General features: G+C 44.6%; 6 protein-coding genes across 9 annotated transcripts in view; 3 read left to right on the top strand and 3 right to left on the bottom strand.

The window, feature by feature from the left end:
• Positions 1-16,661: 16,661 nt before the first annotated feature.
• On the top strand, positions 16,662-76,775 carry LOC135385690 (fibroblast growth factor 1-like). The gene is made up of 4 exons (XM_064615151.1): positions 16,662-17,013; positions 69,772-70,018; positions 72,869-72,972; positions 74,332-76,775. Exons 1-4 carry the CDS (start codon positions 16,984-16,986, stop codon positions 74,530-74,532), a joined length of 582 nt encoding a protein of 193 aa, XP_064471221.1. The 5' UTR covers positions 16,662-16,983; the 3' UTR covers positions 74,533-76,775.
• A 16,593-nt stretch (positions 76,776-93,368) lies between these two features.
• Positions 93,369-120,296, bottom strand: LOC135385691 (disintegrin and metalloproteinase domain-containing protein 10-like). Of its 2 annotated transcripts, none has more exons than XM_064615152.1 (14): positions 120,093-120,296; positions 115,739-115,880; positions 115,361-115,482; positions 113,662-113,909; positions 112,102-112,449; positions 108,351-108,546; positions 108,069-108,253; positions 103,003-103,180; positions 102,756-102,912; positions 102,554-102,652; positions 98,220-98,413; positions 97,929-98,143; positions 96,620-96,784; positions 93,369-96,519 (listed from the first exon to the last, which is right to left on the bottom strand). In XM_064615152.1, exons 1-14 carry the CDS (start codon positions 120,148-120,150, stop codon positions 96,289-96,291), a joined length of 2,538 nt encoding a protein of 845 aa, XP_064471222.1. In that variant the 5' UTR covers positions 120,151-120,296; the 3' UTR covers positions 93,369-96,288. The 2 variants fall into 2 exon arrangements, with proteins under 2 accessions (XP_064471222.1, XP_064471223.1); XM_064615153.1 differs by lacking the exon at positions 120,093-120,296 and adding an exon at positions 115,567-115,580 and having other exon boundaries at positions 115,739-115,822.
• A 46-nt stretch (positions 120,297-120,342) lies between these two features.
• Positions 120,343-126,477, top strand: LOC135385692 (WD40 repeat-containing protein SMU1). Its single transcript, XM_064615154.1, has 10 exons — positions 120,343-120,439; positions 120,783-120,849; positions 120,952-121,095; positions 121,164-121,316; positions 122,524-122,904; positions 122,993-123,088; positions 123,172-123,299; positions 124,219-124,513; positions 125,217-125,369; positions 126,340-126,477. Exons 1-10 carry the CDS (start codon positions 120,414-120,416, stop codon positions 126,436-126,438), a joined length of 1,542 nt encoding a protein of 513 aa, XP_064471224.1. The 5' UTR covers positions 120,343-120,413; the 3' UTR covers positions 126,439-126,477.
• A 214-nt stretch (positions 126,478-126,691) lies between these two features.
• On the bottom strand, positions 126,692-131,679 carry LOC135385694 (methionyl-tRNA formyltransferase, mitochondrial-like). Of its 2 annotated transcripts, XM_064615157.1 has the most exons (10): positions 131,374-131,679; positions 131,108-131,137; positions 130,587-130,644; positions 130,358-130,506; positions 128,128-128,250; positions 127,924-128,026; positions 127,586-127,661; positions 127,375-127,466; positions 127,074-127,241; positions 126,692-127,009 (listed from the first exon to the last, which is right to left on the bottom strand). In XM_064615157.1, exons 1-10 carry the CDS (start codon positions 131,499-131,501, stop codon positions 126,890-126,892), a joined length of 1,047 nt encoding a protein of 348 aa, XP_064471227.1. In that variant the 5' UTR covers positions 131,502-131,679; the 3' UTR covers positions 126,692-126,889. The 2 variants fall into 2 exon arrangements, with proteins under 2 accessions (XP_064471227.1, XP_064471228.1); XM_064615158.1 differs by lacking the exon at positions 131,108-131,137 and having other exon boundaries at positions 131,374-131,678.
• Positions 131,680-131,765: 86 nt separating this feature from the next.
• Positions 131,766-134,050, top strand: LOC135385695 (electron transfer flavoprotein subunit beta-like). The gene is made up of 7 exons (XM_064615159.1): positions 131,766-131,969; positions 132,516-132,674; positions 132,748-132,906; positions 133,029-133,091; positions 133,157-133,315; positions 133,672-133,844; positions 133,919-134,050. The coding sequence occupies exons 1-6, from the start codon at positions 131,916-131,918 to the stop codon at positions 133,840-133,842; spliced, it is 765 nt and encodes a 254-aa protein (XP_064471229.1). The 5' UTR covers positions 131,766-131,915; the 3' UTR covers positions 133,843-133,844; positions 133,919-134,050.
• Positions 134,051-134,342: 292 nt separating this feature from the next.
• Positions 134,343-143,627, bottom strand: part of LOC135385693 (serine/threonine-protein kinase Chk1-like) — a 9,407-nt gene continuing 122 nt past the window's right edge. Inside the window, exons 1-14 of one of the 2 annotated variants that reach the window (XM_064615156.1) lie at positions 143,590-143,627; positions 143,149-143,247; positions 141,226-141,325; positions 140,100-140,223; positions 139,957-140,021; positions 139,813-139,882; positions 139,530-139,715; positions 138,309-138,413; positions 138,113-138,211; positions 137,343-137,427; positions 137,096-137,285; positions 134,886-135,017; positions 134,683-134,784; positions 134,343-134,594 (exon numbers count right to left, since the gene is read on the bottom strand). The exon at positions 143,590-143,627 is cut by the window's right edge and continues 121 nt beyond it. In XM_064615156.1, the coding sequence (XP_064471226.1) occupies positions 134,478-134,594; positions 134,683-134,784; positions 134,886-135,017; positions 137,096-137,285; positions 137,343-137,427; positions 138,113-138,211; positions 138,309-138,413; positions 139,530-139,715; positions 139,813-139,882; positions 139,957-140,021; positions 140,100-140,223; positions 141,226-141,325; positions 143,149-143,210 (1,437 nt within the window). In that variant the 5' untranslated portion in view covers positions 143,211-143,247; positions 143,590-143,627 and the 3' untranslated portion in view covers positions 134,343-134,477. Of the gene's footprint in view, positions 134,595-134,682; positions 134,785-134,885; positions 135,018-137,095; positions 137,428-138,112; positions 138,212-138,308; positions 138,414-139,529; positions 139,716-139,812; positions 139,883-139,956; positions 140,022-140,099; positions 140,224-141,225; positions 141,326-143,148; positions 143,248-143,589 lie in introns of both variants that reach the window. The other variant, XM_064615155.1, reaches the window with a different exon arrangement.

Raw genomic sequence — 143,627 nt, forward strand, 5'->3', positions numbered from 1 at the left:
GTGGAAGTCTATCCTCCAGTGTTGGGCGTAAGTTACAAGTAACTCGTTACTGTAACTAAGCTACTTTTCGGTACCTTGTAACTTAACTCGTTGCTTTTGAGCTCCGCTAACTTCTTGAGGAACTCCCTCCTTTTTTAGGGAACTTTGTCAAGGTAACTTGAAAAAAGTTCAAAGTTCCTTTTGTTCAATTCTGGTCTATTAATAACGCAAGCTGCGTCCTTCCCCTCCAATGATACAGCAGTCATGTGTGCGCCGGTTGTATATACGTGCACGGCGCTGCTGACTCCGCGCCCTCGTTGTTGCGCTGTGAACTCTGCAAATTGTGTTCTAGCGACGGTCATCATAGCGACAAGCAGTGTATTTATAATGGTCACTGTGTAGCAAGGCGCGGTTCTACGAAATATGCTCAGGCTTCTTCAACTATAGAATTTATCCACCAGCTTGCCTGCACTTACGCTGTATTATCAATGCGCAGAGGACAACCACCCATAGAACCTAAAATTCCGATGCCTGCTTTCTGCTCCGTTGAATAATTTTATACGGAAACAAAATCATCAAGAGAAGCACAGAAGCACAAAAAGGTATGCTTACTTCGTTATATCAAATACCGTAACAGCAAACCTGAGCGAGGCAAAAACAAATAGACGACACAACACAGCAGCTCAAGGACAGGAGCTCACAGGAGCTGATGTGTTGTGTCGTCTATGTGTTTTTGGCCAGCTCAGGTTTGCTGTTATGGAGTTCGTCCACCAGCTTGCCTGTGTCTACGCAATTTTATCAAATATCGGTACAATTTTGGTGCAGCAAAAGTACTATGAAACGTCTTGAACCACCCATTGTGACATTAAGATCTGAAACAATTATAGAAGTGTCAACAGGTAAAAAGTGTACATATAGTTAACAAGTAACTTGAAAGTAGCTCGTCATATTTCCAAAGTAACTTAGGAACTTCAAGTTCATTTTCATTACCGGTAACTTCGTTAGTAACTTAGATACATTTTTCACATGATAACTTAACTTGAAACAAGTTCCTTTTGTTGAGTCACTTCCTCAACTCTGCTATCCTCACTGTGAAATGTAGATGACTGTGCCAGCTTCACGTTGTTGTCGTGGAATCTGTCATCATTGGAGCCATGTGCAATAGTACTTGCCTTCAGACTGCGTAAACAAATGCATAGTTGTAAGGCGGAAAAGAAAGGGAAAAAAAGATTAGCTATGGTGGACCTTGGCGCGGACTTCGCACCCGTAACTGACTGACATCCATTTGATTTGATTCCGCAATCTCCGAGAATTATGCAGGCCCGTGCCACGGCATCGGGCATGCGGGAGCAACACTTGTGCTCGCGAAGACTATAGAGTAGCCCCGACGAAGACAACTTCATCGCCAAGGCTCGAATTGATGGGCGCAGTCTTAGCCACCGTAAAGTTCGAAGATTTATCTACGGTTGTCACTCAGGTGGAAGCTGCCATCAATTCGAGACCGCTCACTTACATTTCTGAAATTCTAAGTGACTTTGAAGCACTTTCATCTGCTCACCTCTTGGTGGAGAAAAGACTCACAGCCCTTGCAGCATCCAGCGCATTGGATGTGGTCAACTCGACATCGGGTAATCTCCGAAGACGCTGGGCCTACCTCACCGCTGTTCTTTGGGCAAAATGGACCAGGGAATATATTTTGTGCTTGCGATCGGCGAATGTCTGTCCGCCTTGTCCTTCGACTGGCGTCCAGGTTGGGCATATCGTACTTCTCGCTAAAGAAAATGTATCCCGAGTGCGTAATTCCAAAACAATACCCAGTGCAACAGATCGTGCTTTCTCAACTCTTAGCGGATGACAGGTGATGCTCTGGCAACCTTCGTTGCCGTGGCGACGCCGAGACGCCACTGCCTTCGGTGTGGTTTCAAATATCGTTGGAGGAAAGAATGCAGGGAGCTGTCTTCAGCGTACCCTTCTATTTCTGTGGCCGAGTTTTCTATTCTGTGTTAAATCGCAGACTCTGGCTGTGTGGTACTTTCCACGTAGACTGACTGTGTTAAATCAGGACATGTGATTCACGAATGAAAAGAAGGATGCTTCTCCTGATATGGGGAGAGAGTGGTCAGCCAGTTCTAATGACATAGGCCGTCGACGAAGGTAGCCTTTTCATATTCATCAATATTTGAATTGAACTGCGAGAAAAATCTGTCGTGCGCCCTGCACACTAGCAGAGCTAGCAGAGGTGTGAAGACTCGTGGTGCGTGTAGTATGATGATTTGCATCCAACGGAGGTGATAACAACATTTCGGGAATCGTGAATACATTTCTGTATGTTATAGGCGTCAAATGCACGTAAGACTGTGATATCATGCAGGCAAACTGCTAGCGTAAATGGGAGGTGCATGCATAGGCAGAAAAACAGAATCAGAACGCAAAGGAGACGTTTTTCTTAGTTATGAAAATAATTTCACATCACACAAAGGGCACATATGTGGCAGTTTTAATTTCGAGTTGAGTGTGGTGTACCATATAAAGTACCATATTTTATCGTACATATAAAGGCGTCATCTCTAGCCTGCCCGTGAAAAGCGCCGACGTATGTTTCAGTATATCAGTATCGCAAGCTGGAATTCAGTCAGCCAACACGTTCAGTTTAATACAGAGCACCCAATCTATTTGTATTTAAATGGCACAAAAAGAAAAATGCAATCAGTTAAGCTTTTGTATGCGGTGGTTTATATTTTCCGAGGTATTACGAGATAGGGCGAAGATAACTGACAAAGAGAGGTCATCTAGTTATTTTATTATGTTGTAAGTCAATTGAATCTTTTTGTACTGTAATTTGGTTTGGCGTTCATTTTTACCGTGTATTGAGAGGTTTCAGAAATTATAAACATTGAACACCTGAAGCCGGTTGCTCCCGCTGACGCAACAGCAAAAATATAATTAATAATGAGACCACAACAGTTTCGAAGCTCTAAGCCAGATGTTGTGAACCATTGTTCGCCATTTTCACGAAGCCACCCCAGACCCGTTAAGTAAAGAATTACAAGTAATTGAATTACTGTAATTAATGAATTTCTTAGTAATTAAGTACTTCCGGAATTGCATTAGGTTTTATGTAATTGTAACTGTAATTGAATTACTTTCACAAGTAACGCGTAACGCATTTTGAATTACTTTCGGAGTTACTTTAAACGCTGTTTGGGAAGGCCCAATGTTTATTTAGGTCAGTTCCACACCGTTTCTTTACTTTTTTGTCACAGTGATTACCCAAAGACTCGATTCAGATCGGTACATTTTTCGTTTCGGTACAGAATTTTACATTTGAATATGGAAGGAGAAAAACTCTTCTGCCTTGGGAAAAGGAGTACGAATTGTGGGTATCGACCCGCACTTCAGTTGTTAGAGTGCTTGAAAGATCTTTCTTGTGTTCTCGAGGTGTTCATGAAGTACAATGTTGGGCTGCCGAGCAGTGCACCACCAGTGGAACGTCTGTTTTCGGTTGGTGGTCTTGTTATGATAAGGAGACGGGGCAGCCTTGCAGAAAATAACTTTGAGAATACCTTACTCGTGAAAGCCAATGGACGTTACGAGCTGCACTCATGATCTGTACTTTGTTCACATACCTGAACAAAGAAGGCCTTTTGAGTGCGATGTTCGGTGTTTCTTTAACATGGCAAGAGACTTGTCGTTGTGTTAAACTTCTCTAACTTGGTTTTCTACCACAAGTACCATCATCTTTCAGAACATGTGCATCAAATCTCGCCACGTCGTTTGCATGTTGCAGTCAACTTTGTCCATGTAATTCAGTGTAATGCAATTATTTTTCAGTAATTGTAATCGTAATTGAATTTCAATAGAGAATGAGTAATTGTAATTTAATCACGTTTGTGAACATGTAATTGTAATCGTAATTCAATTACTTTGGAAAAGTAATTTTTACAGGTCTGGGCCCACCACTACGTCTCTTCATACGATGTCTCAGCTTGCATGGCCTCACTGACGCACTGTCAATGCTCACAGTTCAACATATCACACGACAGGAAGTCGAGCCATAAAATTACAAATTCCATGAAATTTTTTCCAACTGGGTGCTCCGCTTTATGTTTCTGACGTTATTGATGTAATCGTACGTAATAAATAAAGACGCAACAAAAACAAAACAGACTAGAAAAGTATCACTGACGAGACATCAAATAGAAAATATATAAATATATCGATATTTGAAACCGGTGGAAATGCAGTAGCGTCTCGGCGTTGCCATGGTAACGCAGGTTGCCAGACGATCAGCTATCGCCCGCTAAAGCTAGACACAGCGCGCTCCGTTGTATAGGGTTTTGTTTTGGAATTACGCATCCCGAGTAGCATGGCCTCTGCGTCGAGTCGAAGAGGTATTCGCCAGCGCAGACGGCAGAGTACGGTCATGCCGTGTAAGGTTGGCGGACGGGAGGATGTTAACCCGACCAATTCAGCTGCTTTACAGGCTGGAGGACGACACTGCGCGATCTTCGGAATTGTTTCGTGGAGGGGTGTGTTGAGGAAGATGACACCGTGACGTCACTATACATCCTCCTCGTGATCGCGCTTCAACGACGGTTTTTCGTTCTACTTCAGTTCGTTGTATTAAACGGATATCTCGCCTGTCACCTCTGTGACTCCTTGGCTTTATTCCACAATATTTTTGCAATTTCAAGTCTTCCAGTAGCCTCGTTGTCGTGTAAAAAAAATGTTGTACGTATGGGGCTGTGCGAGTATAGTGTACGAACGAAGAGCTGTTTGCGCCTACTTCCATGTGCCCACGCTTTAAGCGTAACATCACAAAAGCATATCAACAACAACAACAACAACAGATAAATTAATAATGATGAATGGGGAAATTCGTCACATCAGGCGCGGCCCGCTACCCCAATGCAAAACGGACGGAATGAGATGTGTCCTGACGATGAGACGGTGAACGACGCTGAAAGGGGGTCGACAGTCAGTGGAGTCAGTGAGACAACATCAACATAACGCTAGGCAAAAACACAACACAAAAAAAAACACAGCACACAGGTACGCAGGCACATCATAGGATAGAGAGGACACAGGCGTCACGGAGAAAAATCAGGAAATACTCCAGAGCTTGACGATGTTCGCCCTGGTTAGACCAAGGGCCGAGGATGGTTGTCAATGTGAATGGTGCGGCCGCAATCGAATGCAGGCGACACTGCAGAGCTGCTCTTTGGCAGTCGAGATGCATATGCTTGATATCCGCCAAGGCAGCACAGCAAGAGCAGAGCATGGAGGCGGAGCGGCCGATCAGATGCTTGAAATGGGGGGGGGGGATCAAATGGGGAATCATTCATTTTGTAACAGCAACAACTTGGGCCAGTTAACCTCAGATGTATTGCCACATACTAAAACACAATACCTAGTAGACGAAGGCATAATACAGACGGAGTTTTACAAATTTCGGCAGGCAATTTCTGAACTTGTGTAACAAACCAATTTTTCTTAATAGTTCACAACGAAGACTATCAATGTGGTAGTTCCAGTTTGCACCTTGATGAAACCACACCCCGAGGAATTTGAATGGCGAGACCCTCTGAAGTACAACATCACTGAAGGTTAGAACGGGCTCGCACATTTTATGTCTTTTTGGTTGAGAAAATATCATATATTTTGTTTTATCCACGATGAGAGAAAGACAGTTTGACAACAACCAACTGCTCAAACAGTTAAGGACATAATTTGGGTTACGCTCAAGATTATGAACTGAGCTGTCTGCGAGAAAGAAATTTGTGTCATCAACAAACAAGAAAAATTTAGGTAATGAGGAGATATTACAATATCATTCATATAAACCAAAAAAGTACAGGTCCCTAAATTGACCCCTGTGGAACCCCATTTCTGTTGATCCATACATTACACTTAAAGCCTCCCATACTAACATATTGCCTACGATCTTTCAAGTAACTACGAAAAAGTGACAAAGTAGCACCTCGCACTCTGTACCATTGCAGTTTTTGAAGCAGAATACTATGATCAATACAGTCGAACGCTTTTCGTATATCTAGGAAGTAAGAGTGAACTCAAGATCGCACTGCTTTGAAACGGTTGAGTGGATTAACCATGTTCATAAGTGCCCACTAAAATACATCACAGTAAACCAAGTAACCAAGAACATTTGCGCACTATGTAGAGGACGCGAGCAACTAGTTTATAAATACAGCCGAAGACGTTCAATAATACATCTACCTCCACGACCTTACCTCGACAACCACGTCTGGAAGTATGTACACATAAAGCGAGAGACAAAGAGAGTTGGTTCTTAGCGCCTTGGCTAATATTTTCTGCGCGGCTTTCCCGTGTCAAGTTGTCGCTATAGCCGCATGGATACTAACCATTATGGTCACCTGGCATACGAGGTACCTTACGTCACATTCTTTCCGCGTACGTATACCTCGTGTCGACAAGGGCTCCCGCTATAGCTATATCAGCGCAGGGCGAACGCTGTCTTTGCCTGTGTAGTGTACACAGAAGGTTGTCTAAGGGACTCTCTTGTCCTTCTTTCTTTTTATTTACTTTATGTGTCTTCTTCTTCTTCTTCTCGTGGCCTGACGTGTATAAGAGCAACACGCATGATGGCATAGCATAGGGGCATTTATTCTGTATGAATAACTGTGCATTTTGGGCTGCTCTACCGTACACACTTCAGACGACATTATTGACAACATCTCGATCGATGGTTTGTCTGCGAGGTGTTGCGTCTCCACGAGTCTCCTACACTTGGTACTGAGCACAGGTAAGTCCTCTCCACGGTGATGCCGTCATTGTTGCTTGAAACGTAGTAACTCAATCGATTAGAATCTGTGAGTGCACTTGGACTGGCTTTCCATTGTCACGCCGCCTGTAGGTAAGTGTTTTCTTGCGAAGGGGCACGACAGAACCAAATGGATCTTCATACAACGCTAATATGTGCACAAGTGAGTCGTACTTGATAATGCATTTCTCCCAATCAATTGGTCATTCCGCGCTGCATTGTTAAGGTGCGTCTTCTTTCTTCTTGTCGTTCCTATTGGCTTTCTTGCGCCCTTCGGGATGTTTCATTGTTGATGGTCGCTAGAGTGGCGGCTGAGAATCTTATAAGCGACGTCTGCCACTCACATACTCTAGTATTCACTGATGACTCTATTGACGACCGTACCAAAAGTGATACTTGTGCCTTCCACATCCTATCAGTGAACGTGGCCTGGCAAGGGAGAACATCGCGTTACCCGATATCCTCCACGACTGCTGAACTCCTGGCTCTCCTGCACGCAGCTGCTGCGGTCCAGGTGCGAGGGTTCGCCATGGCAGTCCTACTCATAGACTCGAGAAGCGCTCTATGGGACGTGATGAACACCATGTGTGACAGCATCTTAGCGCGAAGCATAAGAAGATCGTGCGCTCAGCATAAACAAACCGGAGGCGATATCGTCTTCCAATGGATCCCGTCCCACGTCGGTGTAGGCGGCAACCAAAGGGCGGGCCAGCTGGCGTCCTCGGCACACCTGGGCTGCAGCAATATTTTGCCAACTCCGGACGACACTGACAGGCAAATGGCCGTTCAGCAGCTTGTTGAACTGCGCCACCCTGGGATACGGGACATCATTTACCATCATCGCTCCCTTCTTCCCATCAAAAACCTTCCTCGAAGCATACAGACCAGAGTTCGAGGTAACTCGTTACTGTAACTAAGTTCCTTTTTTTGGTAACTTGTAACTTAACTCGGTACTTTTGCCTGGGCCACTGCGTAGTATTACAGTGGGTACCTGGTCATGTCGGCGTACCCGGCAATGAAGAGGCCGACCGGGCGGCCCTGCGGGGTCATCATATAGCTTCAGCCCACTCTATCATCTTGCCCAAAGGTGATCGTCAGGCCCTCGTCCGTGCTCTCTCTGCAGACAAGACAAGATCACAGTGGCTGCATGACATTACACCCTACTCTCTGCTCCACGCAGTGGATCCTTCTCTTTCACTGTCGCTTCCTCATCGCCTTCCGCGACACTACGCATCCCTGCTTCACCGCATGCGGCTGAATGTTGCATTTACACCAGTTATGAGGCAGCGTCTTGGCCGTGCGCCCTCGGACCTTTGTGCAGCATGCAGTGTGCGTGCAGACCTGCACCACCTACTTATGGACTGCCCGGACTACCAGCGGGAGCGTGCGATATTGCAGCACGAACTGCATGCGATCGATCATCGCCCCTTTACCATAGGCAAGGTGCTGGGCCCATGGTCCAGTCCAGCTCATACACGCCAAGGTCTGCGTCACCTCTGGGACTTCTTGTCATCAACAGGCCTCTCCACCCTGCTTTGATTACCGGACCCCTTATCATAATCATCATCATCTCTCATCACGTACAAGTGGCACTGGGGCAGCGCCCAGCCTGCTGGCCGGCATCAGCCCCATCTCATCATCGTATCTCTATTTGTGTGTGTGTGTGTGTGTCGGTACTTTTGCGCCGTGGTAACTTTCAGAATAACTCGTTTCTTTTTCAGGTAACTTTGCCAAAGTAACTTAAGCTAAGTTCCAAGTTACTTTTAATTCGCTTTTCACTCACGTCCACATATTTTCTTGCTTTCTCTCTGGTTCTTTCATAGCATTTTATACCATAAAACGTGATACTCAACCAATGACAGTATTGTATTCAGGAAGTAAGAACTGCTGCCATTGAAATGAAGTTGAGCCATTGTGCGCTCACATGGACACACACACACATAAATGGGATGATGATGTAAGGGAGTAAGATGCAGAGCGTTTGAATTGTTGGACATAAACGAAAACGATCTAAGCTTGTTGCACTCTTCTTCTTCTTCGCTAACTGGTCGGGAGTTTGAACTTTGTGGCTGCCCAAAACGACTCCTCTGTAGGCAACTCAAGGTCGAACTCAACTGCTCACGCGCGCTGCACCTGTGTAGTGATATTTTGTGTCCGGAGTAACTTGGAAGTAACTCGTTCTTTTTTTAAGGAACTCCGTAACTGCGAGATACATTTCAGGCTGAAGAACCTCGTTATTAACTTAGTTACATTTTTCACACGGAAACTTAACTCGTAACGAGTTCTTTTTGACGGGTAACTTCTCGATCTATGATACAGACCATGCTCCATAGGCTCCGCACTGGGTCTGCGTTCACCAACTCTCAGCTATTCAAGATCGGCTCTAGGGGTGACGCCTGCTGTGGCCACTGTCAACAACCTGAAACAATCGAACACATCCTGCGAGACTGCCGAGCATACCATTCTGCCCGCGAAGCCCATCTCCCTCGCTCCAGCTCGGACACGCTAGCAGACATCCTCTACCCCGCTGGTTCTTCTGCCGAGCGTTCCACTAAAGCAAGAAACCTTATTCTCTTTCTTCAGAAGGTCTTGCTCAACGACCCATCTAGCACTTTGCTCTTTCCGACGAACTCATGCACCCTCTGCACATCTCCGCTCTTCATCCTCTATCCTCCATCCGTCTTTCTTTTTTTCTTTTTGCTATAGTCGTGACGACGCCCACTTTGGTGTGACCAACAACGGCGAGCCATCCTGCCATTCCCCCCCATTGTTGATACACGGGCCATTGAAGATCCCCGCGCTTTCCAGCCTTACCTTACGCTCGTTCAAGAATTGTGGGCACAAATATCACGGTATGATGTGCAACACGAACCCGTTGGTTTGGAGTATGACTATTTGACTGTATTACCTGGTCATGAACATGCGACTCCCGAATCGCGTCCGTATGGCGAAGGTCAAATATTTTCCTTGTCTTTTTTCTTCAAATTAAATGCGCAAGAAACTTCAGGTTGTGCGTATTGATAATTTACTCTGACATGACAGTTTCAATGTTACCGTTACAATGTGTCTTATTACGCATCTTATGCATCTGGTGTTGTATAACTTAACCCACAACAACTTTTTGTAAGTGAAGTACTTTGCAGTCGACGAAAAGGGACTAAGCAATCGGTTATTTCGCGTACAAAAACTAGACTTCGCGGTTGGAGTTTTAGAGAATCGTGATAGTCCGCTGTCATCCAATAAGAGCGCAGAGCCCTGAGTTCGAGGCTGATACGCTTTACACGCCAACGGCTCCTTGAACCTGGAAGGGACCCCGTTTCCGAATGCCCCTGTTGAATTGATGATGGCAAGTTTGCGAGGGTACCACTACTATATCGAGAACTCAGATTTTGGGAGAGCGCTTCACTGTGGTGGACGATGACTAACATCTCATTCGTGAAATGATTGAAATTAAACGCACGGAAACAAGGCAACTACGTAGGTCGCAACACGCTTCGACAGTTTGTCTCTGCGCATGGGATAGGGTAAAGAAACCACGTGACGAAGTGTCTATCCAATCACACGGCAGCAATAAGGGGGTATTTGTAGACCGGCATGGAACCACAGAAGAAACCACGTGCGCATCACCTTGAAATATTACTCCTTTACTTGGAAGAGGGACCAATCAGGTAGCTCCGCGGGCAATATGAAAAAGATGGAAACTGGAGAGCTGCGCAGGCAACTGAACCATAGTCGTGTTCAACCTAAGAAGGAAAATAAATATTGTCCCTCAACTACATACGCCGTTGGAGATGAGGAGAGGTAAGAGCGCGCCAGGAGAAACACTGCAGCGCAACCATGCGCCATCAGTAGGGGAGCGCACTTTTTGCCGCAGCGTAGTGTCATGCGGCCAGTCTTAACAACCAATACGAAAGCCGAGTGAGCATGATGGATTACATTATCTGGCGCAGGAGGGATAGTGACCTCTCTGTATCCAGCCATCCTATCTGCGGCGCAGTAATATTTGGGAGCTGGCAGACTAGATTTCTTTTCCTTTTTAAGTTGCACACGACTATACCTGCATAGCGCATAGAACAAAAGCGGTAGTTCATGAAGGCCGGTAACTTGTACGATAGCAAAATCTATTGGATTGCTGACATCTCAGCTGCTCAACTGCTCCCACAGGCTGCCTCGGGATTCAGGACGGGACGCAATGCCATGGACAGCATCATTGACTTGGTATCGTTCATTGAAGAAGAAAAATAAAATCAAGTGGTCGCCTTACTGCTGCAGTATTTCTAGACATAAAGCGGGCTTATGATACCGTATGCCACAGGTATTTGTTGCATGACTTGTATGTGATAGGAATCCCCGGCCGGTGCCTGCATTTGCTGTCTGAGTACATACAAAACAGAACAGTCTTCATACGAACATCTAGTGGCAATACAGACTGCCATGGTTTAACAGCAGGGGTCCCCCAGGGAGGAGTACAGTCCTCTCCTTTTCAACGTTGTAATGGCTGGTATCCCTGCCATTTTGCCGAAGGGAGTACGATCGAGCATATACGCTGACGATGTTTGCATTTGGTCATCCGGTAAGCAGTGGCCTGCACTCCAACAAAGACTACAGGATGCTATCGATAAGCTTTTCAGGTACCTAACGCAAAGGGGTATGGACATCTCTAGAGAAAAGACTGTCTTCCTACCTTTCACCCGTAAACTTCTGCCCCGCTTCACTCTGAACCTGAAGGCGTGCCGCGGGCAACCTCCAACCGCGCAGCTATTGCTGAAGCTAGAGAGACACCTATATCTGTTTTGCGAGTGACTGAATTGCTCAGGCATCATACACGTTTGGTGTCTCGACATGTCAAGCACCCGTTGGCCAGCTGGATTCGTGCGCCAACAAGGTCGAGCATTCACCAAGCTCTGGCGCCCTACTTCCAAGAAATACCTCGGTTCAAGCCTCTGCCTGCAGCTCCCATTCCCTCCTGGACGCTGAAACTCCCTGTCACCAGAGGTGTCAGGCCTCAAGTCAAAGAAGGACACTCCAGGGCCTGTTGTAATGCAGCTCGCACGGGATGTGGTTGCTCAGTACTCCGAACTTCAGCAGATATTCACAGATGCGTCCACATCACAACAGTCGTCGACATGCGCGTTCGTCATTCCGTCCTCGGGAGAGCACCGTGCGATCCGTCTATATCACAGGACGCCCTCAACTGCGGCAGAGTTCTACGCCATCGAGGAAGCTCTCCTACACATTCTTGGGTTCATGAGTTATTTTCTCTTATTCAAAATCTGGCCTCAAAGCAATGCAAGGTTCGAGGACATCCTCACTTGCGCCGGTCGTCTACAGTGTTATCGCAGCATACAACTCTGCCGAAACAAAAGGTCACAACATCATCATCCAGTGGATCCCAGGGCACTGCGGTATCAGTGGAAATGAGAAGGCGGACCAGGCTGCTGGAATTGTTCACCATAAAAGAACTACTCATAAAATCTACTTTACGCAATCCAATGCAAAGTACTTGCTGGCCTCCTTACGTAATCGCCTCTCTAAAACCATGTGGACAGGCGACGTCATGAATCACTCGTTCCTCGCGCGAATCGACCTCAACTGCACCTACTGCCTCCCATCGAAGATGCCAAGGCCGTTAGAGTCCGTTATCCATCGCCTGCGACTCAACGTCCCGTTCGCAGCAGCATTCCTTCATAAGATAGGTGTCGTTGGATCGCCGAACTGTTCAATTTGCGGAACTGTGGAGAATACGGAGCACGTGCTAGTCACCTGCCGACGCTTCGACTCTAGTCGGCGAACACTGAAGAACGCCCTCGCGAAACTTGACAACCGACCTTTTAGTGTTGAGAAGGTACTGGGGGGGGGGGGGGGGGGGGTGAAATATAGGTTTATTGCAAAACAAAACAAAAAACACGAAAGAGGGGTACTGGGGAGCTGGCCAAGGCAGCACCAGCAACCTGCGCTGTGTGCACTGACGACCTACCTCAAGGACATACGTGCTGAAATAATCTTTTAAATCATTCAATGCTTTCACACGTCAAGCGTCCTGGAACAGCTGGTCGCACGAGTGCGACCTACGTTTCCATTTTTTTTTTCTATTTCTATTTCTATTTCTATGCTGACATCTCTGGCACTCAAAATGCTGTAATGACGAAAATAATCCGCGGTCAGTCTTGTGCAGTAATTTAGTTAGAAGTAACATGTTACTGGAAAAGTAATTAGTAATTGTAACACGTTACTATACCTAAGAAAGTAGTTGTCAGCTGTAACTAGTTACCCCTTTTCAGTTACTAGCTACGATAGCTAGTTACTTTCAGAATCGTAATATTTTCGCAACAAGTTTCCCCTTTTTCTTTTTTCTCTATCCGTTGGTGCATGGCCATCTGGCTGTTCGTGTACAATTGTAACCTTGAAGATACACAAGAATGTGTGAAGCATGCAGTGTGACGACATATTACTGAGGAAGATGCCTCGATGTTTCTCCTGCATTTCTTTTTATTTGTTTTGTCACTCCTTCGAAGTTTATCGGGACTACTTCCAACATAGCATGCTTATAGTGCATCACATACACATACACAGGGGATAAATAGCATGCATAACAAATGACATACAATACACACAAGCTACTGTTATTGTCTTTTCTCGTTGCACATAAATCTCCTGACTATGGATCCCCATCCGCTAGTTGCCTTGCTATGCTTAGTAGTAATATGCATATGATTACATGCAGCATTGCCAGCACTGGCACTGATTTCCAGCTTAGTAAATGCTCATCCATATTTATCATTTTAGTGACTTCAAAATTGTTGCTCTTTAGTTTTTACCACTTAATAATGCCTTTACAAACTATTACATGTTTTAAGCACATGCTTGGTTCACAAGAGTTCAGAACAAGCAGTGATATACTAACTGCAACACATATTCCAGCGAAGAGGACGTACACACCCCATTTCCATATCCCCTCATCATCCTGAAGCAGATCAGTCAGATGCAGAGTTCCACACATCATATCAGGACACAGATTCAGATTGCAGCTGTAGTTATGCTCACCAATCATGACATCGCATCACTGTTTCTGAAGTAGTCATTTTTTAGCAGTGCGAAACCGTGCAGTGTGGCCGTAGTTTTCATAGGTGAAGCTGGAAATTCAAGTATGACATGTCATCAGTTGTACGAAATAGTATGAAACATCGAAAATGACACCAAACAGCATGTACATCATACGCGCTCGCAGAAATGCGACGAAAACGCCACTGATCGCACGGAATCATGTACCAGCATGTTGTGGTAGCTGGATAAAATTGGAGTAAGTAGCTATGACATACACAACAAAGCAAGTAGAAACAAGAAATGAACTAACTGAGTTTCCTACCTGTATTCCATCGTCAGGTTTTCTATTTTAACCCGCACTTGCTTCCCGACGAAAACCGCAGTAGCTGTCTCGACGCGGTGGTAGTCGGCGGCGTTTCTTTTCTGGCCTCTCTGGTCCCCGATACGGCTACACTGTCTTCCCAGGGGTTTATCAAGTGCATCGTCATGGCATCTGACCAAACGAAGTGTTTTTTACTGCACGGCAGCTCACGTATTGCTTCCGACAACACTACAGTAGCTGAAGTGGAGTCCGCCATCTTGCTTTTCAGTTGACCCGACCGTGGTTGAGGAGCTCAGTCGAAACTCAACCGTGGTTGTGCAGTCAACCACGGTTGGCGCTGCAGTGTAACACTCTCAACCACGGTTGAGTTCAACCGTGGTCGGCTCAACCGTGGTTGAGAGCGCTAGTGTAACTAGGGTATTATTCGTGGCCCACACAACTGCACGTAGCTCCAAAGGAAAGCGTATGTAAAAACGGTGCAGCAATCACCACATTCGGAGGAGGCCCTCAACTTGACACCTCACTACGCCAAGATATGCTCAAAGTACCCTTAGTAGTATGCTCAAAGTACAACGCTTACACTGTAGCCAAAGGGCCCAAATTAAAGTTGGTTTTAGTATAATACAATGTAAAACGGAACCATTACTGTGATATGATAAGAAAATAGCTCCATGGTGAGCGCTCCTAAGTGCAATATAAGCGTACTCTCTCTGGTAGTAGCTGTCGTTCAAGTGTAACCTGCACAAGTAATTGACATTGCACTAGTGAAGAATTTAGAATAAAACTTTTTGGAATCTTTTTTGCCACTTGGAAAAGTAACCGTGAAGTAACTAAGTTACTTGTCATGTAACCTAACTATAGTTACTATTTGCGAAGAGTAGCGACACTTGTAACTTAGCTACCTTATTCGCGTACTAACTGTAACTCTAACTCAGTTACTACTTTTCCCAAGACTGAACCTACACCTAAAAAATCGTGACATTTTCCTGTCCAACTGACGTTGGTCGATTGTTGAGCGCTAACCATACAGTAGGATTACTCTGATAAAACTAATTTTACAAAAGACATGAAGATTACGCGGAAAAACGAAACGTGTTGCAAACAGGGATCGGAACCGTTTTTTTTTTTTTTTTTCCGGTTCGATTCGGGTTCAGCTCAGCAGCAGCGTAAAATATCGCTTCGAACCGGTTCAGGAAAGTGAGTTTTGAGCAGATTGACATGGGTTAAAAGCAAGCACATCTTTACGACTCTCAAATAACACAGATGTACTTTTGTTGTTGTTGCCGACACAGCAGTGGTTCACAGCAACACTGCGTGTTACAGACACTGCATTTCAGGTGCAACGCTACGGTAACGGTACCATACTATATTACCTATGTTAACTCATCGTATACACCCCGTTACATCCTGCTCATGGACTGGCCGTTATTTTCACAGCCCACAATGAACACTTGGGGTTGCTGGACAACAAAAATCGCGTGCAAGGAAGCCAACAATTGCCAAAAGGACGACCACAAAACTAACACAACTGAATGGACGAATAGTTGCAAGTAGGAAATCTCTCACAACGCACATTACGTCTGAACCGTTTCGCGAACCGGTAACTGCCTAAATTAATTTCGGTTCAGTTCCGGTTCGGTTCAACGCGAGAGAAAAATATTTTGGTTCGGTTCAGTTCCGGTTCGGCGAAAAATATGGGTTTTTAGCGGTTTTCGGTTCAGGTTCAGCTTCGGTTCCGATCCCTGGTTGCAAGACAGTAGATTTCGAAAAAAAAAAATTGCGACCACTGTACCAGTAGCTCTTTTGCCTCCACGACAGTTTTTACGTGATACGAAAATAACATTATGCTCAAAACATTTTTAGTACTGCTGCTACTTTTAGTTATTTATTAACTTCTTTTTCTTTTTTGATAAAATAACAGACTTCATTTCATATCGATTTAAAGAAAACCTCTGGAGGACAGGTTCCGAAATACTGCCGACTGTGTAGGTGGCAAAATATGGTGCTTTAATATATTTAAATTACAATCATCTTGTTCAACGGCTCTTACAGATAATTATCAGCAACATTTGATGTGTTCCTTTTTTCTTTTTCTAGCGCGCACTTTATAATGCGAATAATGATCCCCCTAATGAACGGACTTTCATCATTATCGCTCCTCAAATTCCAAGCTGCCGTTGTCCATCAGGTATACCCCATCACTGCTCCGAAACTTCATTTGCTTTGCTCAAGTACATCTTAGCGGGCAATGAACAATGAGCCGCATTAATCCCTTCATTCTGCGCCATCCACTTGAGCCCGTCTGACATTACGCAACGTTAACGCCGAGGTCGTTTTGTTCGAACACTCGCGTGGCGCTCTCTATGAAAACGTCCGAAAGCAAATAAATAGATGCGGCCAGCGACATCAGAAGCAGCCGACGCCGGGTCGTCGCCTGCCTCCCGAGATTTCGCAAGGAGCTAGCGCCACTCGCGGACTGCGCACTCTCCAACTCTTCCATACGGGACGAGAAGTTTGTGCTCCTGAAGCGGGACCCGCCCAACGCAGCATCCATCTAGCGTCGCATGTTCGTGCCTCCGCGCGTTTCTCGCTACTTGCTGCTAACGAACTCGGCAAAATCACCGCGTGGGCAGGGCTAGGCGACGTCCTGACGGCTCTCGGGAATGGCAGACCGCGAACGTGGAAGCTCAGTAGTGTTGCTAGCCTTCGTGCGTAGGCTCCATGTCGCTTCTCGATTCGAGTAAAAGGCACGGCGCAAGTGAATGCATAGTAGTGAGTCCCGAAACCTTGCAAGAAAGGATCGGGACTGAGAGAAGAGGAACAAGTGAGAAGGACGATGTCGGAGCAACGGGAGAGAAGGCATGCGGTGAGTAAGGCGCTTCTTGGAAGGGAAAATATGATCAATTCTTGCTCCATGCCAGAGCACGTGGAAGGCTTCCGTCGGCGTTTTTCCATAGTTTTGTTTTGCACAGATATGCTTTCCTCTGGATGGGATGTTTTCGCACGCTTTTGCTGCTTTGATTCTCGAGCGGAGTATCTTCCACGTATTCTCCTTGTTACGTTTCATACCCGAGCTATTCCGAGGCATATCTCTCTCGTGCGAGTGCTCACTTTCTTTCGGATGCAGCTCCCGCTTGAATTCACGAGAGCGCGACCTCCCCCGCTGGCGTACATGCAGTGAGTTAGTATTCGTTGGCAACGTTGGTCAATAATCTCCGCGATGCACGGGTTCATCAGAACTATATAAGACTTCAAGCGATATGCCTGGAAGCACGTTGCATTCAAAGCGCAAGAAGTTGCAGTATAACCTATGCAGTATATGCAGTATAACCTAAGCAGACGTCGCTCTTGTACGTTCACTGAACGCAAATGGCGGTCCCAGCCGATCTCCTTAAATATTCCTCGTCTGTGGATCACGTTGACATAGCATAGTCGTGGACCACTGAGCCCTCCAAATTGGTGCCCGGGACCAAGGCAGTCCAATTTAATTGAAGTCTAGCTCAATGAAGTGTTTCGAGCTCAAACATTTCATATTCGTCTTCGAACATTGAAGCCCATGAAACAACAGATAAATACATCTGCTTTGTGCCTGTGACACGTGCTCGTACTCGGAGGTTGCTCGATTTCATCGCTCGATTTCATTTGTTCATTCGCTGGAATCCATATCCGTGTCTTGAATGGCGCTCGTCGGGCCGAATCTCACACACCGAACACACCTTGAGAACGTCTCTTCGTAGATCATGCTAATAATGGACACGTTTCGAAATCGGCAGTATAGATGGTTAAGAAGATTTTTACTGCCTTTACTGCCTGTCTGTTCGTCTCCGCCTTGTTGGCATGCATGCAATCCCAGCTTGTCAACGTGGGGAGAATTATGGGGAGAAACATGGATGCTGGCTTCTCTATGGAGCTTAAAACTGTACGCTAAAGAAAAGAAGTAAACAAAATAATAGAAAATTGTAAGTAATAGTAACAGTCAAGATAACTGAAGAAAGATGTGTGTGACAAAAGGTCTCGGATCAGTTGCCGGTACCGAAAACGAAAATAAAAAAAAGGTATTTGCATAATACGATAATAATTTGTATAGAAGTCTCACGGCAGGAGCCACCGATATTCCAAACAGAGACTGATTTTCTAGTGGGTACAACAGTCTGTGTTCGCAATATCCGCAGCTCCCAAACTGAGGTTTCTGCTGCAGCCGATATTTTCAGCGGATCGCTAGATTTACATGTTTCTATTAGTTGTGTGTAGCTTTTGTTGTGTGTTGTCTCACTGACTCCCCTGGCTATCGACCCCTATTCAGCGTCGTTCATCTCATCATCAGGACACATCTCATCCCGTCCATTGTGCCTTGGGGTAGTGGGCCGCACCTCATGTGGCGAATTTCCCCGTTCATCATCATTGATTTATCTGTTGTTGTTGTGTAGCTTCGGGAACCTGACTCGGCAATTGCAACTTCTTGTACATTTCTACAGCTCATTTCTCCATCCCTTTGAGATTCCTCTACCTTGGAAACTACCGTACACCCCTAAAGTACTATTGTTCTTGTGCCTTGCTATGAGTTGTAGAGTGCATCTTGTACAAAGGCGTGGATCACCCTCTTGCGTGCTAACGCCACATATTAAGTGCTACAATGGGTTCTCACACGCATTTGTTGGTGGCACAGGTTTCTGTCTCGGAACCTCATATTGACGCTCAGAGTCTCATATTGATTATTGTTTTACGTTCCATTTATTTATTGAGCAAGGTTTCCTTTGGACGGTGTTAGGCTAGGCGTTTTCAGCATACACAATGGTGCCATTTTCTAATAAATTTAGGTCAGTTTTTTCATGTACCACAGGGTCATTGCACCAGAAGAATGTTACGCTTATGATTTATTTATTTATATATTCATTCGTGCCCAAGAACAGCCACAAGGACTTTGGTGTTGTTGCACATAAAGAGAAGCAGAGAAATGGCAATTACCATACAATGGCAAATACCGCAAATACATCCAAAGCGCGCAACGTACAACAACGTACAACGTACAAGAACACAACACAATACCGTTATACCGTACACCACAGTACAATACAACACAGTGAGTACCCGCAAATAGACATTGAGTGAATTAATGAAATTGAATGGAATCGTGACAGTACAGGTAGCAATCAGTAAGTAAAAGAGAACAAAATAGGGAATCAATAGAGAACAGATAGAGAGTAAAGAATCAATAGAGAATACAATGGTAGCCACAGGTAGCCACAATGCGCTAGGCTATTATACAGGTAACCAGAATGCACTAAACTATGGTAACACTAACAATGATAATACTGTGATAACACAGGTACCCAGAACGCACTAAACTATAACGCAATATTACGCAATATTGTTGCCCACGAGTCACTGACTAACAATGGAATATGTGGTACTCGATTAGAACTCCTTTGGTAACCTAGTAAGAACACTCAAACCTCCATGCAGGCCCATGTTCGGTCGCCTACACCACGACGACCGTTACTGCTACAGTCATGGGCGTACCGAGAGGGGTGCAAGGGGGGCTGTGTCCCCCCTGGAACTCCAAGGTTGCATGTGAAAATAGTGCTCTTTCGTCATAGGTCGTAATGATTATTCTCAGATGTCATGATAGGAACCTCTGAACACCGACACAGTGCGCAACGCCCGCCTCCAGAAAAAGATGTGGTTGGGGGATGGGGGTTAGCACTCTTGCCCCCCCCCCGGAAACGCTTGCCCCCCCCCCTTGGAAAAAATCCTGGGAACGTCCATGGCTACAGTGATAGTGCTAGCTGCGCCACCACTGCCCAATATTTTCATTTTCACCTCCGCTTCCAAAGTCTCACCCAGAAACCTAAGAGAAAATTGCCGTTAGTATACCATGACGATTGCGTGGGCATTAGTTTCATCTTCCTGGTGGAAAACTCCATGACAGCCTATTTCTGAAGCACGCTGTTTCTCAAGCATATGGTGCCTCTCTACACTCTAACAAAAAAAAGAGTAAAATGGGGAGTAATTGCAGCTTCTAGTCCCCTAACTGCCCCCCCCCATTGCTCCCCATTTTAGTCCCCTAACCCAGACCTTTACTCCCAAGAACTGCCACTGAGCTTCGCAAATGGTCTCCCGAATGCAACAGTCTACGTAAATATGTGCTCTTGGTTAATTTGATGGCATAAGGCTGCATAACTCAGCCAACTTAGCAATTTTCCACCCACACAGAGGAAGATATAGTTAGAGGCTCTTTCTCGCAAAATTGTAACCTCTGTATGTAGCAAGATTTTATATCACTCGATATATCACGGTTGACGGTTTGATTCGAAGTATTTCATGCATGCACTCGAATTACATAAAGTTATGTAATTCGCGTCTAAAGTTATGTAATGTAGTCCCAGATCTGGGACTCTTAGAACAGAGCGTGAAATGCAGTCTCCACTCTGTGACATTCATTTACTCCCGTGCATTTACTCCCGAACGGGAGTATTTTTTGTGGCAATGCATTTAGTCCCCAAAAGGAGTAAAATTACTCCTTTTTTTTTCCTTAGAGTGTAGAAATGCACAGGTTAGGGTAGGTTGGAACACCTTAGGAAAAAAATATACGATTATACGTGTATATCTGTGTATATACGTGTATATCATTAATGTCAAACGATTAGTACGCTACCTGCGAAATATTCAACAAGCAGTTGTTGTACCGACAACGTCCACCTTTCTTTAATTCCCTCGAGTAAATCTATTTATTTTTATTTTACAATCCATTTCATCATCCCTTTTCTTCCTCTCGCATGCGTCCGAGCATGTGTCAGATAGTCTGATCATGTGAGTGACAAAACAGAAACCTAGGCTATGGTGACGCCCTAGGATACGCCCTACCGATAATAACGTAATTCTACAGAGCATAATCCCTAATGCGTAACACGTCACTTGTTTCGCAAAATGTAGTTTTCCAAAATGAGGCTCACCCAGAAGGGATAAAACGCTAAGACGTGACTGACTAAAACGAGGAGCTCACTCACATGTCGTTTCAATGGCGATCAAACATCCTTTCATGTATTCGAGTGCCCGTTCGGTGCGCGTCCACTATACGATGTCAATGTTAATATACGATGACCCAATGCCTTACACGACGTTCCGTATACCCAAGTAGAGCGCCTCTGACAATCTTGTTAGGATTCTCATTGCATTCCAACACATGTTCCTGGCGTGCCTTTTAAACCAACTCCTCACAAAGCGGTCTTCCATCGATCCTGTCGGCCCGATTTCGTCGCGTGACCATTGGCCGTGTGTGGTTGCTAGGACGCGGCGGCCGGCGGTGTGGCATACGGAGCCAGATTTTATGCTCGAGCAGTTCAGTTTTCGGGAAACTTAGAGCAAATAAACATGTTCGCGAGACTGGCACAAGCACTCGCATCCCTCGCATCACCGTCTGCGTTTCAAGTGCGTGCATTCCAAGTGCGTGTGTTTATGTTCTCCTTTGTTAGAATCCACGGATACACATTCATGAGGCAAGAAAACCTTTACTTTGCACGTCACCTATTTTTTTTGGCAGGGCACAGCTGCACTTCTTGCTTCTTGCAGAACATTCTTCGCACTGCATTACCATGGACTTCACTACAGATGATCACATAACGAAGTAAAACCAGCAAAGTAAAATTAGTGCATATACAGGGGAGCATTTTATTTTTTAATGTGCAGCTCACGTTTTTCTACCTTCGTTGTTTCTTTCGTTGTGTCCTTAGGTGAGGAGTTGATTGAGGAAGTCGTTAGTGCGCGTATATGGATAATGACATGCACGATCGTGACACGTGACAGTTACGGAGCTTCTAGGCCGCGATGGTGGTCATTTATGGTTGCGTTTTTTATGGTTAAAGCGTTGTCGCTTGGCTGTGACGACCGACGCCGTCTACGTGAGAGTACCACCTAACGGCTCGTGAACAGAGGCACAACACCGACAGAACTGGCTCCGTTCAACCTTATCGTTCGGCAGATAGTGCATTGTGGCAAAGATCGTTGAAAGATCGTGAATACAGACATAACATTTGCCCTGTAAACCGAGAATCTATGTCTGCCTTGTGCACAGTATGTAGGGGAGAGGCGGGAGGTATGGGACGGTTGGAGGAGTGGGACAGTAAAACTATGCTTAAAAATTACCACGCCATGCAATTCAAAATACTCTCCACAGATGACACCGCGGCGGTCGCAGCTGTGAATTATAATGGCTGACTGTTTCATTTTCACATCTTCTGAAGCAAAAATCGTCTTTCCGGCCCCCGAAAATATGTATCCGACCTCCTGCTTTACTGATTCTAAAATCTAAATAGCATATTATGCACCTGAAATGAAATAGCGTGCGAAATGTGCGCTTAGAGAGTGCTTTGCCCCCACCATACTTTTAGGTCTATTCAGGGCAATTTGACGTGAAAATAAGCTTTGCTCTATGGCGCGCTTCGGGAGGAATGGGACAGCGCCATGGCGGGAGGATCGGGACACTGTCCCGTTCCTTTCTACTGTGATGCTCGCTCTTTTTTGAAATTTCGTTATTCGATTTCACTGATATTTTTAGTAATAGTGATGCACGCCGTGGCAAAAGTGATCGCAAGAAGATGTCAAAGAATTAAAAACATGTTTTGAGTGAATTGCCCCTCTCAGACGATGAGTGTCACGGCCTGACACAAATTGACAGTCCTGGAGGTCCAATTAACGTTGAAAGACACGACTTTGTCCTAGTAAGATTCTGCAATAAACGATCACTTGTCTTTCATACTTTTTTTGTAAGCGACTTTTGGACAATGTGCATTGTGTCCCAGTCATCCCAAACGACGTCCCACTCCTCCTGCAGGGAAGGGTGGAGTGGGACAGGATTAAGTGTTAAGAGAACAACAGCACAGTTCTATGTTACAAATAAAGAAGAAAAAATTCAAACGCGAAAACTGTGCAGCTCCTCCCGCCTCTCCCCTACGTACCGATATAGCGGACCCTGTTCCCCTTCTGCGGGATGCTGATACCCTTCGAGCATATATACTTGCTATCTCACCCGCCACCCTCGCCACTATCTCTGCCATATTGACGACGACTGCCCTGACTCAGCTTTCGGCAAGGCCATCGCTCGCCTAAAGGACCATCTTCCTTCCTCCTCATCCGCTCCCTCTTATGCGCCAGCAATGTGGACCTTTGCGCGTCCTGATATTTGCTCCTCCATCCCCGGTCGTCATCGCAAGCGTGACACTTCCGCACCTGTAGCCCTCCAACTCGCTCTCGACTTTCTCCACTACACGTATCTGAACCATCGCCACGTCTACACGGACGGCTCAGTCACGGCAGACAGCTAGGGCGCTGAACTTTATATCCCTGATAGTGACTTTCAGCAAGCTTTTGCCCTCCCTTACCCAGTGTCCTCTATTGAAGCAGAACTCCTCGGCATCCTGTCGTCTCTACAGCACTTGCTTGGCCTGCCGGCTGCACAGTGGTTTTTTCTGACTGACAGCAAGGCTTCACTGTATCTGCCGCTCTCTTTTCGCCCCAACACAATGTGCACTCTCCACGCGCTCATACTGCAAGATCTCACACAAGTCGCGGCCACTGGCCATTCTGTGACGCTTCAGTGGATCCCGGGACACGTAGGCCTTCTTAGTAACACCCTCACAGACACAATGGCGAGACTTGCAACATATACCAGAACTCTCCCTGCTACCCCTCAGTGCGGTGTATGCCAAAGGGAGTCTGGCCATTAGGAGGAGCCTTAAAAAGAGGCTCGACCTGTCAATCAAATTGAGCGTTTTTCATTGGCTGCCGTTTCCTATGCGGGCCACCATGATACCAAAATTTTCCCGAAAATGGCGGCGTAGCTTGGAACGGCGAAGCGAGGATTATATAGCTTTTTTTTTTTTCACAAATTACTTCAATTTTATTCCGTAAGTGTACATTCTGTTGCAATTATCTTGCAAATCACCTTTAAATTACGCTCCAGTGTTGATGTTTACCTGAAAATAATATGTTTCGTCGTCCTTGTTAGGCCTAGTAAAGACAGCGATCACAGGCAAATAGCAAGAAAAACGCTACGGATGGACAAAAATGTGCATGTTATGAGAACTTTTATTCATATACACACCTTTGCCCGTTCTTGATTTAATCTTGTTATGTTTCATAGTTAAAATATGTACGTATAATACCGGCAGTCTGTTCCAACAAGCGGTTCTTCCGGCCAATCAGTTCTGCTAGCAAGCACTTCTGCTGTTCTGAGTCTTCCCGACATGCCCCTCTCCACCCAGATGGTGCCTTTAAAAGCGGACGCAAAATCCGTTATGTTGGTAGGTCGTCAGGGAATATCCTATTCAATCTAATCCAATCCAGTTACCCGAAAATGTCGGCACCCAGTAACTACAGGTAATATATAGCTTGGATAGCCTGGGATGAATAGCGAGCTGTATTTTGGATCGTGATTGGCCAGAGGGCTCAAAAAGTGGGTGGAGCTCCAGGTATAGGCAGGTCCCATTAATGGCCAGACTCCCTTTGGCATACACGGCACTGCTACCCCTCTACCCCTAACGACCTCTGCCTGTTCCCTGCACATTCGCCGTTGGCGCTGTGTCCGTACCCACACTGTTAGAAAAAAAGGTATAAATAAGGTATAATAATGTGTTCTTATACCCCTTTTAGTTGTGTTCTTATACCCCTTGTGTTCTTATACCCCAGCAGTTCCGAGCGGACTCCACCTCATATGTTCAATTCTTACGTCTCATTGACCCCCTGCAGGACTTTACTATTACCTGCCATTGCAATAGAGCTCAACAGTCATTTCTCCATCGTCTTCGAATAAATGTCGCACGCACACCCTCACTCGTGTATAAAATGCACCAGACGAACTCCCCCATTTGCACAACTGTTTGCGTGGAAGCCTACATTGAGCGCTTTTCTATTATACTGCAACCTGTATCCCTCTCAACGACTCGTCCTCCAACGCCACTTGCGACAACTTGGTTACCCCAACGTCTCTTTGGTCACTCTGCTCGGCCCAGCCCTCCACAACCAGGGATGGTTACGAGTGCCCTCTCGAGCTTTCTTCATGCCCCTCGATCAGCCTCTAAGGCCCCCCTTTTGTGTGTGTGTGTGTGTGGGGGGGGGGGTTTGGTTTTTGTTTTGTAGCTTTCCTTTTTTGTTTTTTTGAAGGAATAGAAAGTCCGCCTACGCCTGGCTAACCTTTCCTCCCTTCCTTTTTTTTTTTCAATAAAAATATCCCCCCTCCCTGACTAAATGCGCCGCTCTTTCTCTTTCTAGTCTTATATTGCGCTCTCAGACGTCCGCATCGTGAACACTTGATCCACCCCCGCCCCCTTGGCAAGAACACAGCATTTCGATTCCAACAACTATTTGTGCGTTTTCTGTGCCGTGGCAGTACCGTCCGTTCAGTACCGTTAGACCTCCTATCGCAACCAAATGTGGCACAGTATTACTTCCACATTCTTATCCGCTAACTGGCAGCGGCAGACGCGGCGCCTCCAGGTTCACGGTGACGTTATCAATGCCTTGAAAGACTTTCCAATGTACCCTAAAACAAACGTACCTCTTCCTGGTCCGGGGCCTTTATCGAAGAGCAGTGGCGTACCGATCAAGAAAGCCATTTTTACTATTCTCTTCATACTGAGACTCTGGCCATCTGTAAGAGAAAAGACGATAGTCCAGTTCATTTCCTCGTGCGACACTGAATTGTTCATGTCGGCGGGAAGTTGATCCAGCGCTCGCTTTCCGCATGCCTTGCCTCTCGTCAAGATGCCGCAAGTTCAGCGAATGCGCCTCGATGTGGCTTTTACAGCGCAGTGGCGTTACCGCTTGAGACAAGTTGACTATCCCCAATGCTGTCACTGCGGTGCTGTAGAAGATCTCGAGCATATTCTCTCCATTGCCCACACTTCCAATCTTCCCGAACCGTACTCTCCGGATCCCTTAACAAGCTGGATTCTCGCCCCCCCCCCCTCTCTCTCTCTCACAAAATTGCTTGGCCCCTGGCCACATCCAGCCCTCCAACGCTCTGCCCTCAAAGCTCTCTTCATCTTTCTGGATACCATAGGACTTGGATCCTTATTGTGAAGGAGCTCATTATTTCATTCCCCGCATCACCACCAGCAATGGGGTAGAGTGTCGCCCCTTGCGATGAAACTCCCCATTCATCATCTCACAGTAAAGTTGTTGTTGTTGTTGTTCATGTCTGCTCCCAGGGAATTTAATTACTTACTTTCATATGTCCAGTGCTCTATGTGCGAGTATGCGTGCTGAGTGCTCTGTAGATGATTAGTGATGACACTTGTTTTGCCCTTATGCCCACCTCAAGGGGAGTGTGAAAGCTGACATTAAGTATTAAAAATATTTTCCAAATGTACTCCCGACGAAAAACAACACCTCCTTAGACGAAAAAAAGAAGATAAAAAAGATAAGCCCAGTTCCGGTTGCTACTGAAGAAGAATAGTAAACTAGCATTTCAGTAATATTACGTACACAGTAACACTTTTTATAATAATATAATAAGAATAGATATAACGTGTTCATCCATTTTCAGTGTCTCAAAACGTTCTAAGTGACCCTCGCACGCGACCATCTCGCTTTGAGGGAGGCAGGGGGGGGTATATGTTTAATAGAAAGAAAAGAGAAAAGGGCTGCCTCTTATCTCAGTGTATAACTAGAAGGGCCATTAATCCCTGGGTCGACGGGGTCCTTAATCGGATTCATGAGGACGAAGAAGATGACAGAACAGGCGATAACGCAGCAGACACTTTCTCTCTCTTTTCTTCCTACGACTTTCTTCTTTAACTTTTTCCCCTCTCGGTGACAAACGATTTTTGTACCACAGAATTACATTTCCATTCGATATGAACTAGTAGGATGGTTGGTTTTTCTTCTTTAGGGGTCGTAAATATGACAAACTAACATTCTGGTAATCATATGGCAGCTTAGAGCAGAACATTTCTCTTACGCTGTTTCTTTTACACATTACTCACAAACACCATCGATAATATTTTAGGTTAACAAATATAGTACGGGGCTCACAACCACAAACGGCATGGCAGCCTCAAGGGAAAGGGTACGAAAGAAAACAGAGGGCGTTCTTCTAGCCATCAGTTCAGCAATCAAATATGGAGGTGGAGGATGCACACGCCAGAATATAAATGCCCAGGGATAATGCCCCAGTCAAGCAGCCATCCGCTGCTGTTTGGCATATCCCTTCATGCTATGTATGCTGTTCCACATTCTCAATAAAGAAAGAAAGAAAGAATGGCGATTGCAACTGACTGTACAACTTAGCGAGTTGTTTCAATTATGCTATCATTGGACATCGTAGTATAACCATGCGTTTCTGTATGCCCTTGGGTGGTAAATGGCCGAACTTTCCCTAGTCTTGGTAGACACCTCCCCAGCAACTCTTGTCCCCACAGCCACAGTGATTATTAAGTAGTGATTATTAAAATTTATGTAGCTTGATGCTACGGCTTTAGTAAAAGTTGGATGTTAATCTACACGGGTCCCCCACGAGACATCCCCATGTCATCGTCATCATGTATCTCTCTCTCTCTCCCTACACGGGTCCCCGTTTCGGGGATTAATTTTCCTGGACAAATACATTACTTCTTTCCTTCTTTTTTGGAACACAACACGAAAGGCACGGAAGTTGTTTAGCATTTTTGTGGTATTCATTCCATAGGTAAGAAAACATTTTGAGTTACACTTTTATATTGCGCAACAACTTTTGTTGCCTCGCTTCAGGGTTGATACAGGCCAAGACAACACAGGCAATGATTTAGATCCATTCGATATCTTTCTTTATTTTCTAGGAATAGCGCGCAAGCCGACCATAGTCTGAGTCTCACATAATACCGTATTCCCCCACCCCGCCTTGCATGATTCAGAAGAGCATGCAAGCCAACACAGCCAGTGATCAACGCAAAAATATTTTTATTGAAAATAACGTGAGAAAGGTCACCTATATCTCTAAAGAAGTGGCGCGCAACTTTTTGGGGCGCCGACGGAAGCCATGAAAACTTGAATATTCGTGAGGGACCTTGAGAGGTCGCCTGAGAAACTCGCATAGGATGCGAGGACGTTACTAGGACGCTCTTTAGGATAGGATGTTCGCATAGGACGTTCTTTAGCTACTCCGAATTGATAAAAAACTAAATAATGTAACTATGTATGTGCGTATGTAACTTGTACTATATGTTAACGTACTCTAATTTTTATTTTTCACTTTTTTTTTTCGCTTTCTGTTTTCGTTTTCTAAAGATTCTTCCAAAAGAATCAGATGAGAGGAAACGGACGAGACTAACCAATTGGAATAGATACGAATTTCAGCAGTATTTATACAAGAATCAAAATTTTTTTAGGTATGTTTGATATGACATTTTAGAAGAAATAAGATTGCAGAAGATCCAAGGGTAATCCAGACTTTCCGCGTGACTCCTCCAGCGCACTCACATGGAACACATAATAATCACCCTCAGTGAGGCCTCCATTGTTTTGTCTGTTTGTTGTTGATTTTTATGTCTCTTTTTTCATCATGGATTGTTGCCGAAGGCTGTGAGAGACAAGAGAGGAGGGAGAGCAAGCTTCGTATTCAACCATTCACCCGGTAAATTTACGGGTAACAGATCAACACATCGACTTTTAATAACCCCTTACTTTGAGCGCGGATGTGTAGATCAATGATGGCGTGCTTGCTCATCTGAACAACGCAGGCGACGCTTCGCGAGGCTTAAATATGGCACAATACACGTACCCCGCAAACCCTTATCTATCACGCTTTGGCAAAGGGCGCCGCCGCCCATGCCTCCATGCGAAGATTCCTCCCTTCTTCAGCTGCTAGTTTTATGAAGCTTATGTCGGACGGAAGTCATATGCGCTGCTGGCAAGGGATGCGCGCCAAGCAGGTGAGCGCTGGCTGGCGTTTGCTTAATTCTTTTTTTTTTTTTTTTTTTTTTTTTTTGTGGAGCAGGAATCTCGTCCCAGGTGAACGTTTCACGAACGCTAAATTAGTTGTGAGCGGCCTTCTTTGGAGTGTTGATTGCATCGTGTCTAGTGAGACATCCGAGTTGAGATTGACGGTGTTTCTCGGTGTAAATCGGGACGTAATACTGTTCTTTTACTTTTTCATTATCTCGTAAGAGGGTAATCCTGTCGACTCGAGGAGGAGAAGGAAGTGCTGTGTGTGGAGCACGACACTTCAGGAGGCGTCAAGTACCTCAATTTTGTTACCGCTCAACCCTCGAACGTAGTTTGGATCGCATGAGGCGAAAGGTGTTGCTAGGGTGTCTGGATTTCGGTATGTACCGAAAACTGTCGATAACCGTCCGCCGGCAAGTTTTTCGTGCATTCCGCGAAAACAAGTAACCCTGGAACGTGGGAAACGCGCGACAGCGTTCCAACAATTCTATGACGTTGTCACGACAAGGGAGAGAAGCCCCATGTAATAATAGACATTATATATGGCTGCTTTCAGGACAATGTAAGGACATTGCACCTTGTGAGGAAGTCAGAGCTAAGAAACGATGTGGAACACACACACACACATACATACATTGGATGATGACGAGGTGGGCGATTCACCGCCGCTGAGGCGGTACACTGCCCTATTGCCCATTGGGAACGATGTGGAAAAAGGTGTACTATGTTATGCGAATTCCATAATGTAGTGTATACATGACAATCATCTTCTTATAAACTCTAGATCTGCTTACCTTACCTGTTTTATTGCGAGCATGAACTTGATTACTATACCTCGTCTTTTTTATTATTATTATTCTCTTTTTTAATTCTTTGTTTGCCCTGTCAGATCACATAATCGTAGATCGCTATTTCCATCGCTGTTTCCAAGGGAATTGGCAATTCGTCCTCAGAATCTCAGAAAATATCGCTGGAAACCAGAAACTCTATATTACCTCCCTGCTGCATTGACCTATACGTTCGACTCACTAGTATAGTTGTGATCCGACTCACTTTAGTAGTAGGGGTTTAGTATTCCCTACTATTTCACGTTTCCGCTGGATGATTGATATTCTAGTCTCGTTGGGTCAGTCAGGACTAGTCTAGAGTCACTAAATTAGCTTATTTATTTAGTTAAGCTTATTTAGTGACTCTAGATTAGTCCATACTAAAAACATATCCCGCTTTAAAACCTCTGTGAAGCTGACTAGACGTTTCAAGTTACAGTCCTCAAAATACAAGTGCTATTACGAAACCAATGTGAAGTCCGTCCTTGTTGCGAGCGGCGCAACAGTGTTGTACGAGGGGCGTTCAATAAGATCTGCCAAGATTCAACAGATTGACGGTACTGCAATGTTTCGTAGTTGCGAGTCACGTGGCTCTCCTCTCGCATTTGATCTCGCGTCGCGTCGCATTGAACGTCGCTAGCTAGAAATGGCTGAAGCGACGGACAGCATCAAACATCGTGCCGTCATTGATTTTTTGGCGAAGGAGGGAACAGCAAGTATTGCAAGTATTCATGAGCGCATGAAGAATGTGTACGGGGGCTGTGCGCCGTCATATGCGACTGTCAAAATAAGGTGGGCAAGCCTTGTCTGTCTTTGGAAGACGACCCACGGGTTTCGCCCAGTTGAAGTCACCACTGAGGAAATGTGCCGGAAAACGGATGACATGGTTGTGACCAATATAGGCGAGTGAGTGTTCTTCAGGTTGCTACGGAACTGGGAATTAGTACTGGAACGGACATTTCAGTGCAGGACACTTTGGTGCGGACGTTACGGTGCACGGGCACGTCGGAGCACGGACGTTTCTGCGCACGGACATTTCGGAGCACGAACGTTTCGGTGAACGGACACTTCGATGCACGGACATTTTCGGTGCGCATTCTATTCGGCGAAACGGAAACAGAAATTAGAGCAGAGACTATTTTTTCCGTCCCGAATTCACCAATACATTCATAACTTAGCGAGCCTTCCCTGATGCCTTTCACGGATGCGTCCCTTTATTACACAAATGTTATGTTATTTTGCCTATACTGTACTACTGCGTTCTTCTGTGTACTTATTTCATTGAAAAAGCACTTCGAATACAGGGGCCTGCTGTTTTCGTAGGCTATGTGTCGTTTATTGATGACACAAATAAGAGAAAAATGTTTGTCGCAGGAGATGTATTGTGACTGTGGGGATGTGAAACATCAAATTTCTGCGTCATGTTTCCTACTACGCGCATGACTGCAGCTCCTTAATAGTAGAATAATTCATACATGTGCTCAAGCATAGAAACATGGTAGGACTCGCATGGTAGTGGGTTACGCCGGTAAAGGCGGAACATGAGTGTAACAATCGAGGGCATTTGTTGATCATTCATTTACTTCCATAAATATATTTAATTGTTGCGCAGCAGACTGATTTACCTGGTGAAAATTTCGCGTGTCTGGCAAGTGCAAAAGCGTATAAAAATAATCCGTATACAAAATGCTGTGAGGGTAATATGGTGCTTCGTGATAAGTAGACTAAACCACCCACAGATTTTAACCCTGACTTCGCGAAATGCAGTGAGCGCGCAAATAAGCCCTGGCTGACGTTTCCTTTTTGCCTGCCCTTTTCCTTTTTTATTTTTTATTTTTTTCTTAATAAACATATCCCCCCCTGTGGTCGTTTCGTTGAAAATTTTGGGCCGCGGTATTGTTTTTCTTTTTTTGCAATAGTCTGTAGTACATGATGAGACGCTGGGAAGGGGCTTATCAGTATATTCTGTCGGATGACTCCATAGCGTAATCCTACAAGGAATGGAAATTCCCTGGGAAGGTGAAGATCAGAAAGGTCTTTTTGTACCTCATATCTCAGGGAGCGGTCCTGCTTTGTGTATGTGAGGTGCTGTTCTTCTTCTAGTATTCCCTGTACAGATAATGAGCACTGAAAGGTTTTTGATCCCCCCTTATTTCCTCTTTTCTTGGAAAACCAGTACTACACGAATGGTGACTAAAAAGCGGAAAGTGCATTGACGTTTTTGCAAAAAAAAAAAAAAACTGCGTTTACTCTGGCATGACGCAATAACTTAAAACAATAAATCACCATCCTCGTCAGTATATCATCAGTACGCAATGATAGATAAGTAGTTTGACTTTGGACCATTGTATACTCACGATGCCGCCTGTATAGGTGGTGGAACGTCCAGGTTTTCTTTTCTTTTCTTCTTTTTTTTTTTTTCGTTATTACGTTTAGCCGGAGTAAACGCAATTTTTCTCCCGGCTGTTGGAGTATTTTCTGACGTTTTTGTTCCGCACCTTTGTACTGACCTTGTAATAAGTACTTTCAACGCAAAGAACTGCAAGTTGAGTCGTTCATCACCTCATCATCAGGACACATCACATCCTGCCCCATTGTGCCTTGGGATAGTGGGCCGCACCTTACGTGGCGAATTTCCCCATTCATTATCATTAACTTATTTGTTGTTGTTGTTGTTGAGTCGTTCATCCGTGTCGTTCCTAAATGGCAGACCTCCAAATTATCGTCTGTCAGTGTGAGTAGCGTTTATCAGGTTTATCAGCGAAAATCTCAGCGAAAAGAGACGCTCTCTCATAAGTACACATGTGGACTTTTAGTACATTATAAGTAAAGCGAAATGAAGTGACACAGAAACAACTGAGCGTTACATTGAGCCTACACTTAAACTGAGTCACACAACATGCCACATTCAGTTTGCATAAACGTCTTTGTCACCGAATTGTCCTTGCCCCGAAATGTATATGCACCGAAATGTCTAAGCACCGAAACGTCCGCACGGAAATGCCCTGCACCGAAATGTCCTAGACCCACTGGGTTCGTAAAAAAGATCTTGCACGTGGTCCAAGGTCTGTTCGCGTTGGGTTCCCAAAATGTTGACACAAAATAGAGTGGAATGTCGTTATGAAACATGATGAAGTCAGATGAGAACAGCTTTTACGGGCGCTTAGTGACTGGGGATGAAACCTGAACCAACCACTTGGACCCCAAGAGCAAGCAAAAGAATATGGCCTGGAAGCAAAAGAATTCTCCTCCTCCCGTAAAATTCAAGACAGCCACTGCGGGAAAGATCCCATGCCGACATCGTTTTAGGATGAGGACTGACTACGATAGCAGGAGCCTGTCATGCCCCAGTGTTGCTTCGGTTGCATTAGGCCATCAAATAAAAGCATTGGGGCAAATAGAGCAAAAAGTGTTGCTGCTTCATGACAATGCCCCAGCCCACACGTCCCACGTTGCACAAGACGCTGTACGGGAATGCAGATTCGAAGTCACTAGGGAAGTCACCAATCACCCAGCCAATAGACCTCTCCCTATTTGTAAACTAACGACGTCATAGTGTTCGACAGCGCCACCAATTTGGTAAAGTTGAATTACGCTCGAAGCTAGGAGGCGAACAAGGTCGCGCCCGAAAGCCATGGTCTTAGCGGGGATTACGATGGTCCCTGAAAGGGACGCGACCTTCGGTCCACCTTTTCTTTCAATAATAGGCACCGAACAAGTGGCTATTCGTGGAACCCAGTCTTCCCCTTCCGATTTGTTTCCGTTTCGGCCTGTCTACCAACGTCGTGATGACGTTTCGCAGGTAGAGGTCTATTCTCCGGCCCTTGCTGCCGGTGACCTCGTTCTGTTTCGACCTTCGAGGACAGTGATTTCTCCTGACGATGAGCACAATGGGGCAGGTGAACACTATTTCCAGGGGTGCGACAAAATAAGTTTAGCGATGTGTGAAGTGCATTAACGTTCGCGGGGGGCGGGGGCTGGATTGAAATATAAAATGTCTGTTAGTCCTAGTGATCTCGTTTCTTTGTTAAGCTTAGAACATATTGAACGCCCCTTGTTTCAACAATTTGAACATGGTGCCAAATGGACAACTAATATGCGTGCAGCCAAAAAAATGCTCCAAGTCCATAAGTCACTACTGAGGCTCCTCGTTTTCGATGGTTATATTTTCCGAAGTATGACCAGGTAAAAAGGAATAGAAAATGTGAAAACGTGAGAGAAGAGAAGCTATCCTGTTTTCTCAATATGTTACAAGCCAATTCAAGCCTGCACTACTGGAGTTTCGTGTTCCCAGAATTGCGGAACACCCGCTCTTAAAATTGGCGTACTCCCTGCCCTCCATTGAAGCAATACATTCCACCTATAGTTTTTTTAGAATATCCGTTGACCCTGATCTTTAGAAAGAAGTGTCCACACTTAGGTGTTTCTATGAGATGGCCCTCGATCGTGTACAAGTGGAATGGAAGCGCATGAGCTTCACAGTTTTTTTTTCCTGGGGCACTTATTTTCGCCGTGTTGGTTTCATCGCAGAATGCATTGGCGTGCCTTTTTTCTAGTATTTCGCGAAAAGAATGGGTTCCCCAGAAAGTGTCCATGTCAGGTATGAAAGCTAAAGCTGTCTTCTACGCTTTGCAACCTTGTGCGTAACTGTAGGATGCTCCAATTTTTTTCCCACGACGAAAGAAGTGAAGACTAGTTCAGTGTGGCTTCCCAAGCATTTGCGCCTTGATCTCCCAGGTTGATAACGTGATCTGTTGTTCGCTCCGTGGTGTAGACGTTGGTCCTGGCTTTCGCGTTCCTTGTTTCGATTCGCGGACAATTGCGTTATTTGTATTACTACTTTTTTTCTTTTATAACAAGAGTACCGAGAATAACAGCAGGCGAGAGAGTCATCGTTTTCCTCCTGAAGTGCTTATTAATGCCGTACGGGCACAATGACGTAATCAATTCCCGTTCTGTTTCGCTTCCCAATTGCGATAATGCTAGCCTCTCGCCTGCACACTTAGTGTGTGAAAGGTAGACCACTTTCCATTGCATGCCGACCTGCTTCACCGACGTATACTTGGCAAACGAACAATACTAGAGAAAGAATCTTTAATCGCAAGCTTTACAGGGGTCGAAATTCCTGTTTCTCTATTTTTTTAATTTTGCTTGTTCATCCTTAACATTGTGTGTGTTCGCACCTGCAGGTCTTCCCAAGCATTTTAATCCAAATGTCGTAACAAGAAATGCACATGCCACAGAGACTGCTTTGTACGTGGACTAATCATTACAGCGCTTATAGGACGAGTGGGAAAACTTGTATTTTTTTTCGCTACTCACTTGTTACAAAGTGTACTCTTCATGTGGGAGTACGAGGACTGTTGTTGTGGCCTATAGTTGAAGTCTTTCCTTTCGTGTTATCAGTAGTAAGCGTATATTGTGTTCACTGAATTTCGTATGAAGAAGCATCAAACGCCCGCAAACATTTCGGAAGAATGTCGACTTCTAGCAGAGCTCTGCATGGGCCGCATTCTTAGACCCAGACCCAGCCCGACAGCTCTATACGTAGCCCGGACACGGCCCAAGCCCGAAGTATCCTAGGTTTCCCGTCCCAGGTCCGGCACGAAAAAAATTATAGGTTACCTTGGCCCGGCCCAGTGTAGTCGGCTGTAAAAGTTGAGGATGGCTTACTAGTAGTGGGGTAACACATGCTTGAGCCCAACTTAGGCCAGGTAATGTACGGGCTCGGGCACATAATGTCAAACCCGAGCCCATGCCAAGCCCGCTACAAGAATGTTTTACCCATCCCGGTTCGTAGGCCTGGCCGGGTAAAGCAATCTATCTGAGTTTTGCTCTAAATTCCCATCAATCTGCGAGAAACATCACGGGTGTTTACGTGACTTCACCCTTGGTGTGATCAAACGAAACTTTGATCTGACATCCGTTGATCCCTACCATCTTATCACCACCGTTTGCGATTACATCTGAGTGCAACCCAAGCAGCACGACGTACTGAAAGTAGAGTGCAATAGGGGTGGACGGGTAGGTGGAAGGCCTTGAACATACTCGTCAAACTAAAGAACATTGATAAAACACATACCAGCCACCCCTATTGCACTCGACTTTCAGTACATTGTGCTGCTTGGGAAGGGAAACAAAGAAGAAACGAACACGAAGAGCACTGATTGAAAAACGGAAATTTTATTTGACAAAAAGCACGCTTATAACGCTATGCAAGTAGGCCAGCCGTTCGCCAGCTTTCGCTTTCGCCGGCCCCACAGCTTTTCCGTTGCCAGTCGTGCACGTATAGAAGGTCTTGCTCTTAATTAAATTGCAGTAAATAAAGAATTGCTACTAAATAAGGTACAACAACTACACGTTCGATCCACATGGCTTCGCCTTTTCATATAGTGTTGTGGCCCGTCTGCGAATACAACCTTATTGCTGCTTTCTCAGTGGACAGACGCTTTGTCATGTGCTTTCACCAACCTTTTTTTGTCTCCCGTGCGCAGAAACATACTGTCGTAGCGAGACAAGGTTTTCAACAAAACAAGTCCGACCTTCCTTATCACAAACCGGAAACCTGGGGTATTTTATCGCTTTTACTATGCACTACCAAACAGCACGGTTTTTATCACTTTTTTCGCGTATCATATCATAGGTCACATGCGCTTGGTGCAAACTCGCGCGAAGGTCACTCTGTTGCCTCCTCCAAATGTCCCGAAATTGAGCATTCTTCTGACTTCTGCTTGTTTTTCTTTCTTTATTTATTTATTTATTTATTTATTTTTTTGTGGCATTCGGCAAAGTTTTTTGACGGTAGCGTGAAGTGACCGTAACAGGCACAATTTCGGATAGAGCATTGCAATGTACTTATGATGATGCCCAGAACACGCTGAAGTTACATGATACGATGAAAACAGAATAACAAGTGCGAAGTGCCGTTGACCGGATTCATTCTCGTAGCTCATAGGATACAGCTTATTTTCACTGAAGGAGTGTGTGGAGGCGGGGTAGTTATTTTCACTACCGGGTTTTAGTACATCGTACGTTATCGCCTTTGCGTACGTAAGGGAGAGCGTTGGTGGTTCTGCGCGCACTGCGCTGAGCTCACTTTCTGTTGTGGGCGTGCGCAGAACCATCAACGCTACCCCTTCCGTACGCAAAAACTATAACGTACATGCACTAGAGCTCTCTATTAGTAAGAGTTAGTAGACCACTACCGGGAGCCCGGTCGGCTACCACCCCGTCTACCACACCCCATCAACAGATAAGGTTATGATGAGTCACGCTGTATCTGTCGTTGGTTCCAGTAAGTTAACGGTGACGTTATCACCGGTCTACTGACACTCCCTATTATAATGTGGTGTAATTTCTGGAGTACACAGTGGAGGAGAAAATTGTGGAGACATGTGGCCCTCGTCTCTCCTTTTATTATTTTTCTTTTCACATACGAATTTCTTACACAGGGAACCCCAACTACCCTTTTACAGTATAACGCTGGCGCAGTCTCACTAACGCACAATGATATTAAGTTTTAGTATACCGTACGCAAAAACGATAGCGTACGACATACTAAAACTGACTAATATCTGGACTGAGAACCAACGTCTTTGGACGCCTGTCATTCTCAACTCTTCTTTGCCAGCACTCGATAACATTATAGAATTCATGTTACGTCGCTAACAGACGATTCAAAAACTCGCGGACTATAGTCCTAAATTTAGGGGACCTTTAATGAAACCGAGCCACACTTTGTCATCGTGGATCAGGCCTTGATTTACGCGTGCCAATGACCGCGTTCCACAAGCTATAAGTTGGACTGAACAGCAGTACAACAACGAAAAAGCTTGGTAATAGTTTCCAGAGCTGATTTATCACATTTTCACTCTGCGTTCGGCGTCTGTGCTCGTGCAGTGTCCTCAGGCTTTGTTTGTCTGCTGTAGGTTGCCCCGTGCTCTGATGTACAAATCGGCGGTGAATCACCCCAGGCCATAGTCATGATTTAGTTGTTGTTGTTGTTGTTTGATGTACAAATTCCCTTTCTCGTCTGCCCGCACCTCTTTCCATCTTCTTTCCTCCTCGCGTCGTGCTTATCTTTTAATTTGGCTTTCTTACATGTCATTCTGCTATCAGGCAAAACCGGCATCAGAGGAGGTGTCCCTGAATTCTGGTCATGTGGGCTCATTTTTGTAGCGTTTCGGCGGTTCTCAAAAAGTATAATTGCAAGAATAATCGTAAAAGGTGCGCACCTTCTATACGATTACGCGCCATATTTATATTACGCTCGTTTTCGGAGATGAACCAGGTTCGAATACTGGCACCGACTGTGCTGTCTGGGTGTTTTCCTGGGGGCCGTCTCAGACATTCTAGGTCAAATGTCGACACAGTTCTCTACTACTAGTAGTCGACCCTGTGCGTGAGATCACATCCGAGCAGCATGCTGCCATGTCAGGAAGGCAAATACACCGCCAGCAGCAGGCCAGCGGCGATGAACGAAGTCACATTGCCATAGAACGATTCAGGCATTACTCGCTCATGATTATGTGCGAGGATATAGCGAGCGAACTCAGTCATCCATTTCCTCCGCTTAGTCCACGGAGATTGCTTTCCTGCGCATGGTGAAAGTACATGGAATAAACATTACGGCAAAGCGGTTCGGTCAATGTCCTCGCTCATGTTTCTGGCTATATGGATTCTATTATGGAGTCGATATCATTATTCGAGAAATCCCTCTACTTCGGTCAACTCTGACATTCGCGTGGTACAGACGAGATCACCAAAATTTAGCTTGGACATTATGTGACTGACGCTACAGTGTGACATAGGTGCACGTATAAAGCGTTGCTTCGAGGGGTTCTCAGAAACTAACATAAATAGAGCAAAGTACACAGTACGCAGCAAACGACACACACTCTCTGAAGCACTCGAAAATATTTCGAGAGCTTTCGAAATGCGGAGTTGGGGAACTTCGCGTTATGAGAGTAGCGAGGAGACGTTTACGAGGAAGTCAACTATAAAGATGAAGAGGAAAGGAAAATGTTTTCTTTCTCTATCTTAAGCTTCTTCCGTCAAACTGGATTATACCATAGACCGTGGCGCCAGAAAGAAGGTTGCCATTTATCAAGGCACACACATACACCCAATAAAAATGCAGAAAATAACTTCCAACTCAGGATCTAAAAAAAAGTCCTTTCAGTGATTGTAGCAGCATGAGGAGGTTGTTTCGTGGAGCCCCCTCCCCCTCCTTTTTGTTTCCTTTAATTCTCTATTTGCTTTCTCTTTTTTTTTTAACTTCTTTTTTATTTTTTCATTCCACATTTTGATATACTGTGTATAAGTGACACTCTGACGTGGAATTATTTTCACCTTCGTACAAATAACGGTTTTTGAATCGATCACCCGCGGGAAGCTCCTTCACAACCGCGTTCCTTTTACGTTTTTTGATACTGATACATCATGCATATACGTAGATGCACTATTATCGGAGGGACCCAAATGGAAGGATCCCGTTATCCATACCCCCCCATCCTGTAAGGAAAACGACCTCAGTGTAGTACAGAATTCTTTTGTCCATTAGTGCCACCATCCTTCCTGTGTGTGATATGTGGATTAATTGACCAGCATTCAAAGCGGCTGTACAGCTTTTACATGTAGTTATAGGAATATTTATTGAAGACACAAGGAACTTATCAAGTAACAAGGAACTAAGAAACTCAACAGTTGCTTCACGAAGCGCGTCATGCGCTAGCTTATGGAATAGAATAGAATAGAAGTAGACAGCAAAAAATGGAAACGTAGCTGGGTCTCACTGGTGCGACCAGCTGTTCCATGATGCTTGATGTGTGAAAGCACTGAATGATTTAAAAGATTACTTCAGCACGTATGTCCTTGAGGTAGTTCGCCAGGGCACAAAGCGCAGGTTGTTGGTGCTGCTTTGGCCAGTGTAGACCTTAGTTTAGTCGCGAAGAAAATATGTCCCTTTTTGTAATAAGCATATTAGCTACCCCTCCCATCGCCCAGAAGTAAATGCAGTAGAACCGTTAGCTTGCGTCCTGGTCTGAAATTTATATGCATGGAGCAGTCCTATTTCGTAGGACATCTGTTAACTTTCAGACTTTTAAAAACCGGGAAGATGCCTTCATAACTTCGTCTACCTAGTGGCCCGCACCTCATGTGGCGAATTTCCCCATTCATCATCGTCAATCTATCTGTTGTTGGTGGTGGTGTACTCATAACTTGGTGTGGTGCCTAACTTCATTCTCATTTCATGCTCATATCTCACATATAATGTTTCGCGTGTAACGAGGTAGTGTACTGCTCACCAGCGGTGAATCACCCCATGTCATAGTCACGATTTATTTCTTGGTGGTGGTGTACCCGGATGTGGATTGGATTGGATTGGAAAAGAAAGAAAAATATGGAGAGGTTAGTCCCGACCCAGTCAGAACTGGCTACTCCAAAACGCGTTTGTTGGTAAACAAAAAGAAGGAAAAAGGTCAGCTACGAAAAATAGGACAAACAAACAAACAACCAAGCAGGATAAAGCATAAAGGAAGACGAGGGAAAGGAAAGGGGGAGACGTTCGACGCCGAGAAACACTCACTGCACTACCCGGATGTGGTTATCGTGAAAGGCCATTACTACTATAGAATACATAGCTCAGGTGTGACGAAAAGTCAGGAACTATTTTGAAAATAAAGAAGATACGGGGGGGGGGGGATATGTTTATTATATACGGAAGAAGATACGGATTAAGTTAGTAAGTTTTGCCTTCTTCCTCGATAAAGGATGCCACCTAGTAGTTCGTGCACGTGAAGTAAAGTCTACGTTACAAAATAAACTTATCATTTGATCGTTACTTCACAAGTATCAAAGTTGACAGCTTCTTTTTGCAGGGAATATCTAGCGCCTCCTTGCTCCTCAAAACGGGGGGATGGGGAGATTTTTTGGCAAAGAAAAAGAAAAGAAGAAAGGGGGAAAGGTCAGCCATGCAGCACGCCGGCTTGCTATTCCCTAAACTAAAAAGAAAGAAAATGAAACAAGAAAAAAACATAAACAAGAAAGAAAAAAAGAAAAACGGCTTCCACTTTCGCTCTTTTTTGAGTGACCCATCCCGGGCATTATTCAAGATGCATGCACTTTTTGTTGTTGTTGTTGTTGTTCTTTTTTTTTTTTTTTCATCCAGCCTTGCAATAATACAGAAGTCGTCTGCTCGACGCTCATTTCAGTCTCGAGGGTAAGATGGTGCAAGCACAAGCGGCAGGTCGTACGCAAATTCGTTTTATGTTCCGGTTAAACTAATTAGAGACGGAGTAAAATGTATTCCTCAATTACTCTTCCCGCAGTGTAGGAACGCCACTACAGTTCCCCATAGGACCCATTACCGCTGTACAATGTTTTAAAATTTAATGGAGGGGGGATGACGTTCAGTGAGAAAAGGAGGGAGGTTTACCTGCTCAAGCTTAGGCGGCAACTTTCACTCTTGTAAAAAAAAAAAAAAAAAAAGAAAAGTCAGGAACAAAAAGACGCGCGTGAATATCGTCCAGCAATGTTGTCGGAAACGTCAAAACCTTTTCACAACAATGTTTTGAAAAATCGCACGCGTTCCTTCCCCACCTCTAAAGACAAATCATTATATTTCAGTTAGTCGATGTTCCCTGCGCTTTCCATCCAAAAGTCGCGTTCTACTCCTAAGTCACGCTTCCGGAGCCAAATGACGCTATGTTGCCTCCCACGTCTTGTTCGTTCTATTATTGATTTATTTCGCTAGATGTTCGCGCACGCATATTCGCATTAAAATATATAAAAAAGTAAGCCTTCCTCTCATTAGAGAAATGGTTTCATCTCCGCTGAATACTTCGACTTTTGCGTGCGCTCTTCAATAGAATGTACATTCTTGTGTGTTCCCCTTATGTCCGTGCATGCACCTTTCTCCGTTTTCTTCGGGTACCTGTTGTTACCGCTACTAGGTTTTACATATATATATTTGATCCCAATCTTTCCGGGGCTCGTATCTTATTTCCCGCTCTTCCTTTTTGGTGCTATTTAGCCTTGTACAGTTCATTTTCATCGCCACACGTTGATTGCCTGAACGGCTTTCATCGGATCCGTCTGTATTACTCATTAAAATTAATTGGAGAAGAGTGCGTCGTGACTATATCATATAGTTTTCTCGTACTCTTGTGTGCACTGATGTTTGCGACATATTGACTTCCTACGTCATTATTGTGATACGATGGATCTTAGCCATTAAATATTGGCAAAGAATCGGCGCGTGGGGGCACTGGGCGCCGCTATATATATATTTACCTACCATATGTTACGTGAAAATGTCTAGCTCGCTAAAACGTGTCATTCGCTAGATTCGTCAGCGCTCTCACGTTTTCAGGTTCAGTGAGTCTCTAGGGAACAAGTTCCTGCTAAATTTAAGTTTTCTTTGTGTTTCCTTTTACTGTTTGTTTCAAAGCCGGTTCCTGCTTTTACCGATCTCTATAGGTGGCTGCAGACGCACCCTCCGACGTATTAGTAGTTCAGGATGGCGGTGACGATGAGCGGTCAGTCGTACGAAGTTGCTAACACATTCTTGGGTCCGCAAGGCGTTGTTTCCTATCATTGCGACTATACTATTCGACTGTCTGGAGGTGCAAAACGGCACTATAGTTTCGGAATACAGAACACGAGAATCTTACCTTGTGCCCTGTCGTATAACATACATGAAAATGTCTATCCAGTGTATCTACAAAGGTGTCCAGTTTATGTTCCGCAATGGAAGACCCAGAGAAGCAGAAGAAAGCGTGCTCATGTTCTGCAAGATGATGGAGAGAATGAATTATTCATAGATGTGGCGCTAGCAGCAATAACATTTTAAACATACACAATTTAGTGGCGCTAGTACTTAAGTTGCGGGTTAACACACAGCACGACATCTTTCCCCTCCTTGCGGGTTTTACCCTGCACTGAATTCTTATAACAACTAATCGGACCAAAGTCCACAAAACCCACAAACAAAATCACTTCCAGTACAAAATCATCAAATCGTCCTGGCACCCTCCTTTGCCGCGTGGACCGGCGGGTAGGAAGCCTATCTGTTGACATGACTTCATCACTCGGACCTACAGAATCCTTTGACTGTGTCCCATCCTGTACACTCTCCGGCAACTCTCTCTCTCTGCTGCGTCAGGGTGAGGAGCAGACAGCTGCTGCGGTTCTGCCTGTCTCTCAGCTTCTCTGCACGGAAAATGCGCTAGATCCCAGGATAGCGAGTCCCCGATCTCGTCATATATATCTTCGTTCTTCACTTGCACCCGCGTCAGCTTCGAGGCGCTCCACACTTTGCCGTCTTGCAACAAATATGAGTCCTTCCTGCACTTCTTAATAATCGTCAGAGGCTTTGAGAAGGACGGTAATGCCTTGTCCCTAGTCTTCACCTTAACCCTCACCCATTCTCCTGATATGAATGAAGGTTCTTTTGCCCCTGTTTTCAAATCAGTATAGATATTCATGCGTTGTTGTTTCACGTGTACTCACGTCCTTAGCTGCTGGACTGCTTTGTGCGCTTCTTTCCCAGATGTCATCGTTGGCACTCCAATTGTTTGTAGCCGCGTTCTTGGTGTCAGACTGTGAAGTAGTAGAGCTGGCGAACAACCTGTAGTGGCATGCGGAGTTGATCTGTAGATACCGAGGGAACTCAACAACGGTGGATTATAATTGGCTTGTGCTGCAATAGCGCCAGCTGTACATAGTCTTTTAGAACACGATTAAATTGCTCAACAAGACAGTTAGCTTGCGGATAGTACACCGACGAGAAAACATGAACAATTCCGCGGGCTCTCAGAAAGTTTTCAAACTCTTCCGATGTAAACTGGGGACCGTGATCTGACACTAAGCATTCTGGGTAGCCTTCCGTACTGAAAACTTGTAGCAGAAAGTAATGGCTGTCTTTGAACACTTGACACCGGAGCGACTTCGGGCTATAATAGTCCAGTAATGTAAAGGCGAATCTCGCGTCACACGGTGTGCAATGAAAGGGCCCAACAAGATCAATGGCCAGTTTCTCCCATGGCTTGTCAGGCAGTGGCACTGGCTTTAACGGCGCAGAGGTAATCTTTGCAGACTTATCTGCCAAATGACACGCATGGACAAGGGCCAACAACTTCATTCACCTGACGGTCCATGCCCGTCCACCAGTAACTTTCACGTAGACGACTCTTGGTACGCACAATCCCAGGGTGCGGGGTTCGTCATCACTTGCCGCCGCAGTCGTAAAAGAAGAATCCCTTCTCCACCGCCTACGACTCAATGTTGCCCGTGCACCCTCACTTCTCTTCAAAATGGGTCGGCTAAATTCACCAAACTGCAATGTCTGTGGAGTGGAGGCTGATATATCACACCAGCTCCTGCATTGTCAGCAGCACCATCAACATATGGACACCCTCCGTTGCCGTCTACTGCAGATTGGTTATAACGACATTTCGTTGGCCGCTCTCCTTGGCCCCGTCTTGCACCCCCCAACCAGTGGGCTGTCACTGCCACTCCTCCTCGGTTTTCTCCGAGTCTCAGGACTCGTGAATTGCATGTAACGTTGTGCTAGTATTTACCTTCTTCTTTCTTTTTGTTTCCCCGTTTTTTCTTTTTCGATTTCGCCTTTCTTATTTTTTCATTTTCCTTCATTTTCTTTTTCGATTCCCCCTTATCCTTTTTCTTTTTCCTTGCTTTTCTTTTTCGTTTTCCCTTTTTTCGGAATAGCAAGCCGGCTCTTTGCCCGGCTAACCTTTCCTTTCTTTTTTTTTTCATAATAAACATATACCATCCTCCTCCCCCCCTCCTCCCCCCCCCCCCCGCCAGGGTGCGATTCGTGAGCAATTGTTATCAGTTCAGATGTTAGTTTCGATGGGACGACTAGGCGCTCCTCCCGGAAGGTGAGGTGTTCCATCAACGATAACTCTGACCGAAGTTGCCAGTAGGGCAACATGTCTCCAAGTAGGTTCTGTCCAGATGGCCAACCATCTGTTATGTGTGTCTTCACTTGTTGAAGCACAGAATTTTGTTGTGTAGTCTGCTGCACCTGTCTTTTAAACACCCTGTATCTTGTGCGACAACTATATCACAGTCCCGCGCCGTGGGATCCGTCCAAACCGTTGATGACACATGCAATCTAGACAAACAGTCAGCGACAACGTTCTCAGATCCCTTTTTAATTTGACTGTGAAGTTATATGCAAGCAGACGTTCGGTCCAGCGAGATATTCGTAATGGTCGCGCCGATGCCGTACCAGAACACAGCAGTGTCACCAACGCTTGGTGATCAGTCCTTAAGATAAACGGCATCCCCCATATAGATAGACATGCCACCTCTCGCATGCCCATATGCATGCGAGCGCTTCCTTTTCTCCAGCTGAATAAGACCGTTCCGCTGCACTGAGGCTCTTAGACGCAAAGGCTACCTAAAAGGTGCAAAGGGTAGTCCTTCAGGATGGTTGAAATGCTGCACCAAGCCCCACATTGGCACCCGTCGTTACAATCACGTCATAGCGCTGATCAAATGGAACCAGAAGACGAGTCGCGCTTAATGCAGACTTTATTTCTTTAAAAGCCCCTTGCGCTGTGCTGTCCCATTATATATTGCACCTCGACGTAGGGGGTTGCGCCGCGGTTCAACAATGTCCGAAAACATGCGTACAGACTTCGCATAGTATGTAACAAGTCCCAAGGACGAGCGTAAATTTTTAGCATCCTGCGGAGCCGGTGCCGCGGTTATGGCCTCCATCTTCGACTGAAGCGTTGCAATACCTTGTACAGACACTTCATGACCGAAAAAAGTAATCTTCTTTACCCCAGAGCAGCACTTCTTGTTTAAGGTGAAGTCCTCTTCAGCATCTCCATCAGATTCGCATGGTGTTCAGCTGCAGAGCTACCGAACACGATAATATCATCCAAATACACAATGACACCTTTACATCCTTTCAAAATGCTGGACATAATTTTCAGAAAGGCTGCTGGAGCTGATGCGAGCCCAAAGCAAATCCTCTTGGATCGAAAAAGCCCATCGTGCGTGATAAATGTCGTTTTTTGCCGGCCACCGAGCTTTGGTTCGCGGGTCACTTGCATACAGCTTGCCTGTGTTGAATGGCATTCTACCTTCTTCAGTCGATAAGCTTCAGTGCCTCCTGGCGCGCAGTCTCCGAGTGTGCTAGGGAGTCCCTCCTGCGGCACAGACCCATATGGTCATTGCTGAGCCTAAGGAAGCCCCGCTTGAAGTTCTTCGCTACGGGGAGAAGTGTCGGCAGTTCCTCCGCCTTCTATAGCTCACTATCGGCGGCATCCGCTAGTTATGAAGCTCGGGAGACGCAAGCACAGCAGCGTACACCCATGTGTCTCTCAACTGAAGACTAGTATACCTGACTTTATGGTCGCACCCACAGCTCCCAGCACTCCTCCTTGGAGTTTTCCGACACCCTGCATCTCCCTGTCGGTGCCTGGGCTAACAGGGAAGAAAGGCAACGTTGCCGCATGCGTGACGAAGCAGCTCACTCTCGATATGATGAATTCGTGTTATGAGACTTCCACCGCAGTTTTCACGGACGGCTCAACCATAAGGGGAAGTTCGTCGTCTGCCTTTGTCATTCCCTCCGAGTCAATATCAGATGGCCATCATCTCTCACATAAAACATCGTCAACGTGCGCTGAGCTTTATGCTATTCTTTTCGCCCTGCGGAAAATTACTGACAGCCCCGTTCGCTCCTGGGTCGTTTTTACGGATCTGCGCTGCAGCGTGTGGCAACTGTAGGACTTCATGGCTTCCTCAGTCCTGTGGTCATCGAAATTCTGCAAGTATATAAGAAAGCAAGTGCACAAAGCCACTCAATCGTCTTCCAGTGGATCCCGGGTCATGTGGGCATCAGCGGAAACGAGGACGCAGGTCGAACAGCCGCAGGCGCGCACCAGTACACCCGGCGTGTCCCCCATCATCTTGTCTCGGGGGGATCGCCGTTACTTCGTCTTAAGCTTCACTGGCCCCATGATGCAGTCTCAATGGCAACGTGACATGACCACCCACTCTCTGCTTTACTCCGTTGACCCCACATTGTCCCTTACTCTTCCCCGCCGAATGCCGCGTTCCTTTACCATAGTCTTCCACCGCATGAGACTTAACGTGGCTTTTACACAGGCTTTCCAACACCTCATCGGTGTCGGCGCGTCCAGCCTCTGTTCCACGTGTGGTGTGCGCGGTGACCTCCATCAAGTCCTCGTCTGCGGACAGTACGATCGCGAGCGCGCCCTCATGGGAACTGCTCTCCAACGCGTCGATCAACGCCAGTTGGACTTAGCCAAAATTCTCGGGCCATGGTCGGACCCCTCACATCTGATGCAAGGCCTACTAGCTGTTGCTGAGTTCCTCTCCGGGACTGGGCTAATGGACGAACTCTAATAGGACACCTTTCCACCATCATCACTTTCTCATCCCTTCACTTTCTTTTTCTTCTTCTTTTTTTTTTTTTTTTTTTTTGCTATAGTCGTGACGACGCCCACTTCTGTGTGGCCAACAACGGTGAGCCTATCCTGCCATTACCCCCCCCCCCCATCCCTTCCACAAGTGCAATGGGGCAGTGTACCGCCATAACGGCGGAGAATGACCCACCACATCTTCATCCCATTTATGTGTGTGTGTGTCGTCAACTCTCTACATTCTTAACAAAGATGAAAGATGAAAGTCACTGGAAACTCTTAACAAAGTTCCACCTGATGGTAAGCGGCAGTTTGGAGAACATGACGGCTCCCGATAAAGCATTCAGTAGTTCTTCGGGGTGCGGTAGTGTAAATGCGTCCACAATTATTGCCTTGTTTGGCGCTCGAAGGTCACACAAAGATGTAACGTGTTTTCCCTCTTGCGGTCCACGACCAACGGTGACACCCATGGCGATGCATTCACTTTTTCAATAACTCCGGCTGCTTCCATCCGGACCAGTTCTTTCGTAACCTCCTCTCGCAGCGACAACGGAAGACGACGCAGTTTTGCTGCTACTGGTTGTATATTAGGGCGGACCCTGACTTGATGCACAAGGTTTTTCGCTACACCAAGGTCTTCCCTGAAGAGGTGTCCAAACTGTCCCCGCAAGTCCTTCGGCACAGCCTTCGGTACCTTTCTGATCCAGGCTAAAACATGATAATGTACCGCCAGCAATGTTAATGTTAAGCTTCTGCGTAGTACCTCGACCAAGCAGGATCTTCCCTCGTTCCACGACATAGAACAGAATATCACTTGATACTCCTCGAGAAATGACACTCGCAGTGAAGCATCCTTTCACTGATATCTCTTGCTGACTGTAGTTGATAAAACGCAGTTGTGGCCTTTTCATGGGAATAGATGAAAAGTTCATGGTGTACGTTGTATGACCCATCAGAGACACCGCTGATCCGGTATCCATTAGGATCCGAAAAGATATCCCACTAATGAATACATCGGCGTAAACACGGTCTGCCTGAACTTCCTTAGCTTCTACTTGAAGAACAGAAACATGATCCGGCACCTCCAGCAAATTGACCGAAGACTTCCGATTTCCTTTCTATTTCCTTTCGGTGTACAGTTATGTCTCGATTATCCGGACACCTCGGGAGTCGTCTCTTTTCGTCCGGATAACGAATTTCTGGATAACCGAACCAAGCAAAATTCCGGGGAAACACGAAAAATTTGGGAGACATCTTTATAGCTTCAGAAAAGGGAACAAGGAAAAGATGGATACTTCAAAAACCCATGAGCTGCTCGAAATTAGTAGGGTGCCAGTAGTCCCTTGTGCCCGGAGTGTGGTGTGCCAGCGACCGCAGACCATGTGATCATCGCATGTGCCACTTATAGGAGGGAGCGTCACTTGTTGGCAAACGACTTTGCGCGGATTGACAGCCGACCCCTTGACCTCAGACTCATTTTGGGACCATGGGACACACGAAAGCAGATGTCCGTCTTGCGACCCTTCATCAAATTCCTGCAAACTACCGGCCTGATCGACTCTCTCTAAAACCCTGTCAGCGTCGTCAGCATCATCCTCATCACCATCCTCTCATTTTTCCCCAATAGCAATGGGGCAATGAGCGGAAGTCATCCCCATATCATCGTCATCATGTATTTCTCTCTCTCTCTCTCTCGAAATTAGTAGGCACGCGTGTGACATGATTTTTGGTCGGAGCCACGGTACCCGCTGCATCACCCTACAAAGGTGATGGTTCAAAGGTTCAAAGAAGGGTAATGTCCCAGAAAGCTGGTCACGCGCACATGTTTTTGTCTTTTTGCAAATGTCTTTTGTATATAGGCCAAAAGAGAAGGGATGCTTTCGGACGGCTTGGACATTCACGTTCACATGTAGATCTCTTGCGCACGGTGGATTCAGGGCACCTCTTCTTACCGCGTATCGTCTACCATCTCTACCGTGTGCTCGCACACACACCAAAAGGGAGTGACATCTGAAGAAAGGGGGTCAAACAGTACAGAATGCCCAAGTGAAATGTGACCCTTTTCCGGAATAATGCGAACACAGCACATGCCAGGAACATATAGTACGTTGACACTTTTCCGTATAAGCGAATCAGAATGACCTAGGTCCTAGAAGATTTGTCCCCGTGCCTGCTGTCCGGATACGGATAACGAATTCCGGATAACACAGACAAAATCCAATGGTAGCAGGTTCGTGCCCGGTAATGTAGTCTGGATAACGAGTTTTCCGGATATCTGAACACCAGATAAGCGAGACATGACTGTATTCCGCTGCGGACGACTCGAGACTTCATGAACCTCGGATTCAGATGCCGGCTGGTTCGCAATCTCTTTCACCGCTTTTGAGCATTCTTCGTAATTACTTGCAAGAACTAGAGTTTGCTCAAGTGTGAGGTCTGAACCTTCGAGTAGCATGCGTTCACGTAGCTTTTCCTAGCAGAGCCATTCCTTCCAACAGTTGGTCCTTGACAGCCTCATCCCGGAAACTGCCGAAAGTACATTTCGAAGCCAACAAACGTAGCACACCAACATAGTCCCGGGTTGAATCGGACTGTCGCTGCTTGCGGGAACGAAACCTATGTCGTTCTAGTGCAACGTTGACTGGCTTCCAGAACCGCTTGTCTAGAATTCCAAGCACAGACGTGTACTCATCAAGGGCACTGTCTACTTACGACGCCGGGCGTGTCTGTACCAGTCACTCCTTTTGACGTTGAGCTCGCCGGCGTCAAAGTTGTTGGAGTACCGTGTCCTGTCGTCGCGTAGTAGATGCGACGTGCCTCCTCTTTGATGCAGTGAAGTAAAATGGCCTTCCTTCTTTCTGCCAGGAATGTAGTACCACCCACCACAAACAAATAGTTTGTAAATGCCAGTTTCCATTGCTCCCACGGCCATACTGGCTCTCCCGCTGTCGGCAGGAATTCGACAGGAAGTTAATTTGATGGCAGGAATTCGTCGTCGTAGCCATCCACGTTCCGCAAGATGATGAAAAAATTGATTTATTCACAGATGTGGCGCTTGCAGTAACAGCATTTTAAACATACACAACTTAGTGGCGCTAGTAGTTAAGGCGGACTCACTTCTTAAGAAGTCTATGGGGAATTTTTGTTCGCAGGGGTCTCGTAAACCTCGCTAAATTTCTACACGAAATAGGTACAGGCGTGTTCCCCTCGAGTTTATCTAGGGATTGACATATTTTGGAAGGTCTGACGCGATCCACTGATTTTTGCCGAATTAAAGTTTGTCATATATCCAATGCATGGGAGTCTGGGAGATTAAACAAAATCGCTTCTCAGGGCACGCCCGCTCGTGATATTTGGGCCAAAATGATGTCATTCCCTACCGTAACAGTCGGGGGATTGATTGCAATCAACAAATTCGACAAGCTTACTGCAGTTTTCCAGATGTTTGCGAATGAAAATAACGGCTTTGCCGTATGCTATCATGTTCTGCATGCTGGCGCGGATTACATTACTTCCTTAAAGCGCGGGAGGAAAGCAAAGCGAAGAAAACAATTTTGGGACCGTGCAGTTAACTCTCTCCGGAAGCGAACGTTAACTAAGCCGCATGAGTCCGCCATAAGTTACGGGCTAACACACAACACGACACTTTTATTTTTATTTTTTTCCTGAGGAACGCCGTCTTTCAAACGAAGAGCACGTCCTCCGACGCTAACGCTGCACGGACGCAGGATGCGCTGTTGCTACGAGACAGGCCTCCAGACAACGTCACCTACACTTGGAGAATTATTATTATTATTTCTGTATTAGGGTCGCAATGTAATCGTGGCTAAGAGCGGTGTACAGACGTCGACAGATGGAGATAGGACAGCAGGAAGGAGTGGGGGACAGGGGGGTTAGTATACGTCCTGGGCCGACTTCAGGGGGAACTGTGTCGACATTCGTCTGGAAGGTCTGCCGAAAAACCCAGGGTAAACGCCACGCAGCACAGCCGGTGCAGGGATTGGAATCCGCGTCACCTCCCAGTCTCGGCGTGGACAGCAGTCACTCTGACCACCATGCCGCGGGAGCTGGTCTTGGAGAATTCGAACCCATGAAGTTTCGCGGATTCTTCCGAAAATCAGAGGAAAAGCGTGATGTGATGTTATGTGATACAGGATGAAAACATTGGGGATGCAAGTCACGACGAAGTCAGAAAGACCACTTAGCACCAGACCACGTAGCCACAGTTAGTTGGAAAAAAAAAAGTGCACTGACGGGAGGATATGTTTATTAAGGCATTCACATTTACATTTTGCGTACTGAGTCTCTTTGTCTCTTCTTTTAGGGAGGGGGGGAGGGGGCAGCGGGTGTACGGTGAGAGTGAAACTCCGAATGAACTCGAGCTATAAGCGGGCCGGTCTCTGCAAACCGTGCATAACGTTCCACAGTCTACAGCAGAGTTCGAGGTAACTCGTTACTATAACTAAGTTTCTTTTTTTGGTAACTTGTAACCTGACTCGGTACTTTTGCGTCGTGGTAACTTTCAGAGGAACTCGTTCATTTTTCAGGTAACTTTGCCAAAGTAAGTTAAGTTCCAAGTTACTCTTAATTCACTTTGCACTCACGTCCGCATATTTTCTTGCTTTATCTCCGGTTCCTTCATCGCATTTTTTGCTATAAAACGTGATATTCAGTCAATGACAGTATTCTATTCAGGAAGTAAGAATCGCTGCAATGGAAATGAAGCTGAACCATTGTGCGCCCATAGGGAGTATGATGCAGGGAGTTCGAACACACCTGTACCAGAGGAACGTCATCATGACGTTGGTAGACAGACAGAAACCGAAACAAATCGGAAGGAGAGGGCTGGGTTCCACGAATGGGCACTTGTTCACTGCCTTCTGTAGAGCTCTCCCTGTTTATAAACAAATGACGTCATAGTGTTCGACAGCGCCACCAATTTGGTTGAACTGAACAACGCTCGAAGCTAGGGGCGAAGAAGGTCGCACCCGAAAGCCACGGTCTTGAGGGGATTACGATGGTCCCTGCGCAGCGAACAAGCGCCCATTCGTGAAACGCAGCCGTCCCCTTCCAATTTGTTTCGGTTTCAGTCTGTCTACCAACGCCATGGTGACGTTTCTCAGGTAGAGGTATATTGAAAGAAAAGTAGGACCGAAGGTCGCGTCCCTTTCATGGACCATCGTCATCCCCTCAAGGCCATGGCTTTCGGGCGCGACCTTGTTTACCTCTAGCTTCGAGCGCAGTTCAACTCTACCAATTTGTCGAACACTATGACGTCATTTGTTTACAAACAAGGAGATGTCTATTGTTGGACATAAATGAAAACGACCTAAGCGTGTTGCACTCCTCCGCAGGCAACTCAAGGTCTAATTTAACTGCTCACGCGCGCTGCACCCGCGTAATGCTATTTTGTGTCCGAAATAACTTGGAAGTAACTCGTTCTTTTTTGGAAGTAACTCGCTCAAACGGGAGACTACGGTTTCGAAGATCACCCCATTTGTTGTTCAGGCCAATACAGTTTCATTGGAATAATGATGTTCCAGTCTATTTGTTGTTCCGTTATCATACCTACTCTAGACCTACTGAGTATCATACCTAGGTCTCCGCATATTACACCGGGTCAGGAAGCTCGTGCCGTACGAAGGGTAATGTAACATGTTAAATAATTCCTTAGTGGGTAGTCAAATTCCTGGGGCAGTTAGAGTAAGGCGATGTGGGGTCAGAGGTCTTCCGCCGTCCCACCCACGCTGTCACAAGCTGCTGAGGAGAGTATCAGGCAGAAAAACTGAGCACTGAAGAATCCTAGCAGTAACTGAACATATGTACATTTTCATATCCTCATACGATCAAGAAGCGATCAAGAGGCGTGCCGGTCCACGGGCAGAATGGAAATAACGATCTTCAAGCGAGTACACTGCCCTACCTCAAAGTTCCACGGACTTCACGTCCATAACACTGAGATACTTTTATTTTGTGAATTTCGCGATCGTCATTTTCTTCCCCGAAACATTGATAACAATGACAGAAAATTAGAGGTACTAGAATTAGCAACGAACGAACGTTATGAAGTCGAGGAGTATACAGAGTGCGATTTATTTAAGTACTCTCATTATTTTAGCATACCTTTAGCGCACCTGGCAACGTCTCCAGTCGCTGAACGTCGATTCTACACACCAGAGCCGCTTATGTTTGCAGGAATTCGGACATCTATTGTTGCTGCGAGCGATACTGAGGTGGAAAGGAGGCCACGAGAGCGGAGCAAAATGGCAGGAAATTCCAGGGCGAGCGCGACCTTTTATTCGCTGCTTGAGCCCTGGAAACGACTTCCTCCCTGCTGTTATGGAGAGGACGCTTTCCTCCCGAGCGTAGGCCGGGTGCGTAGAAATGGCGCCGTCCATCCTTTCGCGCGTCACGTGGGGGTACACGACGTTGCGCAGCCGCATGGGTGACTCCAAAATACCGAGTACAACGGAAAAATTATAACTTGTCTTGCCATGCAGGATTGCCAGAGTCGAGGATAAGACCAAGATACAAAAGTATAGATCGAAGTAACAAATCTAATGCACCTAAAGTTTATGTATGTTGTGGTCATTTGACTAATAATAGCTTGTATTTTGCCGTGAACCCAATATATAACTTTCGAAAATGCTTGGAATATTGCAATCTATGAGAAAAAACAATTACTACACTAAAACGTAAACATAAAAATGTTCAGATACTTCGCAACTTATTTTGCTACTGAGGAATAATACGATATTTTCGGTTCAATCACTCCTGAAATGAACAGTATGTAATATATTGTAAAATATCAATATGTAGATAGCAGATTTACAGAAAGAATACTGTGCCGTACCGCTGTCAGTAAAATGTGTTGGGTACTATTCGCGTTCCATAATTTGGCTATGCAGCTCACCAGTGTTTCTTATCCCTGTTGCCTGCACTCTTAAAACAGAACTTCGCCGCATAGCACGCTGCTAGCCAACCATTATCTGGAATGACATGGTTCTCTCCCCTGATTTGCTGGAAAAAGGAGGTGTACGCCATTTTTGTGACAATTATGAACTGCGTAAGTCCATTTTTAAGAGTGTGTGGAGCGACCTCATTGGTCCCTCTCACAAATAAAGGGGTATCATTTCAAAATTGAGGCGCACGTTGCTTCTTCTTTGGACCCATGCCGGTCTAAAAATACCTTCTTATTGCTACCTTGTGATTGGACAGACACGTCGTCACGTGGCTTCTCCAAACTTTGTATAGTCGTGACGATGCTCACTCGTGTGCGGCCAACGACGGCAAGCTACTTCGACCCCCCCCCCCCAACTTTGCCCTCTCCCCTGCGCAAAGAACAACTGTCGTAGCGCATTTTACCAATATGAGGATAACACACGAACACACATATACACGGACTCCAACGCCTTTGCACAGAGAACAAGATCACCTGCTCTTAGGCATTAGAGTCTTTCTGTGCTACTCTCAGCTTATAGTACATTGCCGTCATGTTCACCAGATGTCCACTACCTCATTCTATACGTATATGTGTTAATCAAACTAGGATTCATGACCAGCGAATGTTTCTCGAAAAAACGTTGACAAAACAAGGGAATTCGTAAATCGAGGTCTTAAACGAATAAAAGAATACAACAGTTGGATTCTCAGCAAACTGCTCATAAAGCGACGGAATTCACAGATCGCGAAATGAGTTTTCTCCCTTTCTTTCATTCTTTTTCTTTTTCTTTTTTTTTTTTTCAACTAACTGCAGATAAGTGGTCTGGGGTAGCCACTCTGACTTTGTCGTGACTTAAATCCCCATTTTTTTCTTCTTCTACCACATCACATCACAGATCGAACGTTCATAGAACGAGGGTTGACTATATTGTTACGAAAAGATTTCGAAGAGTCATTATTGATACCGTCGTTCTTCCCCCGCAGTTTGCCCTCCTCATCGTTCCCCTAACCGAAGAGCCGTATAACAAATATGATGTTGAAAAAATGGCTAGGAAGCAAGCGAGCTGGTGAAGATGATGCATAATGTAAAACCCCGAGACTAGGGAACACGATTACACGAAAGGACAGACACGACACGAATGACGGTGAGCTGTGACGATGAGCTGTGACGGTGCTGTGACGGTGTGACGGTGACGGTGAGCTGTGTTTGATACTTCGTGTTGTGTCTGTCCTTTCGTGTTCCCTGGTCTGGGGGTTTTACAAATGTGATGTCTGTTTGAGAAAACGCATAGACGACAATGTGAAGGAGGTGAGAGTGTGTCCTGTCCGACCGAAAGAGGACCCTTGACAAGTCGTCAGGCAGTCGTGCCGATGTGGCGTAATTGGTAGTGCACTTCACCGGCAGTCAAGAGGAGCCGGTTAGACTCCCGCTCGATTCATTCGTTTCGTTGTTCCACACTCATACTCAGCTCTCAGTTGTAAGGTTGATAGCGTCGGTGCGCTAGGCTCACCAAGGAAGTGTTTTCCCGTACAACAATGGGGAGCATGCACCAGGAAATTCAGGCCCCGCGCAGTATAGTCTTGCGCACAAAACTTTAAAAGAAATACGTCCGTAGCTCTGCGGTAACACGTTCGCCCTCGAAACCAAAAGATGCAGGTTAGAGATTGACACGGGCCGCTATTTTTCGGCCCGGTCCGGCCCGGACAGTCCGAAGTGAGGCCCGGCCCTGTCCGAGCCGAAAAACTTACTCCGGAATATCCAGGGATACCGTCCAAGAACACGCAGGCCCAACACAGAGCTACCTTTATCGGCTGTTTAAGGATTATTGCCCAAGAAAATGATGTTTTCTACGCTTTTCAATATCCATAGTGCTGAAAATGGTCCAAACGCCGGGAGTGGACATTCATTATTCCTAAAACATTATTCCACATAATATTTTCTAAACTTGCCAGTTTGCTGGACTCTAATTCATTTTTTTCACCCGCACAGCACGAATTTCGAAAGTCACATTCATGTGAAACTCTTTTTTTCACCTATACTCACTCCCGCAACTCCATCTTCGACCGTCGCTCTCAGTCACACTGTACCTTTCTAGACATTTGTAATTGACAAAATTAACCACCAACTTCTGCTAATTAAGCTCAAAATGTTATCGATAACAAGCTATAGTAACTTGGATTGAATATTTTCTTCACAACCGCTCTCACTTTGTCTTCCAATGTCAATCTGGTGTACCCCAGGGGTCGGTGCTTGGTCCCTTTCTCTTCCTAATCTACACTCTTAAAAATGAACTTCGCCGCATAACACGCTCCTAACCAACCATGATCTCAAATGATATCGTTATCTGCTCTGATTTGTTGAAAACGGGAGGCGTACGCCTCCCGTTTTCAACGAATCAGGGCAGATAACGATATCATTCGAGATCATGGTTGGCTAGGAGAGTGCTATGCGCTGAAGTTCATTTTTAAGAGTGTATATCAACGACTTGCCTAACTGCCAGCTAGGCTGTGAGGCTAGCCCTATGTGCAACGAGTGTGGCGTACTTGCCAACGTTGAGCACATACTCCTCCGCTGCCGGACCTATGTCAACGAGAGGCGTACACTGAAGTCGCAGCTTGCCACCCTTGGCTGCCGCCCCTTCAACTTGTCGACCATCCTCGGCCCTTGGGACACCGCGGCCGACTCCAGGGCGGCCTTACGGCACGTGGTTGACTTCTTTGAGGCGACAGGCCTAAAGGACTCACTATGACCCCAGCAGCGCCCTCGGACACTCCCTCCACCACGATCACGTCCAGCATCGTCATCGCCACTTCGATCATTCCAGTCATCACTCATCGTCATCACTGATCATTGTCACCACTCATATTAGACCCCTAGCTATGGGGTAGCGTTCCACTCCTAGAGTGGAAAACCTCCCCACTTCATAATCACAATATATATGTTGTTGTTGTTGCCTAACTGCATAACGACCTCTATGCACTTATTCGCTGACGATTGCGTCATCTTTCGGGAAGTCTCTGACACTGCTGACACCTTCCTCTTACAGTCCGACTTTAACAGCGTCGCCTACACTCTTAAAAATGAACTTCACCGCATAGCACGCTCCTAGCCATCCATTATCTCGAATGATATCGTTATCTGCCCTGATTTGTTGAAAACGGGGGGCGTACGCCATTTCTGTGACACTTATGCTGTTCATAATTGTCACAGAAAAGGCGTACGCCCCCTGTTTTCAACAAATCAGGGCAGATAACGATATCATTCGAGATCATGGTTGGCTAGGAGCGTGCTATGCGGTGAAGTTCATTTTTAAGAGTGTATTGGTGCAGCAGATGGATAATTGTTTTGAACAGTAACAAATGCAAAGTGCTGGCTGCAAATAGCGTGCTGGCCATGCCGGGTCGAGACTGCGACGTACCCGGGCTCGAATCCCGGAGCCACACTCTTAAAAATGAACTTCACCACATAGCACGCTCCTAGCCAACCATCATCCCAAATGACAACGTTTTCGCCCCTGATTTGTTGAAAATGGGAGGAGGAACCTATTTTGTGCCCAACATGCACGGCACAAAATAGGCTCCTCCTCCCGTTTTCAACAAATCTAGGGCGAGAACGTTGTCTTTCGGGGTGATGGTTGGCTAGGAGCGTGCTATGTGGTGAAGTTCATTTTTAAGAGTACAGCTGTGCTGTTCGAGGTTTTCCTCAGACGCTTTCAGACATACGTTGGCACAGTTCCCTTTGAAGTCAGCCCACGTCGACTACGTCACTAATAAATCTTACCGTTTATTAGGTTACTTGCTGCGCAATTTTGAAAAGGCCCCGGTTAACATCAAGCTAACAATGCACAAGACTTTAATTTGTTCGAAACTGGAATACGCATCTGCCATTTGGGATCCTAGTTCTTCCGCACTAACTACTGCCATTGAAACGATACAAAACCATTGAACACGTTTGATTCCATCGAGCTACCATCGCACTAGCAGCATCACATCAATGAAAGAATCCCTGGGTTTGCAAGCCGCCGTAGGGTGGGCTAACCTTCCCCCTTTTTTTATAAAAAACATTTCCCCCCCCCCCGCCCCTTGGGTTTGACGTCATTTCAGATATGCACGAAAATATCCGAAAATATCCGGACGAAAATACCCTCCGGACTGCTACGCCCTTCTCCTTAATAAATACCGAATTGTCAGGATTCTTCATTGCTAATGATGGGTGCCTTATGGGTCCCGTTTGGCTAACCTTTCCCCCGTTTTTTTTTTTTTTTCATTTTCGTCTAATAAATATATCCCCACCCCCACCCCCACCCCGAAACGCTAGGTGCTTTTTAACCGTTTTATTTGTTGTGCTGCCGGTGTGCCACTTATTTTCAGAAGGCCTAGGCCCAGAGCCGGACAAGTATGGATGGGTGACCGAACCCGACCCTTGGCCCGACCCTTGACCCGACCCTTGGAAGATCGGGCTGGCCCGGCCCGTGTCAATCTCTAATGCAGGTGCGGTTCACTCTCGAGACAGAAAATGTTTCTGAGACGGGAAGAGATAGACGAGGAGGAAAGGAGTGATAGGACGAGGGTACGGCACGGTACGCTATGGAGCTGCAAAATTCCCAGCCGAAGAAAGTATTCCAGGTTAAAGGACACCGTGGTAGTGGCGCCAGCGCTTATCGCTTGTCGTTTCCGGGCGTGCCAACAAGATGTAGTCAAACTCGCTATCACCCTCAGATGTGCTACGCATATCGTCTTCGGAGTACGCCTGTAGAACTGATGCTTTCTTATCAGTTTGTTCTCCCTTGATCGTATCTAAAATCTGCCTTTTCAAAAAATGTGTAGAGCGCATGCGCAAGACCGCTGCGCACCGCGCGGCAGAATGCCGAAACGATCTGATAAGCACGGGACAGCTCGCGGCTCTGTTCTGCCGGTGTAGCGAAGCACGAAGGCAAGTGAAGCAGCATTCGATGTAGTGCCAATAGGGCGCTGCAACGGACAGCACTGGTACGAAGATCAGGGCCACGCGGTGTTCTTTTTTTTTTTTTTTTCTGTGAAGTCTGGGAACGTGCCTCACACCAGAAAACCCGGAGCCTCCAGACTGGATTATGCATGATCCTAGTTATTTTGCCTTTGGGAGCGGACTGTGCGTTCTAGACCCACGACACTTATTCTCAACTTTCGCCGCAACTCTTTGTTGCATATTTTTGTTTCGCGGTTTGGTACACAAATTTTACGCGTGAAGCAGCTTTTTCAAGCAGCGGTATCTTACTCAGCAGCACTAATTCAGCAGCACAAAGGCAGTACGGACTTTAACTTTTATTTTGTGGTGATACATATACATATTATGATATATCAGACGACAACACGTGAAAATAGACAAAATAACATTTTCTCGCCTACTGACACTAAACATACCGATTGCATTTGATTACCTTGTGCTCTGTCCCCCCCCCCCTTTTTTTTTTCGGGATTAAGAACCGCCCGGCACACAACAACAGTAGAGAGTTTTAGTGCATCGTACGCTATCACCTTTACGTACGCAGGAGATAGCGTTATGATTCTGTGCAATGCGGGAAGCTCTCGTTATACGCGTGCTCAGAACCACCAACGCTATCTCTTACGTACGCAAAGGCGACCCCCCCCCCTCCCCAGCGTACGATACACTAAAACTCACTAATCATGCAAAACTGCAGCAGGTCGAACAACGTTTCTTCTCACCCAACGCTAATAAACTTTATAGATAATTGTATATCCTATAGCAGCGCAGCACCATAAAAATCGCCGTGCACGGTCAACGTCATTTCTTCATATCTTAATGGCAACGTACGGTTTCTGCATTTCCTCAGCAGTGACAGGCATAAAAAGTGACGTGCTTTAAAAAGTTGCACAAAACTTATTTCGCAGTTTACTGACATGAATGTTGCAACTGTGTTCCTCCCTTCGTAAGTGGAAAGCGCTGTTTCGCTTGACGTGCGCGTAGCAGATCCGGTGCACGCAAGAAGTCCTGTATTTGCTCGCCACAGCAAACTGCTTACGATCTTCCTCCAGCTTCTATTGAAACCGTGAGTGTCCTAAGTAGTCTAGGTTGCTTCCTGGGGCTCAGCAGTCTTGATATCAGAACGAAAATAGCCTTCCATGTCCATCGTGGACCATCAAGAGAGCATGCTCACGCGCTACACTCTTCCCTACCACTTTATTTTGCGGGTTAGCGGCGTGGTGGCGCCAGCTCTTTTTGAAAAGGCGGATTAGAACGTTATAAGGTACGATATGGGGTTGCCGCCCATGATGTTTCACGTCGCTTCTCCCCTATATTCTATTCTCCACAATTTCTCAATGACAACAATTACATGGTGACGATGACATAGGGTGTTTCACCGCTGGCGTGCAATATCCTACCCGCTTACATGTGAGACATTTCATGAGCGACATGTTACATGAAGTGAAATGAGTTAAGTACGAGTCGGTTACGGAACAGTTGAGGTGTCCTTGGGTGGCTATGTTATACAGAACAGCATGAGGGTAAACTGTAGAAAAAAACACACGGAAAGAATCTCCGAGGGCCATTGGAAACAATTGACATAAAAGTGTCGGGAACAAACCGGTGGTCATCGGTAACTCCATAAACATTTGAAGACAACAGCGACTATAGAGCATTCTCAAAGCCATCACTGACGAGCAGTTCGGACAACTGCACGTACGATATTTGGAAAGTTGGCGTAGCCAGAATAATGGTATCGTTTTAATCAGTTCAGTTGTTTCCCCGACTCTCATTCCTTCGACCCAATGTTCTAGCGACGCACGGCTGAATTGATCCCCGTGTGGCTTAAAGGCTTTAGCAGTAAGTTGCGCGTGCAATCAAAACTTGTTGTTCCTCGGGGCGTCTATGGGCGTGCGATGACGAACGACAACAACAACAATAAATGATGGAAAAGTGACGATAACGTGGGATTGACAAAATGGCGTAGATGCAGGCTAGATGGTAGATGAACTCCATAATGTAAAAGCCTGAGTCTAGGCACACAGAGGGACGACATACAAGATACGACTCGTGTGTTGTGTGTCGTCCCTCTGTGTGCCCAGACTCACCCTCCCGCCCACCGCCCATGATGGGAACAACAACAACAATAGATGAAGGAGAAGTGATGATCACATGGGATGTTTCCCTGTGGTAGCCACAGGACCCTACCCCACTTCACAGCGGTTAATATGAGAGGATGGATTATGATGAACGCGAAGCGACAACAGGTCGGAGTTCTATTTAGAGCTCTTCGACGAGTCCAGTGGCTTGCATGAAAGCAAAAAGGGAGCGAAGAGCCGGCATTGATGCGCAGGAGAGCTCCATGGGCCAAGTACTTTGGACAAGCTGGATGGTCTATGGTCAAGGAGCTTAAGTTGGCGTCGAAACACTCGGCGTTCACTCGAGTACCGGTCGCAGTCCTCGGTGATATGGAGGATCGTAGCTGGGGTGTGGCAAGCTGGGCACAGCGGCGTGTTACTGTAACCCAGCTTAACCCGCACTCTAAAAACTGAACTTCACCGCATAGCACGCTCTGCGCCAACCATTGCCACGAATGATAGGGTTATCGCTTCTGATTCGAGGAGAGAGGGAGGCGTACGCCTTTTTGCGTTAATTTGGATATATGATAATTGACACAAAAAGGCGTACGCCTATCTCTCCTCGAATCAGAAGCGATAACCCAATCATTCGTGGCAGTGGTTGGCGCAGAGTGTGCTATGCGGTGAAGTTCAGTTTTTAGAGTGCGGAACACAGGGGTGAAGGCGACGTTGAGTCGTAGACGCCGCAGAAGTGACGTAAAGCTGCCAAGGAAGCCACCTTGCATCTATGATGGGAACAACAACAACAACAATAAATGAAGTGATGATGACATGGGATGTTTCCCCGTGGTAGCCACAGGACACTACCCCATTTCACAGTGGTTAATATGAGAGGATGAATTATGGTGAGAATGAAGCAACGACAGGTCGGAGTTCTGTTTAGAGCTCTTCAAGGAGTCCAGTGGCCTGCATGAAAACGAAAAGGGAGCGAAGAGCCCGGCACTGATGTTCAGGGGAGCTCCATGGGCCAAGTACTTTGGACAAGCTGAATGGTCTATGGTCGAGGAGTTCAAGTTGGCGTCGAAGTACCCGGCGTTCACACGTGTACCGCTCACAGTCCTCGATGATATGGGGGATCGTAGCTGGGGTGCGGCAAGCTAGGCACAGCGCCGTGCTACTGTAACCCAGCTTAGCACGGAACGCAGGGGTGAAGGCGACGTTGAGTCGTAGACGCCGCAGGAGTGTCGTAAAGCTGCGAGGGAAGCCACCTGGCATCCTAAATGATAATGACGGGTCCACTGCATGGAGGAGCGACCATTGAGTGATGTCATGCAGCCATTGCTGGCGGGCCAAGGGTGACACCAACGCAGACAAGTAGGAGCGCCTATCCCCGTTGGAGAGGATAATGGGCAGGACTCTGGAGATACGGTGGGCCGCAGCAGCCGCCAAATCTGCCTCTTCGTTGCCCTGAATGCCGGTGTGGCCGGGGACCCACTGTAGCGTCACCCGGTGTCCCTGTTCGCCGAGAACCCTGAGCGCCGTCAGGATACTAACAACCACCGGGGCCAACGAGCCGCGGATGCCCATGGTTCCTACACATTGCAGGGCTGATTTTGAGTCGGTGTATATCACCCAGGAACGGGGAGGGTACTTTGAGACAGACTTTAGAGATAACAAGATGGCATACAGCTCCGCAGAGGTCGACGAAGTGCGATGTGACAGGCGGAACCCACATGATAGTGACTCCTCCGGTATGACAAAGGCAGCGGAGGAGCCATCCGACGTAGACGAACCATCTGTGAACACAGCCGTGCGGCCTCTGTAGTTTGTATCCATCATTTCCAAAGTAGACTGCTTGAGAACCGAAACGGGGATCTGGCTCTTCGGCCCCAGGAGGCCAGGGATGGGCTCGGCAGTGTCCATGGTGCCACTGAAGGGGCGGTCGGGGCAACAGTGAAGTCAGGGATGTTTCCAGATGTTGCTGTAACACATAGCGAGAGTTTACTGTTCTTCCGCCTACGTAGCTTTTGAACCAGAGGATGACGCCGGTGGTGAGCGAGCATGATGGGAACAACAGATACACAAGTATGCCATTTAGGGCTCTGGCTGTGCATCGAAATATAGTGGACTGATTTTGCAGGCTGTTCACCTGACCAACTACATCATCAATGAGAAGCGCGTATCATGTGCCTATTAAAGGGCAATTGATGGTTACATCCCTGAACGATAACGCGTGGTGCGCAGTCCTCGATGCTGACTTGACTCGATGGAGTCTTGCACAACTTGACGCCGCTTTACAATCACGGCGACTCGAGTCGCCTCAAGGTCCTCAAATAACAATAATTGGGAATAGATTTATACGTACGGTGAGTCCGGCCTTTTTTTCTTTTTATTCTCCTCTTCTTCTTTTTGCACAAAAAAGTGTAGTACACAGTGTTCAAGGTATATCGTTCAAAGTTTTGTGCGGCTACATGCTGCATCTGCCGCAGGGCAGGACTGCGGATAATTTCGACAACATGGGGTTCTTTTGACGTGCGCCGGAAATGTCCGACACATGGTACTGGAAGCAATGTTTACCTCCCCCACGTTGCTATCGTCCTCGACCGGGATTGAACCCGCGATCTTGAACTCAGCAAGCCAAAACGTTACCGAGTGAGCTACCGAGGCAGGCAGGTCCAGACGGTGTCAGCTGCAAGCACGTTGCTAGCTTGGGTGTCACTGCTCAGCTGACTCTATTAAACGATAGGAACAATCCGGGGTAGTTGGTATAGGTTCATGATGGCGAATATAGCAGAGACAAGGACATAGACAGAAGTAGACAGGACAACTGCAGAATCTCAACTGAGGTTTAATCAAGGAAAACGGCATCTTAAACGCGAACATAGGGGGCTGATAGTATAGGGAGCTGATAGTCAGTGACCTTGATGTTTGCGTTTAAGATGCTGTTTTCCTTGATTAAACCTTAGTTGAGAGTCTGCAGTTGTCCTGTCTACTTGTATCTATGTCCTTGTCTTCTTGCTGCTATTCGCCATCATGTAGGCTCTGTTAAACATATTTGTAAGGACTGGATCGAGGGCAAGCTCCCTTCAATTCGTAACGACTCCAGAGCTTATGTCTGGGTTCCGTAAGGGCAGGTGCATCCCGTACCCATGGGTGGCGTATTAGGCTTGGCGTCCTTCGTGGAACACCGACGTGCCCAAGATCGAAACACTATGGAAGCCACCTTAAACGTCAAAGGAGCGTATGATACGGCCAGTTACAACCATGGACGATCCGTACAGTCGTTGTATCCAAGGGGGATGCCTACGCTGGATCGTAGAATATCTATGTGGAAGATAACAGTCCTCTTGAGCGGAGGTGCACCAAGGAGGCGGCGTTCTGAGTTCCCTTATGTTCATCGTGGTCATGGAGGGTCTACAACGACGATAGCTCAACAACCTGCACGTTAGCATGTACGCTGACGACATATGCTTGTGAACCTCATGAATAAAATTGTCCACGTTCCAACAGCGTCTTCGGGATGCTTAGATGTTGCGGCCTCTTTCCTAAATGGGTGAAGCACAGACACATCAAACGAAAAGACCGTGTTTCTTCCGTTCAGTAGAAGAAAATAGAGACAAGTTAAACTGAAACTCAATGGCCCTCCAGTAACACAAGTATCCTTTTGTGTGTGTGTGTGTGTGTGTGTGTGTGTGTGTGTGTGTGTGTGTGTGTGTGTGTGTGTGTGTGTGTGTGTGTGTGTGTGTGTGTGTGTGTGTGTGTGTGTGTGTGTGTGTGTGTGTGTGTGTGTGTGTGTGTGTGTGTGTGTGTGTGTGTGTGTGTGTGTGTGTGTGTGTGTGTGTGTGTGTGTGTGTGTGTGTGTGTGTGTGTGTGTGTGTGTGTGTGTGTGTGTGTGTGTGTGTGTGTGTGTGTGTGTGTGTGTGTGTGTGTGTGTGTGTGTGTGTGTGTGTGTGTGTGTGTGTGTGTGTGTGTGTGTGTGTGTGTGTGTGTGTGTGTGTGTGTGTGTGTGTGTGTGTGTGTGTGTGTGTGTGTGTGTGTGTGTGTGTGTGTGTGTGTGTGTGTGTGTGTGTGTGTGTGTGTGTGTGTGTGTGTGTGTGTGTGTGTGTGTGTGTGTGTGTGTGTGTGTGTGTGTGTGTGTGTGTGTGTGTGTGTGTGTGTGTGTGTGTGTGTGTGTGTGTGTGTGTGTGTGTGTGTGTGTGTGTGTGTGTGTGTGTGTGTGTGTGTGTGTGTGTGTGTGTGTGTGTGTGTGTGTGTGTGTGTGTGTGTGTGTGTGTGTGTGTGTGTGTGTGTGTGTGTGTGTGTGTGTGTGTGTGTGTGTGTGTGTGTGTGTGTGTGTGTGTGTGTGTGTGTGTGTGTGTGTGTGTGTGTGTGTGTGTGTGTGTGTGTGTGTGTGTGTGTGTGTGTGTGTGTGTGTGTGTGTGTGTGTGTGTGTGTGTGTGTGTGTGTGTGTGTGTGTGTGTGTGTGTGTGTGTGTGTGTGTGTGTGTGTGTGTGTGTGTGTGTGTGTGTGTGTGTAGTAGTAGTAGTAGTAGTAGTAGTAGTAGTAGTAGTAGTAGTAGTAGTAATCGTTTTCCTGGGTCAACGAGCCGAAGCGCCAACATTTTTTCGCATATCAACGGCTCCCACTGGGAAATGTCAACAACATCCTTGGTGGCTTTGCATGGAGCGCTCATTCGCTAGATGATGGCATACCATCTTCCCGTGCTACATGGAATGCATCCGAAAGAACTCTTCAAAGCCTTCTCGCAAAAATCTGCCTCGGTGTACCTTACACTGCTTCTTATGTGCTAACTATGGCAGAGGCAGAAGAACTCCCTTTAGATGTACTGAGGACGCTAGAAACGGTACGCCATTACGCCGTCATATGCACACGGCTTCAAAATCACCCAGTTGCAAGAAAGGTGGTCCATCGAAGTTCACAATTTTTGAGAGCCATGGCTCCACACTTCAATCACATTGCTGCCGAAGAGGGTTCGGTGTCGCCGTGAACACTTCAGCTTCATTGGAATTAGAATTGAATATGAAAGAAAAATATGGAGATGATAGTCCCGACCCAGACAGGACTGGCTACTCCAAAACGCGTTTGTGGGTGGAACAATAGAGCCAGCTTCATCATACATGCATGCCTGTATACTTGGTGTGTATCACAAAAAGGCATACCGCATGCGCAGTGGGTTATCAACTGCGATTTGAAGGCTAGTCTTCAAACTGTAACGCCGTTTTTTGGGAGATGGATGCATGACACCAATAATACGGGACATTCGCAATGAATATAATAAATTTAAACATGTGGGCCATGATGTCATCATCCAGTGGATTCCTAGGCATATCAGTGTACCCGGGAACGAAGCTGCGGATGAAATGGCGGATTTAGCGCACCTATCGTCAACCAAATATATGTGGTGACGTTCTACAGAGCATATATGTAGAAGACAATTGGTATAAGCCGCCGGGCAGGATAGAAGACCCGTGCCGAAGGCCGTAGCGAGAGACGGAATATTAATAACTCTTATGAGGTTAAATCGACAATAAGGAGAAAAACGACAGTAAATTCTGTCGTTTCTGTATAGAGCATTTAAATTGTTTCGCATCTGTAGAACGCCTGTTCAGTATTGGGGGTAACGTGTTTTTTTTTAATTATTATTGGGGCAGCAATTTTGAAATGAAATTCTTTCTGTGAGCTAATAAATGTTTTTGGTAATACCATTTTTTTACTTCACGCTCTTCGTACTTCTTTGGTAGCGACTTCTAACTGTTCAAGATTGTGTATTTAGCTCTGAATTGAGTTCTTTTTTCTTTTTTGCCCGGTACTCAGTAACTTCACTTAAGCACTTTTTGTGAGTATCTTGTATAGGGGAGACCGGGGAGATTTGTCACAGTTTTTCCTTCTGACTTTACTGTGACGAAAGTGCGTTCGTCAAGCTGATGAAACCAACCCTGGATTTTAGTGCGATCTTTCAGCTACCCCCCCCCCCCCCACACACACACACACACGCAACGCGCATATAAAACTAAAACTGGCTTCCAAAAGCACTTTGTAAAAGAGACTTTATGAAAGAGAGGTCAAGTGTGACAATACGCTCCAATAGCGGGGCAGGTTGTCACATGCACGGGCTGGGGCAGGTTGCCTCAGCTGCATTTTCTCGTAATCTCAATTGTGCGAGATGTAACGAATGAAATACCATTGGAAATGCACATACAAAACAAACTAACCCAGCAGAGAACAACCTATTAAGCCTTACATTTTATATTTCCACGTCTGTCCTATAGCTGTACTATACAGGATTCATGCAAGCTATCCATTACTGGATGGTAGACGTGCATTGTAAATGTAAAAAGCGGCACTAAATTATTACTTACGTACCCCGCCTGGTATGGGACAGCTGACCCTCATGACATCCGCAATTACTTTACTTCAGCAGCGGACTTAACTGTGGAGCGTATTCCGCTGACAAACCGTGAAAAGATGTCCGAAAGTTGAAAAAACATTACGAACCCGTGCATTCTCTAGAGCTTTAGTGTGTGTCCTGCAAAATTTGAAAACTGCAAGAACGAAAAATTTTACTTACTCGTGACAGGTACAAGTTTTGTGCCGTGTGCACCTTGCAATACTTTCCATGACAATGAAAGTTTAAGTGTTAAGTTTGTGGTTGCTCGTGCCGCTAACAAATGGCGGGAAAATGGCTCAGCTGCTCTGCTTCGTTTTCTTTAAGTAGCGAGTATGACAACTGACCCGGTCTCCCATACTAGCCTGTCTTTAAGGTTCTCTGATTGTTTATGTGGATGACTTAAGGTATTGCATGTTTCGTTACGGAATTACGGTTTGGTGCAGGATTAAATTAATTATATTAATTGAATCAATGTATTTTAATCAACAGCAACTTAACACTTAACATACATAAATCACCGAAATCTCGCAGACCTCTTCAGCAGAGGGAGCCGTCCTAGTGTGCCCTTTTTCTTTTTTAGTTTGTTCTCATTTCTTCCCAACCCTTTTTGTGCTGCGTCGCTGCGGCATTGCGCGATAGTAGGACCCATTTTTCAATAAGCACTTTTTATATGAAAACAACAATAACGGCTGCGTGCATGGCGATGGGATGGGATGTTTCACTGCAGGAACTGCGATAGCATACCTCAGTGCACGCCGGTTATTATATGAGTGGGATGGCGATGAAGGAGATGAGACGTATACACACGCACTCACAATAATTGCTAGGTCCATGAATAGACCGGTACTACCAAGGATACGAGCCAAGACATAGCAGGGTGACTCCATTACGAGTTTGTGTCTGTTGCAATAAGTCATGGAAGTCCGCTGGTGAAGGAACTTACCAGACCTCACTTCTGATAACGGTGCCATCAAAGTATATCATACATGTCGTGGATATAACATTGCACATCATTATGCGGGGCCTGTTAGAGCACGTGAAATATATATCGATGTGTCAACTAAAAATACCTTGTTAGGTGAGTGAACGACGAGTAATGGGCTTTACGAAGCTTCCGCGTGACCTCGGCGGCATCGAGGATACTATTACATGAGGACATGCCAATAAAGTTTTGTACCTTGCTTTGTTTCGAGGTGGTAGCGACTGGTGTAGCAGCGGGTCGTACGAGATCTCTATTCTATTCTATTCCATCCAACGCTAAGCATGGCAGCTCCACTTGCCGCATTAAAAATTTTAATCTTCTTTTGGTGAGTCATTCATAACAACAAGAACAAAAGATGAAGGGGCGATGAAGGACAGAGCCTCCATATTTTTTTTCTTTTTCCATCAATCAATGACTATTGAAAAATTAATATTTTTCCACATTTCTCGTTTCCTTCTAAACTACCGCATTTTCCGGTGTATAACGCGCGCGTTATGCAATAAAAAAGTGCTCTGAAGAGGTACTGCGCGTTATCTACAACGGTGCGCGGTATAAGCGGAAATATTTTGTCCTGTGGCTTTCTCCCGTATCTCTTAGCGTCAGTTGACAAAACCGGCGAAAGGACACTGGACTTCATAAACGGTTAATGATGCTGCTATGATGCTATTCAGCAGTCAATAATCTTGAATTCATATCAGAGGAATGGCGTGATCGAGAAGGGACGCGAAACTGAAAGCAGAGAGGGGACTGAAGTATCCTATGACAGCGACGCTGTTGCATCGGAGTTTAACGGATTTGACACACACACACATACATTGGATGACGGTGACGTGGGCGATTGACAAAATGTGTTTCAAATATAGCATATGCATATATGATGCACCGCTTTGGTTTATTGTGTATACTGGTGGCAGTACAGAAGCCTGTAACATCATTGTGGTGCGCGTTATGCACCGGTGCGCGTAATACATCGAACATTTTTTAAATTCGGCCCGTTTTTAGGGGTGCGCGTTATACATCGGAAAATACGGTAAACGGTACCGAAGAAACGGTACGGTTGTGAACTTCCTCGCTAATTACTGCCGTGTAAACAAAGCAGGAAGAAGAGGCAGACATGGGACGAAGCGCGCAGAGCTGTGAAGTTGCGTCGGAGGAGCCCAAGTCCGCCAGCACGTTCTGGGGCAACATGGCACGCTTCCGACCGAGTTTCCTGGGCGGCAAGGAGGATGACTTCTTACCCGACCACTTGGGCCCCGTCAAGCAGCTATATTGCCGCACGGGCTTTAACCTAGCCGTCTACCCGGCGGGGACGGTCTTTGGCACCAAGGAACCTTTCAACAGATACGGTACGCCTGCTTCACGTTATTGTATTTACACCCATTCACCATATGTTAAAATGCATCCCGTGTGCGTCACGAAGAGAAGGAAATTTTTAGTGGAAGTCTTTTTTTATAAATGAACTAAAAATGTGGAAGTCTTTTTTTATAAATCAACTAAAAATGTCCGCAGAAATATCAGAACCTACTGAAAAACAAAAAAAAAAGGTTTCTGGTCCGATGGTACAGCCGATGGTGGTGACACAATTTTTCGGTGGCCAAATTGCCTACAGGAGCACTTAAATTGGAAAAAGCGTGCTTTTCCTTTGGAAACCTCACAGAAGCCATATCACTAGTCACATGCCTGTACAAAGATCTGTAAACGTGTTGCGGAGCAAGTTCCGAAGAAAATGTCACCTTTTGACCCATTTCTGTTCTCACTTGTTTCGAAGAATTTTGTCGTTGACATGTTTCTCCATGATGCGTTGATGCATAGCCGCCATATAAACGATTCCCCGCGAAAAATTAGAGGCAAGCGGCACAGCACCCCGCTTTCCCAAACTTTTCCAGACAAACTCTGCTTTGCATGTATTTACTTAGCTCCATTCTACCCGAACTGTGCCACCGAGCCGCTGTATAACATATCCGTTTGTCTTGACGGCACAGGCCGCCTCCGCCCCCACGAGAGTGGAAACCATATCGCCTGGAAACGATACGCCGAGTTCAGCAAATATCGAACTTGTGCAACGCAAATAACGACCGCACAGACGCATATAATATCGGTACGCAAAATGGACGAAGACAGGGGGAAGTCGATGAACTGTTGAGGACGGCTAGTCAGACGATGCCCGTTTGTTCTCCACAGCACAACCAGACAACCCGTCCCCACTTGCATTATCCGATTACCGGAACTGACCCGTCTCCGATCCAAGTGCGTTTTCTGTAGCTAGTTTCATCGATTGCCTCTTTCTCCCTCTATTTTCTTCGGAATGAATCCTACGTTCAGAGTAGAAAAGCGAAACATGTCAAATCAGGGAACAAGTATACCAATAAGGAGAAAAACGGTTGAGAGCATTAAACAGTTTAATTTATGAACAACAAGACTTTCGTGCAGTAGGCTGCACTTCTTCAGGTTTGTTTAATGTGTTTAATGCTCTCAACCGTTTTTCTCTTTATTTGGGAATCGTTATCGCCGGTAACTTGCACATTGTTTTTTCACGTTCTGCGAAGAAGTATACCAGTAAGAAGGGCGGCAGTAACAGTTGCCATGCCTGCGATACACTGCAGTTTCGAAAGCACTTTACATGATTTAGAACGCGACGTCTACAGGGAAATCCTGAAATTGGGGAGCGAAAATTGTTGGCAAAAACAAAATTAATTACACGGTAGGTGATGTTATTTTATGCCATTAGTCAAGCCCCACATTTTCTTTTCTTTTTGCTTCGTTTTTCTTAACATGCCCTTCTTTCTATGCGAAGCAGTCAACAAGAATTACTGAGGCCAGTTTATCCGTTTTTCATATCATGTTTGAGTGTACTTCAATTCTAGGAAACCCGGGGAACGACAATTACGAGGCAACTGGTGATGTGATGTGATAGAAAAAGAAAAAAAATTGGGATTTAAGACACGACAAAGTCAGACTGGCTACCCCAGGGCACTTAGCCGCAGTTAGTTGAAATAATAAAATAGTTGAAATAAATAAAAATGGAGAACACCCAGTAGGTGGGGGGCGGGAGACAATCATCCTGAACAACTGGCAAATGGAGTAACATATGATAGGCGCAGGAATCATAAACAGGGAGCATGATTATCATCTTAGTAACTCACTCACTTCCAATAACTTGTCCATGATTTATTGTTGTTGTTGCTGTTACTCACAATCAAGTATGCAGTCATTCGAAAGCAGTTGCTCTTTTACGCGCAACCACAAAGGAATATTTGAATGAAGTACTATTTCTTTGAGTTCGAGAAACAAGATGGGAAACACAATGAAGGAACACAGCTCGACATGTTACCCGCCTTACTCCTAGGGTTGCCTCCAGTCCGGATTTCACTCGAACAGCACGGAAATTCAACGCTTGCGTTCTGTGTCCGGGTGAATGTGTGATCTGGACACACAATGTCCGGAAATTGGCGAAGCCGTAGCAAAAGCCTTTCGACTTGAGTTTTTCGTTTGCATCATCGTCGCCAAAGACTGAGCGATAGCTAAAATGAGCTAAAATCAAAGCTACCTTGAGCCACATGAAGATGCTGTAGACAACCTCTCATCTATTATTAGAACCCTCCATACCCAGCGCTTAGCTTGGAAGTCTCAAGAATATGATACGGTCCCTCACAGTCCACTTCATCCAATCCGAGGCAGGAAAAAAATGGAGGGAGGCGCGGGAAGGCCCAACAGTAACAGCTCTCCATATAAAATCTATAGTCTGAGATGGTTCACACAGCACTGGACACAATGCAAATGAAACTGATTGAACCAATAAAGATGCGACGTTATACATTCCAGCCGGCAAATCAGGGGCCTACATGCTTGTCTCGCCGTTCGGCGTATCCTGGCTATACAGTCGACTTCTACTGGTTTTCCGCCTGACGCCCAGTTATTTGTAGCCTGAAATAACTAAAGCAACTTTTGGTCTATGTATACAGCCCATATACATAATCTACTTATAGGCGGCAATAGTAGTATTTATATTTAAATAGGTGGCAACTCTACTCATTCCTCAGATACAAGCAAATAATGCCTTTTTCACGTATACACCACCTAGCTTGCTACATCCCATACTTTAACGAAGCAAAAATATTGTTTGTCAATTTCACACTCCTGTGTGGTTATCGTTTCACTGCGAAAAACAAAGACGCTCTCTCTCTCTCTATTTGCAGCTGTGCTGGAGTTGTCATCACCGGACATAGGAGAAGTACGTATCAAAGGAGTGGAAACGGGCCTGTACATATGCATGGACGAGCAAGGCAATGTATATGCAAAGGTAAAAGATGACTGATAACCAACAAGAAGGGACCGGACACGTGTCACAGTGTCATGCTTTCAGACTTAGAAGTTCCGTCCTCGCGCGTTCAGGGATATTCCCCACGTGTGTGAGGCGACAACAAAACGTTCAGATGTCAAAAACTGTGATATCAAGGAAAGGCCAGCAGCCATTTACGGCCAAAGCCTCGCGACACGGTCTCGCAATGGAATGTTCCCGAATTACCCACTCTGTTCATCGAAGCCTTTATTATGTATGAAGAAGAAACATTTCCTTCGATTTCCGCAGAACTTGTCAGGTGACAAGTTCAACCTCTCCGTATTATTTTTAGTCCGTCCAACTCTAACTCCTGTCAATCGTTGGTCACATTTATTATTGATATGTGCATAATTTAAGTTATAGGTTTCAGCTGTGAGACGTTTCATTTTGCTACATAATTTGCGCTGTCTCTCGACTGTAGAACCAGATGTGTGAGCCTTCCCCCTTTTATCCCTTCCCCGAGCAACGTGCCGCCAATCTAGCCCCCCCCCCTCCCCCCCCTCTCGAGTGACTCTTCATCATGGAAGTAACAAGCTCTACATGCCTTCAGCTCTGACGTTTGACAGCCACTCAAAGAAATACCTTAATTAATTCGGCTACGGTTCTTTCGTATATCATTGAAGGTATGACACTGTGCCTATGAGCATCACACAGTGTTCAATTACTCGACGTAGAGAGTGTTATTCGACAGTTCCCTCTGGGACACGCGTGCGCGGGCCCACGGACTCGTTTGTGGGGACATGAGGGGGAATCTATGGCATTACACAAACAAATATTTAAAATCTAAACTGTTACTGAATAGTGTAATGTATTAGCCAACTTCCCGGGGCATTCTTCTCCATCAATGTATCAAGTTATGTTGCCACGTTTTCTCCCCTAAGAGAAGAGTTCGTTGTTTCAAGAAGGTCTCTTTGTTTGTTTATTTCGATGAACGGCCGGGGCGTCCAAGGGCTTACATGGAGAGTCGGCTTACATTTCAGCATAAGGCATTAAAAAGGTCTATACAGAATATATACAGCAAACACGTAACAAACGATAGAATACAAGTAAATAACATTAATGACATTTCTTGTGGACATTGCAACGCCTCTAACTTTTTAGTGTTGCTGATTTTTATTTTCAAGTGTTTTGGAGTAGCCGGCTCCTGTGTTTTGTTGCAGCCACCACCTCCATATTTTTCATTTCTAATTCAAACTCCAACAAGTAAATACTTCCCATTTTTTACTTTTTCTATCACATCACATCACTTCCCGTTTCAGTATCATACTATAGTTGAAACTTTCTCTGCGTGCCTCTTTGTAGCAGACGTTTTGTTGACAGGGCGATCGGCTGGCTGACGACAGTATCTTCCATGAGATGTACGAAGGCGGCTACAACAGCTACTTGAACAAGCAGCATAAAGACAAAGGTTGGTACCTGGGCCTCAAGAAATCGGGCCATCCTAAGCCAGGCCACAGGACGGCCAGGGGCCAGAAAGCTGTGCAGTTCCTTCCGAGAGTTGCTCGGCCGCCTCGCCGTTGAGCTCCCAAGACTCGCCAAAGAAAACACAAGAATCACCCGAGTTATTTATAGGAACATCGAGAGTGCACCCTCCAACATTTGGCACGAAATCTGTCAACCTTCTCATAAAAAAAGCTTCATAAGCGAGGGTGGCAGGATGTATACGGACTCCGCTTCACGCCAGAAGGAAGTCGTGCGTACAGGGTAGTTGGGAAGGGATGCTGGTTCGGAAAGGGTCGGCACGGTGCGACGAAATGTGCGTGGAAAGTCTGAAGTTTCCACGTTGGGTCATGCGCCTCCGTTTTGATATTATCTTCAGGGGGTTCGTGAAAGATAAGAAATATGTGCAGGATATGTCCGATGGAGAAACAAAGATAAGGTACGCTAGCAGTCAACACCTGGAAGGCTAACAAAGTAGACAAATACGGGCAAATCGTTCCAACATGCTGTTTTGGCCGTGCAGAAAGTATCCGTTTGTGAGAGGAGCACAAAGACGCGAATGATAAATGAAGGCGTATGTAGATAATGCGTATGCGTGTATATTCAGATCAGAAGAGCCTCAAGATCCGCACACTGAAGTCTTTTCTTCTAGTGGGTCTGTTTCTTCTTTGGACCACAAGAGGAACAGTCTGTTTGAAATATCGGCGGATCCGGTCCTGGCGCTTATCCCTCTACTCGCAGTCATATATAGATTTCCTTCTGCGAACTCGTCTTGCGTGCAGTCTTTGCTCGAAAATGTGCGACCTTATGGGTCTAGTAGACTCCCCTACAACTACGGATCCATCCGTTTTCCTACCCACTTCCGAACGGTTGAAATGAACTAAAACAGTGAATATTTTGAGAATATCTTCGTTTTCTTTTTAAGTTGTGTAACCTTTGCTTTTGGACATGTGTCTCTCGAATGACAACACCAAAAAGTTGCTGAGACCACAGTTCTAGAATGCTCTAGTGTGCCCTTTCCCTCAAAATCATTCCAATTTAAGTTTATTCAATGACGACACCCCTCCAGAGTGCACTTCGAAGAGGCGAAACCGCCGCCATAATGTAGGTGCCCCGAAGTTTGGTCCCGGTTTGCGTTCGGTGACACATGCTATTTAGAGGGTTGAAAGCATGAAAATTACTTGGATATAGTGGAAATAATATTCCTACAGTTTTTTATGTGTATTCAATTCAATTCAATTCAATATTCCTACAGTACAATAACTTTGAGACACCAAATGTACGGTGAATCCGATGTGGGTGAAGTCCTGGACAGTCAAAACCTGAGGACCTACATTATGGCGGCAAATCTGCTAGCGATAGTGGCGCTGTCCTGCGGATGACGTAGTGTGAATAAACTCTCTACACACAGGCTATCTGGTGAATAAGATCCGCGACGTATCCTCCATCCACGTGCTTTGTGCGCCTAGTGCGTTCCCCAAGCTCGGGCTTTGCTCGTCGTGCGATTTAACTTTCCTGCGACGACATTATTGAAATTCCATTAGAAAGAGTAACTGTTCTTGAAACCAAACAAAAAGTCAGGGCTGAACGGCAGAATTTAAACCGCAACAGAATAGCATAAGCGTTTGTGTGATCTCATCCAGCGAAAGAGGACTCTTTGGCCGCTATCTACGAGTGACTATATTCGTGTGGAGGAGACGACCACGTTATACTCGATTTGAAGTCCTGTCCACACGCATGGACGATGCGGGACGACCTTGGCCACAGAAATGGTAGTGCACCCTTAAATTCTACGCGGTTGCAAATTACATAGTGACAATACTCTTCTTGCCGAAGTTCTTCCGGTATACTTTACGGGGACGTCAATGACTGATATAGAGAACGAGAGGTCATTCTCCTATAACGAAGACTGGTTTCTGTTCACAGTTTTATTCCTCGCCATTGTATGTGCTACATCTAAAACATCGCTAGACGTGGAGTCTGCAATTTCGCTACGGATTGAGACAGACTGTTCCTGGCATTCCTCGTAATAATTGTAACAGATTTTTGGGATCGATGTTAGACGTTTTTATCTTTTTCAGAGGCATTGTTCCGTCTAACGTTCGCTACAGGTACATACGAGTTCTAAATGTGAACTGCCTCAACTGTGAAATCGCTGCTCCTGAAAAACGTTGCTGAAGCACCGCGGAGAGAATGGAAAACTTTCCGGGCCCAGACCTGTCGATATTTTGCAAATCCGTCGCAAATCCGTCGCAGTGGCACCGTCAGGTCTCCCGTCAGAAATCCTGCAACTGAGCTGTTGATCCTGAAATAAATACCTTACTCTGAAAATCTTCCACAGTGCCGTGATCTGATCTGCAGCCGTGATCTCATCTCATTCTTGAATCAGAATGATATGTGACTCATTGGTGAGCATCTATATTACTTAGGCGTTTGACAATTTCGTTTGAAAATGCTGTGTTTTTGTGACTTCGTGATTTAGAGAAATGTAGACAGCTTCGTTGAGCTCGTGGAGAGTGATCTGTAATGGATTTTTGACACAAGTTGGTCCTAAGCTAATAAGGTGTTGATGCCAGTACTGCATTTCAATGTCATTCTTCTCATTTATTTATTTCATTTCTATCACCCATCAATGTTGTCGTACATGACCGCACAAGAGAGGGCGAGAATGCTAAAAAATAAAAGGAGCATACCGCTGCGTATATGTATACTTATAAGCCACGTGGGTCGAGTATCCCTCGTATTATACGATGTTAATAACACTGAATAAACTAAACGTGGAAGCCTGAACCAACACTGTAGCTATACCGGGAAATAGTGTGCCAACAGCCCTCTCTACCATTGTCATACACAGACATAGGGAAAACCACTATATCGGAGGCCAACCGCCTCCTCACGAGTTCACCATGGAACGACCTTCACCGTTTTTCTTCCTTTATAATTGAGTGTGGCTATTCGACGTAATGCTTTACTTTGGGATCCCTGGTCCTAGTCAACATTATTAACATCATCGTCATCATCATCATAAGGGGTCCAAGTGGGTTGTACCATGTCGTATCGTAGGAAGACGCCCTGCCACGGTGGATTGTTTACGTAGAAAAACCTCTCGCCAGATGCCAAAGGAGAACTTCCCACGCGGTTCCTATGAGTTAGTGGAAACGTATATTTAAAGCGTTGCATGACAGGCGTGCGTGTCACTGGATTTGCTACTCCCAATTTGAATTTTGTTCTTTTCTTTTTTTTTTAAGCGGGTGTCGATGAGTCACGTTCTCTCACGATGAAGCACGCAATCGTGATTCCTCTCAATGCTACACCGTAGCTCACCATAACAACACAGCGCCGCGCCGTCAAAATTTCGTCTTCCTTTCTGTCTTCATCCCGAGCGTGTCTGGGAAGCAAAACATCAAAAAAGATTAACCGTGAATAGGTAAGCCTTACTTGTGTCTGAAAAGAACATAAGCGAAAACCTTTATTTACAGTATATGCGTCTTCACCCACCGTTGTCTCCTGCATTATGGTTGAAGCAGAAATTATGTATGCGTTTACACAATGCGCAACTTTAATACTCATATGTGTTTCCTTCGCTTCCTGGAACCTAATATTCGCTTTACGGTCGTTTACACCTTAATTACACCGCCATCACTACCACCAGCGCCCTACACCTTTATTTAATTCTTCCTTATGGAAACCAAAGAGTGTTAAGTAATATAGTAAATAATCAATACGGTGTAATATGGATATCCTGCCTATCAGTCCTTCCATGTGTATGTTGATTTTGTGATCCCTGAGATGTGCTCGGCCCAGTTAATACGTTTCTCAGGGGCAGAAGTACACAAACGTACGAGACGCCACAATGTTCCTAACAATTTAACTTACGTTTGTGTACGTCTGCCCCCGACTAAGCAATTACGTGTAAATCTGCTCCCAATTTTCATTCCTAACAGTATACTTGACATACGTCAGGATACTGCTTTGGGCATGTTGGTAGCCGTATCAGGATCTCGGTTTTGTGTTGTCTTACGTCTTTTTCTTAGCGCTCAAATGTATCCTACTTGACATTATTGCACTTTTTTCTTTTTTCTTTTTTCTTTTTTTGCAGTTGCACACTTTCTGAGCCGGTGCTGTATAAACGACCTCATCTCAAACAGTGCGTGCTCCTTACAAGGGCATTTCGCGAACGCATTGCTTTCGTGTTAATCACACTTCTCATTGAAAATTTCTGTTTATTCGCCTTCGGTCCTCGTGCACTTCGAACTTGGTTGAATCCATTGATGTTGAATGCCAACGGCGTGTGCTTCGTACCTCATTATCGTGGTGGTTCTGTCTTTATTTATTTATGTCACACTTTTTGTTCTATGCATTTAGGTGCAGCCATTGCCGTACAAATACTGCCATGCATTTCTAATTGACCAGACAGTGGACGTATATGTATGTGTTGTCTAACTGATGTTGTAGGCGTGGTTGTTGCTTTTTGTTTTTGTCACGCATAATGATACAGCTGTGCCTTTCATTATTTGTACTAGAAAATGCATAGGTAGACAAGCAATAGGCATCATCGTCACTGCTAGCAATGTTTTGCAGAGTTGTACACAACAGATAAACATTATATGTAGGGTTTCCGGCTTTCGGTATTTACTGAAACGCGCCGATAAACGTACGTGGTAAAGTTTTACGCGGTCGGCGAAAGAAAGTTATAAACCGATAATCACCAGAATAAGCACTTCCAATTATCTTCCGTACCAAAGTATCTGTTGTGACTCCGCACTCCTCTCAATGCAACTCCTGTAGAAGTGAGTTCTCTGTTTCTAGCCTTTGTACGGTTGATCGGTTGGTTGGTGCTTTCTGTTGCAGCGCCCAAATTCCTGCGCTCCCCATACCAAGCACTACTTAATACTGTTGCAACGAAAAGAGCGGAGTATGATGTCGCCTGACGTTGTAATTCAGTGAAGTTCGAATTTTAGCTGTTGGTACTGTAATAAAAATGTAAATAAAATGTCACGTTCACTGATAGGAACTGCAAGTTATCACGTGCAGTTACGTTTCTCGACGATTTTCTCCGAATATCTTCGTGTTTAAAATATTACCACCGAAACGCACTGATTCGTGCACTCTACTGCGATCAGTGTTGCTAGACTGTCCTGCAGAAACATAACTACGGAAACTTTGTGGTGAACATATGGGGCAAATACCCTGATAAAGTTCCATTACTTCAATCTTGTGCTTTCTTCACAGTTCTGAACAGGATCCGCAGTTCATACAGAAGCAGAGACACAATAACGTAACGCCCACTGATCCGATACTCTCGTATTGAATGAGCGGCCAGAACGAGAACACAGTAACTTTTGAGCAGTACCTTTAATAAAGGTTACTTCGCAAACAAACAAGGAAAACAAACGAAGGAAACGCAAACGCGGAATTCGTTTAGAAGTTACAACGTCTATATATACAGGGTAAATTTATAAGTTACGACGATTGGATTTGGGGGTGGGGGGGGGGGGATATGTTTAATGCTGATAAAAAAAGAGGAAACAGAAGGGAAAGGCTAGCCATGATGTAGGCTTGCTATTTCCAAAATCAAACAAACAAACAAAAGGAGGATAAAAGCAGCAGAGACACAAAAAATTCTAAAGAAATACGGGAAAAGACAGCTCCTTCACTAATCGTTCTGCAGTCAGTCAGAGGAGGTATCAGAGAGTGCCCAAGAGTTTAGATTCCCGAAGGAATCGTGTCAGCGCAGGCACCGTGCGTGACGTGACCGTGACGTGATTGGATTTGGGTTGAACTCAGAAGTGACTTCTATAGCTCCTACAATGTCAGGATACAAATCATTTTTAACTTCTAAATAGAGGTATCGGGCGTGTAACCTCTACGATATTTTGAAACCTACGTCTATATAGAGGTTACACGTCGCTAAAAGTTACAATAAAGGGGGGATATGTTTAATTGAATGAAAAGAAAGAAAATAAAAAAAGGAAAGGGTACCGAGTTAAGAGTGTGATGAGCGAAATAACTACCGGTTTTTCACGCCTGATTTCTCAAAAATTAGACAGCGGAAGCCAGAAACCCTAATTACACGTATATGTTTCTGAAAAAGAGTGCTGGATATGCTTTGCTCGAATGAAATGCTTTTGTAATAAATTTTGTGAAAATGTTTGCATACCATAGTAATGTTTCTGATGGTGTTTCATGTTCTAGTGCAATGCCGCTAGTACAGACGTTTTGCTTTGAGAACCGTATCCGGCTTCCTCAGCTCATTACTACGTTTCACCCGTCGCACCCATCTGAAAGCTCATACAAACACGTCTTTTCAGTGCATGTACGTATATGTTACCGGTAAAGTGTTAAATCCGGCATTCTATAGAATGCCTACGCCGTGGCAGGCAAAGTACGAAAATGTTTCTTTTCGTCGTGACGCCACCGTGTCGTGTGTTTGCGCAAAAAGAAAATACAGATCAAAACTAGCCAAGTTAGTCACGACTGATGAACAGTCTACTTGGACCCACTCTGGTCGTATAGTTATGAAAAAATAAAAATAAAATAAAGACCAAAACTCACCAAAAATAACATAAAAATTAGAGTTTTGATTCACCAACAAGGATTTTCTGCCGAGAAGAAATATTTTTCATACTTTGCCGGAAGTGGCTTTGGCAATGTACAAAGGGGGGGGGATATATTTATTATTTAAAAAAAGGAGGGAAAGGTTTGCCTGCGTTACGGCGGTTTCCTATTCCCAGTAAGCAGAATGCAGAGGCGAAGCCGCAGTCCTACCCTGCGGCACGTGCAACATGTAGCCACAATGCGCAGACGAACCTTACGTGCAACATCACGGTACCATTATTACGAGAGGTGCTCAAGTCAAACCGGGACTTTCTGTCTCCTGAGTGTACAAATGGCTCGCGCTCCTTCTTTTTCGTCATTTTCACACGCGACAGGCCTCCGCGTTCACCACGTGGTGGTCCAAAGTTTGTGCAAAACAGAAGACACGTGCTGGACAAGATGGCCGACAACGAGGTGAGCGCGCACATCGAACAGCGAATTGTCATGAAGTTTCTCGTGAATGAAGGCGTAAAGTCATCTGAAATTCACAGAAAACGTCAGGCTCAGTATGGCCACGATACACTTAGCCGCAGCAAAGCGTTTGAGTGGTGCAAACGGTTCCGAGACATCCGTACATCAGTGCTGGGCGATCCCGGCCCGGCTTAGAGCCCAGTGTCCCAGAGTTCCTGAGAACATCCAACTTGTGGAGCGCCTGATCCTCGAGGACCGACGGATAACATGTCTCGATATCAATAGTGCATGTAGTGCGATCAATAGTGCATATTACTGCCAGGTTCTCAGGGATGTGCATAAGGCGCTGAAGCAAAAGCGGCCGGGCCTCATCACCAAAGGAGTCCTCCTCCTACAGGACAATGCACGCCCGCATATACCGCGCATCTCACGACACGCACCTTGCAGGAACTTGGCTGGGAGTTGCTGCCACACTCCCCTTACAGTCCAGATCTCACCCCCAGCGATTTCCACCTCTTCGGGCCACTGACGGCGTTCTTTGGGAGCCGCCACTTCAGTTGCGACGACGAGGTCAAAAATGCGGTCCGATCATGGCTGCTACGCGCCGGTAATGATTTATACGCTGCTGGCATCCAAGCCCTCGTGAAACGCTGGGACAAATGCATTAATGCAGCTGGAGCCTTACGCTGAAAAATTTAACTAATTTCTCGCCTGTAAGTTCATTTTACTTTTGCGAAAAATGAAAAGTCCCGGTTTGACTTGAACTCCCCTCGTATTATTATTAGGCGAAGTGTGAAAGACGTTTACCGGGAAGCAAGATTTCATACTTTGACAAAAAGAGCTGGGTATTCTACAGAATGCCTAGGCATTCTATATAATGCCTGGAATTCAAACTTTGCCGGTAACATATAGTACACTAAAAAGACGTGTCGGTGTGCGTCTTCAGTGATCTACGGCACCGAAGCGACCTGAGAGGAGATCCGTTCGGATCTCGAAGCAATCCGTCTTCTTCCAGTGTGTACGTCGGAAAGCAAAGTAATAATGATCCGCAAATAAATAAAAAATTGTTACGACTGCTTTGCCGTTTTGTCTCTGCCGTGACCCACTGGCGACGTGCTGCACTTCGCGGTATCTCATCACTTCCTCCGTTTTTCTCGGGCGCAAATGTCTGCGCAGTTTCCTATGAAGTTGGCCCAGGAAGCACGATTCCCCCTAGAGCAGAATGCCGCCGTATAGACACAACCACCATCACCACCCCATAAGCTAAGAAGCCCAGGATACAACTACAGAGCGGAGCGATACGGATATGCACTATAGTCGTTTTCAACATAAGAAGGAAAGAAAATCTAGTCCGTCAGCTCTCAGAATATTACTGCGCCGCAGGTAGGGTGGCTGAGCATAGAGTCACTAAATAGGGAGCAGAGTAGCGACACTGAGCCACGTCGGCGAGCGAGTTCGCCATCTTGGGTCCGGCGCGACTGCATCGCCTAGCAAGGGGAAGCCAACTTCCTCCTTCGCCGCCGGAGAAGAGCACCCAGTCGAGCCAGCTCTCAACCTGCTCTCAACCGAGGAAACCGGTTTTGGATGGAGGGGACTCAACATGGACGGCGCGTTCTTGGAAGGAGAAACCACGTGACACGATCGGGCCCAATCGCGAACACCGAACGGCGGCTCCGGCGCGGAAAAGGAATGCGATACTTTGTACCCCTATTTAGTGACTCTAGCTGAGCACAGAGACGTCGCTCTCCATCCTCCGTCAGATAATGTAATCCATCACACTCACTCTGCTTCCGTATTGACTGTTAAGACTGGCCGCATGACACTAGGCGAGCCCTCCCCCATGGCGGCGCTGCAGTATCCCTCCTGGCACGCTATTGTGTCTCCTTATCTCCAAAGGCGTATGTAGATGACGGACTATCTGTGAGGATTAACATGGTTGTTCTAAACCACCATGTGGGCCACTTCTTAGAATGTGCGTTTTTCGCCTGAGAACTGAAAGAAAATGTAAGAGAGTTGCTGCGGTCCCGAGTAACTTAGATTTCTTTTCCTCCTTAAAGTGCCACTCCGGACTCGGAAAACAGCGTTTATTTTATTTAGTCCACGAAAAGAAGGTGCCTTAAGGATACTATACGCGAAATTTCAATCCTGTTTACGAACGCTGTGCATTTCTGTCATTTTTTTAATATCTGTTGGGCCTCCACAAGTTTCGATGACGGGAGGAGCGGGTGACGTAATCATAAGCCCACAAATTGCAATGATGTCATGTTCTGGAGAGGACACTCGTCTCCTAGCAACTACGCCGGCGACCGGGGAGGGTCACGTGGTGGAGAAGTCACGTGACGCTGATCGAAAGAGGGGGAAATGGGAGAGATGTCTTTTCCCTCCTTGTGTTTTCTCGAAGGTCGGAGCGGTCGGAGGATATGTCATGTGGGGCTCCGCTAACAGAGTGCAAAAAGTGAGCCCCCCGGAAGACGAGAAGGGCAACGACGTTGCCAGATGACAGGCGGGAGCTCCGTCGGAGCCTAACATGACGTCACAGTTCTCAAAAATAAAAATTAATTTTCTCTAGCTTTCGCGTCACGTAGAGCCAAAATAGTTTGCAGGAATGTAAAGTGAGAAAAGAAGATTTCAGTAACATAACTTTGGTAGGATTCTGAAGACACGAGATTTAGTCCGTAGTGGCACTGTAAGTTGCACACGAGTATACACTGCATGGATATGCACTGCAGACCTACCCCCCCGGTATATCCTGTTACACATTTCTGCCGCAGAGAGCTCTTCATTGCACGCTTTATTCGCTCCCTAAATGATAATGCGGAGGAAGAGGATGCTGTCTGCTATTTCCTATGGGATAGATTGAGCCTGTTTTTTATACTTGGTCACATAGGCGGAGAGTTTTCAATCTGCAAGAGGGGGCCTGGACACCCCCCCCCCCCATCCCCTTTTCATACACAGTGGCTGGGCAGCGTGTCGGAGATTCGGTGTTGTGATGTTGTGAGGCAAATTTTTACAGTATTTTCAAGTTCACTCGTATGGAACACCCGATTCTAAGGATATCCCTCGAAACGTTCATCTTGAATGTCAGCCGGGTAGACTTGTCGGAGGGGCCTCGCCCCCCCCCCCCCCCTGTCGGCGCCTATGCTATATATGTCAGGTTTGAGCTCTTAGCAGAAGAATGCTTCGCGTTGATCGACGTCATCGAACTCTGCTGTTAATTAGCATTGAACCTAGTTTCTTTTACAGGTTAGTATTGACATACGGCAAAGACATCGCGAACCCGCTTTGCTCCAGGTTGCGGGATATCACCGCCGTCAGCCGATCGTTCATGTGGGAAAATGAGCAACAATTCTTAAGCGGCGACGTACACAGTCCGTTTCGGTTGCTATAGCTCTGCATTCGGAGTTGGCGACAGGTCACAGAGGCAGCTAGGCGGCAAACCAGGCAGTGGAGGAGGTATTTTAGTCTTCATATATATTTCCTCTTGGGGGGGGGGAGCTGCATGCAGCAAAGAAACTCCCAATAACCCCCCCCCCCCTCCAAATAGGACATACAGTCTAAACTCGTTAATATGACCAAGTCCGTTCCCGCCGATTTTGGTCATAAAGCGAAATTGTCATATTAACGAGAAACACACAGAAAAACACGCCCCCCCCCCCCACACACACACACCTACCTGTGTGGATCAACTGCTACATGCTGTACTAAAATGAAGACGATTCAGTTGCTGATTTATTTGCGAAAGAAATCCGTCAGACCTGTCTGTTTCGTAGCACTTTCAGTTTGCAAGCTCTCCACTGTCTTGTATCTTGCTCTTGTATCTTGCAATAGAAAGTTCTATATACAGTCTAAACTCGTTAATATGCCAAGTCCGTTCCCGCCAATTTTGGTCATAAAGCGAAATTGTCATATTAACGAGAAACACAGAAAAAACGCCCCCCCCCCACACACATACACCTGTGTGGATCTACTGCTACATGCTGTATTAAAATGAAGACGATTCAGTTGCTGATTTACAATTTATTTGCGAAAGAAATCCGTCAGAACTCAACGATGAAAGTTTCCGTCAGAACTGTCTGTTTCGTAGCACTTTCAATTTGCAAGCTCTCCACTCTCTCTATTGCGTTACAAATAGCATGCACATTTCGTGGTACACGAGCTCCTGGTGTGTAGATGGCCTCTCCTTGAACCTGGTGCATAACCGCTTCTTGGACCCTGCAGTCAGCTCTGTCCGCTTGCACTTGTTTCCAGCCATGCTCATAGCGTTGCCCGTATGCACGATAAACGTAATGGTCAAGGTATGACTCACTAACGAATTCTGAAGACGGGGTGTGCTTTGTACGACATTGTCCACACATGCGTCACATGGGGCCACTGATATTCTTGGTGGATCACAAAAGCAGCAGGGTCAACAGTTGTCCACACATGCGTCACACGGGGCCACTGATATTCTTGGTGGATCACAAAAGCAGCAGGGTCAACAGTTGTCCACACATGCGTCACACGGGGCCACTGATATTCTTGGTGGATCACAAAAGCAGCAGGGTCAACAGTCGGTGGTCACAATTGGGACAGAAAACCGGGGTTTTCCGCCGTTCGTTCTCGAAACTTTGTTCATGGTCGACGATGTCAACAGTCGGTGATCATAATAACGGGGGCAGAATACACGTGTTCTCCTTGGTCCGTCCTCAAAATTTCGGTCACAGTCGGATTAACGAGTTGTCATAATAACCATGGGGAGTTACATGGTGTTTCATAGGGGAAAAAACGGTTCCCTAGAAAACCGGTCACAAAGTGAGGATGTCGTATTAACGAATTGTATAATAACGAGTTTAGAGTGTAGATGAACCACACAGAAATATCATATGTGAAATGCAACTCAGAAATATTAGGCATTCCCAAATCAGAGATTATTTTTACTAATGTCAATCGTACAGACAATTGCTCTACAATGGAGAGATGGACGGATTTTGTACTCGTTACCATAAGTCATGGGAAGATGTGATAAAAAAAACTGCTTCGAAAAGGAAGAGCCGCGAAACGATTCCACTATCACTGCATTTCAATACGTCCTAGACATGGTCGTATTCGGAGATATGGTACAAACTACAGAATTGAAGGTGCAAGAATTTGCATGCCGAATCTACAATAGTTATAAAAATATCTGCACATCAACATCGGAAGGGCCAGTGGGATTGATAGCGGAGTTTTTGAGGTTTGGTAATGAAGAATTGAAATACACTAGACCAGATGTAATTGTAATCATTGCAATGGGAATTGTATTCATCAAGAAAGCAGTGAGATCAAATTATCATATACAAGCGGTGTATATAGCACGATTCATTACGGATTTGTTGAAATTACACCTACCTATTGAGATGGAAAGTACATAAAAAAATCTTATCACATGATATGTTCCACTACCACGGCTACGCAATTATTTTTTTCTACCAGTTCTTGCAACGATGTCGAATGAGCAGAAGTTCAATATTGTTGTGCGAGATCTGATGTATCATCACTTATTGAAACTCAACGAACATATCAACTGCGGTGGACCACCGGACGATTTTCATCTACTACTGTCTTGTACGCCATTCAAGAATCTTCATACAAAGAAAGGAAACATCAATAAGAGATTGTGCAAGTTCGTCACACACAACTTTTTAATCTATATCTTTAAAAAATGCAAGAAAGAATGTACAGTTTTGACTTTGAAAATTTAAACAAGAAAATGATCTTTAGTGTGAAGTTTGCATTTTACCACGTTATGAGCTAAAAACTTATAAAATTAAAGTATGGCCTTTCCATTTGTAGTGCCCGGATGCTATGACACTAAGAATAGGGTGATTGTTTTTCAGTATGGCTACGGGAAACCTCGAATACATTTTGTGAATTGGATCTACGTTTATGTGTGACCTGTGCTGATCTGCTTATTATAATTAAGATTGCGTATCTTCCATTGTGTTTATGCATAGTGCTCATCCTCATTATGTATTGACAATTCTGATGACAGTTGTGTGATTCGCTTCTCCCAAAATCTGATTGCCGCTTAGAATTTATCTCATATACGTTTGTGTGCCGTGTGTTACGATTTCGTGATTAGAAATGTAGACTTCGCCTGCACGTCATGCTTGTAAAATCCTCCATTTGCATCGCGGCATTTGATAAGAGATTCCTTTCAACATACGAGGGTGGTTCCATAAGTTTCCGGCCCGAGATAGAAAATGCGCGCGAATTTGAAAATGCAACTAAGGACGCGTGGCGCCATCTGTTGGAGGGCCGGAGCACCACCCTCAACCCTCTCCATGCTTTTGTCGGTTGGAGAGCGGCATTTCAAACGGCCAGGGTGCACTCTTCAGTTAAAATGGAAAAAATCGAGTACCGCGCTGTGATAAAATTCTTGACAAAGACGGACTTTCGCCTAAAGAAATTAAAGCGCGACTGGACAACGTGTACAGGGAAGACTCTCCGTCGTACACAACGATAAAAGACTGGGCTAAGCAGTTTCGACTGGGGCGAGAGTACATTGAAGATGATCCACGCGATGGTCGTCCAGTGGAAGTAGTGACACAAAAAAATTTGTCTCTTGTCGAGGAGGAAGTGCTGAGCGACAGGCGTCTGAAGATGAAGGAAATCTCAGAAAGGCTGGGGCTTTCCAAAACAACCGTTTTTCGCATCATCGGCGAGGGCCTTCACATGAAAAAGGTCAGTGCGAGATGGGTGCCACGACTTCTCTCGTCAGTTCAAAAGCAACAGCGCGTCGTCTGTGCCAAAGAGTTTTTGGAGCTCTGTCAAGTGAACGAAGAAGAAATATTGAAGTCAATTGTTACACGGGATGAGACTATGGTGCTCTACTATGACCCCCTTTCGAAAAAGGAGTCAATGGAATGGTGCAAACCAGAAGCACCCCCAAGAAAAGCCAAGGTCACACAATCCACAAAGAAGGTCATGGCAACAATATTTTGGGATTGTCACGGGATCCTCCTCATCGACTTCAAAGAGAGGAACACCGCAGAGAATGCGACTTATTACGCTTCACTCCTGCACCGACTGCGAGACGCCATCACGCAAAAGAGGCGCGGCAGGTTGAGTCGAGGTGTCCGGTTGCTCCAGGACAATGCCCCTGTTCACACGGCTTCTGTTGCCAAGGCTGCACTGAAGGAGTGCGGCTTCGAAGAAATCCACCACCAACCCTACAGTCCAGACTTGGCACCGAGTGACTACTTCCTGTTCTCAAACTTGAAGAGGGATCTCAGAGGACGGAGATTTCAAAACGATAGTGAGGTGCAAGAGGCAGTTTTCCAGCATTTTGCAGACAAAACTTCGGACTATTTTTTTCAAGGGTATAAGAATGCTGGTTGAAAGGTGTCAAAAGTACATCGAAGTTAAGGGTGACTATGTCGAAAAGTGATACACTTGTTTCGTCTCTATGACTATTAAAAGTTGGTCGGGCCGGAAACTTATGGAACCACCCTCGTATATTGTCAAAAGATGTTATAGACATACTTTCAATTATACATTTGTCGTTTGCTCATGCATAAGAGAGCTAGTCCAACTGTGCGAGAAATATACATGCACTGTGGAATTTCATTCATGAAATATGATAAGTTTTCGCAAAAGATTAGTGATCTTCTTTTGTAAACAAAGACTGACGTATAATGCCTCAAAATTTTAATGACCGATCCTTCTCCGCAATTCTATCATCCGGGTGTTGAAGTTGTACAGTGTAGTCGGGTAAAACCTATTTGATGGTCAGCTCTGATTCCATGTGAGACTTCTTGCATATACAGTCTAAACTCGTTATTATGACACTGGTTAATACGACATCCTCACTTTGTGACCGGTTTTCTAGGGAACCGTTTTTTCCCCATAGAAACACCATGTAACTCTCCCTGGTTATTATGACAACTCGTTAATCCGACTGTGACCGAAATTTTGAGGACGGACCAAGGAGAACATGTGTATTCTGCCCCCTGTGGCGCCCCCATATCAGTGGCCCCCTGTGACGCATGTGTGGACAATGTCGTACAAAGCACACCCCCGTCTTCAGAATTCGTTAGTGAGTCATAGTCTTGCACCCAAAGCAGGGCTTAAAAGGCCAGGACGTTTCCTCCCTTAACCATTGCGTTTATCGTGCATACGGGCAACGCGATGAGCATGGCTTTGCAATTCTTCGAGCAGCAGAAGGACATTCAAAATGTGCATGCTACTTATAACCCAATAGAGACAGTGGATAGCTTGCAAATTGAAAGTGCTACGAAACAGACAGTTCTGACGGAAACTTTCATCGTTGAGTTCTGACGGATTTCTTTCGCAAATAAATTGTAAATCAGCAACTGAATCGTCTTCATTTTAGTACAGCATTTAGCAGTAGCTCCACACAGGTGTATGTGTGTGGGGGGGGCGTTTTTTCTGTGTTTCTCGTTAATATGACAATTTCGCTTTATGACCAAAATCGGCGGGAACGGACTTGGTCATATTAACGAGTTTAGACTGTATATAGAACTTTCTATTGCAAAATATTACAAAAAATGATATAATTAAATTTGTTTCTCGTTTTTGATTGAGTACTGTTTCTATCATTGAATAATTTGGAGTTTCTCTACATGTTCAATAAAAATATCGCCTCTGTACAAACTTAGCCGACTTGTCATCCACTTTGACGAAAGACTTCCGTTTCAAGGAAAGGATGTAAAAAGATAGTGATCCCCACGAATAATGCTTACATCTATTTGCGATGTACAATAAAATATATCGCCTTTGTACTATCTTATCTGACCTTGAGAGCGTCCTGTTTGCTGAAAGAAGGAATAGAGCTTTACCACCTACGGTTTGAGTGATAAAGCATGCACAGTTGCTTTGCTTTGGTCGTATAGACAGAGAGACAATGTCTCCAGGCTTTGAAGAAAAACTGAGATCCTCTCACATTGTACCGTGCCCATGTAAGGTTTGTCCATCAATGTAAGGTTTGTAGCGTTCGTTAGAATGAAAATTGTATGGTGTTCGATTAGATTAAGTCACGAAGATGATTTTATGATGGTTCAATGATTGATTATTTTCCTCTGTTGTTGTTTACGTGGCGCCGCTTAGAGTGTTCCTCTGTTCTTCAGCGTTAAGTCTGTGCTAGTCACAGTATTAAATTTGTAATATTTCTTGTTTTGATATGATATTGTTTAGCTACTATTTCCCTACATGTTGGAGGATATGTCGGTTTGGTTCTCTATTAGTGCTAGCTATTGATTGTGTGGTGTTGGTTCGAATTATTTCCTTACGTCTATGCTATTCACTTAATAAGAAACTGATTAATTAAAAGTTGTGTAATGTTGTAATATGAAACTTAGATTCCCTATTGCGCTCGAAATGTTCATAACTGTCACAAAACAGGCGTACGCCTCCCGTCTTCAACAAATCAGTGCAGATAACGATATCATTAGAGATGGTTGTTGGCTAGGAGCGTGCTATGCGGTGAAGTTCATTTTTAACATATCTATTTTCTGTGTTGGATTCATAAAACAAAGTAAGGTTTGTAGTGTCTCTTAGAATGAAAATGGTATAGCGTTTGATTAGATTAAGTCACGAGGATGATTTTATGATGGTTAAAATGATTATTCCCCTCTGATGTTTACGTGTTGGAGAATGTGCCGCTTTCCTCTGTTCTTCCACGCTAAGCCTGTGCTAGTCACAGTATTAAATTTGTATTGTTTCTCGTTTTGATAGATTGTTTCGCTATTATTTTCCTGCCTGTACCTGTTTACGTGTTGGATCATGCGCAGGTTTGGCTCTCTATTAATGCTATCTGTTGATCGTGTTGTTTCTCATTATTTCCTTACGTCTGCGCTATTCACTTAATAAGAAATTGAATAATTAAAAGCTGTGCCATGTTGGAACAAAATATATGCAACTTAATTTCCTATTGTGTTTAAAATTACTTAAAACATTTAACAAGAAACATGATAATGAGGAAATTATTAGTGCTGCAATGATAGTGATCGCGACTCAGACTTGTTCTAATGAAACTTGTAATTTTGATTGTAATCGTATTGATTAAGAATAGCTTCTTTGATTAAATGTGGTATTCCATTTTAATTTTGGTTCATTGAAAGCTTGTATGATTATCATTAATAAAAATATTGTGTTTGATGTGTGATACCTCTTCAATTATTTTGGTTCATACCTGTAATAAGTATAATCTTTGATACGTGTATCGTATTGTGTTTCTTCTGCTTCAGGTGTTTTGGCTGGGTTTTTCTCCGTCAGACAGAGTCACAGCATAATTCCTGGCATTATTGACTTTAATAAATATATTTTCACTTGTACTTTTGTGTATGGCTACCCTTTGCATGTCTATACTTGCATGTAAACCGTCCACTGCACACCTGTTGTAACGGAAAAAAATTGAGGGAAGTCGGCCCAGGTGGAAAAATTGCCAAAGAAGTTGGCCCAGGCTGAAAATGTGCTAGGGTAAGTACACGCGCAGATAATCTTTGATACGTGTGTCGTATTGTGTTTCTTCTGCTCCAGGTTTGTTGGCTAGGTTTTTCTCCTTCACACAGAGTCACAGCATAATTCCTGGCACTATTGACTTTAATAAATATATTTTCCCTTGTACTTTTGTGTATGGCTACCCTTTGCATGTTTATACTTGCATGTAAACCGCCCACCTGTTGTAATGGAAAAAATTTGAGTGAAGTTATCCCAGGCGGAAAAATGGCGAAAGAAGTCGACCCAGGCTGCAAAATACGGAACGATAAGCGCACGCGCAGCCCTCCCCACGCCGGTAAGCGCGCGGACAACCCTCCACCCGAGCGCCACCAATTCCGCCAAAAAATTCGCGAGTGAAGTCGGCCCAGGGAGGCACTGGCATAGAACGAACTCGCCACCGGTCTCCCTCGGCATGCCCTTTTACTACTAACACCGTAGGACACTATTTGAACCCCTGTAGTCACATAAAGTTGAGTCATGGCACATATCATGAAGAGTCATAGAATGTTATGACCGTCGATAGTCCTAAAACACTATGACAGGCTCGAAGCAGAGGCAGTCGCAAAAATCTAAATTATGACCCGTACAACGAAAATAGTCATGGAATGACATAATGACCGCGGCTAGTGATAAAACATGTATGACAGTTTGAACCAGTGGTAGTCAGAAAGGTGAGTAAAGGGACGTATCATGAAAATAGTCATACAATGTTGTAATGACCAGCAGCAGTCAAAAGTACCCTATGGCACCAGAATTGCGGGTCGTAAAAATAGTCATGGAGTCATAATAATTACCGCAGTGGTTATGGATAACCCTATTACAACATTTAAATCAGCAGCAGTCATGAAAAGATCATAATGACTGGAGTACTGATACCGTACCATACCCTATTTACTCGCGTATAAGACACATTTTAACCCAAAAACATCCCGCCATTGAGGGGGTGCCTTCAATACGGGGGGATAATTGGAATCTAACACTTAAGGAGCACTCCTGTTTTATTCGGAGATATCCGCGGCGATCTCCCCGGAATCGAACGTCGCTTCTAAAGTCGAGGTACAATATGCGGGGAACAAAACTCAAGTTGGGGTGCGTTCAATATGCGGGCGAGTCCAATATGCGAGCAAATGCGGTACTTTAACAGAGATTTCGATCATGACAAAGTGAATATACAGTTATGGGCGCGTGGATATCGTTTGAATTTCAACTGAGTAATTGGTTGGCCAATAGATTAAATTGGGTAGTGCCTGGATTAACTTGAGTGACCAATGGATTAAAATGAGTGGAAAAACCTGCAGGTACAGTAACTAGTAACAGCTACAAGTTGCTTGTAACTGGGTTACTATGCAAGACTGAAATACTGTGCTTAGTGGATCAATGAAAGACCAGCGCTTCGACGCATCTTCCCTATGCTACGCACTCAGTTGTCAGCATGGTGAAGTATTTTATTAGAAACAACTCTCTATGAACATCATCAAAAGCTTGGTTTGTTCTTCAAGAGCCTTAACAATAAGAAAAAAAAGCTTACAATAAAACTTGTAAAAACAGGCTCTAGACCAAACACAGCAACTTAGCTGACAGTGGCAAATTTACACACCCTCATACACACCTTGATGAATGCTTGCCATTATACAAACATACATATTTACAAGAGTTCCTACATGAGGTACATTCATCTTTTCCTGTACACCATTAAGGGAAAGGAAAGACATGACAAGCTCACTAATATTACAGCACATGTCGCATAGAAAATTTGCATTTGCACATAATAATGATAAAATAATGTACAGACACCAGAAGTGAATTCTTATTCAGACCTGCAATGTTAAATCTGCAAAGATGACGGTGAGGGAAAAAGGTCCTGCGTGTATAAAGACAGCTGTGCTTTATGTCCTACGCAGCTCTTACGAGCAAAAAGACAGTATATCAACCTTACCAGGAAAATGCCATAGTGAAAATTCCTCTAGCAGATTTAACATGTCTGTTAACAACCATTTTGTACAAGCATGGATTTCTGCATACCTACAGTTTAATAAAAGCAATACATCTGAGAAAACAATGAATGATCTTTTTCCCTCACTGCTCCATGCTGACTCAAGAATAAGAGAGGCTTTGCATGCCAAGATTCACATTCACAACTGCAGACACAAGAGACTCACATGTGCAAAGAAACCAAGGTGAGAATGTCTAAAAGGACACTTGTGGTTTTCATGTGTGATCATTCATAAATGTAAATATGGTCCATATCACACTTCAATATGTCCTCGCAGAGGAACATCTTTCGAGCAAGCGAGGGAGGGGACCAGACACGGACCACACTTGACTAGCTCGACAACTCCCAGGAAACCTTAGCCGTTGCCAAGACGCTATCAGCGCATGGTCAGAAATGATTTGAAGAGCTATGGTATTGGAATACTATGTATAGCCTGCCAAATTTATCTGGAATCACTGCTATGGAACTTCCTGTGTTTGTGCCAGGATTTTACATCAACTGTGCAAAACATAACAGTCATCTAATGGTGTACGGTTCTTCAGCTTACTAATTTAGCATCCAATACCCCGCATATCCAAACATGCTCAACAAAATGCATACAGATAACACAGTGTGCAGATTAAGTAAAACAGTGCTAGCTGTCCAAATTTGTGTATGAAAGAAGTGGCAGCAAATGCACAATGGTAAACGTAACATAGTTTAGGGATAACAAATGAGCAGGCCAGCAAAAGGAACAAATAAATATAATGGAATATATAAGCTTTTCCACAAAAACTGTAATGCTCACTTGTGAATGTATTCTACCTAGAGAGACATAAGAACAATGTTTTTGTTCGTTTATCAGAGTGACCTCTGCGACCATGCGAAACGAGATTGGAAGGTAGCAGTTCACTGAAGGACTTGAGGCCATAAAGTGGCAGGTTAAAAAAAACTGGAAACTTAGACACTGTGGAGTGTTTCACAAGACATCTGCAACATTTTGCCAAGACTATTCAACCAGTTCGAAAATTAGCTAATAAATTATTTTCAGCAAAATTCCTTAATATAAAAAAGGTCCTCCTTCTATGTTGTTGTGATGTGGCACAGCATTTTGTGAACTCAAGCCCTACAGCAACAAACTACAGTTGTTGTTCAGTTCAACAGCAAACTTATCTTGCATGTTACATGCCATAAAATGCCCCTAAGATGACATAACTAAACATCTACTTGCAGGTGACCCTGAGTTGGTCAGTATATTCAGCCAAACTGGCTATGTAGCACTAAGTAGCAAGTCCACTGGGGTCGCTGTCCTGTTCGACTTTCTTGGTGGTCATCGATAATAGCAAGTAGATGTAATTACAACCAACGTTTTATCCTTCCCAAATTTACTTTAAATTTCTGTATAATACAATACCTCCTCCAAAGTTTGTTTTAGACCCTGCATATTGCACAGTGCAGAGAAGCTATGATTGCACAAGAGACACTCATTGCAGAGGACTAGAAGACTTCGAGGTTCTTCACTGACATTCTACTTAACAGAATCACTCCATGTGGCAAGGCTACAGTTTAGCTGTGAGAACAGAATCTTCACGCAACTTATGCAAGACTTTTGATTTCCCAAAATTCAACACACATACTTGTTATGTTGTGGAAACCAACGTGAAGCATGTATTAGACCAATGTCAATGATAAAGCTTATCAAACATATCTACACAACCCATACTCAAACCAATTCAGCTTATTTGTAATTTTTGTGATACGAGCTCGAACGTGAAGGTTCTCGCACTAAACATGTATGGACTGCCACAACTACCACTTAGATGTCCAAACGCTGTACACAACCATGCCCTTCCCTCGGCTTCACCACTGACCTTGAAGCAGAACTTGATAATCCTGCAGTTCCATGCTCAACCATGTTGCAGCAGCAGAGCTATTGCTTGCTACATGGGACACCCCAATGTAACCCTCTATGTTAAAGAGAGTGCCTAGATTATTGCTAATGCCTAGGTAATTTCCACAAAATTTGACAAATTAGCTATATATCCTAGACCTTGTACCAGGCCTCAGTTAAATGCAGTTGTATACTGTCTGCAGCGTGTAAACCCTTTCTGCTTAAAAAGAAAAATACTAACATGCTACGCGTGCTAATGAGATTGAGCTTTTTAACTAACCTTGAGCTACAGAGAAGTAGTGGCAAGGAATCACCTCATGTTGGCACTTTTGAGCATCAGTAGGGCTCCTGAAACACATGCACCTAGGCACAATCTCTACAGAGAGAGCCACATTAGAAGTAGACCAGGGGCAATCATGAAGGCAGGATGTAGTACGACTTTGGCTGTGGCCTTCTAAGGCCCACTTGTGTTGCACTGCAAACAGTGTCACACCCTCTGTTTGTTGCTGCTACGTAGTTCAACAGCCTCTGCAGGAACAGTTCGTTTGCTCCTCCCGGAACAGTGAGGTTGGGCATGGCCTGTAACAGCGCGGCTGTAGTGGCCCCGTCCTTCACCGTACCCGTGAGAAGGGCCAGCAGGTGGGGCTGATGGACGGGGACCAGGGTAGGGAGGAGGAGGGCCTCCAGGTGCTGCATGGGGGTCTGGTGGTACACGACGCTGTACAGAAAGCGTAAATATTGTACGAGAATTGTCAAGGAGGGATAGAACTTCCAACAAAACAACACAAATTCATCAACTCTCTATACAAGGAACTTACCTTCCGTCGGAAAGTATCTCCAGGCCTTCTAAGCGTGTCTTGGATGCGCAGTGCAGGTGCTCTTCGAGGATTGCTGCTGGGTGTGTGTACAGCGCAGCAGCGAATAAAAACTGCCATAACTACTATGAGTGCTATCAGCATTAGCAGCACTGCCCACCAATTCAACTGGAAGGAAAGAAACAATAACTAGTGAGTGTTTCTCCAAACAAAATATTTCATATTTCTACTGTACACTATTATTTTATATTTCTACTAACTTGCTATAAACGAAAGGAAGTGTGCATGCTAATTTCCACAAACTACATAGCAAAGCAAAAATTGTTATGGTATGTGAGTGTCAAATCTTGACAAGGGATTTTGGGGTACACAAAATACAAAACTCTGATGGTCCTGCTAGCAAACACCCACCATAAAAACCACCTCCTGCATCTTTTGAGTGTGAAGGTGCAACCGATTCAACTGTCTAGGGAGCTTTTGAAGAGCTGGCTACAAGAAAGACAGCATCTCTGACTAAAATGTCTGCAAGTCACCAGGCTAAGGAGTACTTAGAATCGTCACCGCTACCTCAACAAGACAACCCTCTCATTTGGAGAACTGAGCAATAGAAGCACCCAAGCCTGGGTAAAGCAGCACAAAAGTATCTTTCCATACCAGTAACCCAAGTTGCTAGTTAACAACGGTTTTCAGTTTGTAGCAACTGTAACCATCCTCACACTGACCTGACTCCAGAGCATGTAGAAGAACTAGTGCTTTTTCATGGAAATAAGCAGTGATTGCTGATAAAGAACTGCAGGCTGCCTCGATTTCTTCATTAAAAATGAAATGCTTGTGTTTTATGTCTCCCGGATTATTTTATCTGTATTCTCATTCATTCCAAAGGTATTCACATTCAATTCAGTATTCCCACCACATTCGATTCAAACTTAAAAATCACTATGTGCACAGCCCTAGAGTTTTTGTGTTTCCATAGGAGAGTATTTACAACTGTATGTCCTGCCACATGCACCAATACATGAAGAGTTAAAAAAAAAACTCAGTGACTAACATTGCAAAATTTTTAGCATGTAGAATGAGAGCCTGCATATGGTACGACCCCACTTTTGAGGGCTTCTTTTTCAAGTGAAAAACCTCACATTATATGCAGATAAACATGGAAATACACAGCTGCAGTTGCGAGTGGGCTGCCCAGCATCTCACCTGCATTCTGGCTGTTCAGTCACTAATGGCATGGCACTACAGTTATTGCTATTAGCAACATGAACTAAACTACAGCAATGAGTCAATGCTAGGAGGACATAGGAACACTTACTGTAACCCACTGTTTTACAGTCAGCAAGGACTTTTTATCAAAGAGGAGTCTCTTGAGGCGAGCCAGTGGCCCTTCTGCATCCACATGTCTGCACTTCTGGAATACGTCGCAGTAACCTTGAAAATTGTTACACGGAGAGCCAGGTCGCAGCTTGATTCCCCTGATCTCTTTCATTCGTTCAATGTCATAAGTACTCTTGCATGTGTCAGGCTTGTCTGAAAGAATTGAGGGACAACTGAGTGAAGCTTGCTGACCATGTGCAGCGGTGTAGGGCACATAAGACAGGTGTACCTTTTTCTTGGCATGCTACTTCGCACATTTTATCTGGAGAGGGATTTGTATCTTCTGTCAGAAAGCATTCATCCATTCCATACTTCTCACAGATGGAACCACTGCACTCCCCACTCCAGCACACTTGTGTACCGTTGTTGCACTCAGTCTTGTTCTTTTTGTGCACCGGAGCTGGGCAGTTGGCCTGAATACCAGTACTGTAGAGTCAAGGGTTTTTCAGTGCATTTTTTTTTTAGTTCCGTGTTAGCACCGAGAAGCAACTGTGGCTATGAGTGGTGTACAGACGTGGACAGACGGAGAGTGGACAGCAGGAAGGAGTGGGAGACAGTGGGGGGTTAGTATGCATGCTGTGCTGACATCAGGGGGGAACTGTGCCGGCATTCGTCTGGAAAGTCTTCGGAAAATCCAGGAAAAACCTCAGACAGCACAGCCAGTGGTAGAATTCGAACCCACCACCTCCCAGTCTTAAGCACAACCTTGGCTACCACGAACGAGCGGGACGCCTTAACTCGCTCGGCCATGCCGCTGATCAAAATGTGCAAGTGATTGTCATGACCAGGGATGGCATCGATTATCATGGCATTGACGTCAATTAGGCATGTTCTGCATGCTCAAAGAGTTTGGGCTACGATTTTCCTTTCATATTTGCTAGTTTGAAGACACACTAAACAGAGTACATTCTGGTAACAAAGTATTTGATGTGTGCACTAGGTAGTAGGTGTTAAAATGAAAAAAAAAAAATATTCAGAAAAAAATAAATAAACAGCAGCATTAGGTATTGGCAAAATTGAGAGTTTGATCTGTTGACTAACAGCACCCATCTCCCTCATCACAGATGTCCTACATTGAGGTCGGAGGACATAACTCATGCATGTACTGTTCAAACTCTGGCTAAAGGAAATAGTTATTTGCAGTTATCAAAATTACTTGTCATGGAGGCTGTGAATGACTTATCCAACACAGCAGCTTTTCTCCAGATTTCCTTTTTCGGAAGGCATACTTGTGATGCGCTCCACTCCATTTTTTAAGCAAGTAATCGCAAAAGGTAGAACAAGTCCCCTTCACAGTCGTCTGTACATCTTTTGGTAGCATTACCAAGAGAAGACACATCGTGCCGTGGCAATAGTCCCTATGTTTGTTTTGATGCTTGACCATACTCGATGCACTTCTTGAAGCCTAACATTGGCAAGGCGATGGTACCATGGGAGTAACAACTGTCAACTCTCAAGCTGCTTCTGTGGTTAGTTCTAGCATCTCAAGGACGAGTGAGTACCACCACAGTCTTTTTTTCTCCCCTTCTTTTCTCTTTTTTTTTTTTAGTGCAATGCCATCAGCAATGCGTAACTCTTGAGGGTCCTGTTACAGCTGATTGCTGTGCTTGAAAAAGGCACCAAACTTCAAAATAACCTGTTTATGTTCGCTTACACATTCAGACGCAATTGCATTTCCGACTGCTACATGAATAAAATAAGGCACATCCTTACTGTGAAGAATATGTACCGCTTCAGCCTCATTGACATCTGTGACCATTCGTTGCACGTAGTGCACTAAGTCACTTGCTATCGCTACCAAGCTGCATCACGCTTTATCAAGCAATGTCTGTGCCCTGAGAAGTATATTCGCTACAGTGTAACAATCTCTGAAGTGTCGTCGTCTGCTATCTACTCCTCTAGCTGCTTCCTGTTCTGGCCCAAGGCACCACAGCTGAAGAAAACTGCAAACCAGAAGCATGCGAACGAAAGCTACGCAAGACAACCTGTCAACCTGTGTTGAGACTGACAAGCATGCATACGGGGGAGCTCTGACAACGCCACTGCTTGTCCTGAAAGACAACTAAAGGGATAGGACTAGTCTACTACTACAGTCGACCCCCGTTTATCCGGACTTGACCGTTCCCAGCGAAAATGTCCGGATAGCGGGGCATCCGGATAAGTGAAACACGATATTTTGAGCTGTCCACAAGGCCCGTATTTATTTCGTAATGCATATGAAATTGTCCATACTCATTTGTGCAAGATTACTAAAGCACCAAGCTTCCCTAAGCTCTTAGTTATGGTACTAACCTCAGGAACATTACTGTTTTGCTCAAAAAACACCAGAGAAGCTCTGAGTGCATTTCGGGCCTCTTGGAGTGTCACCACACGTGGTTCTTCAGTGTCGTCTGATCGCGTTCACGTTCAGTGTCATCTGATTCACGGCTGTCGTCATTGCAACTGACAATATCAACGACGTCTTCACTCAAAAATAATGGCACACAGCCGTCCACATCGAGGTACTCGAAATCTGCTGACAGACTTTTTGAGTGACTTTTTTACTTCCTGACTCAATGTCCTTCCTTCCGCCGCAGCTTCAAACGACTGGTCTGGTCATCACCACGCATGGGTACAATGAGAAAGAGGGAAATCGTTGAAGCATAGTACGGAGTACCGTATATTCTCGTGTAAGGCCCGCCCCCGTGTAAGGCCCGCACCCCCCACTTCAAGTCCGAAAATTTTGGAAAAAAATGTTTTCGAGGCCACCGCCGGCGAAGTCGACTGAGCCGCCACGCGATGGCGACAGCGCGTCCTCGCGCCCAACCACGTGATCTTTGACACGTCGCGGCGTCACAAGTCGCCTCCTGGTCCCCACCATTTCCACGTGCGCTCCATTGACATCCAGTTGTTTCGAATCTGTTGGTTCGCAGCGATGGGCAAGCGTCTAAATGCTTATACAGCGGCGTTCAAGCTCCGGGTTGTCCAGTACGCTGAAGAGCACGGTAAGCGGGCAGCTGGACGCGAATTCAGCGTGGACGAGAAGTGCGTGCGTTCTTGGGTACGCCAAAAGGAACAACTCCTCGGAACCAACCGAAACCGAAAAGCCTTTCGCGGAAAGCAGTGCAAGTACCCAAAAGTTGAAGAGCAGCTTGTGCACTACGTAAACGCGACGAGAAACAACGGCTACGCGGTGTCAACCGAGATGATACGGGTTAAAGCCCTCGCCATCGCCCGCCACATGGACATTCCTCACGTGGAGTTTAAGGCAAGTCGAGGATGGTTGGTACGATTTATGAAGCGTCATGCCCTCTCTGTGCGACGGAGAACGACGCTGTGTCAACGACTTCCTTCCGAATACGAAGACCAGCTGCTGAAGTTTCACCGGTTTGTCAACTCGCTGCGGAGGGAGCACGACTACGACCTGTCGCAAATAGGGAACGCTGATCAAACCCCTATCTGGTTTGATTCTCCCGAAAGCACGACGGTGGACTTTAAAGGTGCGAAAAGCGTCTCTGTACGCACGACGGGCGGTGAGCGACAGAGATGCACTGTGATGCTGTGCATTACTGCTGATGGCAGGAAACTTCCCCCCTACGTTGTGTTCAAGAGGAAGACGCTTCCGAAGGAAAACTTCCCCCAAGGAATCATCGTACGTGTGCAGGAAAAAGGTTGGATGAGCGACGAACTGGTTCTTGATTGGATCAAAACAGTCTGGGAAAACCGACCCGGGGGTCTGTTACGACGGAAGGCCCTTCTAGTGCTCGACAGCTTTCGCGGTCATCTCACCGATCGCGTGAAGGCCCGGCTCGCCGACGGACGCACACACTTGGCTGTCATTCCCGGTGGCATGACAAGCGTACTTCAGCCGCTTGACGTGTCGGTCAACCGACCTTTCAAAGCGTAATTTAGGCGTTGCTACTCTGAATGGATGGCATCGGGCGTTCACGAGATGACCCCCACGGGACGCTTGAAGAGGGCATCGCTTCAACAGGTGTGCTCCTGGATTTTGAACGCATGGCGTTCTGTGTCGTTCGATATCGTCACAAAGAGCTTCAAGGTGACTGGGATATCCAACAGCATGGACGGTACTGAAGACGATCACCTTTGGGCTGGCCGTGACGACGAGAGCGCGAGTGATCTCGCAAGCGGGAGCGAGGAAGACGATGACGACTGAATAAACGTTTTGTTTGATACCGTATCCGAGTTATGATTCGCTGCATTACTCTTGGTAACAGCTGCGGCAAAGTTGAGGCTGTAGCACGTGACCGCGACCGTGTTTCGTGTAAGAGCCGCACCCCGCCCGGATAACGAAAAAAAAGTGCGGGCCTTACACGAGAATATACGGTAGTTCACTCTACCCTCAAGGTTGTCACCCCCGCTGGAGAAAATACTACTACTACTAGTACTACTAAACAACTCATGGCAGGAAAAATTGAAACTGAACGGCAGAAATCGGGTAAAACCTGATTATTTGCTGTGAGGATCAGGGGCAAATTCGGGTGATATCGGGTTTTACCCAAAAACATCCGGCTCTGATTATATGCCCAGATTATTCGAAACAGCATCAACGGGAAAGGATATTTGCAGTATGACAGTTCTGTACAATCTGTCTCCAGCTTGCATAGTTTATCCCTTGTCTCATAAGCACACTTGTCAGTGCAGCATGGACCTTGGCTTGGACTGAATTTTAAAAAAATTGAAAGTTAGTGTTCCTCTACGCATACAGGCTGTAGAAAACTCAGGACATAACACTATAAACAGATCATTTTAAACATCTGCGTACCTGCATGTGGCACCGTTTTTACGTGTGCAGCCCTTCTTCCTTTCGCTATTTTCACGAGCATAGCAGCAGCTCTCCATGCACTCTTGCTCCTCGTAGCCACAATCACATTCTTCATTGCCCTCCACAATTTTGTTCCCACAGAATGGTCCTTCGTAATCTGAGCACAAATGCAAGTACAGAGGTCAGCATGCTGGTTGCTTTACCAAATAAAGAACTTTTAAAAATAGGTGATGAAAACCATGCTTACCCTGAAAGCAATTATCTTTCTGTTCTCCTCGGAAAATCGCATGTAGAACGTGCGAAATGTTCCTAACGCTGCAGGGAGAGAACTTCTGATTGTTAAGTTGATGACCTTGAGTGGCGCTAGCATACATGATGAAGTTCCCAGACGCTCCCCCCGGAACGCACTCCGGAGGATAGTCGTGCTGTGCAAACAAAAAACAAGAAACGTTGTCGGGTCACCCATAATTAGAGCCCGGAAATTTAGGCACTAAAAACGACGGAAATAGGCAGGCATTTAGGCCTCAAAAATGGCCAAAATAGGCAATAAAGAGCAAAAATAGGCACGTTCATCTGGTACGCTCTTTGGCTTTCTTGATGTTTCAGAATGTTCCACCTATGTATTTTCTGTATTTTGTTTAATGTCCCACCAAGGAAAACTTGCTCGTTTATAGGCTACAGTACCATATCAGCCTTGACGTCTGGTACATAAATGCTGAGGCTGCAGGGGAGCACGCTATATTGAACAATACTTTTAGTTTTCCGCTCTCGAAGATCTTGAAAGGCCCAGAGAGGCCAAATCTATGGATCAAACGTATGCAATAAAAGGAACAAACACGCAACATGCAGTAAAGAAAAGCAAAGTGCAGCACTCAACACAAGCCTGAAAGCCGCACTCGCACTTATATCTGTAAAAAAGGCTCTTATGGCGTCTAAAAATGTTTTAAAAAGCTACAATGCAATAGAGTCGATAAAAAGGCAGGCAACCCCGAAAATGTCGTATTTAGGCGTTTCTAGGCATTTATAGGAAAATGCCTAAAAATCCGGGCCCTACACATAATATAGATATTGCAATGCACCACTCATGTCCAGTAAACTGTGGGGACGCTATCACAAGGCCGTGACCAACACTGATTGCAAGTCGCGATACATGCCGGCGTGCCCTCACACCCCCAGAGGTTATCAGTTTCCCAAAAGAGACTTAAGTGTTAATTTTGCAGAGGTGAAGGTCACAGGCGACAGGGGACAGGGTAACACGTCAACACGTCGCTGTGCTCCCGGCACGAACCAAGGGACAAGGAAACATGAAAGACCTTCTGTGATGTAAAGGAATAAACCTTCCCTTTGTTTGCCAGCTGTTTCTGTTTTTGTGTTCTTCGGGGTTGCAACAGGTTGGAATTCGATTTGTCAGGGAATCCCACAAAACTTAATAAAGACAACTAAGTTTGAAGAGTGCCAAAGCAACGCAGGCAAACAGGGCCTACTCCTCCATTTTTCTTGTTTCAACATGTGGCACAAAGTCCCAATATCACCAGCTGCAGCAAATGATCATGAAAACAAATTCACTAACTCACACAAGATTCCAATTAAAGAAAACATGACACACGAGAGTGCCTTCAAGTAGATGTAAAAAAAAAAAAGAAAGAACTGAAGGTATCTGAAGGAACAACTGAAGGTATGCTCCATGTCACAGCTTCCACTTGGAAATGCAGAGCAGATCAAGTGCAGCTGTCCTCAGGTTTGGATACTTTCGTTCCCAGTACTTGATGGTGCTGAGATCTCTATTTGTTGAAACATCATCCTTGAGATACTGCTGGAATTCTGGTTTAGTATTTTTACTCTTGGTGACCATTGAAAACAAGTCTCTGTACGACTCAAAGTCTGACTGACACTGTGCTTCTGGAAAGGGTCCAAGACCACAAATTGTCACCATATTTCCATCTGTGTGAGTTGCTGCCTTTGAAGCCCTGTTAGGTTCCTTGAGCATGTTGCTGAACACTTATTACTTAGGGCAGTGCAGAATTCCTTCATGCTCTTCTTTAGCTCCAATGCATGCACTCTGGAGAGCACTGACACAATTGTCTTCTGTGGACCTTTTAGAGGGCAAGATATCTCATTAATTGCCTCCATTATAGAAGCTGACTGTGTGTGCAAGATGGTAATATTGAGGAAGCAAAATTTTTCCACTTTTGAGCTTCTCTTGAATGGGATTTCTCTCCAAAGAATTTCTTGGATCAAAAGTGTTTCTGCTTATAAGTCCTTTCTTGTCTCTCAGAAGGCTAGACACCTTCGAGCTTCCCTCTCCTCTGTCCAGAAGCAGGAATAGGATTTTCCTAAATGTTTACGTCGCCCGGGAGGCGTATGTGTATCGGATTCGGCCCAAAGCGACCAACATTACATTCGGGAGGTAAATTTGGGAAGAAATAATATTAAATCCGAAAATTTCTGGCCCTAATTATAAGTGGCCGGCTGTCTGGCTGTGGCATTTTCATGTGGCAGCTGTGATTAGCAGTACAACCAGTTGTGGATCTACGGGGATCCAGATGCCAGGACCACACACCCCTCAATTTCTGCCTCCACCATCTGCTTCAACTGACACTAGGGAGTGATGTATGTAGCATGCCATCCTGGGATGGACCCCCTTCTGGAAAATCCTCGATCCACTCCAGAGTACAAGCAACAATACATCACATTGCATAACAAGCACGCCTAGTTTAGTCTAGATTATGTTGCTTCTTTGTTTTGCTATGGAAGTTCTGTGAGACAAATTTCTTTTTCTACTAACAGACACTTCTTCTGCTGCCTAGTTTCATGTCACGCACCACATGTCAAGTGTTAAGGTGCCTTACAACCATAATAAACACTTAACATGATCAGTGCAATCTGGTTTATTCACACTCAAATGGGCCCGAAGATTTGTTCAGATAGAACGGATTTTGGACTAAAGAGAGTCACTCTGAATGAGCGCCACCAGCTGCATCAGAGATGCGCCATAACTCGCTAGGCCTTCCCGTACATTCGCAGTCATGCGATGCCGGAAATATAAAAGGCTCAATAATATTCCAAAATATTTACCTACATCTCAGGGCTGAAATGAAATCTGTTATTTGTGTTTGCAATAGTTTCTTCAGCCGCAACTCAATTAACATAATTTACGATACGATAATTTACTATTAAATTCAAATACCACTCAGGGAAAAGGTGCTGACACCAGAATTCACACCTAGGCCATCCTAATGTCACGGATGCTATCATTACACCACATCAGCATTGCTCTGCCCTTAGTTAAAATGCCTCAAGTACAAGGGGGACGGACGACCTACCACATACTTCCCATTTTCTATGCAATATGTAGAGCCTGAAGTTTTAGGGTTTAACTCGATTCTTCCCCGAATTGAAGGTTGCCTCTTTAGGGTGAAACCCGATTTTTACCTGGCAAATTGCCCTCACTGAGCTGTCTGTAGGAATGCACACTAGCGTGTTTGGCAACAAATGCAGTTACGTCACCGTTTGTACCAAACCAGTACAGTTAGTTCGCGTAACTGAACCCTGACTTCTCCTCAAATTTAGCATACTGAAGCTTTTTCAACTGAATTCGCATGAATTTAGAGCACATGTATATTTACCCAATTTTTACCCCCCGAATTTAGAAAAAAATATTTCCCGAAAACTTCAGGCTCTAGCGATATGTAATGTAAACCAAGAGAATTAGCCGGGGCAGGCTACAAACATGGACAACACAAACACATAAGCCTATAATGCCCAAGAATCAATTAAATTGGCTAATTCTCATTCTTTAAAATTTACGATGTTGAATCCAATCCCATTGTGAACCCCAGGAACCTAATCCGAGAAAATATCTGTCTCCATCCACACCCTTTTGCTGGCTGTGTAGTCAACAGTGAGGGTCTTGGAGCCTTTAAAACGGCAAGATATACTCTGCCAACCACGAACATGCCGCAGTTGCATTTCTTCTCACCAGTACGGCGATTCATTCCTTACACCTCTTTCGTCCAGCACAAGCATAGCTAAGGCGCTTCGTTTTCCGCAATTCCGCGAAATTCGGAATTAATCGCGGAATCCTTCGTATGGCACAGAGTTTCACGGAACCCTTTATTTTTGAGGGTGTGTGGATATTAGAGTTCTCAAATTCGAATCGAATATCAATAAATCGAAATATACGATTTGCGAATCGAAATACCCAATATTCGGGTTTCCGGATAATTTGACTATTCACCCTTCCGAAAGTGGGCTTCACCTGATGCTTCCCTGCATGAGGTGAAGCCGCCCCTACAAAATTGAAGCCTGCTCTACGAAATTCTTTATTCTGCAGGACAAAACAGACAGATTGTAGTTTAGCTTAGGATAGCATTAGCCCAAGTTTATTGTGTATACTTCACTTGAGGAATGGGCAGCGTCCCTCCCGTATGCAGTTTAGCGGTAGCAGTGGGGGATTTTGATTTGATATCTGGGAGGTTGCCTTCAAGAAGTTAAGACTTTTAAATAACGGCTACAGCCCAAGAACAAAAAGGGGGTGTACTAAAAGTGTAACTTCCCCAGGGCATGTATTGTAAATTCCTCCCCATAAAGTTCCTATGAACTCTGTAGATGCTGAAAGACCTTTCAGCAGGTATAAAATGATTTCAGGCAACAGACTGCATCAGATGGAGAACACAAGATATCATGTATGTAATGCTGAGCCACAACAGTGCTTTGAATCTGTAATTTTATAACATATTTTTTGTTCGCACATTATCCAAGAAAAGAAAGTGTCTCCCATTTCAAGCAGCTGTTGACTGCTCGCCACGGAAAATCGCAGAATTTACAAGTCAGTGCTGCGGAATTTTGAATTTGCCGCAGCAGAAAACAGATGGCCTCCAGCATAGCCTTTGTAAGTATAATTACGGTAGTAAGCTTCACACATAATAAGCAAATGTGACACACACTAGCACTCACCACTGGTAGTACGCCAGCAGCACATTGGCTGGCGTGCTGCAAGAGCGTATAGTTTTAGGCGCAGAGGAAAAAAAAACATTGCACACATCCACGCGCTTGAATTACAAGGAATTTGCCCCCATTCAAATATGTCACTTTGACAAGACCCCAGTCCCAATTAAGCGAGTTTGAATTAATGGGATTGCACCGTATAACAACATATCTGTAATGTGATCCTATACAAGTTGCAATTCTGGAATCCAAGCCATGCTTTGCACTCTGCATTTACACCTGATATGGATCCCATTCGCAAGTTGGGATTTGTACCAGATCAGTACTGAGACCATAGCCATAGATATCAGGAAGTGGCAGACTTACAGGAGATCCAAAGTTGTGACCAATCTCATGGGCAAAAGTTATCTCTGACACTTTCAGAGGGATTTTGGCATTGTGGTTGAGGAATGTAATAATGCCAGTGTTTAAACTTCGCTTTACATTTTCCGATTTTCCGTTGATGTTCTCTGAATATGTCTTGTACTTTTCGCAGATACCACCAGATGCTCCTGCATTAGAAAATAGAGACTTTCTTTGCACAGGATAGACAAAGCAGGAGTCCCAAGCAGTGTTTCCACCATTACTTTAGTATTGTTTGAAACCTACCATTAACAGATGCCACCCAGGCTAGTCCCAATGTACCATGCTGGAAGTCCCGAAATGTCCATACGTACGCCAAGCAGAAATCATCATGGTTTGAGAGAGAGTTGAGGTTGAGGAAATTTGAAGCATCCAAGTTCCCAGCACAGAATGGGTTTGTGCGCCTGTACCCATCCATTATGCATGCAGAAGAATCATTAATCTGTAACAATGTAGAAGACACAATACTCAAGCAAACACTGAACGTATAGTAATTACCCACATGTGAAAGACAGTGGCACATGCAAATGGTTACAAATATTGCATACCAAATTAATGCTGTTTGGAAGCCATATTGATTATTCCCAATCAGAAATTTTCAGTGTTTTATTTTGAATAGTTGCAAACACATCAAGGTTTCTGTCACAGACTCAAGCACGTTATGTGTTCTGGTTTACTGATGCATGCATGGAAATACTCCGACGTTCAGCAACAAAAGAGAAGACTATAATGAAAGGGTGAGAAAATGGTGTACATTATTCTTCCAAGGTGCATAACACGACAGGGAAACAGAAGCTAGGACTGTGCTGAGTTGGAAAAGATATGCACTAGGGGGACATTATACTGAAGACTAGAGGAGGTAGGGAAACAGGACTGTAGATTATGCAGAATGTAGCTTAGTGGCAATAACGATGGGACCTTATCTTTGGTGAAACATCTAATCTGGATAAAGAAAGAGGTTTTAAGATCTGCATGGTTAAATGCTACTGAATTTTCACCACTCTGCATAAATCCACAAATATTGGCTGGTTATGTTGTGCATTGTGTGAACTGGCATCATATCAATGCACAGTGTGGACCTATGTTAACACGTCTGAAGGTCCTGCACAATGACAGACATCACAGGGGTGTCTAACCAAGATAAAGGTGATTGAGGACGGCTTTGAGATGAAAAAAAATGTAGGGCACTGCAGATAGTGAAATTTTGGTTTGATTCAAACACAAATTAAATATTTATTTCTTCAAATAATAATAATGAATTGAATACATTCAAATATAGCAACACATACTATATAGAAAGCTACGTGTCAGTATTCGCATCATTGATTAGCATAGCCATCGTCATATTTTGTGATGTATTTCAATAGCTGCTGCATGTCCTCTGGAAGCAGGGCAACCGTTCCACGTGTAATGGCATTTTGATTTACAGAGAACAAGGATTAACTTGTCTCTGAGACTCAAATGTAACGGTAAACTTGCATAACTTCTGAACAGGAAAGGACAAAAGAAATAGAAAGCAGTCAGAAAGTCTGCGCAGTCTTCCAGTGAATGCGCTTTTCTTGACATAATAATAGAGATCGTGAAAACAATAGAAAACTGATATAATTCGCTCTAACCGATTATATCTCATTTATTTCATTCAGCAACAAGTGGCCACAAGCTCACTTCATAACTCTTTTGTTTCTATTAGTGGCTTTCTGCTGGTGGCTAGAGTTGACCAATCATTGTTACTTTGAACTTGCAAGATACTGTTCTAGATCTTTGTGCTGCGTTATGTTATCACTGCCAATGATTGCACTCAGGTTTCCTGTAGCTTTGAACAAAAACAGAAAAGAAACCCTACCTAGAGCAGTGTTTCCAAGTACACGCTTGAACTGACACATGTAGTCACGATGAATAAGTTGTATTTTTAGGTAGAAAAGTATGCTCCACTAGTAAGCTCTTGATGTTTATTTTTTAAAACATACTATTTTATTTGGATAATACTGTCAGCCATCAGTTGAGGGCCAAGGCAGAGAAAGTACAAGGAGCAACACAGGGACACAGCATTAACTTGGCTCTGACAGAGCCTAACATAACGAAAATAGTACAAGAAAACAAGTGATCGCCTAATTCAACATGCTTAGTTGGTCAATAACTGCCTTAGAAAAAGCTACGGAGCCAGCAATGCTCGTCAGGTGTGGTGGTAGCTTGTTCCATTCGCGAGTAGTGCGAGGGAAAAAAGGAGAATTAAACAACTGCTTTCTGCAACGAAACTCGCTGATGAGGTTAACGTGTTTCTGACTGGTGGTACGACTCTCGTTGAATCTAAGATAGTCGTCGAATTTAAGACCGCTTTTACCATGTACAATACTATGAAAAAAATTAAGACGCCTTACTTGTCTGCAGCAGGCTAAAGGTAACAGGTCCGATGCTTCATACAAAGATGTGACCGAGGTATCTCTCCCGTACGAATTATATACAAAACGCGAGGCTTTTTTCTGGACAGATTCCAGACAATCAACTAGGACTTTGGTAAATGGGTCCCACAATATGTCGGCATATTCTAGAAGTGGACGTATTAAAGTTTTGTATGCTGTCAGTTTAGTCGCAGAAGTACAATGACACATATTTCTTCTCGGGAACCAGGGCTTGCGTGACGCTTTGGCAACAATACGATCAATATGCGCTGTCTAACTAAGGTTTGACGAGAGGATGGCGTCCAGATATTTACGTTTGGAAATCTTTGTGAGTGGAACGCTATCTATAACATAGGAAGACAAAACTGGTGATTGCTTCGCAGACAGTCATTTGTACACATTTTCCTACGTTTCTGCCACGAGTCGCACCATTTAGAAACAGAATCGAGAGCAGCTTGCATACAGTTCTGACCAGCACTATCGGACACTCTTGTGAGTAAAACACAGTCATCGAAAAAAAAACAAAAAAAACGATACTGTACACCTGGATATCCTACGCATGAATCATTGATGAAGATGAGAAAGAGCAGTGGCCCCAGCACAGAACCCTATGGCACTCCAGAAAGAACAGGAAAATGCGCGGATACCTCATGGCCAATACTTACAAACTGTTTGCGGTTAGTGATGTAATAATCAAGCCTAGATTATCGTTATCTAATATATATCTCAGTTTAAACAGCAGTTTGTGATGAGACACTCTATCGAATGCTTTTGTGAAGTCCAAGAACACAACATCAACTTGGCCGTCATTGTCTATTGCTGAGGCGAATTCATGAAAGGTATGAACCAGTTGCGTCACAGTGGAGTATCCCCTCCGGAAACCATGTTGAACACTAGCCAAAAATGACACATTTTCCAGGGAAGTCACAATATGCTTAAAAACAAAGTGTTCCAGGACTTTGCTGCATAACTTAGCAGTGAGACAGGTCTGTAGTTACTCAAGCAGGTTACTATTAGCCCAAGGGCTACAATAGGAGTGGTAGAACAGGGAAAGAAAATACATCTACTGAAGAAAACAGTCTAAAGCCAACATGAAGGCATTAACACTTGAACAGCTTATCACAGACGATGGTAACTGGTTCCACTCGCCGATAGGCATATATGATAGTACGCTGATAGTATGGAATGATGTCCCATTTATTCATACAATATTAGGGCACAACACTGGGTCGTCTCCCGCTGCACCATAAAATAAGGTACATACGAGGTGTAACCTTCATCTGCATACAGGAGGACTACAATCCAAATATTTGCCAGAACAGTTTCAGATTTTTATCAGATCGGATTTGCACCAGTGTCACACACGTTGGAACCGAAAATCCGCCAAATTTAGCCTCTAGAAACCAGAACTGCCAGATGTGCATGCTGCTACAGTGGGTGGTAGATGACTCGAATATATTCAATGTATTCGACAAAATACTATTCTAATCAAATATCGAGTACAGTGAACCCTTGCTAATATGACCATATGCAATGCCATTTCCATGCTCCTATAAATTAACAACAAATCCGGTTTCCAACTATGTATATAAACTTACCCGAATGCGTTGGACGGCAAACTTGATATCACGGATGCCATTGAAGTTAGTATTCCGATAGATTCTACTGGCAGCCTCCACATGTTGTGCAATGAGTGAAGAGATCTCCTCGCGTGCCTTTATCTCATCCTTGCTTGTGGCGATAATGTGGTTCCAAAGAAACGTGTCTGTCTGTACAAAAAGGTTGCACACCCGGCGGTTGGGCAAAAAGTTTGCTGGTAATGTGGAGGGCACTTGGAGATGGGGAGGTCCACGCAGGTACTTTGTGTGTGGTGCTTCACTTGTGTGGAAGTCACTACCACCTGGTGAGCGCTCAGACCGACCACTTCGCTTTTGCTTTCTAGACTCCTGTAAGCAGAGCAGAAAGGATTCTGTTCGACTGCAGCTTCAGGGCACGTGTACCTTGCACAAAATCCATTGTTAATATTCTGTCTTCCACTTATAGCTCAACATCACTGGAGCCTGGGTTCTGACTGTCTGATGTCTCATATATTGTAGGATAAGGACATTTTATTTTGCAAAGCAGAGCAAACAGGACAATCGGGACTGTTAGGGCGAGCCCCGTAATGCAGTTCCTAAAGCAATGATAAATACAGCCAAACCTCGTTACAACGAAATGCAATATAACGAAATTCCTGATAGAGCGAAATAATTTGGATTCCCCGGTAGAGGCCCACAGAGATAATTGTATTTTAACTACTGCTACAACCAGATAAGGTAACGACCAAATGCCTCATTACCTAACCTTCAACTTTTTAATTACAGGTTTTTGGGTAAATCTTAGACTGCAGATTTGGAGGCAGGCATTGCTTAACAATAGCTCACTTAGAAAAACAAAAAGAGGTGTCAAACGAGCGTGCATTTTATGATACAGATTTTGTCCAGGAATTCAGGCCACAGGTCTCTTTACATGTCAGGAAGGTGAACAGCACGTTGAAGAATGACAGCGCGAAGGAAATAACCGACAAAGAAGCAGACACGTCATCGAACTACTGTGTCTGTTGAGCGGCTTATCTGGTCAGCTGATAATTTAACGTCATGTCACAATAGCATGTGACCCCCCCCTGTACCTCATATTCCCATTTTCAGCTCACAAGATTAGCTGTAGGTGGTGACCATTATGGCCAGCTTAACTTCGGAAAAACAGTGACTTTAAGATATAAATACCTACATTTGTACTACCTACTTGCGAAACATAGCCCTCAGACGCCCGAATGTACATCCAGTTATTGAGGCCGAATAAATCAGGGGTGCAGCTTAGAGCTTCAATACAGCAGTGTGGTTTATAGCACAAAACCATCGGTAGAAAAGTGATTAGGCCCAAATCTCTCTTTGGAAGTATAATTCAATCCAAATCCAAATATAAATCCGAGCCAACAGTTGGACAGCAATGAAATTCAAATGAAATCAATACGCGTTCAATCTAGATTAAATCCACAACTCTGAGCTCCACCACACTGGAGTAGTAGACCAGATCTATGGACACTGCAATCAAGCTACACGATATGCTCAGACCTGTGACAATAAGACTCGCTTTTCCTCACATTATTTATTGCTTACCTCTGATCCTGGAACGGCAGCATTAGCCACCCTATCCATCCACTGTTTGACATCATCAGTTATGCCACAGCCTGGCTTCTGTTCCGGCAGTTCCACATCACTAGCTGCATACATCACCGAGCGGTAGGGCCGGCTATCTGAAAAGTATTTCTCCACCCTCTCAGCATAGTAGTGTTCTGTTGGGGTCTCAATGCGACCCTCGAAGACACCATCATGCAATGACCCAAACACGTGGCTAGAGGGCTCCCCTGCAAAAGGTAATGGCCACAATCAATTAGACCTAGACTGCGGTAACATGACACAACAGAGCGAATGATCAAATAATAATGTTTGGAACCATCAATCTTGAATACAAACTAGGGATGGGCCAACCGAATCCGCGAATCCTAGGCAGGGACTCGAGATTCGCGAATCCGAATCCCAATGCCCAAAACAGCGAATCGAATCTTTCGAATCCACCAACCACGTTTGTTTGTTTGTTTATAAAATTGGTGCCCCCGGAGGCCGCCGGAAAGCCTGCTTGGTCTGCGGGCCCAGGGACACACCAAGATCACAGCATAAAGCTCCGACATTACAAGTTTAAAAGTGACACGGTTTTGCTTTTGATTGTTTTTTAATTCTATGGAAGGAATTCAGACTCGAGAGTTTATGTATGTATGTAGTTTATGTACAACATGTTAGGAAGACGTATATAGGTATGAGAGATGAAAGTCACTGAAAAGGTTAGCCAGCTGTAGGACTCGAACCCACATCTTCTGGATTGCCGGTCCAGGGCTCTACCAATTGAGCTAAGCTAACACGCCTTCTCAGCGACTTCCAGGGTGCGTCATCTGAAGGGACAAACCAGCCACTCTCTCTCACTCACCCTCCTTTCACTCTTACATTTTTGCTCACTCATACACACATTCATACGACGGGATCGACGCAGGCGGCAACTGTTTAACAAGGAACTGATGTTCTGAGGCTGGAACAACATAGAAAGGACAAACACATACAAAGCCTCAATTTGTGTGCAAAATAGTGAGCAAAAATGTAAGAGTGAAAGGAGGATGAGTGAGAGAGAGTGGCTGGTTTGTCCCTTCAGATGACGCACCCTAGAAGTCGCTGAGAAGGTGTGTTAGCTTAGCTCAATTGGTAGAGCCCTGGACCGGCATCCAGAAGATGTGGGTTCGAGTCCTACAGCTGGCTAACCTTTTCAGTGACTTTCATCTCTCATCGTTAATTTCTTAGGCAAATTGAGGCTTTGTATGTGTTTGTCCCTTCTATGTTGTTCCAGCCTCAGAACGTCAGTTCCTTCTTGTATATAGGTATGTTTTCTCCTGAAAGTGAACTGCTATTTAATTTGTTTTCATTAAACAAAGATATCAAATTCTGCTTCAAAACACTTGTCAGTAGAAGAGTTTTTTTCCCTGGCTTTTTAAGCTCTTTTTTTTACAGAAAGGATTCAAGATTCGTGGAATCGCAGAACCCTCCTTGGATTCGAATTCGGGAAACTCTGGATTAGTCCCATCTCTAATACAAACCAAAGCAGTGCAAGACAAGGTCTGCAGCAAAGCAATTTTTTACATTTGCCTCCCTAACTCCTAAATCATCATAAAACCTCAGTATTGGTCACGCTCTGAGACTTGAACGAAACGGTTTGTGGGAACTGTGATATTGGGAAGGCTTCAAAAAAATCGTGCAACACATGGCTACTTACCAATCAGGCGCCCAGAATAAATGTGCGATAAATCCACGTCCAGGAAACTGTTGTTGTGAGCCTGAATTATGAGATCACTACTGAATACTGACGTGTCTCTTTTTAACCTCAAGTGAAAACGCCTGCAATAAATAAAGCAAGGAATGCACATCAACTCACATTTTCTTTTAGCATAGCACGCTACACATTTGTTCAACAACACTTACATCTATACTGGACTCTGCAATAAAATGACAGGTATAACAAAAATTATTAGCCTGATATTTAAGCAACGCAATAAACTGTACTTTATGAGTATAGGAAATGAGCAAGTGTACGAAGAAACACCAAACCATAAAACCTACAGCATGCATGCACCAAAAAAAAATTTGTCCTCACCTGTTATGTGAGAAGAACTTCATTTGCAGATAACCTTCTTCACCATACACGGACCTCTTAAGGCGAGTGTGGTGTTCATGAACTTCCTCGTGATTGTAGACCAGGGGTTCATAATGCCGTACATACCTATTAAGTCTACGTGCTGCAAAGATAAAGAGAGACCTTAAAAAACAGTATTTTTAAAGAACTTTTCCAACTGTTCCACCAAATCAGAGCAGCCAGTTAAGCGTGAACCGCATGGCCCGAAAAGCGTCCGAATTCTTTCCGAACCAAATTCGGGACCGAACTTTTTTCGGAGGACAGAATTTCGGGCCGATTTCGGACTGATCTGAGCCAGATTTCTCCTCCGAAATGGGAAGTGACGCCAACCGAAAAATTAGAAGCATCCAATAGCTATTCCCGGAAGGAGAACCTAGAGTCACTAAAGGAGAACCATAGCAACGATGACGTAGCAATCGGGTCAACCGCTGCCAAGTGTGCAACTTGTACCCCTATGAATACAATGATTATCTCATTGAGCTGGACGGTTGAAAGGCATGTCCCCCATGATCAGAAGTCTTCGACCAAAATTCGGGGTGCATTTCGGTAGCATGCGGTGATGCACAGAAAAAAAAGTTCGGTCCCAATTTCGGTTCGGACAGTTTTTCATGCCATGCCTTTAATTACTATCCACGCTGCCAAAGAACTATACAGTCAACCCTCAATTTAAGAATTCCCTCGATTTACGAACGATGCCTCCTGGAGCAGGACAGCTCCCCTTGTCCCCACCCAACCCATGAACCCTACAATTTCCGCTCAGCGTACACATGCTTCAGGGACATGCATTGAAAACCTGCTCTTTTTTTTCTCAATTTATGAATGGATAGGTACAGTAGTCCAGATCACTAACATGCCAAAAGAGGTCAACAAAGCAAAAACGCACAGCATCTGATGTCCCACTGTCAAAGCGCATAACAGGAAAGTGCAATTCATCTACCATGAGGTATTACCCATCTATCAGGGGTACATACAGGCAAGCTGCAATCACTTTAGAGCCAAACTTTGAAATGGGCGCATATCTAGAGTGAAACGTAGTACTTCTGGGACATGAATGACAATTCAGGCATAAGATTACTAACATCTCTCCCGAGCGCTGCTACAAAGTGAAACCCTGATTCGTGAACGATTTTTCGAGAAACATTAGCCATACATAGATAGAGGGTTCTCTGTAATACATTTGTTGCAAGGCAGTAATGACGCAACTGCTCTGGAGTAGCACCTGACCTTGACTGAGCTCGAGAAGCTTTATTAGTCACACGCATCGGCGCTAAAGGCAATGCCACTGGTGCTGCCACACATTTTTGTTGGACAAAAGCTGCAATTTGCCTTTTTCTGTTTGTCTGTATTGGTCCACAATCAACAGAATGGGATACCTTTAGAGGCTATTGCTTGAAAAACATGGAGTTTGTTTTGTGGAAGCTTCTTGTGCAGTTCCTTGCAAGTTTGAGAACCAATCACAATAGTTTACTGAAGAAACCACAGGTGCAACCAATCGAAAAAGGTGAAGACAGGTAAAGGTAAGGAAAGGTGGAAAAGGTAAAGACTTTCACTTGAACCATGTGAAATATATTGTGAAATAACATCATCACAACAGTGTAGTACAATTCCCCCATCCCAAGTCATCCAGTGCTGTTTCCCTTGTTTCTCTAATGCCCTTGTGTTCCCCCCATGGTAATAATCCTTCCTGACAAAAAGCCACATTTGAGTTGCTGCTTCACTACATGCAGAACAGGCAGTGGAACTATGCAGGATGCAAGGCATTTCCATGAGGACATATTTTTTAAGTTAGTTGAACTACCACAAATCTCTTTTGTGCAACTCCATTACAACAAAATCTTTAGTTTGCACCAGGGATCAGAACCATTTTGTTTTTGTTTTTTCGGTTCGGGTTCAGCTCCGCAGCAGTGCAAAATATCGGTTCAAACCAGTTCAGGAAAGTGAGTTTTGAGCAGATTGCTATGGGTTAAAAGCAAACACATCCTTACGATTCTCAAATAACACAAATGTACTTTTGTTGTTGTTGTTGCCAACACAGCAGTGGTTCACAGCAACACAGCGTGTTACAGATCTGCATCAGGTGCAACGTTATGGTAGTGCACTGTACTCTCTATGTTCACATCCTGTTATATCCTGCTCAGGGAGTGACGGGCCGTTATTTTCACAGCCCAAAATGAAGGCGTGACGTTGCTGGACGACAAAAGTCGCCTACAAGGAAGCCTACAACTGCCCAAAAGGACGACCACAAAACTAACAGAACTTAATGAACGAGTAGCTGCGAGTTGGAAATACTTTGCACACTTGGGTGGCAGCTTTGTTTTGTTCAGTTTCGGCTTCAAATTTGTTAGACAATGCGGCTCAATGCGCTGTGTGAATCGTAGCTCCGATCTCTCACAATACACATTACGTCTGAACCGTTACGTGAACCGGTAACCGCCTAAATTTATTTCGGTTCAGTTCAACACGAAGAAAAAACATTTTGATTTGATTCAGTTCTGGTTCAACAAAAAATATGGGCTTTTAGCAGTTTTTGGTTCGGGTTCAGTTTCAGTTCAAATCCCTGGTTTGCACTGCAAACAAGAGAAGAGACATGACAAAATCTACTCCATTTTTGATGCACAACTTGTGCTTGAATTACACAGCTCAAAATACTTTAAATTAAATAAACCTTTGACCTTATGCTGTATATTGCTCTGCAGGGTGTTTGTGTACAAGTGTCAAAAGGGATTATTTACTCATGACCACACTGCTTCTACCATGTGCTGCCCCTAAACCTCCAGCAAACCAATATACTCTGATCATTTTTCAGTTGCATCTTTAAGCAATAGGTTGCTTCCCTTTTACTGCTATTTCCCCAGCTTGTCTTAAGAGTGTATGGGCACGCTGAACATTCCAACACATGGACAATGTAATTAGTGAAGCACTTCAGTCGCGTGCTATAAGGGCTAGGGGAATGCATCCTACAGCTGCAAGAACAATATAAAGACAATTTAAATATCAAAATTTCAATTATAAGATATCCCCATCCATAATAATAATAGCCCCTGAATGGAGGTACGTATGTACAAACAAAGGCAGTTGTGCAGGGAAGGCCACTGAAATCTCCACAAATGGTCGGGGGTGGGGTTTATCTTTCACATTACTGATAAACGTAGCAGAAGAAGGATGTTGTTTTCGCAAACATCCCGGGCGCCACCGCAATCACCTGGGCTTGCCTGTGCTTGTGGAAGTTGTAGACTATGTCACGTTCTGAGTAATATAAGGAGAGATGGGCACCCAGAGATGACAAGAATGTGTGAACATCCTGCATACAAAACAGGATGCCGAACAAAGCATATTTCATTTCAGATTGGGGATATCCAGGAATTTACAGAGTGTGTTCACCTGGAAAGCTGCTTCCAGGAAGTTGCTTTATCACAATGCTACAGTTCGACGATGGAGGACTACCTTTATATTTTAGAAGGGTAGTGACACACCCTCTAAAAAAAGAAAAAAAGAAGGAAGTACATTGGTCACTCCCACGTTTTGTGCTCTATGTCACCAACTATATCATGGTGATCACATTGCTATCAAACACAAAAGGCAAAGCATTGATCTGACTCATCAAACGCACGACGCTCGAGCGATGTCCTTACTATGTTCACGAGTACATCAGTCAATGCCATGCTTACAAACGTCAGACGCTTAGCCGAAAACGTGACTTCCGTTTATTTTTTAATAGTGCAAACTACCTAAAGAACCATAAAGCAACGGTTGCAACAGAGTGACTCATACATATTCCCAACATGCTGTGAACTCAACATAAGAAAGAGTTAATTACAGAGACACCAAACCACTCCAAGCACACACGGAATTGATCACGGTCAAATTATAATCACCTATTATTCCATAGGATAAAAAAACGAAAATTGCCCCGACACTCAACAATGCACAACCCGCGTAACGTATGAATAGGCTTTCAGCCGTTTCCTGTAACCATGTGCTGCACATGGCTATGTTTCTTACAAATACTTCTACTTTGGTTTAATCCATGAGGTGAGGTCCACGACGACCGAAAGGGCAGGTATGGTCAAACTAACATAGAAGTTTGTGTTTCTGAAAGTGGCCATTGCCCTCTACGTACGTACACAGAGGAATGCACACCAAAGTAACGCCACATTACATCTGTGTTCACTACATAACGAAGGACTAGACTGATGTGCATTACTACAACAGCTTGTGTTGTTCGCTCACTATCAATGCGGCATGTGTAAACATACAACTCTGTAAACCCATAACCCTTACCGAGGTATCAAAGCAATTACAAAGTTTCGCTTACCACAATCAGCTGGTAATAGATACAGTGCTATAGTAAAAAATAATAGTTCCGAGCGCATCCTACTGTCATCTGGTTCTGTTTATGTTAATCCGTTCCTGACGGTGCACACCAAGTTTAAAACACAGCAGCACACATGAACCTACACAAATGTAGTTTTGACAAGACCAACAAGATCACAAGAGAAAGGGAAGGCCTCATTGCGCCTGCGCAGGTCGCTTTTTCTTTTTTCTGCAAGAGTTGGCAAGAGCAGTGAGGTTGAGAGTAGCAAATCACAATCTCGAACTCAGCGTGCTTAGCGCTTGTTTCTCACTGCAAACAAACATGGCGATCGAAATCGAGTCTGCCGAGTATGTACACAAACCGCTTCTTTTCTCTGGTTTAGTATTGTTTTTATTTTCATATATTACTACGAACGTGGAGTATTACGTGGGTGCTGTAGGTGTTGAGAGCGTCGCTGTGGTCGCGTTGCAATAGTGTTGGAAGTCGATGCTAGAATCAGTCTGGAATGCCCGACGAAGCACCGTACACATTTTGCAAAAACATTTGAAGCAATGATTTCGCGCTTCCGGACAAGGGATACTTTCAATGTTCATGTTCCCTCAATATGAACAACATTAGTAGCACCCTACGTACACAACCACTTTCACAACATGCATTAACCACAGTGCATTTCTACACTTGCTCTTCCAGTGTTGTCCGTCTCATACAGCAGTATCTAAAGGAAAGCAGCCTTTTCCGTACACTTCAAGTCTTACAGGTGATGGCGATTATTATTTCGCTATTGCGCGTATTTCAGTTTCACCTGTGATACCTTCCTTTCTTTGAAAAGTGTCTTTATGTGCCCTATGTGCATTTACAGGAGGAAACCTCCATATCACTGAACACTGTTGACAGTGTGGACAGTTTTGTGCAAGATATACACAGTGGCCACTGGGACACAGTTCTGAAAGTTGTTCAGTCTCTCAAACTACCAGACAAGAAACTAATAGACCTTTATGAACAGGTATGAGCCCTGAGAAGATCGAGGCGTCTGTATGCATTCTTTTGCACTCCTACTGTTATTTTTTCAAGGTCGTACTGGAATTGATAGAACTGCGCGAGCTTGGTGCAGCCAGGTCCCTCTTACGTCAGACAGACCCCATGATAAAATTGAAACAAGAGGAACCTGAAAGATACATACACCTGGAAAACCTTTTGGCCAGGTCCTACTTCGATCCACAGGAGGTACTTTCATTTGTGCTTTCAGAGACCTATTCTTATTTTCATTTTTCATAGGCCCACTGTGGGATGATTGCACAGACTTTCCAGCATCTTGTTTATATCTGCTTTGATGATCAGTAGTGAGCAATGTCATTATTTTACTAGTTGGATGATAATAGTCTTTCTTTCGTTGACAATTTTTATTAAAAAATTTAGCGTATACATTTTCCAACATATATTTTAGTTTCCAAACAGTCTTCTTACCCATTTGATCTTCATTACAAACCCCATACTTTATCTTGGCTAGCTAGTCTATAATGGAAGGAAATTCAAAGGGAAATATAAATACTGTTGTTTGAGATTACGAAGTGTATCGACATAAATGGTGCATGTACAAGATATTGCGTGGCTCCCAAATTAAGCAAATGCAATGCCACAGTGTGGATGAGACACGCTCCGCAAAATATGAAAAAGCCCTTATTGAATGCGCCGATGAAATGTTTGTTCAGCCTTCTGAGACTCCCACAGCTATGACAGCCTTTCAACACAAAACCATATGCTCCATTGACAGTATGGCAGCCCTGATCCAAAGCCATTTTAGATCACACATGTGCCTTGATGCAGCAAGAATCTCACATCAAAGTCAACAAAAAAAAGCATGTGTCTTCGTGGCCTAGTCCACTGGTTGCATCAGAGATTTTCGCATGTGCAGTGGTTGCATTGTGTAAGCAGAGCTGGTGGTTACGGGGGGGGGGGGGGCCTCTTCAGGTGCACACCCGACACAAGGCCCAATGGTAGCTAGTACCAGGAGACGGAGGAGGGGTCCCGGGGTGGGACTCATCCCGAGTCATCCCCGGGGCCCGTAATTTCTCTTGCTAGCCCTGCGTGTAAGTGACGAAACGCACACATATCACTTCATGTAGTACTACCTGTAGAATTTTTCCTTCTGCCAGTCATTCCAAGTACCTGAGTGTACTCTCTTTTCTTTCTCTTTTTTTTCCTTTGTTTTTTATGAGAATAGGTCCCCAGCTCAATGCTCAAAACCTCTGGCATTCTAATACTACAGGTTTTCCCGGCGATTTTAATCCAAGTGCCAGCTAAATTAATCCATGCCCCATAAAGTTTGCATGGCACATGGATTAATTTAGCTGGCACTTGGATTAAAATCGGCAGGAAAACCTGTAGTTCCATGCCATACGGCATTATTCATGCTCACAGAGCTTACCTGCAGGCATACCCTGGGGGAAGCAGCAAAGAGCGTAGGCGAGCGGCCATTGCACAGTCCCTTTCAGGCGAAGTGAGCGTAGTACCACCTTCACGTTTACTTGCCTTGTTGGGCCAAGCACTCAAATGGCAGCAGCACCAGGGACTCCTCCCACCAGGTTCTTCGATTGACTTGTTCCGAGGTCGTGCAGCTGTTAGAGAACAAGAGGAAGAACGCTTGCCAACACAACTGGCGAAACAGATTCGCTTTGGGCACAAGGCACACATCGAATGTGCACGCTTCTCTCCCGATGGACAATTTCTAGTAACGGGGTCCGTAGACGGCTTCTTGGAAGTGTGGAACTTCACTACGGGCAAGATTCGAAAGGATCTCAAATATCAGAACCAGGTAGGTGCAAGAACAGGGCCTATCTTATATTTGCACTTTTTGTGTTTGAAGTCACTGTAAAAGAGAAATGCTGCTCATCTTGTTGCAGGATAACTTCATGATGATGGATGAAGCGGTCCTGTGTCTGTGCTTCAGTAGAGATTCGGAGATGCTAGCATCAGGTGCCCAAGATGGAAAAATTAAAGTATGCTTTTATCTTAGCAGCAGTCCAGATCCAGTCTGGATCTCTTGGTGAGGTAACAAATGCAATTTATGATTTCTGTGCAGGTATGGAAAATTCTAACCGGACAATGTCTGCGACGATTTGAACGAGCACATTCCAAAGGTGTAACTTGCCTAACATTTTCGAGGGACAGCAGTCAACTTCTTTCTGCTTCTTTTGATCAGACAATAAGGTAAACATCCTGCGTAGAAATTTGCTTCCAACATGGGGATGCATACTGTTTCTGCTGTATGTGCGTGCATAGCAAGCTATTGTGTAATATGATTGTCATCACAACATGGCAAAAGTTTGTGCAACATCTTTTCAGGTTCCTCAAACCCAAAGTTACAGGTTGCTGGGTCAATACGAGACAATTGTTAACCTGCTTACATGAAAACTGGAATGAAACCTACCCAGAAATACAGTTGTCCCTTGTCTTGGTTTTCGTGAATTAGATTGTCTGGGAGTTTCTGCCTCACTCCGTCCTCTTGTTTCATGAGGCCAAGCCTCTCCCAGAGTGTCAGAGCAGGGAAGTTCAAGAAGGCAAAAACAGCACCCACCGTAATCCGTGGGGAGCTGACAACTACAAAAAGCATTTGAAGGAACCGCCAGCACCTGCTGCAATTTTTCCCATTTTATAGCTGCCTGCATAGCATAGTTTCGGAATTTCGGAGAGCTGTGATCGTAACATGTCATGGGCCCTCCCAAAGTGGCATGAGCAAAGTTGTTTGCAGTATCTCGTGTTTTCTTAAACCAACAAGTCTGGTAATTGCGGGTCAAAATTGTAAATCGGCTTCATGTTATTCGCGAATTTTGACTTTCGTGGGGGTGCTCTGCCCATAACCCTAGCAAAAGTCGGGCCAACTGTACCACAAACTTCTGCAGAACCTCCCACCCCCTTTTTTTGAGACCTTTGACTACAATCTGACTCATCTCAAAGATTCAATTGCAAAGTAGTACTACCTGCAAATAATATTCTGTGCATTACCAAATTTGTTAAGGATGCTAGTAGAGGGTTAATGCACACCCTGTCTCCACATTATGTTCTGTTTCTTACTTCCTGTGAGTCTTTTTCTTTTTACTAAAATTTATCCACCACTTCTTCACATCAGGATTCATGGCCTGAAATCTGGAAAGCTTCTCAAAGAATTCCGTGGTCACTCATCTTTTGTGAATGATGTCATCTTCACACCGGACAGCCATCACCTGCTGAGTGCAAGTTCAGACGGCACTGTCAAACTATGGAGTATTAAGAGCACAGAATGTATCAACACCTTTAAATCTTTGGGAGGAAGTGGGGGCACAGACATTGCTGTCAACTCGCTACATGCCTTGCCAAAGAACGCAGAACACTTCGTGGTCTGCAATCGTTCAAATACGGTCTCCATCATGAACATGCAGGGACAGGTGAGCTGAAATAGAACTCTGCTTATTCTGCTTTTGGATTCGATGGACAGTACTTATAGTGAGTGACCAAGAATACTAAGTGTGAGACCTGACTGCAAACAAGACATCTCAAGACTCATTCAAGATAGAGTACCACATTTCTGATGTGCCTGAAAGAAATAAGAGAGCTTCCTTGGATACTAAGTTCACATTGGAGGATGTACAGGATACCTAAAAGACATGTTGCCTTTTGTCCTGTTGTTCTCCCGTAAGTCGCAAAAAGTAAGGAGCTGCGCCCTCTCCAACAGCCATGTTAAGCATCGTGTACATGTGTCTTTCATTAATTACGTTGTGTTATGAGCAGCCGCCTTAATGGTAAAAATCTAGCTCCAAAACTAATCAGCACACACTGCTTGACACCAGGTATCTTGACTGTGCACATATTAGAAGAGAAAATACTGTTAGCACGATCACATACATTATTAAACAAGCAGTCCAAATGGTTTTAAGAACACAACCTTGCAGCATCGAATATCTGACAATGCCTGAGCTGTATAGCAGATGTGTTGTTTGTACGAGACTTGTTGCTTCACCTTTGGGAATATACATATCATAGGTATGCTCTGCTCATTGTGAAACACAGAGCCTGACCTTTCTTTCCTTTCTATAGCTGTCTTTGTACTCTCCAGAGATTTCTAGAAAACACTTTTTACCATTTATGCAGATTGTACGTAGTTTCTCCAGCGGCAAGAGGGAAGGAGGAGATTTTGTTTGCTGTACACTGTCACCGAGAGGAGAATGGATCTACTGTGTTGGGGAAGATTTTGTACTCTACTGCTTCTCCACTGTCTCCGGCACACTGGATAGGACATTAACGGTAAATTCTCTTTCCTGTGCAGCATATCCTAGCTGTATGCACAATTGCACGTGGTGGATTTTTTGCCATCCAGTGTTGACTGTGTTTATTCCAACTGTGCCAAACCCTATACTCTGAAGTGTTGCCAAAGCAGCTTGTTTTTTGCTACTTTATACATAGTAATTCACAGATTTGGAGTGGGAATCAAAATTGGGTTTTATTTAATTACCTGTACAACTGCTGCAATGCTCAGTGCAAAGTATCGAACATTCTGCAGCGCACGTGTAGGTTGCTGCATCTCCACTTTGGCAGGTTCAGTTCTTGGAGGCTTTCCTGATTTTACCCAAAGTGCCGATGATGCAAATTGGGTGTCATAACAGGTTTTACAGACACAGAGCCACAGGGCTCTAAGCATATTCAGTTGGAAGGTACGATTAATTTGAACTCAAAATCATCGAGGACAAATATGCAATCGCATGTAATGTTAGATATTCGTATGATTTACTGTGCTAGTAAATCACCCATGCAAGATGGACATTGTAGCTCCCCCTTCCTCTTTGATTACATGTATTCATGACACTGCTTCAGTTGAAACACCACTTTACACAGAGGGAGCAGAATCTGAAGCACCAGCTCCCGTGGCATAGTGGTTAGGATGACCGCCTTCCACGACGGGAGTGGGAGGTGACACGGTTCAAATCCCTGCACCAGCTGTGCTGTCCGAGGTTTTACGGCAGCCGTTCCAGACAAATGTTGGCGCAGGACGCATACTAACCCACCTGTCCCCCACTCCTTCCTGCTATCCTCTTTCCATCTGTCCATGTCTGTATGCCACTCATAGCGACAGTTGCTTTGCAGCGCTAACGCGGAATTTAAAAAATAATAATCTGAAGTAAAGTCAAAACCGTTTGTCAAAAAAAGAAAAAGTGGAAAAGGGAGCAGGGCAAAATGCTGTGCAACAAGCCTGATAGCAGCTATTTTAAAATTTCAGGTTCACGAGAAGGATGTCATTGGCATCTCCCATCATCCTCATCAAAACCTGATTGCAACATACAGTGAAGATGGTCTCGTAAAGTTGTGGAAACCTTAAGATACTGTAAATAAACCTCATTACCTTACTTTTTTTTTACATGTACTGTGGTGAAAGTACAATGCTCATGAATGATTCACATTATGGCTGTTTTAGAAATGAACGTCCATAGCAAGCTAGCTACACGTAGTGAGCTCTCAATCAGACATGGTTGAGCACACTATCTTCATGGGAAAATATTTTTGTGTGTACAACCACAGTTGAACTGACTAATACGAAGTGCTTGTTGACTCATTGAACTACCCCACGGAGCTCATTCCTGCATTCACGTCTTTTATTATTTTTGTGCTGGGCATAGCCAGCTGATCTACAGCATCCATGCAACAACATTTCACTAATAAAAAAACTGAGAAGAGCTATCATGGAAATGTTAATGTTGCATGTTCTTCCTTTGTGCACATTTTTCCTGTCGGCATCAGAAGTTTTGCTTCACTGAGAAGCTTTCCAACACTTAGGAGACAAAGTAACGCTCCTCAGCAGGTGTCTTCTGTAGGAATCCACAGTTGAAATCGGTAGCTGTCATTCTTCTATGACTCTTAATAGAAATTTCTCTAAATGCAACCCACCCATCCTGCAATAGTGATCCCATACAATGTCAGCATGTCCAAGTCTAAACTCGTGTACTCGCTACTTACAAGACACCTGATGCAAAGTAGCCTCCGTTTCGGATGGTAATAGCAATATCCTGGCCCCAGCTCTTTCACCTGGACCAGTTCATCAACTTTTGCATTCACCAGTTCATCTGCGCTGACCATGTTGTATAACTTAACTGGGCTTCCTTTCCAAAGTGTTGTGATGTCCACCTGCATCACCAAAATGGATGATGGTATAACTACTTGCTGGCTACAAGTGGTCTCGCATTGAATGTGTACTGTCACTGCACTTTCTACATTATATGCCAATTGTGATTAAAAGATTATGCAACTTAGAACTTACAAAGTTGGACACTGCTCTGTACAGCCGCTGTAGATATTCACACGAGTCACCGTTCCAATGTATCATGCCCATCTCTTTCGTCACTTTGGGCGCTTGACAAGAAAGGATAATGTGGAATAAGCAGGTTAGCCTAGTATTACAATACCGCACTTGGAAATGGCTACAACTTCGTACTGGTTTGTATTTTGCTCTTCGGAGGTCACCCAGATACCTTTTGTAATTCCGTCGGCTGACTGTGGCGATGCCTTTGACAACAGTGACGGAAGGTCTTTTAAGCACGTTAAAAGCTGGAAACAAAGATAGCACATATGTTATTCTTTTAGTATGTTTATCTTAATGAGCAAAACAAATCAAAACGAATGCTGATTCAATGGAATTGTTGGGAAGAACTCTACACAACATTTATAGAAGCAATTTATCCCTTTCATATAAGAAAATGTATAGCTATGATTGTTGTACCTAAATTGTCTGCAACAGCACAAACTTTCAATACTAGATATACTGAATCACAAAGAAATTTCAGTTCCAAACATATTTTAGAGCACGCACCAGGTTGGAACCAATCTTGGCCATCATAGCTGAGTAGCTCGGCAGATCCACTACTGGGGGAACAGGGACTTCGTGTTGCATGACAATCTTCCCCGTATCAAACCTATACACAACATGGAGAGATGGAACTTACTTGTCTGTCTTTTACCACTAGTTCCTGTTGCATTAAAAAGAAAGTTTGCTTGGCAGCTCCACAAGTCTCACCGTTTTGGCGCCACTGTTATTATGGATATCCCCGACAGTGCGTCACCAGCAAGTAAAGTGTGAACAAGAGGAGCAGCCCCTCTCCACCTTGGAAGTAAGCTAGGGTGGACGTTAATCATGCCACTGTGAATGAATACAAAATAATGCTGTCAAGACCACAATGAGTGGTGGTCACACCCAACACACACTTAGAATTAATATGTGCGTTTTGGTCAAACGCAGAGCTGCTGTATGGGTGCGCAACACATGGTAAGAGCTCCAAAAGTTAGTGCACTATAGGCAACTTTTCACTTGCACTATGGACACTGCTTTGTGCTTGAACAATGCGTGAGCTAAAGATGTGGTGTATGCAAAGAGAACCAACCCGGGAGATGAAAGAATCGAATGCCGAACCATACTAACCTATGCACGTATCTTTCTTCAAGTTAACCAAGCCATCGACGATGCAAACGCAGCTCTAAGCAAATGGAGCCAACATGCAGCTTCTTTTGTTTTGTAACATTTTCAAACTTTTGTTCTCTATACATATCTGTTGTCATTTTAAGAGTTGTGGAAGTAATTACTGTACCTAAACACTTTCAGAAATGAGTAACTGTAATTTAATTACATTTACCTGTAATGTGCACTCAAAGGACAATTCTTTTCCGCTGGAGTTTAAATGATTCTGCTGTAAATTTCTGTCTGCAGTACCGTCTCTTTCCAAAGGCCCAGGCTTTTCTACTGTGGTCTTTCTCATAGCTATTAGTCTTGAACAGATTTTTGCATTCATTCGAAACATACTCAAACAAGGTCTTCACTGTTCGTGTGGACACTCGTCACGCTCAACCAATGATGTCAATTTTTACCTCTGTTTTCATAAATTTGTTTTATGGTGGTATGTACGCACATCACTGTAATAAGTGTAACTTGATTACCTCATCTGAGAAGCTTAACAGCTCTGGCCACTGTGTGTTGTGCAGTCTGTAGACAAGGTGTTGGTACATGGAATGTTGGACTTGTGTTAGTGTAGGTTTCCACCTGATGCTATGTGTGAAGCCATTCACGTCATCGTGTCTTGTGTGTGAACAGAAATTCACACGTGAAAGAAAACTCCTACGCTATTTATCATTCATGGAGGTTGCTACCAGGACCACTGCAGGAGTATAGATAGCAGATACCATGAGTGAAGAGTTACAGCACGGTGCCCTTTTTTTGTTTAGTCTGAGTAACACGTAATTAATAGCAAGTTACATATGTCAGGTTCACAAAATACTCGTTGTTTGGGCAGATAGACTGTACTCCCAAAATGTAATGCTGCAATGCTGTAATGCTACTGGTAGCTTGTGACATACCTGTCTGAAATCTCCAGGTGTTGCAAGATTTTTTTCTTCCGACTAATAGACCCATAGAGCATACTGCCCACCCTCAAACACAATTGTGGCACAGCTCCTTCAGTGACAGCCAAGCCAATATAGGCTGTTGTGCCTTTGAATGAAGGTTTCAAACAAAAGTGTTGCAAGTGTTGCAAAGTGTGGCAATTGGAATTAGGCAGTGATCGAAAAAGCCAGATGTCTCGATTGCCGGTCAAGTGCATTAACCAGTTACGCTATGCTGGCATCTGCTTTCTGACGTCTTACCAAGGGGCCTCTTTCAACTAATGGGACACGTACTCAGTCCCTTCACATTCCCTCCTACATTCCTTCTCATACACAATGGCAGTGGTTTACGCAGAATTTCGTCCTTGGGGGGGCTCCGCAAGGGGGTGTCTTTACATGCTTTTGACGAAATATTGTGCAATCTCACAAAATTTTAGGGGGGCCCCTGCAGATTTTGGGGGGGGGGGGGTGTAGGAGGGGTCTGGATAAATCACTGCACAATGGTCATGGCAAGGACGCCTCATGTGAGCTCGTGCCTGGTCAAGCTCAAATTCATTACGCCAGCCCTGAGTAGAGCTTTTTATGGGTCAACAGGACAGCACCGAAATAGCAAGAGGCCACCTCCTGGAGAAAATGTATGCAAGGAAAATGAAGCTGCTGTGTCTTGCATTTTCTCTCGTGTCTCTGTGTTATGCAGTGGCTTGTACTCAGGATGGTTTTCTCTAATTGTAAAGCCAGCAAAGCAGACCTCCCCGTTTCATATGTTACAAGAAAATGTGCACGTAAGTACAGGTACTGTAAGGTGTGATAGGTCATGTCTGCAGTTGAATGACACTCGCAGCACACTAGCTTTGCAAACTCAACAGAGTACTCACTATTTGCAAGCTTCAATATCAGTAGATGAGATCATCCTTCCAAATGACACTACAACGCCAATGTCGAAGGTATTCCGAGGAACTTGAAAAGGCCACTGCCTTACTTGTATCTGTTCTCTGATTGTGTAGTCTACAATAGGCCCTTTCAGCTGAATGAGAAATACCACATTTATGAGTGATACAAAAGGTTTTGCAACAACATAAGAACAAATTCTTTATATGAGCTCACCTTTGTGCATACAACTTCTAAAGTCCCTATAACACATGGTTGTGACGTTCTTCCGAGCCTAGTAAAGAATCAGACGGCTTCAGAACTACTAAGTATTCCACTGTAACAAAAGGTCATCTTCTGCTACAACGGTGAGGACAAAAATAATAAAGCACTTTGAGGGCTTTTCTCTACGTCTTCCCTGACTATCACAAGCTCTTCAGTTCCGTCGTAATTGTGTGCTGTCTCCACTTATTACTAATTGTATTCTTTAAGCTTCAGTCTGCATTGTTCAGCTTCGTATGTGTCTGTTGCTGAAGCACACACGATTGCTTATTATTTTTTGTTTATTTTTCGTTGTTTGAATGTCTGAAATGCAGGTGTTATTTATTATGAAACGCCATTCTTAGCATTTCCGGAGAGTAGCAAGTAATTGCCTGCACACCAATGCAGCAGCCTTTACCAGCCGTGCTGAGTATGCTGTGATCGTCTCTTCTTTTTTATAATGCTTAGGCTCCAGAATTTTTCTGCAATTCGCATACCCTGTGTGTCCTCTGCAGGGAGATGTCATTCTGAAACGGAAAACTTGGAAGCAGGCAAATCATATGGATCGTACAGTGCATGTGTGACTCAGGAATTTTCTGTTATCCCGTACGAGAAAAGTGTGTAACGATACGAGTTCTCACTTCCACTACAACGCGACTTGCAGCAAAGCCAAACAAGGTTTTCAGGTTTCTTTCCCAACTTTTCGACATGGGGTAAAGCATATCCATTCATGACGCCCCAAATTAGACGCGTAGAATGGTACCTGTTGTCGTTCAGTAATTTTAAACTGGTTAACGAGAAGGTGTCGGATCCATAAAAGAGGACTCTCCACAGCGGATGGCAGGAACGTGAACCAAGCCGCGACTTCTTAATAAGGCTAGTGACTGTCATAAATGTGAACGGGTGATCGCCTCTGGAGCGATCTCTATGTGGAGCTTCACCATCACACAAAATTAAACGCGATTATTTCTGTAACTGTGATAGACTGTGATACATTCATATTCATATCAAGCACACATGTGGGCTATGATTGACTTCGGTTGCTCCCATGTTGCTTGTCGCGCGTGGCTATAGCCGGCTATAACCAATATCACGTGGCCAATATAGCTAAAAAGCCATACCGTAGCCATTTGATAGCCGTCGTTGGCCGTGAGGTGACCACCACTTCCTGTATGGCTACTTCCTGTACTGCGAGCTGTGATGAGACTTCTGTGAATTGTTCATCGTAGATACTGACAGATACACATACCACAGATACCTTGAGAAGTCGTGGTCCTCAAGTCAACCTTGGAATTTTCTTCGGCAATGGCTCTCCGAGTGATGGTGGGATGCAAAAGAGTTATCGATTATGCTGTAAAGGTAAGGAAGCTCGCAATGGTAATTGCACGTTTACACGGCGATGTGTGCACCACACCGATGCCCATCATGTATGGAACAAGCCGGCTCAACTCGTTGACTACACTTTCTGGCATGCCACTTCTAATCAAGAGAATTCCCCATTGGGAACATAATTTCCATCACAGATATTTGTCAAGGTCGCCACCAGACCAGTAAGCAAATACCAAAAATTAATGATTTTTGAGAAATGAGGGTGTAGTTCCATACGCGCATTTATGGCTTTTAAAGACAAGCGAAAATGTTCAAAAATTAAATATTGCGTACAAGTGAAAGAGGCTCACATACTGAACCGAAAAACATCCAAAGGCCAAATGACTTTGATTCAGACTTTCTGATGTATATCTGCTTTGCATTGGTGTGCAGTGTCCTTCGTTGCATTTTTACTGCATTCATTCATTCTTTTATGCACAAGGTACTGTTCACAAGAAAGCCTCATTAACAAAGACGTTCACAAGCCGGAAAGTAATAGTCAGCAACATTTCTCACATAATCTTCCTTTCTCTCCAGATTCGTGTGAAGCCTGATAAAACTGGAGTGGTAACAGAAGGTGTAAAACATAGCCTCAACCCCTTCGATGAAATTGCTGTCGAAGAGGCTGTGCGACTAAAAGAAAAGAAGGTCGCAGGTGAAATTATTGCAGTGTCTTGTGGACCACAGGCTTGTCAGGTTGGTACTTGGAAAGCCTATGTGCAATGTATGAGTATTTCATAGTGCTCCGTTTTTCCTTCTTCCTCTCTAGGAAACGTTGAGAACAGCTTTGGCTATGGGAGCTGATAAGGCTATCCACATTGAAGTTTCTGGAAAAGATTATGACACACTGCAGCCCATTCATGTTTCCAAGATATTGGCAAAGCTGGCAGTCGACAATAAAGTGGATTTGTTGATCGTCGGAAAGCAGGTGAATTTTCTAAAGTATTTCACCATTATGCGATTGGTTGGTATACAAAGAATCACAGGTAATTATATTTAATTACTTTTTATATTAATTTAATTTTATTATTTTAATTATATTTATTTTAGGCCATCGATGATGACTGCAACCAAACTGCCCAGATGACTGCTGGTATGCTGGATTGGCCGCAGGTATGTCTACCCCTTTGTGAGGAGTTGTGTAAAGCTGTTTGCTCTGAGGTTACAATTCTTAACAGGCCACATTTGCATCCAAAGTGGAGAAAGACGGCAATAGCCTGAAAGTGACAAGAGAAATTGATGGAGGTTTGGAGAACATCAAGGTGACGTTACCAGCTGTGGTTAGTGCAGACTTGAGACTCAATGAGCCACGATATGCGACACTGCCAAATATCATGGTACGTTACTGTGTTGTGTGTTCACTGTAATGGGAATGTGTTGATGCACATGCTCACAAGTTTAGTTTGATGAGTCTTCATTCATACAACTGTGTACAGCAAAAACTACTAAGGCAACCATAGTGGTTGAGACATTGGCCACAGCCACAGTAATTTTCAGGTTACCACTGTGTGGAATACACATGCTTCAAATCAATCTGGTGCCTACTGAATGATGTTCAAAGTAACAAGGAACATAAGCATCACACATGTACCTGCACTTGATTGTATGCAGTGGTACAAATCAGCAAAGCTGTTGATTTTGCCAGGTGTAGAAATGGGCTACCCTAAGATAATCATTTTACATCTGTGTGCAGAAAGCCAAGAAGAAACCTATGGAAAAGAAAACTCCCAAGGACCTGGGTGTTGACATTAGCCCACGCATTGAAATTTTGAGTGTTGAAGATCCTCCTGTCAGGGAAGCTGGAGCTAAAGTAGAATCTGTGGATGAGATGCTGGGAAAGCTCAAAGATCTTGGAAGGATCTAATGGTGTGTTTAGAGCTTAGTCATCCTGCATGAGATGGGAGGTGCAAGTTAGCTAAATTCCAATGTTTCAATTACAGGCACCACATGGTAGCTTTGAAAGAAGATGCAGTACAGAGGGCAGCTGCCCTGCTGGGATCAACATGTTTCCAGTTCAAATTTTATAAAATATGAAGACAAAACATAAAACTCCTCAGTTCTCTTTGAGCAAATCCTGTCTGTTTTATTTGTTTCCTTAGTGGTACAGCTTGGGACAAAAGTTTACAGAACACTGGGGTGTCGCACTTCTGTATGAGTGACACCGTAGCAGCAGACAGAAGCGGGGAGACACACTGAGAGATTGATAGAATAGCCAGTCACACGTCACTTACTCGATATCTTCCCAATATCTAGCAGTTGGCCACTCCGATGAAGAAATACGCCAGTGCAGTTGTCTATAAACGTTTGTCCCAAGTTGTACTATGCAATATGGCACACAATTTGAAAACTGGGATAAATACAGAATTCTTTAGTACATACTTTTTAATATTCACCTAACAACATAAAGAGAAATGTACAACTAGATACAGTGCTGTCTTGCACTTTAGCAGCAGTTGTGCACTTGTCAATGCCAAGAATAGGAACTTCCTAGTAAATTTGTTATGGTACACAGTTTGTCGCAGCTGCAATGGGCCACATGACAGGTCCTTTGGCAATTATGTCAGAAAGGTGGTTTCGAATTGTGACAAAATGTTTCTTGAACTCCAAGCCATCTCCCTAAAAGAGAAAAGAATGGTGTGTTCCCAAGCTGTCGCTATAGGCAAAAGGTTTGTCCTAACCTAGGACTGTTCCAAAAGGTACTTACTCTGGACAGTCTGAAGTCTACCAGGATCTTGTCACTCATCTCGACGAGGCTCGCTTTAAAGACAAGTTGTGCCTTCCGCTTGTCCAATGTTGTAATTGTGACCTGAAGCAAAAGAAATGAAGGGGTATGAGTTAATATCATTCATCATATTAGTACCACTAGCAAAGAGGCAGCTGTTTCCTTCAAAAGCAAGAACATCTCACTTGGCCCGGGGAGTTTGTTTTCCATGAGTAACCAAGCTTCTCAAACAAGCACTTCATCTCTTCGAGCGTAGCTTGAACACTCGTTGTAACAAAGAACCTTGTCATTCTCTTCACAAGTTTCTGCAGAGGAGTCTGTGAAAAGGCAAGAACAAATTCATTTTTGTCCAACATTTGTTCGAGGTGGTGACCTATAAAAGTGTATTTGTGCAGTCATGCCATGCTCAGGAATTGCTCAATGTAGGTGGAGCATTCTGTTGTCTGCATATAGGTCTTTGAATGCGATTCAACCTCAGCAAATTTCGAACTGATTGAGCGCGTCAGTGCAGAGTTGTACTGCAAAATGTACAAACAGGTTTAGTTCCAACACATTTGCAACTCCTGTTGATCAGAAAGAAATAGTGTTCAAAGTAGCACAAAATATGCATTATTCAAAATTTTTTACTGGATGTTCCATCTTACATTTGGAGATTTCTTTTTCTTTTTTTATTTACTACACACAATGTGGGCATTAGCGCAAAAAAGTTTCGGGCCTTTAAAGGTTGGGTTAAAGGTAAAAGTTAAGGTTGGGGCAGGTAAAAATAATCCAAAATACTTTTTTTTTTGCAAAAATGCAGTTACAAACAAATTGCCGGACGCCCCATGTTCCTCAACATAGCAACAGGATGTGGAGCAATGGATGTGGGGTTTCTTGTTTCTAACAAGTATTAATCTTTCAAATCAGTAGCCAACACGTCACACCTTGGACAAAATCTACAGGTCCTGTGCACTCCTTGCCCTCTTACACTATATTGTGGATATAAATATGACATTCTAATTGAGAACACAACACAGGGGAGACAACTCGTTAGGGGAGGGGAGTTGGTTAAATTGAGTGAGGACAGAAAGGAACAGTGGATTAGAACAATAGATGTAGTTTAAACGGACTATAAAAGTGTTTCTTTGTATACCTGAACGCACAGCTGTAGTTTTACATCCAGCAAGCAAACTGTTTTCTCACGAGATAATTTAAACGAAGTAACTGAAGAAGCTGATACACCTAGTGACGCGCCACACGCTGCGGTAGGACCATTGTGCAGAAAATCCTGACCCTGTCACTGTTGTGCCCGATTACGTCACTCAGGTGTTGCCGTTCACCACATGGGATGCCCATGACTTGGTGCGACGCTCCTTTCTGTGAGCAGTGCACAAACCAACATAAGGAGGCCTCCAGGACCATGCATGTAGTGGTTAAGAAATGACTTCCGCACTTTAATCGGGAAAAACTTCTGGTGCATGAGTCTCTCAACAGGAAGAACAGTTTTCAGCAAAAAAATTTTATAAGGTGTTCGGGTAACTTCATTGTCCCTTTACGGTGACTTGCTCGCTCATGTATTGTGTGGCTCTTCCACCTACATTTGAGCACAGCATCGCGTGTGTGACATTATCGGGCAAGATGTCTGTTGAGGAGAGCACGCACCAAGATGACATTGCAGAAAAACTACACTTACTACAGTATCCAAACAACTATGCCTTTTACCTTTACTTTGTCCATGTTTGACAGTGAATTTCACAAATTGTAGTTTAATAGTATCTCGAAAATAACTATAGTTTTTTTTCAAGCATTTAGTATGCTATTCAAACACCTTCGAAGGTATTTAGTACTCTAGTAGAAGCGAACGTAAATTGTGGGTTCTTTCACTCACAAGTCACGAAGGACACAACGGTTGGATCCTGTTCCTCTTATATTGGTGTCAAGGCAACAGTATCTTTCATTCCACAAGGAAAAACTTGTGCACTTTAGTGCCACTTTAAATACGTTTTTTAGTACCTTGTAGAAGCCTGTGCTTAATAACTGATATTTACTAGGACTGATTCCACTTCTGAGATCTATTTGTAGATGCTCTGCCTGCATTGAGAAATTTTTTTAGCACAGTGTACCAGCACCGATACACTTTGATTTATAGGTGCCCTGTATGACTACCAGTGTTTTAAAGAACTGGGTAGTAAATTTTAAATAAATAATTTTCATATTTAAAAAGTATTTTTGTAGCTGCCATCCACGAAGAGGCATATGGCAGACCAAGGACGTACATTTCTAACCTTTGATAAATGTGCATGCCAAACGATGTGCCTGGGCAAAGCAGTGGCAAAAGATATGTTCAGCAATTCACGCTCAACCATATGCGCTTTTCTACTACAGTGGAAGACACAGCATAAAGCTACATTCCCACCTGTGAGGAACCTTGTGTGCCTTGCGTTTGAGTGCTAAGAAGCATGTCTTCCAGGTGGGCCGGTTGTGAAAAGCTGATCTTCTGGGCAAGCACATCCGATGGCGCGACCAGTTCAGGTATCTGACTGTCTTCGTCCCACTTGCATGCCATGTCTGGCTGGGACGATGACAGCCTCATCATAGTGCCATCCCTAAGTACGAAATGTCCATGCTGTGACATAACATTGCAAAACAGTATTGCTACATACCTTGTGGTATTGTCACTGTGACCAAAATCAAAACAACTTCTTTTGCGTGATCTGCTTTCATCCTGGCCACCTACCCATTTGCTTCCTGCATAAGAGGATGCAATGTAAGTAGCTAGAGTTTCGTTGCCATGGGGCCACTCCGTACAGGAAAGTAGCAAAGGGAAAAGTTGGGAAACAAAACCAGTGTGGATCCAAAAACATTCCTGGTTCACAGTCCATCAAAGCAGTCTCGAATTTGTGCAACATTAATGTTGCCACGAAGGTTAAGTTCAAATAAGACGCACCATTACATTATAACTCTATTTTTCAACAATGTGCATTTTGGTTTATTGATCAACACCGGGTGACCAACTCAGAAGCAGACAAACACTGGATAGACAACTTCAGAGAATACCAGAGAGCACACTGCTGCTTTGCACTGTAGGAATCAGAAAGAGGAAATATCTGAGCTGTTTGGATTCCTCCTCTCACAACCCAGTCCACAACATACAGGGTCAGCAAAAAACAATACCATGGATGGCTACTTTTTCTCAATGAGTGCCCTTGATGCAACTTGTGTGCAAGGAGCACTTGGATGTTTATTGGAGTAGCACAAGTACTCATCCACATACAGTGACCCGGGCTGGAACAAAGGAAGTAGGGAGCAAGGCAATGACCGTAGGTCCTGTACCTCAGAAGGCTCATTGTACTTCACAAATCTCAGTCCCGGTAGTCAAACCCTGTCCTGGTGGCGACTACGGTGTGAAGCTAAGGAGTTGTCACTCACTCACCCTCTCGTTTGAACACTTTCTGTATCCACTTGTGGCACTTGATTTGTTCTAATGTGTATCGTCGTGTGGGGTGTGGTGCCAGAATCTTACGAAGTAACGCTGCGCAAAAAAACAGGTATACAGCATTACATTTTTTTAAGGGAGCAGTTCACTTACATCATGGGACACATCCGCACATAAGTAGGAAGGTACGTACAAAGAGCAAGGTTATCCAACTTTGACCAAGGCGACTCGGTGATTTTGCATTCCTTCCACCATCTGAACTGCTCACACACTGGTGATGGCTGGTCCCATGGAAGCTCTGATAATTTAACGAAACACAGGAATGTTTTTGAGTTGAATTTACGTGTGGATTAAACCGTATTATGCACAACTTGGCACCCTGATTTATTGCAAAGAAACCATCAACTGCTAGCTATCTAGATTGGACATGTGAAAAGTATGTCTTTTCTGCTCTGAAACCCTTCATTCTACTGAGGGATGGGTTACATTCCCACATTTTACTTGTTTTCTAGCAGGTCAGAGTCACGAAGTGACGCCAATAGCAGTGATATATGCATGTATGCTGTATATCTCTCATGGGCATTGTTCGAGGAATACTTTGAGAAATTGCCTCACCAAATTAAGTTTTCTAATTTAATCGTTTTTCGAGTTATCAACTTGTTGCACATACAGAGGGTGTACAAGTACAGAGGGAGCTATCAAGATCTATTACAGTCCACTATAGACAGCAGCTCAGCAATTTACCATGATTGCTTCCGAGAATCTTTCACACGGTTTCTCGTGAACTTATCGCTGATACGTAATACATGAAATACACCCAAGTCCTGTTGAAGGTGTGGAGAGCATGCAGCCATAAAAACAATTTCACTGACAAGTACCAGTTGAAAATAGATCAGAAGTCAGGGGACATGTTACTTTATAGAATGAAGAAAACACACTGGCTTGCATAAAAATCATAAACAAATCACTTTTGTGATTGTTATGCAAGCCAGTGTGCTTTCTTCGTTCTATAAAGTAACAAGTACTAGTGCAAGACCACCATATGACTGCCAGTTGTGCAGTTTTTTACAGTGGAGAAACAATCTGCAACCATATTTGCATGCTGTTCAGAAAGATCCCGATGATGAAAATGAAGCATGTAGTGAACAACTTAGTCAAATTAAGAGTATAAGGCAAGGCCAATTTGCAGTACCCAAAGTTTCGGGTGAAACAGGAAACGCTCTGGTGGTGCAAATCAGAAAATAAGGATAGATTGCAAACTGTTGTTGGGACTGTGTTAGACTACCAAGCACATGGATGAGGCTCATAGATGTCCTTTAGCATACAACTTACAACACTACATGTAAAAATACACTAGCTCTACAGCTATAGCACACCCATGAACTCCAGCATACAAATAGCGTGTAACACTGACCTCCAGCCAAAAGTGCCACAAGAATAACACCACAGCTCCAAATATCTGCAGGTTCTGCTTTGTATTTCTTTACTAGAACTTCAGGAGCTATGTAGGGGAGTGTACCACACTTCCTTGTCAGTTGTCTTTCTTCCCCTTTATGCCTAAAAACTGTAGCTAGGCCAAAGTCTGAGATCTTGATGTTGTCTGAAAAATATGATCCATTCTGTGATTGTTCCAGAGCAACAACACACCTAATCTATATAATGCAATCTAAAACAAGCTGGGGAGACCCCCTCATTACCATTAGCATCCAACAGGATATTTTCGGGCTTCAGGTCCCTGTGTGCCACACCCTTGGAATGAAGGTATTCCTAAAGAAAGACATCCCAGTTCATGCATGTGGTTCAAAAGTATCCTTCAAATATGATGTGTACTGCAAACTTACCACACCAGCTAAAATTTGTTTGAAGTATCTCTGGGCATTGCATTGGTCCATTCCAAAATCAGGTTCTGCAATTTTGGCATACAGTACTCAGCATCTTCTGGTGAACTAGACTATGCACTGGAGCAGCCCAGTTCAATACTTACCTATTCTGTCAAATAGTTCTCCTCCAGAAGCATACTCCAAGAAGATGAACTGAAATGTTCCTTCTTTTCTATGCCCATAGTACTTTATGACATTTTCATGCGTTAACAGCCTATGCATGCAGATCTGTAAGATAGATGCACAGAAATGTTCAACTTTTATAATTTTTTGTTCAAACTACTACTTCCAAAAGTACTCGTTAAGGAAAAATAAATGATTAGAGATATTAAAAGCATAAAGCACCCTACCCTTTGTGCTCTAAAAATTTTACACTACAATTGGCTGTGACTAACTCCAGTAAAACTAAGTAGGTGTCCCACAAAATAATAACCTCAGCGTAAAGATACTGTGACATTGACACTGATGTTACAAGTGAAATGACAATTAAATGGGCTATTTGAATAGGCCTGCAGCCACAAAAAAATTCACACTGTAGTCTCAACCAAGTAATCAAGGTGGTAGGAAGTCAGTGGCAAGGGGGTCAAATGCACACCTTGAGCTGAGGCTCTGGGGCTTAAACAGGGTGTTTGGTATTCTCTCTTATGATGCATATTGTTACAGGATTTTCATGCTTGTTTGAATGAATTTTGACTACTGCAGGTAAGGTTTTTCTATGTAAACAGAATCTGCTTTGCATGTGCATCGTCACTGATACCGTAGCCCTTTGACACAGAACACATTCCAAACCTAAATATATATCTGAATCAGTCCTAACAAAAGGCGGAGCATCCGTCGCAATGCAGACAGTCCCCTTAACTTCTGCTAAGCAGCCTACCTGTTAATACATAACCCTCTTCTGTCACTTCTTTTACCTTTGTCGTCTGCTTCTCGCTTCTCTTTGTATCTGATAATCATACAGAGACAAACTAGCCACTGGCTAATTAACCAAATGCTGTAAGGTGATGTTGTTTTAGTATATTTCGAGCCATTCTCTGTCGTGTGTAACGTGTCACTTTACTACAGTGTGACAAGGAACTTCCAATGCCCTTGTGAGTAATCACGTCCACAAACAATCGGCAAGTCCACCACACAAAACACTATACTGTTCTCCAACACTTAAGAGTGCTAAGTTCTGATGCATACAATTGCTGTGAATCGTGGTACGGAGAAATGTGCAGGATATCTCACCTCTTTCCTAAAGTTTTCCGCTGCTCCTGGACTACTTGCTTCATTAAGAATCTTCATCGCCACAGCTTCCTGAGTGCTTCTATTCACTAGAAGCTTCACTCTGTAAGCGAGGTAGACAAGTTACCCTCATGTCCAGGAATAAAAAAATATACATATACCATGTTCACATCTGTACGATACAAAGTCAGATTTGGTTAATTGTGTTTCCTGATGATTCTACAATATGCATTGCACAAGGCACACACCGTGTAACATCCCTTGCAAAACGACTTCCGAGCTCAGCAAACTTTGTACAAAATCATATCAGTGAAGTATGTGAATTATACTGAGATGAAGATGTGTTTAATAAAAAAAGTCTGCACAGAATTAATTAGGATAGCAAAGGTTTGGTGCTAGTAGTTAATTTTTGTCACCACTATAGGGTCATCAATGGGTGCCGCACCAGTCCACAGTGTATTTTTCAGTGATGGGAACATGCGAATGAAGGCACATAATGCATACAGGTCAATGACATAGCAAGAAGGGCCCTAGGGGCTTCTCCAGCAGCTGTAAATACGCATCTTTACATTTCTATCCAACCTCTTGTTTGCACAGACAGATACGTCCTTCGGGTATTCTTCCACTTAAAGGAGCAACAAAGTGACATCTAATTTCATTGATCAAGCAGTTTATCAGGAGGCACCATGCTCAATACTTTTACTGTATGGAATCGTGCAGTGCCTGACAAAGCAGCCATGAGCACTGGAGGCCTGATCTCCTGGTGTAACTTAGAGGGGCAATAAACAGGTATACAAGGTAAGCTTTTTTTAAATGCACTGAGATACGTTGCCGACAGTGAACGTTCCAAAAAATTGTCACAAAAAGTAAATAATGGCTCCAAACCGACCGAATATTCACTGCACTCCTTCGCGCTCATGCCCCGACCTGCTATGTCCTGGCGACAATAGCCACATGTCATTTTGACGTCGCGCACCACCAACCATTCAGAATTAATTTTGTTGTAATATCGGGAAGTGAGGTCAATTCTAAACATATTCCCACTCGTCAAACTCAAGGTAGCCAGTTGAAACCGCACCAAAAGCCCCCAATATTCCCTTTCATGTGCGCACTATGTTTTCAGTGCTGTATTGCTCCGCGATGTTCTCGCAACCGGTTCCCTCGCGAGCTGCAGCTTGTCTCAGTGGGGCCCGTCACTGGCTAGGAGAGTGAAATCTCCCCCATTTCCAGCGCCTGCGGTGTTGTTACACGTTGGAACGTTGTGACGTGACCCTGTTCCAAGGATGGAAGAGCGACTCACGCGTATTATGCTCTTTCAATGGCATTGTTTCGAGGCAAAGACGCTCGCTAGAGGCAAAAGAATTTCATGTTTGGATATTGTGGGACACGTTCTTTCATGGAGCATAATAATTAAAGAATGTTTGTCGAGCTGTTTTGTGCCCCTTTAATCAGGCCCATGTGGAGTAGCATCAGTTGGGTGAGCTGACACCATATTGTCATATTAGAGAGGTCTCTGCACAGATTCTGCCTTGAGGACATCGAACTTCTTATTTTAGAGACCATGATAGTCTATAAGACAAAAGGATAACGAAAAGGTCTTTTACAGAATCGTCAAACTTGCGTCCAAGATTTAATTCCTGCCCTTCTGCATCGAAAGAAAGTTGTTTTGCAAGACCCCTTTCTCTTTTCTTTTTCACTGTAAATGATGGAAACAGAATCTCGCAGCTGTACCAAATACACAGCCAATTTGGAACAAGTGTCCAGGACTCAGGGGTACTTGTCTGCCCGTAGTGTTTCCTCTAACATAGATGTTGTCGGAATTGTTTTTCTATGTGCAAAATCGGCTATATGCAGGACAGACTTAATGGGGTGTTCAAAACTGAAGTTCAATCAAGTTCGTAGCATGCATAAATTAATTACACATACTCTCCATAAGCTCCTTCTCCTAACGTCTGGACAAGGTCCCAACCTACGACGAATTCCTTCATGGTGCTTTGAGTTTGAGAAACTAATGAAGTCCAATGCCTGTAAAGAAACTCAAGTAGTTACAAAATACGTCGGTTATGTGTACAAGTCGCCTTGCCGGCTCAACTGTTAGGTTCTATGCTTGAGCATTGTATCAACAAGTGCATGACACAACGTGGCTGTCAAACCGAAAACAGTTGTTCTGCAGCTACAGCAGCTACGCAATGGCCACCCGATGTCTCCACTAAACAGCTCATATATGACAACGTTTACTAGATAATCCAACCACAGTTGTAACATAGAAAATTCTATTCATGGTATTTGCTTTCTACACACTTCGGCGCATGACAAGTTGGAGCGCAATAGGTAACAAGCTTCACTAGTCTCCTCTTGGGCACGTACCTTGCCTGTGCTTTTGACGTTTATAGGGCTTCATAACA

The sequence above is a fragment of the Ornithodoros turicata genome, chromosome 2, assembly GCF_037126465.1.
Source record: "Ornithodoros turicata isolate Travis chromosome 2, ASM3712646v1, whole genome shotgun sequence".
NCBI classification, from domain to species: domain Eukaryota; kingdom Metazoa; phylum Arthropoda; class Arachnida; order Ixodida; family Argasidae; genus Ornithodoros; species Ornithodoros turicata.

What these genes read in the sequence shown, in the direction of transcription:
- LOC135385695 (XM_064615159.1), top strand. Translation starts at nt 131,916, where the DNA reads ATGGCTCTCCGAGTGATGGTGGGATGCAAAAGAGTTATCGATTATGCT. An exon ending in TGTTGATCGTCGGAAAGCAG is followed by an intron (nt 132,907 to 133,028) that starts GTGAATTTTCTA and finishes TATTTATTTTAG; the next exon opens with GCCATCGATGATGACTGCAA. An exon ending in GTATGCTGGATTGGCCGCAG is followed by an intron (nt 133,092 to 133,156) that starts GTATGTCTACCC and finishes AATTCTTAACAG; the next exon opens with GCCACATTTGCATCCAAAGT.
- LOC135385690 (XM_064615151.1), top strand. Translation starts at nt 16,984, where the DNA reads ATGTCGGAGCAACGGGAGAGAAGGCATGCG. An exon ending in AACGGGAGAGAAGGCATGCG is followed by an intron (nt 17,014 to 69,771) that starts GTGAGTAAGGCG and finishes TAAACAAAGCAG; the next exon opens with GAAGAAGAGGCAGACATGGG. An exon ending in GGAACCTTTCAACAGATACG is followed by an intron (nt 70,019 to 72,868) that starts GTACGCCTGCTT and finishes CTCTATTTGCAG; the next exon opens with CTGTGCTGGAGTTGTCATCA.
- LOC135385694 (XM_064615157.1), bottom strand. Translation starts at nt 131,501, where the DNA reads ATGACAGTCACTAGCCTTATTAAGAAGTCGCGGCTTGGTTCACGTTCC. An exon ending in CCAAGATTGGTTCCAACCTG is followed by an intron (nt 127,662 to 127,923) that starts GTGCGTGCTCTA and finishes CTTTGTTTCCAG; the next exon opens with CTTTTAACGTGCTTAAAAGA. An exon ending in ACAGAGCAGTGTCCAACTTT is followed by an intron (nt 127,242 to 127,374) that starts GTAAGTTCTAAG and finishes TTGGTGATGCAG; the next exon opens with GTGGACATCACAACACTTTG.
- LOC135385691 (XM_064615152.1), bottom strand. Translation starts at nt 120,150, where the DNA reads ATGCGCTCGGAACTATTATTTTTTACTATAGCACTGTATCTATTACCA. An exon ending in CTGCCGTTCCAGGATCAGAG is followed by an intron (nt 112,450 to 113,661) that starts GTAAGCAATAAA and finishes CTCTGCTTACAG; the next exon opens with GAGTCTAGAAAGCAAAAGCG. An exon ending in TTGCCGTCCAACGCATTCGG is followed by an intron (nt 108,547 to 112,101) that starts GTAAGTTTATAT and finishes ACATTGTTACAG; the next exon opens with ATTAATGATTCTTCTGCATG.
- LOC135385692 (XM_064615154.1), top strand. Translation starts at nt 120,414, where the DNA reads ATGGCGATCGAAATCGAGTCTGCCGA. An exon ending in GTACACTTCAAGTCTTACAG is followed by an intron (nt 120,850 to 120,951) that starts GTGATGGCGATT and finishes GTGCATTTACAG; the next exon opens with GAGGAAACCTCCATATCACT. An exon ending in TCTTTTGATCAGACAATAAG is followed by an intron (nt 123,300 to 124,218) that starts GTAAACATCCTG and finishes TCTTCACATCAG; the next exon opens with GATTCATGGCCTGAAATCTG.